This window comes from Bufo gargarizans, chromosome 5 (assembly GCF_014858855.1).
Source record: "Bufo gargarizans isolate SCDJY-AF-19 chromosome 5, ASM1485885v1, whole genome shotgun sequence".
Lineage (NCBI taxonomy): Eukaryota > Metazoa > Chordata > Amphibia > Anura > Bufonidae > Bufo > Bufo gargarizans.
The window spans coordinates 393,570,831-393,715,009 of NC_058084.1; the positions used below are offsets into that span (position 1 = coordinate 393,570,831).

The window sequence follows — 144,179 nt, forward strand, 5'->3', positions numbered from 1 at the left end:
CAAACGCTATTGGAATAACTAATTGCAACTGGTGTGATATACCAGTTGCCCCCCAAAAAAACTGATTAAGGCAGGGGTGTGATATACCTATAATATAATATCTATATAGTGCATTTGTATTGAGCAGCAGTTGTGTGCGGTTCTGCTGAGATACCGCCGGCATACAGAGGGACAAACGGTATTGGAACAACTAATTGAAACTGGTGTGATATACCAGTTGCCCCCCCAAAAAAAACTGATTGAGGCAGGGGTGTGATATACCTATAATAACATTTCTGTATAGTGCATTTGTATTGTGCAGCAGTTGTGTGCGGTTCTGCTGAGATACCGCAGCTATACAGAGGGATAAACGCTATTGGAACAACTAATTGCAACTTGTGTGATATACCAGTTGCCCCCCCAAAAAACTGATTGAGTCAGGGGTGTGATATACCTACAATATACTTTCTATATAGTGAATTTGTATTGTGCAGCAGTTGTGTACGGTTCTGCTGAGATACCGCAGCTAAACAGAGGGACAACTGCTATTGGAACATCTAATTGCAACTGGTGTGATATACCAGTTGCCCCCCAAAAAAATAACTGATTGAGGCAGTGGTTTGATATACCTATAATATAATTGGTACATAGTCCATTTGTATTGTGCAGCAGTTGTGTGCAGTTCTGCTGAGAAAACTGATTTAGGGGTTTGATATACCTGCTTCCAGCAAATAATCATTAAGGGGTTCAATATACCTGCTTCCACAAATACTGCTCTTCTCTAGGGACTTTGTCACAGGGTAATTTTGAAAATGACATGCAGAGGAAGAGGCAAGCCATTCCACAGGGTTGGTAGGGGTAGGGCAGGTGCACCAGGTCGGAGGAGTGGAAAGTTGGAGAAGGTGCGTGCGATTACTTCAAAACAAGCACCAGAGTTGGCTGAGTGCCTCACTCAGCCTTCCGCTTCTGCATCTTCCTCATTCACTGTATCAGCACCCTCCTCATTCTCTGCTGTGTGCGCCCCTAAAGACACCACCACCACCGGCATAGCCCCTCCACTCGAGTCAGAGGAATTATTTTCCCATCCATTCACAGACCTTACCGATGCACAGCCATTCTTGACATCGGATGAGGAAGAGGAGGTAGCAACTGCCGCCACCCAGCGGTCTGACGACAGTACCCAGATCAGCCCAAGGAGGGTTGTCCCCGCTGTTGCTGCCTACTCCGAGATCTCTACAGGGAGTGCAGAATTATTAGGCAAGTTGTATTTTTGAGGATTAATTTTATTATTGAACAACAACCATGTTCTCAATGAATCCAAAAAACTCATTAATATCAAAGCTGAATATTTTTGGAAGTAGTTTTTAGTTTGTTTTTAGTTTTAGCTATTTTAGGGGGATATCTGTGTGTGCAGGTGACTATTACTGTACATAATTATTAGGCAACTTAACAAAAAACAAATATATACCCATTTCAATTATTTATTTTTACCAGTGAAACCAATATAACATCTCAACATTCACAAATATACATTTCTGACATTCAAAAACAAAACAAAAACAAATCAGTGACCAATATAGCCACCTTTCTTTGCAAGGACACTCAAAAGCCTGCCATCCATGGATTCTGTCAGTGTTTTGATCTGTTCACCATCAACATTGCATGCAGCAGCAACCACAGCCTCCCAGACACTGTTCAGAGAGGTGTACTGTTTTCCCTCCTTGTAAATCTCACATTTGATGATGGACCACAGGTTCTCAATGGGGTTCAGATCAGGTGAACAAGGAGGCCATGTCATTAGATTTTCTTCTTTTATACCCTTTCTTGCCAGCCACGTTGTGGAGTACTTGGACGCGTGTGATGGAGCATTGTCCTGCATGAAAATCATGTTTTTCTTACCTTGCAGACTTCTTCCTGTACCACTGCTTGAAGAAGGTGTCTTCCAGAAACTGGCAGTAGGACTGGGAGTTGAGCTTGACTCCATCCTCAACCCAAAAAGGCCCCACAAGCTCATCTTTGATGATACCAGCCCAAACCAGTACTCCACCTCCACCTTGCTGGCGTCTGAGTCGGACTGGAGCTCTCTGCCCTTTACCAATCCAGCCATCTGGCCCATCAAGACTCACTCTCATTTCATCAGTCCATAAAACCGTAGAAAAATCAGTCTTGAGATATTTCTTGGCCCAGTCTTGACGTTTCAGCTTGTGTGTCTTGTTCAGTGGTGGTCGTCTTTCAGCCTTTCTTACCTTGGCCATGTCTCTGAGTATTGCACACCTTGTGCTTTTGGGCACTCCAGTGATGTTGCAGCTCTGAAATATGGCCAAACTGGTGGCAAGTGGCATCTTGGCAGCTGCACGCTTGACTTTTCTCAGTTCATGGGCAGTTATTTTGCGCCTTGGTTTTTCCACACGCTTCTTGCGACCCTGTTGACTATTTTGAATGAAACGCTTGAATGTTCGATGATCACGCTTCAAAAGCTTTGCAATTTTAAGAGTGCTGCATCCCTCTGCAAGATATCTCACTATTTTTGACTTTTCTGAGCCTGTCAAGTCCTTTTTTTGACCCATTTTGCCAAAGGAAAGGAAGTTGCCTAATAATTATGCACACCTGATATAGGGTGTTGATGTCATTAGACCACACCCCTTCTCATTACAGAGATGCACATCACCTAATATGCTTAAAGGGATTCTGTCACCTCCCCTCAGCCAAAAAACGATTTAAAAGCAGCCATGCAGCACAGCTTACCTGGATTAAGCTGTGCTGTTTAATCTTGAAATCCGTCCAGCAGTTACTTTAAAAAACGACTTTGATCAATAAGGAAATGCGTCCTGAAGGTGCCCAGAGGGGCGTTTTTTTCTTCCTAGTGAGCCCAGTACCGCCCCTCTTTCAGTGCCCAGCCCGCCTTCCTTGTATTTTCTAACTGCCGCCCCCAGCCTGCCACAGCCTCTCCTGCCTCTCCTCCCCCTCCCTCACGCCGAACGAAGTCTCGCACAGGCGCAGTACCCACTGAGGGCTGCGCCTGTGCGATCAGCAGGAGACTGAGGGCGGCAGCTTCATCTTCGTCACTGGGCATGCGCCGAGCCCAGTGACGTCCGATGCTCGCTCTTCCCTCAGTCAGCAGGGAAGAGAGAGCATCGGACGTCACTGGGCTCGGCGCATGCCCAGTGACGAAGATGAAGCTGCCGCCCTCAGTCTCCTGCTGATCGCACAGGCGCAGCCCTCAGTGGGTACTGCGCCTGTGCGAGACTTCGTTCGGCGTGAGGGAGGGGGAGGAGAGGCAGGAGAGGCTGTGGCAGGCTGGGGGCGGCAGTTAGAAAATACAAGGAAGGCGGGCTGGGCACTGAAAGAGGGGCGGTACTGGGCTCACTAGGAAGAAAAAAACGCCCCTCTGGGCACCTTCAGGACGCATTTCCTTATTGATCAAAGTCGTTTTTTAAAGTAACTGCTGGACGGATTTCAAGATTAAACAGCACAGCTTAATCCAGGTAAGCTGTGCTGCATGGCTGCTTTTAAATCGTTTTTTGGCTGAGGGGAGGTGACAGAATCCCTTTAATTGGTAGTAGGCTTTCGAGCCTATACAGCTTGGAGTAAGACAACATGCATAAAGAGGATGATGTGGTCAAAATACTAATTTGCCTAATAATTCTGTATGTAGTGTAATGTCAGTGATGGTGAAGGTGTCGATGATGACGTGTCGATTGATGTCATGTGGGTGCCCACAAGAGAGGAAGAGGAGGGGAGTTCAGAGGGAGAGACGGAGCAGCAGATAGGGAGGAGAAGCAGGCAGAACTCGCAGTGTACAGGAGGCAAAAAGCAGACTGCAAATGTATCTAGAGCGAACCATTTACCATGCACTGTCACATCTGGCGCTCCCAGGACGCCAGCACGTGGCTTTGCAGTGTGGGCCTTTTTTACTATGTCAGCTGCTGACAATAATTTTGCCAACTGCAGCCTGTGCTGTTAACGCATAAGTCGCAGTAAGCCCAACACTCACCTAGGGACGACCGCATTACGAAGGCACCTGGCCTCCCATCACCGAGCCCAGTGGGAGCCACACCGTCAGAACCCACGAAGCCACACTCCCCTGCGCTCCACGTCCTGCCTCTTCTCCTTCTCCTCCCATTTGTCCTCCACACCACCTTCCACCGTGCCGTTGTCGCGTTCATCTGGCAAAATGCAGGCTTCCGTGGCCCAAATGTTTGAACATAAAAAGTTGATGATGTCGGATAATCCTCTTGCCCAACGGCTGACCGCCGGGTTGTCAGAGCTGCTAGCCCACGAACTACTGCCATATAAACATTTGGACTCAGAGGCCTTTAGAAAATTTGTGGCCATTGGCACACCGCAATGGAAAGTCCCCGGAAGGAAATATTTCTCCCAGAAGGGCATCCCAGAGCTTTATGGCCATGTTCAGCGGCAAGTGAATGTATCTCTGGCACTCAGTGTCAGTGCCAAGAAACATCTGACCACAGACACGTGGACTAGCAAACACGGGCAGGGAAGGTACATAACTTTTACTGCCCACTGGGTGAACCTTCTGACAGCTGTCAAGCATGCAACCCATGGCACCCGTGTGGATTTGGTGTTACCACCACGGATTTCATGCAGGGCTGCCTCTTCTTTTCCTCCTCCTACTCCATTCTCTGTCTCCTCCTCGGCTGACTCCTCCATTTCCACTGCTACCACCTCTTCCGCTATACTCCCCCATTTGTCGTGTCAGGAGAGACGTTTCCATGCTGTGCTGCGGCTTTTGTGCCTGGAAGCCAAGAGCCACACCGGTCCTGCACTCCTTTCAGCTCTGCGGTCACAGGCCAATTAGTGGCTAACCCGCTCAATTTGACAGTTGGTAAAGTGGTGTGCAACAACGGTGCCAATCTGCTGAGCTCGCTGAAATAGGGCAAAATGACACATGGCACACGTATGGCACACGTCCTGAACTTAGTCGTGCAGCGATTTGTTGCCAAATACCCCGGGGTCCAGGACACCTTGCGGCAGGCCAGAAAAATCTCTGGCCATATTAGAAGATCTTACACGGCCATGGCTCATCTTGCTAACGTTAAGCGGGACACCACTTGCCCGTCAGACGTCTGATTTGTGACTGCCCGACATGCTGGAATTCCACTATGTATATTCTTCATAGGCTGCTTCAGCAGAAACGTGCCGTTAATGACAGCCTGTACGAACGCTGCGTCAGGACAGGTTCTGAGGAGCTTGGTTTTTTTCACCGCGCCAGTGGCTGCTCATGCGCGACGCATGCAGACTTTTGCGGCCATTTGATGAGATCACCAAACTGGTAAGTCACAGCCAGGGCACCATCAGTGACATCATATCTTACGACTTCTTTAAGGAGCGTGCAACGCATCGTGTCATTGATCAAGCAATTGAGGAGCAGGAGCTTGAAGATGAGGAAGTCGCAATGCTGAATGAATTCCTAGGGGGGTCTACTCCATCTGAGACAAGTCAGCAGGAGTCAGAGGAGGATGGTGCCTGGGGGGTGGAGGAGTAGGAGCAAGAAGAGCAGGCTTTAAATTTTTCTGGGATCCCTGGTGTTGTCCGTGGATGGGGGGAGGAGACCGAGGACGACATTCTCCTGGGCAATGAGCAGGAGCCAGGCTGCTCCACTGCTCCAGTGTTTGAAGAGGGACCACCGTATAAAAAGCATAAAGGGCAAGGACCAGTACTGGGTGGCAACGTACTTAGACCCCCAGCACAGACACAAAATGGCAGACATGTTACCAGCATCACAGAGGGCTGTCAGAATGCAGCATTTCCAGCCCTTGCTTCGAGAGATGCTGCATTTTGCATTTGTGGGCGCTGGCAGAGGAATTTCCACCCACAGAGAAACAGTTGTGGGTACCAATCCTACCGCGCATGCAATAAGAGGGCGGTTTGAAGATGTGTTGGTCACTCCGAATTTAAGATCATTCTTGCATCCAACCCACCGACCACTGCCCTCTGGATCCAGCCTCAGGGTACCGACAGGTGTTCTACTACATCGGGTTAACTGCCGATGTGGACGCTCTGAGAAGCGAGGAACCCGTGGACTACCAGGTGTGCAGGCTTGACCTGTGGCCAGAGCTGGCACAATTTGCCATCGTACTCTTGGCTTGCCCCTCGTCCAGTGTCCTGTCTGAAAGGACATTCAGTGCAGCAGGGGGGATCATAACCGATAAGTGCACTCGCCTAGCTCACGACTATGTGGACTACCTCACATTTCTAAAAATGAATGAGGCATGGATTTCGGAGGAATTCAACACCTGTGATGACCACGTTTAATTGAATTTCACCTATTACCGTTGTTTTTTTTTTTTTTCAAGAGGGGGGATTTTGTTAGCCATGTTATTATTCCAATTTTATATTTTTGGTTCTTTTAAACATATGTATTTGACATGTATTTGTACTGGCCTGCAGTAAAATTGATATCCTAAGACCGTTTAATATACCTCCAGCCACATAATCACTTGATGTTTTCTGTCCGGTGAATGGCTAATGTTTGGGGCCTGTACTCCACTGGCCTGTAATCTAACTTGCCAACAGTAGAATTTTTATACGGTGACCGCCTAATGCACCTCCAGCCACATTATCACTTGATGTTTTCTGTCCAGTTAATGAATACATTTTGGGGCCTGTAGTCCACTGGCTTGCAGTAAAATTGATTTCCAATGACCGTCTAATAAACCTCCAGCCACATAATCACTTGATGTTTTCTGTCCGGTTAATGAATAAATTTTGTGGCCTGTAGTGCACTGGCCTGCAGTAAAATTTATATCCATTGACCATCTAATATACCTCCAGCCACATAATCACTTGTTCTTTTCTGTACGGTAAATGAATACTTTTTGGGGCCTGTAGTCCACTGGCCTGCAGTAAAATTAATATCCAATGACCGTCTAATGTACCTCCAGCCACATAATCACTTGATCTTTTCTGTCCAGTGAATGCCTAATGTTTGGGGCCTGTACTTCCGTGGCCTAAAATAAAATCCTTCTAGGCTCCAGCAGGGCACATATTTGAGAGTTTCCCTTTAAGACACATAAAAATGGCCCCTGATTAAAATATATATTTTTGGGGGAATTTTTTGCCATTGATCCTTCTCTTACTTCTAGTAAGTATTTGGTGGCTGCAAATATGACCTGAAGGTTTTTCATGTTCGCCTGACATTAAAGTGGATGGGGCCCTCCACGAACTTGCAGTTCGCGAACATTTGTTCGCGTACGCGAATCGTCCCGGCCGATGTTCGTCCATCACTAATCATCATTTATTTGACCCTTCTTCTGATCTGTCAGGAGGAAGGAAAAATGAGACATACAACGGATCCTGTTCTCTGTAGCAGCTGTAAGGCCTGTATGGTCCCATCTGAATTGGCTTGTGATTTGGTAGCCAAAAGTAGGAGTGGGTACAAAACACAGAAGACATGCAAGTATTCCATTCACGTGTCATCTCTGTTTTGGATCCACTCCTGTTTTTGTTTGGCATTAGCAATACTGATGGATGACTGACCAAATGCTGATCGAGTGAAGACGGATGCTCCACAGACAGGAACCGTTTTTTGGGGGTTATTGTTCTGACGGATCAGGGAAGGGCAAAATAATCAGTGATGTCAACACAGACTTACTCCTGTAAACCCTCTCCACTCTTTCGGGGGGCTCTACTTGTATAAGCGTTTAATAAAACAGGTTATGTAGCCATCTATTTGGAATCAGCTGACAACTGTGTAAAAGGAGTGCACTTCTTCTTGGCGTTAACATCGACCTATAAGGCTGAGTTCATACTTGAGTTATTTGGTTGGTTTTGGCCCTGTGACTGCCCAAATAAGTGAAGTCTGCAGTGATTCTAAGAGCGACGCCTGTCATCTGCATTTCATACTGACTCACAGTATTTTTTTACTACCAGAGTAGACTTCTATGTGTGTTACTGCAAGGCACAGTGTTCTACACCATTATAAAGGCTCTCAGCAGGCAGGAAATAGCCGTTTTTTAACGCGATTTGCCACAAGTAAATTCGTATCAAAGCGAATTATATAAACCCTGAGTAGTATGTTTCTGTAGTCATAATACCTTCTGTCCGATACTTCTTGCTAACATCCATTCTGGGGTTAGCTAATTATAAACCCTGAGTAGTATGTTTCTGTAGTCATAATACCTTCTGTCCGATACTTCTTGCTAACATCCATTCTGGGGTTAGCTAATTATAAACCCTGAGTAGTATGTTTCTGTAGTCATAATACCTTCTGTCCGATACTTCTTGCTAACATCCATTCTGGGGTTAGCATGAATGCCCTTTATCACCGTTGTTCATAGATCATTAAGGCATGGCGGAGGAGTCCACACCTTTACCATGCCTGAGCGAGCCACTCACAAGCTTGACAAAGGGCATTCATGTTAAGCCAGAAACATGTTTCATATATGTGAAATCCTGATGGTGGCAGGCTTCCAATAAAACTACTTGTAATTGCATCAGTCCTACAAGTACTGTCCCATCATTGTTCATATCATTTGCATATACCAATTCCTGTGGCAGGAAGAATTACTTAGGGCTGGACATTCACTATGGAAGAGGACAGTGCCATGGCATCTGTTTGAATTTGAATACATTCAGTTTGGAGGATAACTGCAGGATCAGACAGCACAGTGTAGTATGTTTCAACCATAAACTGCATATATTATGATCTATAAAAGTGACAAAATGCTGTACAAATTGGGATCATGTCTATTGCTAGGCCAGCAAACTGAGCACCTTCTGTAACTATATATATCAGCTGAACCATAACTGCTACTAAGTGAGAAAAATTATGGATCATTTTGTGACACACCACACGTTATGCAATAAAAAGTGAAGCGGAAGAGTTGTATTGAGACAGTACAGACTGCATTCACATTATCTCAAGTTTTGCTTGCACATAGGGCTTGAATACACATAACTACAAAGAGAATAGCCAATGGTCAGTTCACCTGCCTTACATACCTATGGAGAGACGTTCTCCTGCTAGTTCAGGGATGGGCAAACTGCGGCTCTCCAGCTGTTGTAAAACTACAACTCCCAGTATGCCCAGTCTGCCTACAGCTATCAGCCTACAGCAGGGCATGATGGGATTTGTAGTTTTAAAACAGCTGGAGAGCCGCCCATCCCTGTGCTAGTTCATGCTTTGACATCCGTCAACCCCAGTCAGGAGACACTTGTTCATCCTCCTTATCTCTCTCCATTGTTTAGATAAAGTAGTAGTAGAAACCAGCACTGCCAAAAGGGGAAAAGGGGATGGTGATTGAACCAAATAGCTGAGCCGCTGCTGGTTCAGAGAGGGTTAATTGCCCTAATACCCTTGAAATTGTATAACCCTGTATAAGTGGGAAAAAAGCCAATTTTTTAAGATTTTATGGTAAAGATTATATAGAGATAACATATCTCCTCCTCCCTCTTGTATTTTGCATAGTCACTTAGGGAAATAGGATTGTAATTATGCTGCTAATGGAGTATACCAATAGTGATTAGGAGACCTTGTAACTATGGAGACGAATGCCCATATACACTCACCTAAAGAATTATTAGGAACACCTGTTCTATTTCTCATTAATGCGATTATCTAGTCAACCAATCACATGGCAGTTGCTTCAATGCATGTAGGGTTGTGGTCCTGGTCAAGACAATCTCCTGAACTCCAAACTGAATGTAAGAATGGGAAAGAAAGGTGGGCTACAACAGCAGAAGACCCCACCGGGTATCACTTATCTCCACTACAAATAGGAAAAAGAGGCTACAATTTGCACGAGCTCACCAAAATTGGACTGTTGAAGACTGGAAAAATGTTGCCTGGTCTGATGAGTCTCGATTTCTGTTGAGACATTCAAATGGTAGAGTCCGAATTTGGCGTAAACAGAATGAGAACATGTATCCACCATGCCTTGTTACCACTGTGCAGGCTGGTGGTGGTGCAATGGTGTGGGGGATGTTTTCTGGGCACACTTTAGGCCCCTTAGTGCCAATTGGCCATCGTTTAAATGCCACGGGCTACCTGAGCATTGTTTCTGACCATGTCCATCCCTTCATGACCACCATGTACCCATCCTCTGATGGCTACTTCCAGCAGGATAATGCACCGTGTCACAAAGCTCGAATCCTTTCAAATTGGTTTCTTGAACATGACAATGAGTTCACTGTACTAAAATGGCCCCCACAGTCACCAGATCTCAACCCATCTTTGGGATGTGGTGGAACGGGAGCTTCGTGCCCTGGATGTGCATCCCTCAAATCTCCATCAACTGCAAGATGCTATCCTATCAATATGGGCCAACATTTCTAAAGAATGTTATCAGCACCTTGTTGAATCAATGCCACGTAGAATTAAGGCAGTTCTGAAGGCAAAAGGGGGTCCAACACCGTATTAGTATGGTGTTCCTAATAATTATTTAGGTGAGTGTATATCCATACTGAAGCAGTCACTGACCATCCCTGAGGAAGGAATTAGTGAATTCCGAAACGCGTCGGAAGTATTGTGACCCAAGCAGGCATTTGTCCAAGGTGTGACGGAACTTTTGTTTTCTAAAGTTATCAGCGCAGTTTCCCTCGCGCGCACACGTCACCGGCCGGGACCGCGCACGCTGGTAGAGGAAACAGAAGACTGCTCCTACTCACCAAACTATCGGAATCCTCTGATCAGCTCTATTGACTGCTGCGTCCTAGAGATTCTCGGCGCAAAATACTAGAAGTAAGTTGTACAGCTGGACGATCGATGATGCACCAGAGTATCCGGGCATAAACTTTAATTCAGGTACTGGGATTCACACACCAAATCTGTAGGTCCTATATTCATGTTGGACCGCTGTCTATAATTAGGTATGGCCAGCTGGGCTGTTTGGTTTCCTACACTATAGGGACCATCCCAGTGTTCCTTCTTTGTGGCCAGCGTGGTTTCAGGCTTTTTTTCCCCTCTCTCCATTGTTTGATGATGATGCTTCAATAGAAAAGTGCAAGGACATGCTGTCAATGTTATATGTAAATATGCTGGTTAGTAGGTTAGCATTACCTTGCACTGCAGAGATTGTAGAAATTTTAGGACATGTTGGAAATGACAATGTAGATTGGTCAACTGGTTTGGTGGGCCCAATATGGTATGTCTGGCCCTGTATGCTACATGCATCTTAAATGGACGTGTTCACCCTTACCTTTCCACACATTTGATTAAGGACTCCAATTCCACATGATAAAAATGTAATACATTATTGCAACCTACTAGCAAAACCTTCGACAGGTTGCAATTCAGATCATAACTCCTAAATGGTCACACATGGACACATATAGCACAAACAACTTTTTTTTCAAAGCAGGCCATGTCTCACTGCTCATCCGGATATGTGGAGCCAAGAAGAAAGGTGGAGGACATATCTGCAGGAGAATCTATTGAGCTGAATGTCCTATAATAGTCTGCATGGGAACATTTTCATATTTCTTTGATACACTTTGCTTTGTTCACATTCATTATAACAATCATTTTCACTGTCTAATTTTTGGGCCTTTATCATGGCAAAATTTCATATATTTATTTCCCAGTTTCCCTGCATCTGATCGTTAAGATCAAAGACAGCCTTTACAGATTATCCTTTACAAATGTCGGATTTAACAGCAGCTCACCACACACTATTATAGCACATTTATTTCCAATATAAACATTTGTAACACATGTATTTTTAGATCCCTGCAAATTCACATAAAACAGATCAAAGAAACAATCTGGTTGTCAGAGACATGCTATCACAGGCCAGCCTCACCCCAAGGGATTAGCAAAAGTATAGCAACACCTGGGCGCGCCTCTGACACCCATCGTCGGCATTTATTCTGTACATTATCTAAACTCAGCTTCCTGGACTTGTCAGGTTATGAGGAATGAAAACAGTTTTATGGTCTCTAAACAAGAACCTACAAAGTTCCTAAAAATTTTATATAAATAGTAAAACTATAACAGCTAGAACTTGTTACTATGTACAGGTCCTTCTCGAAAAATTAGCATATTGTGATAAAGTTCATTATTTTCTGTAATGTACTGATAAACATTAGACTTTCATATATTTTAGATTCATTACACACAACTGAAGTAGTTCAAGCCTTTTATTGTTTTAATATTGATCATTTTGGCATACAGCTCATGAAAACCCAAATTTCCTATCTCAAAAAATTAGCATATTTCATCCGACCAATAAAAGAAAAGTGTTTTTAATACAAAAAAAGTCAACCTTCAAATAATTATGTTCAGTTATGCACTCAATACTTGGTCGGGAATCCTTTAGCAGAAATTACTGCTTCAATGTGGCGTGGCATGGAGGCAATCAGCCTGTGGCACTGCTGAGGTGTTATGGAGGCCCAGGATGCTTCGATAGCGGCCTTAAGCTCATCCAGAGTGTTGGGTCTTGCGTCTCTCAACTTTCTCTTCCCAATATCCCACAGATTCTCTATGGGGTTCAGGTCAGGAGAGTTGGCAGGCCAATTGAGCACAGTAATACCATGGTCAGTAAACCATTTACCAGTGGTTTTGGCACTGTGAGCAGGTGCCAGGTCGTGCTGAAAAATGAAATCTTCATCTCCATAAAGCTTTTCAGCAGATGGAAGCATGAAGTGCTCCAAAATCTCCTGACAGCTAGCTGCATTGACCCTGCCCTTGATAAAACACAGTGGACCAACACCAGCAGCTGACATGAAACCCCAGACCATCATTGACTGTGGGTACTTGACACTGGACTTCAGGCATTTTGGCATTTCCCTCTTCCCAGTCTTCCTCCAGACTCTGGCACCTTGATTTCCGAATGACATGCAAAATTAGCTTTCATCCGAAAAAAGTACTTTGGACCACTGAGCAACAGTCCAGTGCCGCTGTTTCTGGTTCAAAAGTGTCTTGACCTGGGGAATGTGGCACCTGTAGCCCATTTCCTGCACACGCCTGTACACGGTGGCTCTGGATGTTTCTTCTCCAGACTCAGTCCACTGCTTCCGCAGGTCCCCCAAGGTCTGGAATCGGTCCTTCTCCACAATCTTCCTCAGGGTCCGGTCACCTCTTCTCGTTGTGCAGCGTTTTCTGCCACACTTTTTCCTTCCCACAGACTTCCCACTGAGGTGCCTTGATACAGCACTCTGGGAACAGCCTATTCATTCAGAAATTTCTTTCTATGTCTTACCCTCTTGCTTGAGGGTGTCAATGATGGCCTTCTGGACAGCAGTCAGGTCGGCCGTCTTACCCATGATTGCGGTTTTGAGTAATGAACCAGGCTGGGAGTTTTTAAAAGCCTCAGGAATCTTTTGCAGGTGTTTAGAGTTAATTAGTTGATTCAGATGATTAGGTTAATAGCTCGTTTAGAGAACCTTTTCATGATATGCTAATTTTTTGAGATAGGAATTTTGGGTTTTCATGAGCTGTATGTAGGGATGAGCGAACTCGAACTGTATAGTTCGGGTTCGTACCGAATTTTGGGGTGTCCGTGACACGGACCCGAACCCGGACATTTTCGTAAAAGTCCGGGTTCGGGTTCGGTGTTCGTCGCTTTCTTGGCGCTTTTGTGACGCTTTCTTGGCGCTTTTTGAAAGGCTGCAAAGCAGCCAATCAACAAGCGTCATACTACTTGCCCCAAGAGGCCATCACAGCCATGCCTACTATTGGCATGGCTGTGATTGGCCAGAGCACCATGTGACCCAGCCTCTATTTAAGCTGGAGTCACATAGCGCCGCCCGTCACTCTGCTCTGATTAGCGTAGGGAGAGGTTGCGGCTGCGACAGTAGGGCGAGATTAGGCAGATTAACTCCTCCAAAGGACTTGATTAACTGATCGATCTGCAGCTGTGGATCATTGAGCTGCTGATCCTCAATTGCTCACTGTTTTTAGGCTGCCCAGACCGTTTGTCAGTCACATTTTTCTGGGGTGATCGGCGGCCATTTTGTGTCTTGTGGTGCGCCAGCACAAGCTGCGACCAAGTGCATTTAACCCTCAATGGTGTGGTTGTTTTTTGGCTAAAGCCTACATCAGGGTGAAGCTGTCACACCAAGTGCATTTAACCAGCAATAGTCTGTTCATTTTTTGGCCATATACAAAATCAGGGGCAAGCTGCGCCTGTCACCAAGTGCATTTAACCCTCAATGGTGTGGTTGTTTTTTGGCTAAAGCCTACATCAGGGTGAAGCTGTCACACCAAGTGCATTTAACCAGCAATAGTCTGTTCATTTTTTGGCCATATACAAAATCAGGGGCAAGCTGCGCCTGTCACCAAGTGCATTTAACCCTCAATGGTGTGGTTGTTTTTTGGCTAAAGCCTACATCAGGGTGAAGCTGTCACACCAAGTGCATTTAACCAGCAATAGTCTGTTCATTTTTTGGCCATATACAAAATCAGGGGCAAGCTGCGCCTGTCACCAAGTGCATTTAACCCTCAATGGTGTGGTTGTTTTTTGGCTAAAGCCTACATCAGGGTGAAGCTGTCACACCAAGTGCATTTAACCAGCAATAGTCTGTTCATTTTTTGGCCATATACAAAATCAGGGGCAAGCTGCGCCTGTCACCAAGTGCATTTAACCCTCAATGGTGTGGTTGTTTTCTGGCTAAAGCCTACATCAGGGTGAAGCTGTCACACCAAGTGCATTTAACCAGCAATAGTCTGTTTATTTTTTGGCCATATACTACATCAGGGGCAAGCTGCGCCCGTCACCAAGTGCATTTAACCCTCAGTAGTGTGGTTGGTCAAGCTGTGACACCAAGTGCATTTAACCAGCAATAGTCTGTTCATTTTTTGGCCATATACTACATCAGGGGCAAGCTGCGCCCGTCACCAAGTGCATTTAACCAGCAATAGTGTGGTTATTTTTTGGCCATATCCCAGTCTAATTCTGTCACTAAATCCATACCGGTCACCCAGCGCCTAAATACTAGGCCTCAAATTTATATCCCGCTAAATCTCTCGTTACCGCTGTCCTGTTGTAGCTGGGAAAGTTATTTAGTGTCCGTCAAAGCACATTTTTTGTTCTGGGTTGAAGTACAATTCCCAATTTAGCAATTTCATAATTTAGTGGTTTCTGCTATATCAGAGCTATTTGAAATCTATCCCTAAAAGGGTATATAATATTCAAGGTGCACATTGGGTCATTCAGAATAACTTCACACACACCCGCTACTGTGTATTTTCAAGTCTAATTCTGTCACTAAACCCATACCTGTCACCCAGCGCCTAAATACTAGGCCTCAAATTTATATCCTGCTAAATCTCTCGTTACCGCTGTCCTGTTGTAGCTGGGAAAGTTATTTAGTGTCCGTCAAAGCACATTTTTTGTTCTGGGTTGAAGTACAATTCCCAATTTAGCAATTTCATAATTTAGTGGTTTCTGCTATATCAGAGCTATTTGAAATCTATCCCTAAAAGGGTATATAATATTCAAGGTGCACATTGGGTCATTCAGAATAACTTCACACACACCCGCTACTGTGTATTTTCAAGTCTAATTCTGTCACTAAACCCATACCTGTCACCCAGCGCCTAAATACTAGGCCTCAAATTTATATCCTGCTAAATCTCTCGTTACCGCTGTCCTGTTGTAGCTGGGAAAGTTATTTAGTGTCCGTCAAAGCACATTTTTTGTTCTGGGTTGAAATACAATTCCCAATTTAGCAATTTCATAATTTAGTGGTTTCTGCTATATCAGAGCTATTTGAAATCTATCCCTAAAAGGGTAGATCATATTGAAGGTGCACATAGGGTCATTCAGAATAACTTCACACACACCCGCTACTGTGTATTTCCAAGTCTAATTCTGTCACTAAACCCATACCTGTCACCCAGCGCCTAAATACTAGGCCTCAAATTTATATCCCGCTAAATCTCTCGTTACCGCTGTCCTGTTGTAGCTGGGAAAGTTATTTAGTGTCCGTCAAAGCACATTTTTTGTTCTGGGTTGAAGTACAATTCCCAATTTAGCAATTTCATAATTTAGTGGTTTCTGCTATATCAGAGCTATTTGAAATCTATCCCTAAAAGGGTATATAATATTCAAGGTGCACATTGGGTCATTCAGAATAACTTCACACACACCCGCTACTGTGTATTTCCAAGTCTAATTCTGTCACTAAACCCATACCTGTCACCCAGCGCCTAAATACTAGGCCTCAAATTTATATCCTGCTAAATCTCTCGTTACCGCTGTACTGTTGTTGCTTGGAAAGATATTTAGTGTCCGTCAAAGCACATTTTTTGTTCTGGGTTGAAGTACAATTCCCAATTTAGCAATTTCATAATTTAGTGGTTTCTGCTATATCAGAGCTATTTGAAATCTATCCCTAAAAGGGTATATAATATTCAAGGTGCACATTGGGTCATTCAGAATAACTTCACACACACCCGCTACTGTGTATTTTCAAGTCTAATTCTGTCACTAAACCCATACCTGTCACCCAGCGCCTAAATACTAGGCCTCAAATTTATATCCTGCTAAATCTCTCGTTACCGCTGTCCTGTTGTAGCTGGGAAAGTTATTTAGTGTCCGTCAAAGCACATTTTTTCTTCTGGGTTGAAATACAATTCCCAATTTAGCAATTTCATAATTTAGTGGTTTCTGCTATATCAGAGCTATTTGAAATCTATCCCTAAAAGGGTAGATCATATTGAAGGTGCACATAGGGTCATTCAGAATAACTTCACACACACCCGCTACTGTGTATTTCCAAGTCTAATTCTGTCACTAAACCCATACCTGTCACCCAGCGCCTAAATACTAGGCCTCAAATTTATATCCTGCTAAATCTCTCGTTACCGCTGTACTGTTGTTGCTTGGAAAGATATTTAGTGTCCGTCAAAGCACATTTTTTGTTCTGGGTTGAAGTACAATTCCCAATTTAGCAATTTCATAATTTAGTGGTTTCTGCTATATCAGAGCTATTTGAAATCTATCCCTAAAAGGGTATATAATATTCAAGGTGCACATTGGGTCATTCAGAATAACTTCACACACACCCGCTACTGTGTATTTCCAAGTCTAATTCTGTCACTAAACCCATACCTGTCACCCAGCGCCTAAATACTAGGCCTCAAATTTATATCCTGCTAAATCTCTCGTTACCGCTGTACTGTTGTTGCTGGGCAAGATATTTAGTGTCCGTCAAAGCACATTTTTTGTTCTGGGTTGAAATACAATTCCCAATTTAGCAATTTCATAATTTAGTGGTTTCTGCTATATCAGAGCTATTTGAAATCTATCCCTAAAAGGGTATATAATATTCAAGGTGCACATTGGGTCATTCAGAATAACTTCACACACACCCGCTACTGTGTATTTCCAAGTCTAATTCTGTCACTAAACCCATACCTGTCACCCAGCGCCTAAATACTAGGCCTCAAATTTATATCCTGCTAAATCTCTCGTTACCGCTGTACTGTTGTTGCTGGGCAAGATATTTAGTGTCCGTCAAAGCACATTTTTTGTTCTGGGTTGAAATACAATTCCCAATTTAGCAATTTCATAATTTAGTGGTTTCTGCTATATCAGAGCTATTTGAAATCTATCCCTAAAAGGGTATATAATATTCAAGGTGCACATTGGGTCATTCAGAATAACTTCACACACACCCGCTACTGTGTATTTCCAAGTCTAATTCTGTCACTAAACCCATACCTGTCACCCAGCGCCTAAATACTAGGCCTCAAATTTATATCCTGCTAAATCTCTCGTTACCGCTGTACTGTTGTTGCTGGGCAAGATATTTAGTGTCCGTCAAAGCACATTTTTTGTTCTGGGTTGAAATACAATTCCCAATTTAGCAATTTCATAATTTAGTGGTTCCTGCTATATCAGAGCTATTTGAAATCTATCCCAAAAAGGGTATATAATATTCAAGGTGCACATAGGGTCATTCAGAATAACTTCACACACACGCTTCTGTGCATTTCCAAGTCTAATTCTGTCACTAAATCCATACCGGTCACCCAGCGCCTAAATACTAGGCCTCAAATTTATATCCCGCTGAATTTGAATACAATACATTGGGCCAAATAATATATTTGTTGTTGTGGTGAACCATAACAATGAGAAAAACATCTAGTAAGGGACGCGGACGTGGACATGGTCGTGGTGGTGTTAGTGGACCCTCTGGTGCTGGGAGAGGACGTGGCCGTTCTGCCACATCCACACGTCCTAGTGTACCAACTACCTCAGGTCCCAGTAGCCGCCAGAATTTACAGCGATATATGGTGGGGCCCAATGCCGTTCTAAGGATGGTAAGGCCTGAGCAGGTACAGGCATTAGTCAATTGGGTGGCCGACAGTGGATCCAGCACGTTCACATTATCTCCCACCCAGTCTTCTGCAGAAAGCGCACAGATGGCGCCTGAAAACCAACCCCATCAGTCTGTCACATCACCCCCATGCATACCAGGGAAACTGTCTCAGCCTCAAGTTATGCAGCAGTCTCTTATGCTGTTTGAAGACTCCGCTGGCAGGGTTTCCCAAGGGCATCCACCTAGCCCTTCCCCAGCGGTGAAAGACATAGAATGCACTGACGCACAACCACTTATGTTTCCTGATGATGAGGACATGGGAATACCACCTCAGCATGTCTCTGATGATGACGAAACACAGGTGCCAACTGCTGCGTCTTTCTGCAGTGTGCAGACTGAACAGGAGGTCAGGGATCAAGACTGGGTGGAAGACGATGCAGGGGACGATGAGGTCCTAGACCCCACATGGAATGAAGGTCGTGCCACTGACTTTCACAGTTCGGAGGAAGAGGCAGTGGTGAGACCGAGCCAACAGCGTAGCAAAAGAGGGAGCAGTGGGCAAAAGCAGAACACCCGCCGCCAAGAGACTCCGCCTGCTACTGACCGCCGCCATCTGGGACCGAGCACCCCAAAGGCAGCTTCAAGGAGTTCCCTGGCATGGCACTTCTTCAAACAATGTGCTGACGACAAGACCCGAGTGGTTTGCACGCTGTGCCATCAGAGCCTGAAGCGAGGCATTAACGTTCTGAACCTGAGCACAACCTGCATGACCAGGCACCTGCATGCAAAGCATGAACTGCAGTGGAGTAAACACCTTAAAACCAAGGAAGTCACTCAGGCTCCCCCTGCTACCTCTTCTGCTGCTGCCGCCTCGGCCTATTCTGCTGCTGCCGCCTCGGCCTCTTCCTCCGCCTCTGGAGGAACGTTGGCACCTGCCGCCCAGCAAACAGGGGATGTACCACCAACACCACCACCACCACCTCCGTCACCAAGCGTCTCAACCATGTCACACGCCAGCGTTCAGCTCTCCATCTCACAAACATTTGATAGAAAGCGTAAATTCCCACCTAGCCACCCTCGATCCCTGGCCCTGAATGCCAGCATTTCTAAACTACTGGCCTATGAAATGCTGTCATTTAGGCTGGTGGACACAGACAGCTTCAAACAGCTCATGTCGCTTGCTGTCCCACAGTATGTTGTTCCCAGCCGGCACTACTTCTCCAAGAGAGCCGTGCCTTCCCTGCACAACCAAGTATCCGATAAAATCAAGTGTGCACTGCGCAACGCCATCTGTAGCAAGGTCCACCTAACCACAGATACGTGGACCAGTAAGCACGGCCAGGGACGCTATATCTCCCTAACTGCACACTGGGTAAATGTAGTGGCAGCTGGGCCCCAGGCGGAGAGCTGTTTGGCGCACGTCCTTCCGCCGCCAAGGATCGCAGGGCAACATTCTTTGCCTCCTGTTGCCACCTCCTCCTTCTCGGCTTCCTCCTCCTCTTCTTCCACCTGCTCATCCAGTCAGCCACACACCTTCACCACCAACTTCAGCACAGCCCGGGGTAAACGTCAGCAGGCCATTCTGAAACTCATATGTTTGGGGGACAGGCCCCACACCGCACAGGAGTTGTGGCGGGGTATTGAACAACAGACCGACGAGTGGTTGCTGCCGGTGAGCCTCAAGCCCGGCCTGGTGGTGTGTGATAATGGGCGAAATCTCGTTGCAGCTCTGGGACTAGCCAATTTGACGCACATCCCTTGCTTGGCGCATGTGCTGAATTTGGTGGTGCAGAAGTTCATTCACAACTACCCCGACATGTCAGAGCTGCTGCATAAAGTGCGGGCCGTCTGTTCGCGCTTCCGGCGTTCACATCCTGCCGCTGCTCGCCTGTCTGCGCTACAGCGTAACTTCGGCCTTCCCGCTCACCGCCTCATATGCGACGTGCCCACCAGGTGGAACTCCACCTTGCACATGCTGGACAGACTGTGCGAGCAGCAGCAGGCCATAGTGGAGTTTCAGCTGCAGCACGCACGGGTCAGTCGCACTACAGAACAGCACCACTTCACCACCAATGACTGGGCCTCCATGCGAGACCTGTGTGCCCTGTTGCGCTGTTTCGAGTACTCCACCAACATGGCCAGTGGCGATGACACCGTTATCAGCGTTACAATACCACTTCTATGTCTCCTTGAGAAAACACTTAGGGCGATGATGGAAGAGGAGGTGGCCCAGGAGGAGGAGGAGGAGGAGGAGGAAGAGGGGTCATTTTTAGCACTTTCAGGCCAGTCTCTTCGAAGTGACTCAGAGGGAGGTTTTTGGCAACAGCAGAGGCCAGGTACAAATGTGGCCAGCCAGGGCCCACTACTGGAGGACGAGGAGGACGAGGATGAGGAGGAGGTGGAGGAGGATGAGGATGAAGCATGGTCACAGCGGGGTGGCACCCAACGCAGCTCGGGTCCATCACTGGTGCGTGGCTGGGGGGAAAGGCAGGACGATGACGATACGCCTCCCACAGAGGACAGCTTGTCCTTACCCCTGGGCAGCCTGGCACACATGAGCGACTACATGCTGCAGTGCCTGCGCAACGACAGCAGAGTTGCCCACATTTTAACCTGTGCGGACTACTGGGTTGCCACCCTGCTGGATCCACGCTACAAAGACAATGTGCCCACCTTACTTCCTGCACTGGAGCGTGATAGGAAGATGCGCGAGTACAAGCGCACGTTGGTAGACGCGCTACTGAGAGCATTCCCAAATGTCACAGGGGAACAAGTGGAAGCCCAAGGCCAAGGCAGAGGAGGAGCAAGAGGTCGCCAAGGCAGCTGTGTCACGGCCAGCTCCTCTGAGGGCAGGGTTAGCATGGCAGAGATGTGGAAAACTTTTGTCAACACGCCACAGCTAACTGCACCACCACCTGATACGCAACGTGTTAGCAGGAGGCAACATTTCACTAACATGGTGGAACAGTACGTGTGCACACCCCTCCACGTACTGACTGATGGTTCGGCCCCATTCAACTTCTGGGTCTCTAAATTGTCCACGTGGCCAGAGCTAGCCTTTTATGCCTTGGAGGTGCTGGCCTGCCCGGCAGCCAGCGTTTTGTCTGAACGTGTATTCAGCACGGCAGGGGGCGTCATTACAGACAAACGCAGCCGCCTGTCTACAGCCAATGTGGACAAGCTGACGTTCATAAAAATGAACCAGGCATGGATCCCACAGGACCTGTCCGTCCCTTGTCCAGATTAGACATTAACTACCTCCCCATAACCATATATTATTGGACTCCAGGGCACTTCCTCATTCAATCCTATTTTTATTTTCATTTTACCATTATATTGCAAGGCTACCCAAAGTTGAATGAACCTCTCCTCTGCCTGTGTGCTAGGCCTAAATATATGCCAATGGATTGTTGCAGTGGTGGCTGACGTGAAGCCTCATTCTCTGCTATGACATGCAGACTGATTCTCTGGTGACATGAAGCCAGATTGTCTGTTACGGGACCTCTCTCCTCTGCCTGGGTGCTGGGCCTGAATTTATGACAATGGACTGTTGCAGTGGTGGCTGACGTGAAGCCTGATTCTCTGCTATGACATGCAGACTGATTCTCTGCTGACATGAAGCCAGATCCTCTGTTGCGGGACCTCTCTCCTCTGCCTGGGTGCTGGGCCTAAATTTATGAAAATGGACTGTTGCAGTGGTGGGTGACGTGAAGCCTCATTCTCTGCTATGACATGCAGACTGATTCTCTGCTGACATGAAGCCAGATCGTCTGTTACGGGACCTCTCTCCTCTGCCTGGGTGCTGGGCCTAAATTTATGAAAATGGACTCTTACAGTGGTGGGTGACGTGAAGCCTGATTCTCTGCTATGACATGAAGACTGATTCTCTGCTGACATGAAGCCAGATCCTCTGTTACGGGACCTCTCTCCTCTGCCTGGGTGCTGGGCCTAAATATCTGACAATGGACTGTTGCATTGGTGGCTGACGTGAAGCCTGATTCTCTGCTATGATATGAAGACTGATTCTCTGCTGACATGAAGCCAGATTGTCTGTTACGGGACCTCTCTCCTCTGCCTGTGTGCTAGGCCTAAATATATGCCAATGGATTGTTGCAGTGGTGGCTGACGTGAAGCCTGATTCTCTGCTATGACATGCAGACTGATTCTCTGGTGACATGAAGCCAGATCCTCTGTTACGGGACCTCTCTCCTCTGCCTGGGTGCTGGGCCTAAATTTATGAAAATGGACTGTTGCAGTGGTGGGTGACGTGAAGCCTGATTCTCTGCTATGACATGCAGACTGATTCTCTGGTGACATGAAGCCAGATCCTCTGTTACGGGACCTCTCTCCTCTGCCTGGGTGCTGGGCCTAAATTTATGAAAATGGACTGTTGCAGTGGTGGGTGACGTGAAGCCTCATTCTCTGCTATGACATGCAGACTGATTCTCTGCTGACATGAAGCCAGATTGTCTGTTACGGGACCTCTCTCCTCTGCCTGGGTGCTGGGCCTGAATTTATGACAATGGACTGTTGCAGTGGTGACTGACGTGAAGCCTGATTCTCTGCTATGATATGAAGACTGATTCTCTGCTGACATGAAGCCAGATTGTCTGTTACGGGACCTCTCTCCTCTGCCTGGGTGCCGGGGCCTAAATATCTGAGAATGGACTGTTCCAGTGGTGGGTAACGGGAAGCCAGATTCTCTGCTATGATATGAAGACTGATTCTCTGCTGACATGAAGCCAGATTGTCTGTTACGGGACCTCTCTCCTCTGCCTGGGTGCTGGGCCTAAATTTATGAAAATGGACTCTTACAGTGGTGGGTGACGTGAAGCCTGATTCTCTGCTATGACATGAAGACTGATTCTCTGCTGACATGAAGCCAGATTGTCTGTTACGGGACCTCTCTCCTCTGCCTGGGTGCCGGGGCCTAAATATCTGAGAATGGACTGTTCCAGTGGTGGGTGACGGGAAGCCAGATTCTCTGCTATGGAACCTCTCTCCAATTGATTTTGGTTAATTTTTATTTATTTAATTTTTATTTTAATTAATTTCCCTATCCACATTTGTTTGCAGGGGATTTACCTACATGTTGCTGCCTTTTGCAGCCCTCTAGCCCTTTCCTGGGCTGTTTTACAGCCGTTTTAGTGCCGAAAAGTTCGGGTCCCCATTGACTTCAATGGGGTTCGGGTTCGGGACGAAGTTCGGATCGGGTTCGGATCCCGAACCCGAACATTTCCGGGATGTTCGGCCGAACTTCTCGAACCCGAACATCCAGGTGTTCGCTCAACTCTAGCTGTATGCCAAAATCATCAATATTAAAACAATAAAAGGCTTGAACTACTTCAGTTGGTGTGTAATGAATCTAAAATATATGAAAGTCTAATGTTTATCAGTACATTACAGAAAATAATGAACTTTATCACAATATGCTAATTTTTTGAAAAGGACCTGTATATGATATGTACTGTATGAAAGCACATAGTCGGAATGATATAACATGCTGTTCCTGAAGAAGGTAGAATGTCATTTGCATCTTTGTTAGCAGTACTATGACAATTAAAAGGGGAAATGGAGGATCTGATCTCTGTAAGACTACTTTCACACTTGTGGTAGCCTTTTCAGGCAGGTTGTTCCGGCGGGGGAACAGCCTTCCGGATCCGTGCTACCACTAGTCCACCGGTAGTCCTCTCCAGCCCCATTCATTAAAAACTGCAGCATGTTGTAGTTTTTCCCCGGCCCGCCCCCATTATAGTGAATGGGTCCGGAGCGGACTTCCGACAGCACGGTGGACTAGCGGTAGCACGGATCTGGCAGGCTGTTCCCCCCATCATAACAGCCTGCTAGGAAAGGCTACCGGAAGGGTGAAAGTAGCTTGATCTGTGACTTTTCACCGAGCATTGATCTGTTACAGGGATAACAGGTTGTTACATGCAGGAAATGCTATGTGTAGTAAATATCTCATCCTCTGACACATGAACACTGCAGATTTTATCGTAGATTGAAAATGTAATTTTATATTGACAAGATCCATCATTTAATAATCCAGAGAATTTGATAATCCAGCACTGTTTCCTGAACAGAATTGCGAGACATGATGTGGTATGGCACAAAACCTGAAACACAAGACTAAACAAGGATAACAATTAGGAAGGTCATCGGACCGAAAGACAATATTGTATTTTAAGACTTCTTTTATGTGTCAGAGCTTAAAGGGGGTTGTCTCTTTTTTTATTTTTTTAAAGAATTGGGGAGGTTGGTTTGGGAGGCTCAATCTGTTGATCGCCACAGGTCCAATTTCTGTAATCGCTGGAGATAAGCTGCTATCTCTGGAGAAACCACACATGCTATGCATTTCTGGAAATGTAGCATTACAATGATTGGCTAACCACGTAATAAATGTACAGAGCAGACCTTTTTTGGAGTGAATAAAAGAATGTGAATTTGTCCCAAGGCGAGTGCCTCGCTGTTTCTTCCTAACTTGGATGTATTGCAGTATCTTCTATTGTGCACTGAGCACCCATGGAGATTGTGGAACCCCTAGTCTCAAGATATCCATTGAGGTGAGTGGTAGTGCCAGCTTTGTATCTTTTTACTGGATTGGCTATTCTGAAGATAGGCCATGAATATAAAAAGATTGGACAATTCCTTTAAATCCTTATTTAATTCATAATAATACTGTAGTGCCCTCTTGTCCATGGTTACTTATCATTGGCCGCAGGAGCAGGAGAGGAGGGCAGTAGGAGTGTTGGCAATGAGGGTGATTGTAGTCTTCACGGTGGCTACTCCCTCTCCCTCTAGAGATCCATGGGCCACACATACAGTGATGGGAGGGCGTACCCTGGACTTTTGGGGGCATCTGCCTAGTGGTGACTAGGGTGCCCGTGATAGTGGGTGGTGGCAGGATGCGAGACAGGGGAGCAAGTGTACGGGGCCAGTGGATGGAGGTAGAGTCAAAGGTCAGGCCTGTTTGGTTATATTAAATAGAGTCTCTCTCTTTTCATAAGTAGATGATGAGAGCTGTAGTATAGATGCAAGCAATAGGCCAACTTCTGAGGTATATGACACAGAGTCTCTCCAAAAGTTTTCCAGGATTTTTTTTACTGATGATTGAAGAATAGTATTTGTATTAACTGTAATGCAGGAGTTTAGGGGGTCATTAATCAAACTGGTGTAAAGTAGAACTGGCTTATTTCCCCATAGCAACCAATCAAATTCTACTTTCCATTTTTCTCAGCTCCTTTGGGAAATTAAAGGTGGAATCTGGCCAGTTGCTATGGGCAACTAAGCCAGGTCTACTTTACACCAGTGTGATAAATGTCCCCCTTAATATTTAGGACCTATACTCAGGATAGAACATCAATATCTTATTGGTGGGGGTCCAACACCCGGGTCCCCTGCCGGTCAGCTGTTTGAGAAGGCACATGCAGCTTTGTCTAGGCAATGAGATGTTACTGGTTACATGGCCTAGGCACAGCTCAGCCCCATTTAAGTGAATGGGGCTGAGCTACAATACCAAGCCTCTGTGATATCCAGAGGATAGGTCATCAGTTAAAAAATGCTGGAAAATCCCTTTTACTATATTTGATGCAATACCCAGTCTGCAGGTTCCAGTCCTTAGATCTGGATGGCTAGTGCAATGGGTGCTGCAATTAACACTTTGCACATGCATTAAAGTCTATTGTCATAATTTTTACTCGAAAACTGGGAACGTAATGACAGAGTGCATGCGCGAGCGCATGATGCAATTTACCTCCTGCGATACTGTGGAAAGTATCTCCTGTCCTATTGTGCCAAAAATGGCCTGGTCCCTAAGGTAAAAACTAGCTTGGTTTTGAAGGGGTTAATACCTGGTGTCACACTAACAAAATCATCCGGTTACATCATATGTCTCTACCTTGCTGTGACTATGTATGTATATATATATATATATATATATAGTTATACACACAGCGCGGTACAGATGTATGATGTCACCGGATGATTTCATACATTTCACACACACATAAATATATATAGGTCTTTTTGTTTATATATACATAAACTGCAAACATCATTCAGTATTCCGGTTAAAGGCCCCGTCCATTACAAACATCCCCCTCATAATTTGTATGGGATTATATATATATATATATATATATATACACACACACACACACCCCTCATAAACCACTAATTAAATGCAATATGAAATTTAAGACTGTAATAGGGGGAAGGTAAGGGAGATCATGATGTTAGTGGTGTAAAATGATGATTTTACATGAAAGACTCCCTTTAACCACTGAATAGTACAGCTATAAACTCTGCCTAAATAGCCACCTCGGCAAGCGACTTCACCATTGCTTCTAAGAATAAAGTGACCGTGACAACTAAATCAACAGGGAGGGCAGGCTGGCAGCAGATCTTCAATATGCAGTTTGGCAGTCAGTATAACGTTGGCAGCCACAAAAAATGATATACCCAACATAACACCATCCAATAGCCCCTAATCTAATTTCCGAACTGTTCGGTTTCCCTAAACGGGCACCTTCCTAACAAATCCACTGTTGCCTCATCCTACCTTGTAACTTAGGCTAGTTTTACCCATCTGTAACCATGGTTTTGGCATGTTATATAACCCCAAATGGAGGCAAATACACCATGTGGGTAATCATAATCCCATGCAGATCCCTCCATATAGGAATTTCTGGATCTTTACCTTTGTTATGATTTATGAGTTGTTTGTCTAAATACTTAACATTCTGTGATTACAGGGATTCCCGTTCCATCGGTCAAGGTAAAAAGGCTTTTAATGTAGTGGAGGTCTCCACAGATGAGGAAGAGTCGAAGAAGCAAGCGGATGGAGAGCAGGCCGGACCCTCCGATAAGGGAGCGGCCCCTCCCCCACCTGATGTGGGCGAAATGTCGGACTCAGCTGCAATGCACATGTGTAAGAAATCCTAACAATAGAAGCCCTTAGTTAACATGTCTGCATGTTTAGCTGAGCAGCCTTTGCACCCCGGTTCCCAAGCGATTATGCCTGGGGGCCGGGTGTTTGTTGGTCCTTAATAGTACGTCCCTGTGCGTCAAGTCACATCCCTCTGTGGCGTACTATTATGGGCCGGTCGTGAATTGTTTAAAAGGGCAAACAATGAGGGGTCAACAGAAACGACATTACTAGAAAACAACAAAACTGTACCCTTAGGCCGCATGCACACAACCGTTGTGTGTTTTGCCGTCTGCAAATTGCGGATCCGCAAAACACGGATGGCGTCCGTGTGCATTCCGCAATTTTCAGAACGAAATGGACAGCCATTGCGGGGCCATGGAATAAAGAAACTTTTGCCGCCCCATTGAAGTGAATGGGTCCGCATCCAAGCTGCAAAAACAGCGGCTCGGATGCAGACCAAAACAATGGTCGTATGTATGAGGCCTAACTCTGCAAAATACCTAAAAACTATTAACTAACCAAATAAATAACATTATACTCTATCCAAACTATCACTAAGCAAACAACACTATAATCAACATAAAGATCTATAACTACTGAATTTAGATGTAAATCGGCATTGTTTAAACACAAACGCCACACAATGCAGTAATTGTCTTGTAACATGAATTGTGAAAATTGTTTGTTTGTTTTTTTGCTTTACAAACAGTAATAGAGAAATGCAGCAAACTGCTGGCCCAGATGCAGTGTGACCACCGTATAAGTAGACTGATGCATGAAATAGACAAGATGCTAATGAGGGTCAAACGAAAGGTTAACCACCTGAATAAACAGCACCTTCAAGGGATAAAGGCAATGGGGGAGCTACTTGCCTAACTTAAAAAGTTGCCCTAGAGGCTTTTTTTAAAAATTAGGTTAATAAATAGTTTTTGAAATGTTATAATGCGTGCTTTGGTTTTTTATACTGTTATGTTATGGTGTAATTGTAACTGATAACTTAGTTGTAAGGCCCCTTTAGTCCAGGGTCAAACTTATCTGGATCAGGACAGACAGCAGTAGGTACATGGTAATACTGTTGTATAAGGCCCACATATAACTCAGCAAAGTCAGGACATACAGCAGCAGTTATTTGTAACGGTGAAGTATAAAGCTCACACATAATTCATCAGGGTCAGGACAGACAGCAGCAGCATCAGCAGCAGGTAGATGGTAACATTTGAGTATAAGGCCTACACATAGCTCGGCATAACTCAGCAGGACAGGCAAGCATTTGCAGGTTCTAAGTGTGCACTGTGCAGCAGGAATGTGTACCCAGGAATGGGCCCCCGCTAGACCAGGGCAACAACAAGAATAAATTAAGACACCTCTGACATCAGCATGTTGTAAGTGTGCAGCAGGAATGCGTTAACATGCCAAAAAAAACACTATTATACATTGTAAAATGTTTTTCACATTATTTTTACTTATTGAAACCACTCAAAAAATTTGTACTAAATTAACTAGACAAGCCGCCTGCATCAGTCAGCTATCAGTTTCCATATCGGGCACATCGAGTCTGTGGCAGAACTCTACGGTAGGGCAGACAGTCTTACCATTTGCTGGTTCCTCCAAGCCAGAGGGCAGTAGGACTGGCAGTGTTCTTCAGCGGCTTTCTCATCCTCCTTTTGTCTGTGAGGAAGAATGGGTACCGCCGCTCTCCCCACCCATACATGATCAGCACCGGACACACGCTGTTCTCCGGCCAACGCTGTGCTGAGCAGTGATGAGCCAGCTTTGCTCAGCCAGGGTGTGGAAGTGTCCCCTGCTCAGCCGCCAAGATTAGTTCACCTTCCTATCGGTGAAGACTTGGCCGTGGTCCCCGGTTCCTCGGCAGTTGCCTCCAGTGCGCAGCCCCGGATCATCATCATGGTGCAGAATAAGCCTTTAGATGCGAAGATTGTCTACACCTGGGTGGGGGGGGGGGGGGGGTTAGTGTCACACAGCCCGGGGCAGACTTCACCAGGAAAGGGCTGACAGGAAAAGTGGAGAACCTTCATTGTCATTCAGCAGAGCGCAGTTTAGAGTCGGATCTGAAGGCACCATGTGTTTTGTAGTTACATAGAACTGCCGGTAAAATGTCCCGATATAACGAATGCAGCTGTGCTTTATTTTGGTTGACTTGAAATATTAATTTTTACAAAGTACACATCATTGTGATTTGCACTGTTTAATAAAAATTATAATAATATTCGTCATTACGAATATATGGTACTATATTCAATGAATGTAGTGCTATATATTCGCAATGATGAATATTATTATTATAATTTTTTTAATGTTTTTTTTAACAGTACACAACACAATGATGCTAATAGCCAGTGATTAGCTGAACCAGAATTTCCAGCCTTTTCCCCTGTTTCAAGCCAGGACCATGACTGCAGAGCATTATGAAGCAGAAGAATATCAGTATAGCAGCGGAGGGGGGAACTATGAGGTGAGTAACGCTTATATTTTTATTTTTAACTCATCCGATTCATGACTATAAAAAAATATGTATTTCCCCATAACACATGTTTCGCGCTATAGGAGTTTTAGCTTGTGGGAGAATATGTAGAAGATAGTATATTCTACATATTCGCCCACAAGCTAAAAGTAGGGATGGATCAGTGTCCGGCGCTATATTACTTTATATTTGTTTTTTAGAATATTCATAATATTCTAAAAAAAGAATATATAGCAATATAGCGACTATTCTAAAAAAACAAAAACAAATATAAAGCAATATAGCTAATATATAGTATGTGCAAAAAGAGAAAATTTTAGCAGCTTTCACCTCTAACCACCTGCGTGAAGCACGGAAGGAAAGTGACTTGAACCTAGCCACACTTGATAAGTCCAAAAAACAAAGGGGTTGATTCCAGCTTTTGACGTATAAAAGGTATTCTTTATTCGGCTTGTAGTATTAAGATCCAACAAATGTCACATGGAGAGACACAGATTGTGACGCGTTTCGGGCTATAGTATTGAGCCCTTCATCAAGACTTGATGAAGGGCTCAATACTATAGCCCAAAACGCGTCACAATCTGTGTCTCTCCATGTGACATTTGTTGGATCTTAATACTACAAGCCGAATAAAGAATACCTTTTATACGTCAAAAGCTGGAATCAACCCCTTTGTTTTTTGAGCTAATATATAGTGCTATATTAGTTTTTTGAATAGTCGTCATTTTTTTTCCATCTGAACATGAATGATTCCTCCATGCATCTTGCTTGTGGGCCAATGAGTCATTGGCACAAAAGCAATTTAAGCAGGGAGGAATTATGACTTCAGATGGAAAAAAATGATAAATATTCTAAAAATTGAATATATATAGCACTATATTCAATGTAGTGCTATATTTTAGTTTTTTAGAATATTCGTCATTTTTTTCCATCTGAAGTCATGATTCCTCCCTGCTTGTGGGAGGAATCATATGTTCAGATGGAAAAAATGACGAATATTCAAAAAACAAATATATAGCACTATATTCTAAATATTCGCAAATTCTCAAAGTTGGGATATTTAAGATAAAAATTTTGTCGAATTTTAGCGCTCAACACTACTCTTCTACCACAGGAGCTCAGACTAAAAGCAGAATGAATTCCAGCATAAGCTTAGTCCTTATTAACTTTCATATGTAATTTCTTAATCAGCTGGTAGAGACATTGCCTGAACACTGTATCAGCAAGAGAATTCAATTTGTACAGTTAATAAGACATCTCCTTTACACGGCTCTGATTCTACTCACATTTTAAGGTCAATTTACAATGTGCTTACAGGGTACATTGAAGGAATATGTCTCGAAGATTTATACCTCCAATGTATTACAATACTGTAGTTATATACTATACTATTACATACAGCAGCGAAAAGGTTACCTACAAATACCAGTCTGATGGAAGCTGAAAGGTCACAGGTTCATCTGTATCGGATAATTGGTGCCTATAGATACATTTGTCATATGCATGCGTAATTCATTGTGAATGTAGAATTAAAGGATATGGACACCTTTGAGGATATTTTTTCTTTATCATTGTATTCTACTCATTGTGGGCTAAAAATAATTTTTGTTAATAGTTTTTTTATTAAAAATGTTTGACAGTTTATTCTCTATATCTTTCACTTTCTGTGCATATCCAAGACTATAGTTTTCTACTTCACAATAAATCTGTCAGATAGCCAGGGGTGGATTGGCCATAGACCCTACACAGAAATTTCCCGGTGGGCCGATGCCCCAGGGGGCCACCCAAGTCCTGCTCTCTGGCACTGACCGGTACATAATGACCTCTCAACATTAATTAACTATGTAAGAATCAGATACCCATGTACCTGGCCAGTGACCGCACATGCCCTCCTGAATTCAACTGCTATGGCTCATACCTCACCTCCTAAGCTTCCTGCTCCATAGACAACTGAAGGAGGAGGACAGACGATGGTAGCTATTAATGGCCACCACAGAGGGCCAGCTTTTAGTGCAGTATATTTCGCTACACTGTGTTATTTGGTTCTGCTGGGATGGTATTTTGCATTATGGTATTGCAGGCCCTGCCTACTTCTGTTTCCCCACCTTCTGTTAATTTGGGCCTGCCTACAAAATGGGGCCACTTTTAGTTTTTCTTTTTCCAGGGCCACTTTAAGTTCCCAGTCCGCCCCTGCAGATAGCTGCTATGATGGCTCAACCTGCAGCCATTATCTGTCATTCCCTAACATAAACACTTATTATAGCTACATTCTTAAAAGTTTGATAAGATTTTGGCTTAAATGAGTGTGTGTGAGCTGTCAGGGGTTTAGAGATAAGCGCTACAAATTCAGTGTGAAGCGAAAAGTGAAAGTGAAAGCTGTTGAAAATATTTAATAGCCAATTGAAAAAGGATCTTGAGCCCAAAATGAGTAGGGTGCAATGGTATAAAGACCCTCAAATGGGCCCAATGGCTTTTAAGTAGTTTACCTAATTATGTCTATTTTGGGGCAACGGCAGCGATGTGGATCATGTAGTTAAAGTAATGAAATAAACTTTCACTCACTTCCCAGCCCCCTCCAATCCAGTGTCACTGCTCTTTCCTCTTACGTTGGCTGCAGTAGTGCTGTATTGTTGTGGCTTCAATGATGACATCCCATATACTACTACAGCCATTCACTAGTCTTAGCAGTATGGTGCAAAAACTAGTAAGGCAAAAGTTCGGCTGCAGTGGTATAAGGGACGTCATCACCGAAGCTACAAACATATGTCATTGCTGCAGCCCAAAGCAGGAAGCCAAGGAGCAGTATTGGATTAGAGGGGACTGGGAAGGTGATTTGAAGTTTATTTTCTTGTTTTAACCACTTCCCTTCTGTTGCTCCCGAAGAAATAAATATTGCTATCAGTTAATGAGAACACCATAGCATACATTCAGAGACAGCAAACCCATAAATACATATCTCTCAGCTGAGAAGTGGAAGCAATCCTAGGCAATGCTCTGTGAGCTAAATACATCAGCTACACAGATGCTCACATCTCTTTGGCACTTTGTGACAATGTATCGGTCTAGTCTCTAAGCTGTTTAGGTGACGGATGGGTGTACCTTCTTGAATAAAACAGCTTGGAGCTTCAACTGATTTCTGTGATGCTGTGATTTGTTTGTGAGTTCTGAGAAATAGATACACATTCAGATAAAGTGGCAATTTTTTTTTAACTTTTTGATACAGGACAATAAAGTCTTGTACAATTTTTAGTATTGTATTTTTATTCATAAAAATGCCACAAACACACCTCAAATATAGTATAGTCTAAAACCACATGAGCCTTGGCATACCTATTATAAAACTTGTTATTGCAGTAGGGCCTTTGGTAAGAGGACATATTACACATGCCTTCAGATCTAACTGTATACAGTAAATTAATGTTCAGTTAGCTCCCCCTAGTGGTTGCTGACTAAATTCAAAATGTTATAACTTGTAAAGTCAGAATAATAGAGCTCTCCTCTACAGATATTTTTAACCTTGCACCTTCATAGAACTTAGAAATGCTATGTCTAAATGACTCGTGCGTATAGCACTTTATGAATTTAAGAAAGTTTTTTTATATATATATTTGTATAAAATACAGAAAATAATGTGCCTTAATGGTTTAATATAGTTGGTATCATAACAATACGAATACAATAATTTACACATAAGTTCCAGAATAAATATTCAATATAAACAATATAATTTACAGAATATTATCACAGCATCGTTAGATCTGGATATTTTAGAGATGTATGCGTTCACAGACGTAACAATATATAGAAAATATAGAAAAGATAGTGTATCCCATTACTGTACAGATATGCTTGTATGGCAACTAAATTTAAAAATTAAAGAAAAAAAAGATGTCGCTAGCTTGTGTACAGTACATTGAGCACTTTATATACACTGGTAATACATCTTGGCTTTCCATTCATCCAGTAATTTTAGAACACTGTTTGGGTTGCTATGGCACCTATCTGCAGGAAAGTACCTAATGATATCGATATTATAAAAGCACCACAAATTTCTCAGGAATACAAAAGTAAGGTTTTTATAACGGCATTAGGATCTGATCTCCACAACGTAAGATGCATAGTTCAGAATGAGATCAAAAGGTTTGCTTGTTTTTACTGTAGGCACAGAATTTAATGATCGTTGAAATTAATCTTCAGGCCTGGAAAAAGAAGTGGCCTGAAAGACCTCCAGGCAATTGACAAAGATAAGAGTCCCCGTCAGCTCCCTCCATTGTCTGGTCACTGGATACTTCATTCTGTCCAATGCACAGTGTAAGTCTTGTAGCACATCCCTGTAACTGTCTCCATAATGAGCAGCCCATGTATACAGGAAGTCAAAAGCAGGTTTCCACATCATCTGTGAATAAGAGTTCAAGGGTTAATTAACATTTTATTATGGAAGCTAGAAGTCTCTGCATGGACAAACATTTTCCTCTCATCTTGGGTAGATCCATCTGCCCTCTGGAGTCTGCCTACACTGCCTCCCAAGCATCCAAGTTCTCAATCTAGGTTTAGCCCTCCAGAAGGTTGAGCCAATCTAGGGCATCTATCACATAATTAGATCCTATACAAGAGAGACTGCAGAACTACCAGAGAGAAAAAATTCCCCTGTGGATACTAGAAATAACAATTTAACCTACAGAAATAAATAAAAAATATATATCCCACCAACCACCAGACATAATCCACTAAATGCTTGCTAAATAGTATGTTTTTAGGAAGCAATGAGGGGGTTAATGGGTAGGGCTTAGCAGTGACCAATGCGAGACCATGGGATTGTATTCAATGTTCACTATGTTATCTGTGTATTGGGAGCTTGATAAAGACCATTAGGTTGAAACATTGCTGCACAAGGTGTAATAAAGAAATCAATTGGATCCCTCTGGAGTGCCGTGGCTTATTCTATATATTCTTTGTCCACTACGGGAATCCTAGGACCAGGATTCAACGCTGCAGGCACCACCACGTATTGGAATCACTACAATAATAGTGAGTAGTGCTGGCCTATTTGCTATTTATGCTAAATAGTAAGCCACCAGAGATATGGATATTAATGGTGTTCTCTGGGAATGATTTGAAATGGCTGCAAGAAACCCATCCAAGAAAGTGAGCACCTGCATATGCTACATACTGGTGAGCGTCTGTCAGGCTGCTCAGCCATTATGGCATATCACAGGTAGGATCAAATCATTACCATCTATTGTAGAGCAGTGTAATGTGTGGTAAGGCCTCGCCTCTCATCCACCTAGGCAGCTCTAGAAGTGGAAGAAACCAGTCCTGTTCATATTCTAGGACAGGTTGCTAGCTGCCATTTTAAATCATTCTCAGGGGATTGTGGAACTTCATGCAGCTTGAAGAGCAGGGTAGCTGCTACATGCATAAATAGTTTTGACATGGCATACATTGTACCTTCTAGAGCATAAATTGTTTAGCACTTTTTACATTGCTCCCTCACCTTCCAGAAAGAGCAAATAGTCCTAACCCCTCACCCAAAAAGGGAGAATAGCAGGAATTTAGATAAAAAAAATTTATGGTCATTTCTTTTTCAAATGTAGTTAATTTCTTAACCCCTTAACGACTGCCATACGGCTATATACATGCTATATGTGCATACCCCATGCAGCTATCACGTGTATAAATGTCATGGCAGCTCTTTAATCCAAGCACTGACAAAAACGCTTGGATTAAAGCTTCTGCCCCTGCACTACCACTGTCACTGACAGCATACAGTCCAGTAATCAGTAATGCCAGCAAGGGACCAATAAGAGTGGTCCCTTGCCGGCGATCTCTCTGATTGGTTAGTCTGTGCAGACTAAACAATCAGATCGCAACAGTGTAACAATGCCGGTTTCAGGCTCTGATCTGCGCTTTGCAGATCACAGCCTGAAGTCAGGCATTAGATGATCAGTGCCCCCAATATGTGCCATTCATATAGCCCTCTTCCCGATCTGTGCCCTTATAAGCGTGTCCTAATGCCTCCTACCTCTCCCATCTGCCCTATTCCGTGATCAGTGCCTGCAATCTGTTTTCCCCTTTAAACTCTCCAGCCTTCCTCAGCACATGCCTGTCCCTAAGCTACAACTATGCCTGCCGATGTCCCCTGCCCCTTACTGTATTCCAAGCATTCATTTTTGCCCCCTTATGCGGTCCTCTTGAATGTGATGGCGGGGGCTCATATCCTGAGTGTCAGCTAGTGTCAGCTGTATGCTGACACTCTGCTATATCCCCTTAGATGCCGCGGCAGTGGCATCCGTGGGGATAATAGTGAGAGGGGGCTCTCTTTCCCAACCATCTGGCTGCTGCCCTGTGATGGCAGTGGCCCGATGGTTGCCACGGCAACCAGACACTGTGCAAAGTCGTCCTGTGTTGCCATCTAGCAGGAAACCTGATAGTACTATACTTTGTAATGCAAGAGCATTGCAAATTTTTATACAGCAATCAGCCCCACTGGATCTTCAAGATCCAAGAGGGACTTAATAAAAAAAAAAAGTGTGAAAATAAAAAAAAGTTAAAAAAATAAATGTAAAAAAAGAGATTAAAAAATGAAAAAAATATATAAACTACACATATTAGGTATCACCGTGTCCAAAATGACTGGGCTCTATAAATATATCACATGATCCACCCCGTCTGATAAACACCATAAAAAATAAAATAAAAACTGTGTAAAAAAAGTGCAACACAAAAAGTGCAACACCAAGCGATAAAAAAGGCGTATATCCCACAAAATGGTGCCAATGAAACAGTCACCTCATCCCGCAAAAAAATATTAGGTATCACCGCATCCATAACAACCAGCTCTATAAAAATCTCACATGACCTAACCCCTCAGCTGAACAATGAAAACTGAAAAAATGTACTTTACATTACAAAAATTGCAACACAAAGCGATCAAAAAGGCGTATGCCCCCCCAAAATAGTACCAATCAAACTGTCACCTCATCCCGCAAAAAATTAGACCCTACCTAAGACAATCAGTCAAAAAAAATTAAAAAGCTATAGCTCTCAGACTATAGAGACAATAAAACATCTTTTTTTTTGTTTCAAAAATGCCATTATTGTGTAAAACTTAAATAAATAAGAAAAAGTATTCATATTAGGTACTGCCACATCTGTAGTGATCTGCTCTATAAAAATGTCACATGACCTAACCCCATTTATAAAAATAAATAAATTAAATATTTTCCAAAACACCTTGCCCCATAAAGTGTAATAATGAATGAGCAAAAAATCATATGTACCCAAAAATAGTAACAATAAAAAGTAAACTCTTCCTGGAAAAAAACGAGCCCCTGCACAAGACGATCGGCAGAAAAGGCGTTAAGAAAATGGAGACACAAAAACATAATTTTTTTTCAAAGATACTTTTTGGGAGTTTCTACTGTAAGGGTGCATCAGGGGGGCTTCAAATGTGACATGGCATCTAAAAACCAGTCCAGCAAAATCTGACTTCCAAAAACCATATGGCGCTTCTTTTCTACTGTGCCCTGCCGTGTGTCCTTATATCAGTTTACGACCACATGTTGGATGTTTCTGTAAACCGCAGAATAAGGGTAATAAATATTGAGTTTTGTTTGGCTGTTAACCCTTGATGTGTTAGAGAAAAATTGATTAAATTGGAAAATCTGCCAAAAAAGTAAAATTTTCATTTTCCTTTAATTCTTGTGGAATTAGGGTTAACAAAGTTAGAAAATTAGTTTTGAGTAACTCGAGGGGTGTAGATTCTACAATGGGGTCATTTATGGGGGGATTCCACTATGTAAGCCCCACAAAGTGACTTCACACCTGAACTGGTCCTTAAAAAGTGGTTTTGGAAATTTTCTTCAAATTTTAAGAATTGCTTCTAAAATGCTAAGCCTTCTAACATCTTAAAAAAATAAATGACATTTGCAAAATTATGCCAACATAAAGTTGACATATGGGGAATGTTAAAGGGAACCTGTCACTGGGATTTTGTGTATAGACCTGAGGACATGGGTTGCTAGATGGCAGCTAGCACATCCGCAATATCCAGTCCCCATAGCTCTGTGTGCTTTTATTGTGTAAAAATGCAGATTTGATACATATGCAAATTAACCTGAGATGAGTCCTGTATGTGAGATGAGTCAGGGACAGGACTCATCTCAGGTTAATTTGCATATGTATCAAATCAGTTTTTTTACACATTAAATGCACACCGAGTTATGGGGACTGGTTATTGCGGATGTGCTAGTAGCCATCTAGCAAACAATGTCCTCAGCTCTATACACAAAATCCCGGTGACAGGTTCCCTTTAAATAATAAATATTTTATGAGTATCACTTTCTGTTTTAAAAGCAGAGAAATTTAAATTTTGAAAATTGCTAATTTTTCAAAATTCTTGGTAAATTTGGGAGTTTTTCATAAATAAAGGTGAAATATATTGACTCAAATTTATGACTATCATGAAGTACAATGTGTCACAAGAAAACAATCTCAGAATGGCTTGGATAAGTAAAAGCGTTCCAAAGTTATTACCACATAAAGTGACACATGTCAGATTTTCAAAATTTTAAGTGGTCACGGGGGCATCAATGACCCTTGGTCATGAAAGGGTTAAAGAGGACCTTTCACCAGTTTTTATTTTTTTAAATCAATACCTCACACTGTAGCCCATATTCAGTAGATATCATATGTTGATTTTCAGACTATACTTCATTGTGCAGCTATGACTATCAGGTGCCTAGCCATTTAAAGTGTATTGTTTTTTTGGATATTTATTATTATTGGTTATTTTCTGTGGCATCCAGGGACGAGTAGTTTCTTTCTTGGTTACACTTGTGCAGTATTCTTTATCTTTGCAGTGGTGGTTGTCCACGCCAATGTTACTATCATATATTTCATATATATTTATAAGAGGATTTTCCTCTCTTTGTGGCACAGTATAGTACATATGAATGGGCTTTTGTCTACTTTTGGTCCGGTGTACCCACTTGGTATGCTTTTTTATCTACAGCAAGTAATATGGGCCTTTTGTCCATCTTGCACCTCCCTCCTTTTCAGCTGTGCGTTATTTGTTTCAGTATCTCAATAAATTATTATATTTTTTACATATGTGTATGTGTTATTTTATAATGGGTTATTAGCAATTTTTGTAGGTCTGTAAAGTACACAGATATAGCAGCCAGGAACATTTTTGATTCACCACGCCTGCCTAATATCTCTGGTGCTCAGCTTTGTAGTACTATAGAGATAATTAACAAGTGATAGTGCCATGTTCTTATACAGTCCTGATCAAAAGTTTAAGACCACTTGAAAAAAGGCCAAAAAAATCATATTTTAAATTGTTGGATCTTAACAAGGGTCCAAGTAAAGCTTCAACATGCAACAAGAAGAAATGAGAGTGAGACAAAACATTTTTTGAGCATTCTATTATTTTAAAATAACGATTAAACTGAAACAGGCTGTTTTTCAGCTGATCCAAATTTTAGGACCACATGCCTTTAAAAGGCCAAATCTGTGCAAAGATGTGGATTCATTGTCATTTTCTGTCAGGTAGTCACACGTTGTGATGGCAAAGACAAAAAAACTCTCCCTTTTTTAACGTGGTCGGATTGTTGAACTGCATAAGCGGGGTCTCTCACAGCGCGCCATCGCTGCTGAGGTGGGACGCAGTAAGACAGTCATTTGGAATTTCTTAAATGATCCTGAGGGTTATGGAACTAAAAATTCAAGTGGAAGACCCAAATAAATTTCATCAGCACTGAGCTGGAGGATCCAATTGGCTGTCCGTCAAGATACTGGACGATCCTCGACCCAAATTAAGGCCCTTACTGGTGCTGACTGCAGCCCCATAACCATCAGACGGCATCTGAGACTGAAGGGCTTTAAAAACAAAAAAAATGTCTTCAAAGACCTTGTCTCCTTGAACGCCACAGAACTGCTCGTTTGGACTTTCCAAGAGAGCACCAAACATGGGACATTCAAAGGTGGAAAAAAGTTTTATTCTCTGATGAGAACATTTTTTACCTTGATGGTCCTGATGGTTTCCAACGTTACTGGCATGACAAGCAGATCCCACCTGAGATGTCTTCTACGCGCCACAGTGGGGGGGGCGCCATAACGGTCTGGAAGTTTTTCCTTCAGCGGAACAATGGAGCTTCAAACGGCCGCTGGCTATGTCCAGATGTTGCAGAGAGCATTCCTCATGACTAAGGGCCCTCGTCTGTGTGGTAACTACTGGGTTTTTCAACAGGACAACGCTACAATATTCTCTTCCCGGGAGAATAACATGACTCTTTTGGCCCATCCTGCGTGTTCCCCTGATCTAAATTCAATTGAGAACCTTTGGGGATGGATGGCAAGGGAAGTTTACAAAAATGGACAACAGTTCCAGACTTGGAGAAATGTTCCCACTCACCTCATGGAAACGCTTGCATCAAGCATGCCGAAATGAATTTTTGAAGTGGTAAACAATAACGGCGGAGCTACTCATTGCTGAGTTCATGTTTGGAAGTTGGATTTCTGTTTTGGCGGGGTAAATTTTTTTTTGGGAGGTGTAAACTTTTGATCAGCTGAAAAACAGCCTGTTTCAGTTTATTTGTTGTTTTCATTAAATTGAATGCTCAAAAAATGTTTTGTCGCACTCCCAATTTCTTCTTGTTGAGTGGAGGATATCTGGCCCTTCTACATTCTTTAAAAAAAACATACAAAGCCCTTTAGTGATGAGTTACTATATGTTAGCCTAAAAAATATGGATTCAGAAAATACCTGCAGGTTGACTTCTCCACTCTTTCCATGATGAGGAATCTCATAGGCCTCAATCTGTTGCTTTGTAAGTCTGGCTAGCTTCTCAGCAAGCTCTCTCCAGCGTATGCCAAGCTGTACGGCAGTAGTCAAGATAACTGTATCTTGTGTAAGACGAGCTACTAAGCCTTGACAGTCAATCTTCAATAGACCCTATGTACAGTTCACAAAAAGAAAATAAGTATGTATTATGTGTTTTAGACACCAACCTTGAACTAAGTGGAGGCTTAAAATACATTTGTACTACACATGCCCATTATTTGGTGGAAAATTCTATCTACTGTATATGCATTAACCATGAGGTAAACTCAAAGTGAATTGAACTAAATATATTATTTCAGCAGCACTGGAATTTGGACAATTTTTGCTGACTTGTAAATTCATTAATCATATGGCGATATTGAGAAATCTCCCACATAAATGTTAACAGAATTTCTTTGTTACCATTTGCTATTTATGGTAGCCTGTAGAAACATCTCCTTTCACATATAAGCCCTGTTCACAGGCTTACATGGAAATCAAGACAAATTTGATAGTCTCCCAGCTAAACCTGTATGTTTTAAATAATTTTCGCTCCATATGGGGGATTATGTCCTTATATTGTGTTTTAGAGATCTTCATGTAGCCCCCTACTTTTTCAGGTAAAGCTGGTCATGGACACCAGATAATTATGTCAATGGATGCCAGATCTGTTTTTTTCGCTGCATGCTGGATCCAGTTTGTTCCGTTTCGCAAACCAGATACAAAACCGCAGCTTGCAACGATTTTGTGTCCGGCCCCAAAACACAACAAAACATAACGGATGCAAACTTATGCATTCTGATTAGTTTTGTTCCCATTGACAATAAATTGGGGGAAAACTGAACCGTTTAAGTTCAGTTTTGAGAGCCTCTGCTGGATCTCAGAACCAGAATTGAAAACGCAGATGTGAAAGTAACCTTACAGCATAACTTTTTAGATAGCCATAAACCCATGGAGCACCCATGGTATAATATTGACCTTATAACAGAAGACTGGAATACCTACCATAATAAGCTCATAATGAAATTTCTTCTTTTTGGAGTCCCCATGACAGTCTTCTTTCAGCCTTTTTACAACACATGACACTCTGTCTGGCTCTTTCTCGGGAAGTGTTTGACTAAGATCGTCTAGTGACAAGTGTGAATAACCAAGGGCATCTGCTAAAGATCTCCAGTCTTGGACTTTGTCCGAGACATTGGATAGTACAGATGAGTAGATGTAAGTCAGTTTCTTGAAGGGCAGTGCAATCTGCTCCAAAAGCATCTTGGTGGAAAAATGCACATCTGAAAAATCAATGACTTGATCTTTGGAAATAAGCTTTACGTTTTTGCAGTGTACAAGGCCAACCTTCCCTCTCAAAACACCCACATACCATTCTTTAACCTTGGTCTGTCCAATGGCCTTAATTTTATCCTCACCAAGAAGTGCAATTGTGTCTCCTTTAAAATATTCCAAGAAGTAATCAATCTTTTGTTGCCTCAGGACAGTTTTTAAAGTCACTGCAAAGTTGTGCATCTTCAGAGTTTTATCCTGGAACTTGGGATATTTCACAGTACTGATAATTGGCATGACAGGCGTGGACAAGATTTGTTTGCGCTTCTCTAAACGAGTTTGATTTTTTGGAGTCCAGTGTATTTTTTGTGCAGGGTCAGGGGTGCTGACAGGAAATTCCGATATCAATGTTGAACCTTGGCTGTCTTTAATCTGAACCGTGAAAAGAAATGTGCTGATTTCTTTGCCACCTTGCAATGAGAAAGGGAACTGTGCCCGAATTGTTTTACCTGCTTTTAGCTGCTGTAGTTTGATTTCATTACTATTATCTGCTGCTTTTACTGAATAACATGAGTTATTTGCAGCAAAATGAATCAATAAGTCTTGCCATTGGTAAAACACAAACTGATGCTTCCCCCAAAGTTGAAATACCAGCGGTGGCAAATTTTTTCCACGTCTTTTTATGTCATCCACTGTGAGTTTCTCTGGAGTATAATTATGTCCGATAATAGCGAGAACCGTAGTGAATGCTGGATGTATATGCTTCGGTCCATACACTGCCACAGTTAAGGATTTGTGAATATAGTCATAAACACTGCTAGACTGGTTTTGGACAGACTTGGTTTGTGCTGCACAGACAATGTATGTAATACGACTAAGGATTGGTAACTTGATTTGTAGCATGTTATTGTAAATGTAGCCATTTGGGATTTTTTCAAATGGTCCTTCTTTGTTGTAGCTGTAAAAAGTTGCAATATCAGTCATGACTTGACTGTATGGATCGTTCTTTACCTCAGCTGCAATTTTAATTTCCAGTAAAATATCTTCTCCTGTATTGATGTTGCTTAATGTTATTTCTAGAAGAGGACTAACAGTAGTTGACAGGTTGTTGTTAAGCAAGGCTGGTGGATCAAGAAAAGCTTTTAAAGAGATGTCCTGAAATTCCCCTGGTTTAACATGACCTTCAGGAACATGGACAGTGATATCGGAGTTTGGAAGCTGTACAGAGCCTCCATTATGATCTATTCTGCAAAATATATGAGTGTCTGATGCTTGTGTCTGCCCCCATCCAGGACTCTGACTCACAACATCCAAGTCCAGACATGAACGAGTCAATTGTCTATGGCTCAACCAAGCCATTTTGTAGGCCTCTCTGTCATTTTGAAGCCACTCTAAGTCTGGAGCCAGAATCTGCCCATCAATCTCTGGAACATTAGATTGTGTGCTTCCGAGATCATCCAGATAGGAAACACTCTTAGACCTTCCAGACCTTTTTGTCGGTGTTTGTTCCAAGACATGACCTATATCAAGTTCATCTCCGGAACTTGATACAGAATTTCTGGTTTCTATATCCCTGAAGAACAAGAAAGGGTCCTCTTTTAAAATAGACACTCTTCCATTAGTTGATGTGTTGGCTTGAGCCACATCATCCAGGAAAGGGTTGGATTCAGAAAGTCCATTCCAAAATGGATTTGTCCGCTTGGAAAAATTCTGGGAATGGTCTTGGAACACATCAGACCAATTAATTACAAGATCCAATTTGTCTCCCAAATTTTCTGTGGAAAAAGAAAATGTGATATATAGAATTAGATTTTCCAGCTTTTTTAACATATTAACGTAATTATCTAGCATTATTCACTTTAAACACTGCTCACAATTCAGGATACTCTTGCATGAGACTACGAGTTTATTTACCTTTTAATCATTGTGTGAAATGTTCATGGAGATCTGGTTCCTAATGGTGTATTCACACACAGCAGATTTGATGCAGAAGTTTAATTTCATTGAAATCAGTTCCATTCATCTAAATGCTGCATGAAAATGAATTCCACGCAGCAAGTATATGGTTTTCTGCAAGCCTTATTCAGTCGAATGCGACAGTTTCTGAAATTCATGCAACAAATCTACACGGAGAAGTCTACAGCAGATGTTCCATATTTAACGATGTCTAGCAAACAATATAAAGCCTCATCCACACTAGCCCCACTGGCTAAGAGAGTATCTGACCTGAATTTCCAGAGGCATTGCTACTATTCTCAAAGCTCTGTAATTAGGATAAGCAGGATTCTTATGATAAAAGATCATTGTTCTGTCTGTAGAAGGTTTCCTTTGTTCTCCAGAGGTACTATCTAAGCATTAGAAAAGAGTTTTCCTATGACAAACATACACTGAAGGGAGATATGCAAATGAGTGAGTGTGATCTGCTACTTCCAAATGTTCGTATTTAAAGGGGTTGTCCCATCTCGCAGTTTCCGGCCCCAGGTAGCAAGGCTTACGGAAACTGCGTGGTTTCCATAACTCCCAATCTAGTGAATGGGAGCTATGCAAACATTGTAGCAGAACAAGTTATAATGATTTCATAACTTTTCTATATCTCTTTGTAAAATACAATACAAATTCAATGTTAAAAAACTAGTATTCAACAACAAGTATTCAACAATAAGAACAGCAACAAATGCTCTAAAGTAACATAAATAACAATCCTCACCTCCTCAATTTCCCACTGATCCAGCTCAGATGCTTCAGTGTCCCCCAGTCTTTGTTAAAAAATCAGCCAAAACCTGACTGCTGCAACCAATCTATGGCCTCAGAAGTCGCATACTACTTGCATCACTGCAATGGAAGCCATGGGTCCAGAACTATGGCAAGAGACTGCTGGGCCTATTGATTGAGCACTCATATGCTGAATGCTTGTGATAAAGGACTGGGGGGATTGGCGGGAAATTGAAGAGGTAAGTATTGTGTTTTTTGTCATTTGCTATTTTAGAGCATTTGCTGCTGTTTTTAGTTTACATTCAGAACCTAGATACCATCTAAGGGTTTTTCTAGGAATGAATTTTCAACAGGGTCATAAAGAGGCCATAAAGAGTATCTGCTGCTGTTACAGTGCTTCTCTGTACCTGCTGGACATGGTGGAAATGCCGGGAAAGGTTCAGTGACTCAATCACTGGTTTTAGCAGCGACCGAAAATCGCGGATCCGCAAAACACGGATGGCGTCCGTGTGCGTTCCTAAATTTGCGGAACGGCACGGACAGCCTTTAATATAACTGCCTATTCTTGTCCGCAAAGCGAGAACAAGAATAGCACAGGTTATTTTTTTTTTTACGGGGCCACAGAACTGAGCAACAGATGTGGACAGCACACGGAGTGCTGTCCACATCTTTTGCGGCCCCATTGAAGTGAATGGGTCCGCATCCGAGCCGCCAAAACTGCGGCTCTGATGCGGACTAAAACAACGGCCGTGTGCATGAGGCCTTAATGTAGAACCAGCCCTGTACCTCATATGGATCCAGAGATCTCACCATTCATTTCTCCAATAGACTGCTAGATTTATTTCAAGCTGGGAGCCTAGGGGATGTGCACTTTCTCAGGGGGTGTGCCCTTTCTGCTGCAGCTGGTGGCAGTTGAAGGATCGAACTGAGCAGGTGCTTCTATCTCAGTGAGCAGGACAGAGAAATTAGAAAAATGGGCAAACAACAGATGGCACTATACAGATTTCAGTGAATAACTCAATGGCTATACTTTATTTTTAATTACATGCAATTACAAAAGTATTCAGATCCAGGTGCTGGTTTAAAAAATGTAGAATATTTTTAGTGGGACGACCCCCTTTAAACTTTGGCAGTTGGTACTTAGTACTTAAAGCAATAAGACTTTATCATGAAGCTTAACTCAAACATTTTGCTGTCTGAGGTTCAGAACTATGCGCTTAAAGGGGTTGTGTCATAAAAATATTCTACATTTTTCAAACCGGCACCTGGATCTGAATACTTTTGAAATTGCATGTAATTATATATTTAGTATACCCACTGAGTTATTCTATAAAATGTATCTGTATAGCGCCACCTGCTGTTTGTTCTTTTCCTTATTTTTTGCCCATCTGAGCTGGTCGAATGTGCTTAGTGTAAGGCCCCATTCACTGTAAGGCCATCCTGCCCGCGATCTGCAAGATACTGCAAAAAATAGGACATGACCTATCTTTTGTAGTGCAGAGGCACGGATCGGAACCCACGGAAACACTCGGAAACCCTTCCGTGGGTTTTCAATTTAATTCATCCACACCGCGAAAGGTAGGACGTGTCCTATCTTTTGCCGTATCTTGTGGATCGCGGACTCATTCAAGTCAGTGGATCCACACCCACTGTATTGCAGATCGCTATTTGTGGTCTGCATCATGGGCCCAGCAGCCATACGGTCTTCTGAATCGGGCCTTAATGTTGAACTGCCACAAGCCATATGTTCTGTTAAAAGTTGTGGCAGTTACAGGGGGAGAGCTGCAGCAGAAAGGACACACCCCCTGAGCTGCCAGGCTGAAAATAATCTAGCAGAGCAATTGGAGCAGTGAATGTGGAGATCTCTGGACCGATGTGAGGTACAGGGCTGGTTTTAGCTTTGTTAGAAAGGTACTGGCATGTACTATATGATGTTGGATTTTCAGTTTTTTACATCAATCTTGACTTAACCCCTTTGGAGTGGAAAACAAAACAACTCTTTCTTATGCTAACCCCCGCCCACCACTGCCCTGCTGGGTGGCATCCTATGCACATGTCTTTGGGTACCCAATTGTAAATACAGGCCTGTATGAAGTTAGTTGTAGTTAAAAGTGTTTTCAGAGATTTTTTTGTTTTTACTGTCCAACACCCGGGACCCCCACCCATCAGCTGTTTTGAGAAGGCACTGGCGCTCCTTACCAAGCGCAGCGTCGTACACTTTATAGCGGCTGTGCTTGGTATTGCAGCTCACCCCTATTCCACTCCTAGGCCACGTAATCGATAAACGTGTCGTCACTCAGCCTAGGAAAAGCTGTAGAACACTGTCTTCTCAATCAGCTTATTGGCGGGGGTCCCGGGTGTCGGACCACCACCGATCAGATATTGATGACCTGTAAAAAGGATAGGTCATCAGTAAAAAAAAATATCTCGGAAAACCCCTTTTAAACAATACAATGTTTCCTCTACAATAATTGTTTCTGGGACAAATATTGTAACTAAAAAATATTGCAATAAAAGTGGTTTTCCGGAAGTTGGATAGTGATGACCTATCTTTAGGATAGATCATCAATATCAGATCAGCGAGAGTCCGATACCATGTACTCCCACCAATCAGCAGCTTACCAAGCACATCATCGTCCGTTGGATAGCTTTTGTGCTTGGTATTGCAGCTCAGCCCCATTCACTTAATTGGGTCTGAACTATGTGACTGATAACGTAACATCTCAGCCCTAGGGAGAGGCTGCAGGCGGGTGTGTCGGGAGTTAGACCCCCACTGATCTGATATTGAGGATACCTGAGGATAGGCCATCAACATTAAAATCTTGGACAACCCCTTTAACCATAAACCATAACGGTGCGAATATCACGTGATTGATGCCAAAGGCCTCAGAATGGCAACCAAGAATAAGTAAAAAAAGGAAGATAAAATAATAAATCAGAAAACAAATACAGATAAAGCAATACCTAAGATATAAAAGACAGAAAAAGTGTCTGGAATTTGGTAAATCATTTTCTGTTTGGGGGACAGGAGCCTCAGGGTCCTGTAAAGTGTGTGGGGAACAAGTCCGCCAGCACTGCTAGTAAGCATTATCAAAGCATGTAGTAATGTAAAGGGGCACGACGAGATCAGAGTATGCATGTTACAAAGGGCTTACGCACATTTTATTATTGTTTATTATATTTTATTATTTTTTTATTATTTTTGCAAAATACAAATACTGGCTGTGTGCATCCTGCACTTTCTGTGGGCCCTATTGTAGAAATGTCTATCCTTGTCCACAAATTGACAGGAATAGGATATGTTCTATAATTTTTGGAATGGATGCGGGCAGCACATGGATGACATAGAAATGAATGGGTCCAAATAAAAATCACATGAGCCCTAATACTGATTGGCTGTATATGCTGTCAAAGGGATGCAATGACTGTGCCTGCCCTATAGCATCCTGCCTGCAGACTGCACTGCATTTCGTGGTGACAGGTTCCCTTTAAATGTGTTTCATGTTATGATAACCCAGGAAAATCTAGATATTGTGATTTGAGGGACCACTGTATAATCAATCATAGTAGCACGATGTCACTTGTCCCATTGCCTCGGCACATTTGTATACTTATTATCCATTTTTAGCCTGTATTATTAGATCTTGAGTGCAGAGTTTCGATGTAGTCAGCCTAGCTTTAATACACAAAGTGGAGCCAAGACAACATAATGTATTAGCTAATAATAAAGTGATGTATAGATGCAGGCAGCTTTCCTTTAATTGTATCTATATACCAATATTAGATTCAGTCTTTATTGAGGCTGGCTAGGAAACAGCAAAGAAAAAACATATTACCCAAAGTAAATCATTAATGGTAGATTGCTCTTATGTTAGATGGTAAACAATATAAAACGTTTCCAAAGTTAATTATTTCTCAAAAAGAATATTTCAAAATCAGCTATAATGCAATGTTTGCATGTCACCTACGTGCTCTAACCTTAAGAGGTTTTCAGAGATTTTGATACTGATGACCTATCCTCAGGGGTCTGACACCCGGGACTCCCGACGATCAGCTGTATGAGAAGGCACCAGCACATCTATGAGCGCCATTGAAGTGAATTGGGCTGAGCGCGATACCAAGCACAGCCACTATACTGTGTACGGTGATGTGCTTGGTAAGCACGGAGAAGGTTGCAGCGCTCACAAGAGCACCGGTGCCTTCCCAAACAGGTGTCGTACCCCACAGATAAGATACTGATGACCTATCATGAGGGCAGGTCATCAGTATCAAAATCTCGGAAAACACCTTTTAAAAGGGTATTCCAGGAATTTAATTAAGGAGTTCTCCTGAATTTACACATTGATGACCTGTCCTCAGGATAGGTCATCAATATTAGATTGGAGGGGGTCTGACTCCCAGGACCCCAGCTGATCAGCTGTATGAAGAGCCCGCAGCACTCCATTAGCACGTTGTCCTCTTCCTAGGTCATATGACATCATGTTCTCCAGTCATATGGTTTAGGTGCAGCTCAGCCCCATTCAACTGAATTGGTTGAGCTGCGATACCAAGCACAGCCACAATTAAATGTAGGAGGCTATGGCGCTCACCAGAGCTCCAGTGAGCTTCCTCGAACAGCTGATCGACGGGTGCTGGCAGTTGGACCACTGCTGATCTCCTATTATCCTGAGGACAGTGAAAAAATGATGTAGAGCATCCACGGGCCTTATGACCTTACCGGAATGCACCAGCCAAACCACGACTGCAGATTCTCAGCAGTCCACAGATCAGCAATCAATAACCGGTAACGGCAGCATCTCCAGGTATTCCTTTATTAGACGTACTCCAACGAATGTGTACACAGAAAGCTAAAATGCTAAATTTCGGCTACATGGTAGCCTTTGTCCCTAACCTCTAATGGGCCAATCAATCGGGCGCAACAACACCCACTAATAAAAAACCACCAATACAAAATGAGTTTAAATAATATAGGCGTTATGTACAGTATACTATATTATAGATGGGAGTATCACTTGTTATTATGCTTGACAAAGGCTACCATGTAGCCGAAACTTTGCATTTTGGCTTTCTGTGTACACATTCGTTGAAGTACGTCTAATAAAGGAATACCTGGAGATGCTGACGTTACCATTTATTGATTGCTATCCTGAGGACAGGTCATCAGTATGTAAATTCATGAGAAGCCCTCAGGATAGACCATCAATACCAGACTGACAGAGTCCAATGACCCAAAGCACCAGAACTACACAGCTCCTTCCATTCTCTAGTAGACTTAACTTCAATGGGAGCAGCATTGGAGTTACCACCTCCATCCACTACACAATGGATGGAGCCATGCAGTTCGGGCACCAACTTATGGCCCTGAAGCTACTCGGCAGTGAAGATAGCCCAAAAAAATTAAAATCCTGGAATATCTCTTTAAAGGACTTTTCTGGTTTGTATTGACATGCTTTATAATAATCATTTAAGAAGGTAGCCGTAATTTTGTAATGTGTTTCTTTTACACGTATTGCTTCTATCTTCTGTTCTAAGCTGTGGTCACATAATCTGGTCCATGCAGCTCTTTCTTATTTTCTGTGATGTTATGTCCATGGGCGTGTCATGGCAGTAACAGGGGCAGTGACAGAGGAGTGTTTATGTAATTAGCTGGGTGGCAGAATCCATAAACTAGCTGGACGTTGCTAGGGGCAAACAAGAACTGTGGCAGAGGAAGGAGAAGTGCATCATGGGGTTGGTTGGACACAACACAAGGAAAACAAAGTTCTACATACAGGATGGAAACGATTTGTTTACATGGTGAAAATGGGTCAGGAAAAAAAGCATTGGGGAAATGTACAGGAGATAAGCAAATACATGAGCATATCTGTTGAAAATCATTGTAATTCCAGAAATACCCTTCAAAACTCATCAAACTAGAATAGTGGATCCTGCATGAGCTACATAGTTTATCATACTGCAAAGCAAGGTAAAATTCAGATGTTACCTGGGTTGTTTGTAGGTACACTTTGCCCATCCAAATCAATCAGATTTCCTTCTGATTTGCTTCTCGAAATGCCAGCAGAGCGAAAAGATTGTTGTCGCCTTGACATTGTCCTGCCAAAGATGCAAAGCAATTTCATTAATGTTTGTCGTAAAGCATGTCTTTAGCCAAATATAAAGGTTGGCTGCAGTGGTTGTGTGATATGTTCTGTCTAGAAGCTCAGCTGTTTGTTCTTCAGACATCTTCTTTGTTTAGGTCCTGGGACATGAAGGCTCAGTTAGTGTTTACTTTTTCACCTAGATCATGGCCATTCTTGTATCAGTTATCCGTCAAAGTAAGATAACGCTCCCTACTGCATAACTCTCTGATTGAATTTCTTCCTATAGCATGAGGTCTGGCATCAGTGTGCCTATCAAAGATGTGCCATAGAGTACAAAACCTTATTCCTTAAACCCTAAATGTTGAAAAACAAAGAATTTGTGGGCGCACAGGTAGCTAATTTTAATAGAAATCTATATAGCTTGCAGTCTGGCCATAATGTAAAGGGCTTGTCTCATTCCAACAACCCCTTTTAGATTGGAGACCCCCCAAGGCGGTCCCCTCTCTATGATGTCTTTATGACCCAATAAAGCATATAAGACAACCCCTTTCACTGAATATGCTCATAAATTAATATTTAGGTTTATGCCAGAATTCAGTCCATGGGATTAGATTTTAAGGACAGAAGTGGCAGGACAGTATTATGCTTTCTTTTTTGCTTTTTTCTTTACATATACAAGAACCCATTGCAACCTAAAAAGATACACCGTATTTACACCACAATTGTGGCATAAAAAAGGTGCACGCCATCAAACGGGACGTGGTGAGGATGGAAGGGGGCATGGCCAGCAGGTGCTGCACATTTATCTGTATGTTGGGAATACAATATCTTCTTATGGAGAGTACCTCAACGGTGTGAGGAATCTTATAGGCCATGCAACGCTCCTCTGGAATTCTGGAAAGAGAGATTCCCCAAATCCTGACCTAGGCCTCTCACCCAGTTAAGTCAGTACTCTCTGCTCTGCACTGATGAGGGGCCATAACCCCGAAACAACTGTCTGCAGATGAGATGCTGGCTTATTTATTATCCAAGTCACATGTCAACTATCAAGGCCTGTTTTAAAAGGTCAAACATTGACTTATAGGATAGCTACCTTAGATCTGGTGCATCAGAGGCAGAGCTTGTTAAGTGCTCATTTGCATTCCCTCTTCCCACATTTATATGCATTCATTATAGTTTTATGGCGTGAATTAAGACAGAAATATACGGCAGATAGGCGGTTGCGGTAGATTTTATTCAGTTGTATGGCCAGCGGGAGGTCTGCACCTCTACATAAATTTAGCGCATACTTTGTCTCCACAGGGAGAATCAACTCTATTGATGAAAAAAGGATAATTAAGGAATATTGATAAATGTCCCTCTGTGAAGATAGAGATCAATCTGCAAATTACTTTATGTATATACTTCAAGGAGTGTATCATGACAACAACCCCTGTTGATATGCCTTATTAGATTGAGACCTCCCACTATAAAAAAAATCACAGAAAAAACTAAAATAAAAACATCCTGTACAGTATGATATATAAATGTGTGGATGTCCCTGGCCATATTATTGAAGAAAATCACAGAAATAAGGTAATAATGCACTTAGTAAAGTAGAAACAAGAATTATATATGGACAAGGTCCTCACTCTGATATGATAAAATCTGAGACACTTAGCCAATGACAGAAATATATGGCAGATAGGCGGCTGCTGTAGATTTTTTTTCAGTTGTATGGCCAGCGGGAGGCCTGGCTGCACCTCTACATAAATTTTAGCGTATCCTTTGTCTCCACAGGGAGAATCAAGTCCGTCGATGAAAAAATGATAATGAATGAATATTGATATACTGTATGTCTCTCTGTGAAGATATAGATCAATCTGCAAATGACTTTATGTATATACTTAAAGGGGTGTATCATGACAACAACCCCTGTCCATATGCCTTATTAGCTTTGGACCTCCCACTATAAGCCAGAACAGAGAGCAGCAGTGTTACATGGATAGTCAGTTATCTGAATGGCCACCATGTAATACTATATGCTTGGTTGGTCACAGCTTCCACTGGCAAAATCAGCTGTTAAGCTGTGTTTGGAAGAGGATTGTCTATGAGGAGACATAAAAAAACAAAAAACACAGTCCTGCAGCCAAGACCACTCAATCTAAGGTCAGGAACCATGGAAAGTGCTGGGGTCACCATTGCTCTCAAGCCCGGCTCCTCTCTTTTGCCAGCCCCTCCCTCAGCCCTCTGATTGACAGAGCCTGGTGAGATTAATGGGGTCATCTATCAAACTTATCTAAAGTAGAACTGGCTTAGTTGCCCATAGAAACCAATCAGATTCCACCTTTAAGCCAGTTCTACTTTACACCAGTTTGATAAATCATCTCATAAGTCCCTACTGCCTGGCTCTGCCAATAATCGGTCCAAGGGTGGGACTGGCAAGAGTGAGCAGTAGAGTTTGAGTGCAATTAGAGCAATGCTGGTGGCCCTGTTACACTAAAGCCTCATTTGCATATAATTAAAAACTGAATTTCTTTGCAAGGGAACAGCTATTCACTAGATTCACTAGTTTTATTTTATAGTTGGTAACAGTCCCAAATTTGCATGGACTGGCAAATTCGAACTGTGTAAAAAAAAAAAATGTTCCTGTGGGGTCTTGGGTGTTCCTGAAATTTGCCAACTAATATGTTTGGTAAGTATGTTTTCTGTCAGTTTCCATAAATATGACGGTTTGGGGGAGATTAATGAAAACTGTCAAACAGAAACACAGCAACCAATCATGATGCAGCTTAAATTTTTACAGTGCACTATAGGAAATGAAAGCTGCATTCTGATTGGTTGCTAAGAGGTTTTTTGTTAGACAGTTCTCCATTATTGTGATCGTATTATTACAGTTCATTTCTCAATGAAGGCAAAATAGATCACACATCTGTAGGTTAGGAGTTCGCGCACGCAACTTTAATACATCTAACTTGCAGAGAGCCATAATACAGCACCTATAGAAGTCTATGGATCTCTGCTGTGCATTCATAAATCCTGCATCATGTTCTATCAGATGCCACTTTATGGAGACATTTTAAACAAACATTGCTTGTAGAGGCGAATATCTCCGTAATACAGTGTCATACCGAGTCAGTACACGAGTTCGGAGCCTCAGGGACTGTGTGCCCACATACAGGCCCAGTACACATGGCTCTTCCATGTGCATGAGGCATAAGCTGTGGGATGTCTATGGTTAGCTTAAGACTAGATGAACCCATCAATTCACCTTTGAGCAAGATGAAAACAGTACAAATCCACCATCAATTTCCAGGTTGCTAATAATTAGTTTGTAGTACACAGACACCAAACACAAGATTTGAGCTGTCACCCGGAGACGTGCAGGCTCAGTACACACCCTGCATCATGCTGCAAGACAGGATGCAGAAAATCATGAATTTCCAGTTTTAGCGGAGCAATGCTTTTGTCTTGCACTCATGTCACCTGCCCTCTGTGTCTTCTCTATATGAATGCTATTGCTTTGATTATCTATGCAGATGCCAAGAGTGAACAGTGCAATTTCTACATCAATGAAACCTCAGTTTTTAAACCACAGGGAAAATGTTATGACTCCCATTCATGTCAGTGCGCTCACTTCTCTCTACAACATGGCCATATGGTATGCTTCATATTAGGGGCAAATAGAGTGCATTGGGTGTGAAGTGGTTACCATCATCCATTATTGGATTAGATTATAGTAGTAGTACTCCATCACATTCATTCATTAGCCATTAGTAAAGCCATCAGATGTTGGTTTGGTTAAAGGGGTTGTGCAGGAATTCCTTCCCTAGACAGGAGTGAAGAGATCTATATTTACCTGCCCCCCAAGGCTCCGTTCTGGCTAAATGGCATCCTGGCTGTTTTCACTGCAGTTCTGGTCCAAATCTTTAAACTTCTGCATAGATAGGGTCACGTCCTCAGCAGTGTTGTGTCCTCAGCAGTGATGTGTCCTCAAGCGGTACGTGACCCAACAGGCCACTTGGGACATGTTACTGCTGAGACCAGCCATTGGCTTCAGCAGTAGTGTTGCGCTAACTTGTGTTTTAAGTTCAGTGTCTAAAGTTCGGGTTATCAAAGAATCGTGTTATGGATTTCGCTACAACGGACCATAGGCTTGGGCAGATAAGTGGCAGATGGGGTTTAACACTGATAAATGTAAAGTTATGCACATGGGAAGGAAAAATGCAAGTCAACCGTACATACTAAATGGTAAAACACTCGGTAACACTGACATGGAAAAGGATCTAGGAATTTTAATAAACAGCAAACTAAGCTGCAAAAACCAGTGTCAGGCAGCTGCTGCCAAGGCCAACAAGATAATGGGTTGCATCAGAAGGGGCATAGATTCCCGTGATAAGAACATAGTCCTACCACTTTACAAATCGCTAGTCAGACCACACATGGAATACTGTGTACAGTTCTGGGCTCCTGTAAACAAGGCAGACATAGCAGAGCTGGAGAAGGTCCAGAGGAGGGCAACTAAAGTAATAACTGGAATGGGGCAACTACAGTACCCTGAAAGATTATCAAAATTAGGGTTATTCACTTTAGAAAAAAGACGACTGAGGGGAGATCTAATTAATATGTATAAATATATCAAGGGTCAGTACAGAGATCTATCCCATCAGCTATTTATCCCCAGGACTGTGACTGTGACGAGGGGACATCCTCTGCGCCTGGAGGAAAGAAGGTTTGCACACAAACATAGAAGAGGATTCTTTACGGTAAGAGCAGTGAGAATATGGAACTCTCTGCCTGAGGAGGTGGTGATGGTGAGTACAATAAAGGAATTCAAGAGGGCCATGGACGTATTTCTGGAGCTTAATAATATTACAGGCTATAGCTACTAGAGAGGGGTCTTCCTCTGGATCAACTTGCGGGATAACAGGTCGAACTGGATGGACAAATGTCTTTTTTCGGCCTTATGTACTATGTTACTATGTTACTATGTTACTATGTATAACGGAATTTAGAATCCATAACGCGATTCTTCGATAACCCGAACCCAAACTTTAGACCCCCATCTTAAAACACAAGTTCAATCAACATTATTCAGCAGCACTCATAAGCACACACAGAAGTTGACAGGTGGGGACCATAAGTGCAGCAAAGACAGCCCTAGAGTGGGAGGTAGCAAGTAAGTATAGATTTCCTCACAGATACCATCAGCGGAAATGTAAAAAAATTCTGGGCAACCTCTTTAATAGTGATGGACGAACATAGGCCGGGACGGTTCGCGAACCGCAAGTTCACGGCGGGCCCCATTCACTTTAATGGCAGGCGAACCTGAAAAGCCTTCAGCTCATATTTGAAGCCACAAAATACTTAGTAGAGGTAGACAAATAGTCCCACAACATGGACAGTGATATACTAGTTGGGAATCAATGACAAAAATTCCAACAAAAAATATGTATCTTAATCAGGGGACATTTTTATGCATCTAAAAGGGAAATTCTCTGAAATGTGCCCTGTTGAAGCCTAGAAAGATTTTATACCACAGGAGTTCGGGCCTTAAAAATTAGGCATTCACCTGACATAAAAGAAATACAAATACATTATAATATACTTTCTATGTTAGAAAGTATATTATAAGTATATTACACCCCTCAGTAAGTCACACCGATCGATAGCGTTTGGTGTCCCCAACAGCCTGTTCCTGCTCTACACAGGAACCTCTCCCTACACTGGCAAAAGACTGAATGTAAAATGGCGGCCAGGTTGGGTTTATTTATAAGGTAGGGGGTATGTCCATGTGCTGAAACGTCTCAATTGGCTGTCCTGTACCACCTGATGGATGTGTCATGGGTCGAAGTTCTTCACAATGTAAAAGAATATGGAGCTAGCGGACATCTCCATATATTCGCCCGTTCGGCGAACCGCGAACGAGCAAAGTTTGCAGCGAAACGACCGCCGGGCGAACCGCAAGGCCATCTCTACTCTTTAAGGCTACCTCCAACATTCACCATCGGTACATAGAGTAGGAACAGCATTTCACGTGTCAGTGGATTAAATGCAGTATCTCACAAAGGTATCTAAATATGTTTTCTAAAGATTATGTCAATCCTGTAGGAAAAGTGCTGTAAGCAGGGTTGCCAACCCGAATTCTTAGTTTTTCTGGACAACTTTTCTCAAAATCAAGGACAGCCAACACCTTTTACGGACAAATTGGAAAACCATAATTAATAATACAGATTATAAGTAATTAATGTCTATAGCTCAACATACTAATAAGAACTCATTACAAGCATTTACTGTGAACTATAAAATAGTGATTACTCCCAAAATAATCTAGTCAAATACCACCAGCCATCAAAAATCATGGACACATCTATTTTTTCACGGACACAGGAAAAAGTTCCTTATTTTTACGACCTGTCAAAAATTTCTGGATGTTTGGAAACATGCTTGGAAAGGTTCTAAAAATATATGGTCCCTAATAGGATGGGGCTCCTATATGGTGCTGATGGTATGGAAGTAGGTGTTTTATTATAAATCCCCTAAAAATGAGAAGGTTGTGCATCAACAATAGAATAGAATACATTGTAAAATTCAGAGAATGTATTGTGTTTGTAGCTATAGTATTGCAATATTTAGAAAAGTATAAAATAAAGCTGCTACTGAAACACTTAGGGGGTCATTTCCCTAAATTAGGCGTATCTCGGGTGCAGATTGCAGCACAACTAATCTGCGACTTCTTCCCGTTCACACCAGATCTAAAAAGTGGGCATGGTGTGGGTGGGGAAGGGGCGGCTGTAGGTCTAAATGTAAGACAGCTCAGAAGCCTGAGCTTCTTTATAACTTCGTAGATCCACCGCCAGCGCAAGGCCTTTATTAAGACTGGCGTCTAAAACAACGGTCTTAATAAATGTGTCTCTTAAGTTATATGTTATGGAGACCTCGGTACTTACATGGACCTTAGGGTTCATTCACGCGTCCGTGTGTGCTTTGCGGATCCGTTGATCTGCAAAACACGGACACCGGCAATGTGCGTTCCACATTTTGAAGACCGCACATCGCCGGCACTTAATAGAAAATGCCTAATCTTGTCCGCAATTGCGGACAAGAATAGGACATGTTCTATTATATTTGGGAACGGAATTGCGGACCCGGAAGTGTATGATGTGTAACTATGTGACGTTTATTCCTGGGGGCCTTTATCTTATCCTTCTATTTTCCATTTACTATCTGTATATACCCTTTTGCTAGCATAATTGGACAAGACAAGAAGAGCAGAACACATGTCGTTCCTTATTGCTCCACCAGCAACATTCTGCCAGAACTAGTAGTATGGTTGTAACAGTTGCTTCGTATTCAATGCTATTGAGCTGGGGGAGAGAATCGAGGGATAAGCAGAGTACACAGCTGGATACCACTGGGGGACAAAATGTATGGATAAAAATATATTCTTCTGTGAAGGGGTTGTCCCATTAAAACAAATCTGATCGGCATGAGTCTGATGGCTCGGCCCTTCATCAATCACTAGTATGGGGGCCAGTATTCCCCCATTTTACAAGCGCTTGGCTGTCTCCAGCAGCCCCATAGATCTGAATGGAGTGGCAGCGTGTATGTGTGTCTGCTGCTCCATTCAAATAGGGGAACACGGGTCTACTTTCTCTTGATCGGTGAGGGCCCCATCAGTTAGACCCTTACTGATCAGATGCTTATCCCCTATGGATAGGGAATAAATTGTTATAATGGAATGGGACAACCCTGTTAAAATATTTGTACATTCATTTGGAACGGCTGATAATACTGCAAGGGGCCAAAGTCCTATGGTCAACTCCTGTAAATGTCACTTGCCCTGTAGATAGAAGTTGGTGTAGTCAAACATTGAGAAATACATACATGCAAAAGGGAGGGGTGATATGGGCAGTATGCATTAGAGGGGAAGGATGGTAGACATGTAGGGGGTGGGGGGCAAGTAAATGAATGATTGTCCGTTCAACAGCTATGATGTTAAACTATAAGGGTTAAGGCAGAAACCAAAAAACAAAAAAATATAGTGGCAATTCTGGGGGAGCTGCTAAACCCCTGACACTGTGGTGTGTCTTTTATTGGGGGAGCAGCCCGACCGCATGTGGACCGCAGTAATCGACTAACCCCAGCAAAATATGCATACAATGGAGGATATCGGCGCAGTCCACATGCACCACAAGAGCAAACTACACAGAATGTAGCGAATAATCATATGAAACACAGAGAGAGAATGCACCAAACAGATATAACACTGACTATGCTGGCAAGACATAAATACAGGTATTAAAAGCTGAGACTTTTGCCAATATATTCCAGTCATGGAGATATCGGAGCCCATCATGCACCACGTCACGGTTCTCAGCATGGCAAGGCGTCCTAACCGCTGCTCTAACTATGGTGTGAACACGGTCTGAAGGTGATATAATTCAGCTCCCAGCCAAGCTTCCCACAATTTGAGTGTTAGATTTGAGTGCGTTTGCCTTTACCTGGCATTCTAACACTCTTTTGCACCTGGTAACCTCCATCACATGGTCTGGTGTGGGTGTGGCTCGCGGCCTGGCTTCATTCACATTGTACTACCGCAGTATTCATGCTGGGCGTTTGTGGGAAGCTTGGCTGTGAGCTGAATTATATCACCCCCAGACCGTGTTCACACCATAGTTAGAGCAGCGGTTAGGACCCCTTGCCATGCTGAGAACCGTGACGTGGTGCATGATGGGCTCCGATATCTCCATGACTGGAATATATTGGCAAAAGTCTCAGCTTTTAATACCTGCATTTATGTCTTGCCAGCATAGTCAGTGTTATATCTGTTTTGTGCATTCTCTCTCTGTGTTTCATATAAGGGCTAAGGGTGTGGTGTGCATTCTAGAATCCCTAGCCTGGGCAACACAAGGGCATGTCCTACCCCTGCTATGGAGGCTTCATTTTTGTTAATGTTGTAGGTTTGTGTGGGCAGATGTGAATATTGGGGTACAGATCCTCCGTTCTAGGATGATGATGCTACATTAAATGGTAAAATAAGGACAAACATTAATTCAATACTCAAGGTGAAAGGAAGTCAGGAAACCAAGGACTTCACTTTACAGAGCCAGTAACTGTTATGCATTATGCAGCATGGATTTCTTAAAGACAAACATTTTGTTTGAGTGTCGGTTAGGCCTGAGGCAAGTGACGTTCATCAAAGCATTTAGTAAAGTAGAATGACTCTTTCCATCTCAACTGCATAATTCATGAACATAACTTAGAAGTTTGAGTCCTCAGAGATTGGTTTGGGACTTCTTGTAAATGTGCTGTGCATGAAATTTACATTATCAGTGACAAATCAAATGTCTAACAACTCTGTTCTAATATGAGGGGCCTCTATATAAATGTGAACATGGGGTCCTTTTTCTGCACATGGAGCACATCATAGCCTATGTCTAAAAATCCAACATTTGTCTTTACTTCTCATTTCTTGCCCTCCCCACCTTCTGCTTCTTTAAACACAATTCAACTCATTTATTATTTATATTGTAAAGCCATTTCATACAGAATAAAACTATGATGTAATCAATGGAGCCCATGATGCTTCGTCATGAGGTGAGTAAGGCTGGGTTTCCACATCAGGTATTTATGTAGTTTTGAAGCCAAAGCCAGGAACAGATCATGAACAGTGGACACATGTGATGGGAAGACTAAGGAGCAGATTTCCTAGATGGATTATACCAGTCTAAAATCTGTTGGAATAAAAGGGATCTGAATTACCTAAGAGGTTCTAGTTTCTTGCAGTCAGTGCACCAGAAATCTTTGGCGCTATGAGCTGGTGTAGATTTTAGTTAATCCATAAAAAAAAATAGGGTGTGAAAAGCCATTTTTGGTCACCTTACATTACAAAAAGTGTAATAGCAAGCGATCAAAAAGTCATATGCACCCCAAAATAGCTCCAATCAAACCGTCATCTTATCCCGCAGAAAATGAGACCCTACCTAAGACAGTCGCCCAAAAAATAAAAAAAAACTATGGCTTTCAAAATATGGAGACACTACCTGCGGTTTGCAGCGCTGTCGGCAGAAGGCAGAAGTCTGATCAGACGAAGTGTAAAGTGAAAATACAGTACAGTACTGTACTATACTGTATTATACAGACATCAGACCCACAGGATCTTTAATAATCAAGTAGGTCCGGGTCACAAAATGTAAAAAAAAGTGAAAAAAAAGTAAAAATAAAAAAACACATTTATCACTGCTAAAAAAAAAAATGCACTACACATATTAGGTATCGCCTCATCCATAATAGCCTGGTCTATAAAAATGTCACATGACATAAAAACGGTGTAAAAAAACCTTTTTTCGTCACCTTACATCACAAAAAGTGTAATAGCAAGCGATCAAAAAGTCATAAGCACCCCAAAATGGTGCCAATCAAACCGTCATCTCATCCCGCAATAATCATACCCTACCCAAGATAATTGCCCAGAAACTGAAAAAACTATGGCTCTCGGACTATGGAGACACTAACACATGATTTTTTTGTTTCAAAAATAAAATAATTGTGTAAAACTTACATAAATAAAAAAAGTTGACATATTAGGTATCGCCACGTCCGTAATAACCTTCCCTATAAAAATATCACATGACCTAACCCCTCAGGTAAATACCGTATTTTTTTTTATAAAAACTGTGTAAAAAAGCCATTTTTTGTCACCTTACATCACAAAAAGTGTAATAGCAAGCAATCAAAATGTTATGCGCACCCCAAAATAGTGCTCTATAAAAATACCACATGTCAGATAAATGTTGTAAATAACAAAAAATAAAAACGGTGCCAAAACAGCTATTTATTGTTACCTTGCCTCACAAAAAGTGTAAAAAAAGAGCAACCAAAAATCATATGTACCCTAAAATAGTACCAACAAAACTGCCACCCTATCCTGTAGTTTCCAAAATATTGTCACTTTTTTGGAGTTTCTACTCTAGGGGTGCATCAGGGGGGCTTCAAATAGGACATGGTGTCAAAAAAACGTCCAGCAAAATTTTCCTTCCAAAAACCGTATGGCATTCCTTTCCTTCTGTGCCCTGCCGTGTGCCCGTACAGCAGTTTACGACCACATATGGGGTGTTTCTGCAAACTACATATTGAGCTTTGTTTGGCTGTTAATCCTTGCTTTGTAACTGGGAAAAAAAACTAAAATGGAAAATCTGCCAAAAAGTGAAATTTTGAAATGTTATCTCTATTTTCCATTAATTCTTGTAGAACACCTAAAGGGTTAACACAGTTTGTTAAATCAGTTATGCATACCTTGAGGGGTGTAGTTTCTAAAATGGGGTCACTTTTTTGGGTTTCTACTCTAGGGGTGCATCGGGGGGCTTCAAATGGGACATGGTGTCAAAAAAACAGTCCAGCAAAATCTGCCTTCCAAAAACCGTATGGCATTCCTTTCCTTCTGCGCCCTGCCGTGTGCCCGTACAGTAGTTTACGACCACATATGAGGTGTTTCTGTAAACTATAGAATCAGGGCCATAAATGTAGAATTTTGTTTGGCTGGTAAACCTTGCTTTGTAACTGGAAAAAATGTATTCAAATAGAAAATCTGCCAAAAAAGTAAAATTTTGAAATGTTATCTCTATTTTCCAATAATTCTTGTGGAGCACCTAAAGGGTTAACAAAGTTTGTAAAATCAGTTTTGAATACCTTGAGGGGTGTAGTTTGTAAAATGGGGTCATTTTTGGTGGTTTCTAGTATGTAAGCCTCACAAAGTGACTTCAGACCTGAACTGGTCCTTAAAAAGTGGGTTTTAGAAATTTTCAGAAAAATTTCAAGATTTGCTTCTAATCTTCTAAGCCTTGTAACATCCCCAAAAAATAAAATTACATTCCCAAAATGATGCAAACATAAAGTAGACATATGGGGAATGTAAATTAATAACTATTTTTGGAGGTATTACTATTTATTATAGAAGTAGAGAAAATTTTTTGGTAAATTTGGTATTTTTTTATAAATAAAATTGAATTTTTTGGACTCCATTTTACCAGTGTCATGAAGTACAATATGTGATTAAAAAAAAAACATTCTCAGAATGGCCTGGATAAGTAAAAGCGTTTTAAAGTTTTTCACACATAAAGTGACACTGGTCAGATTTGCAAAAAATGGCCTGGTCCTTAAAGGGACACTGACAGGCCCTATAAACATATTTAGATATTCATATGCTGTTATAGGTCTTATAATGTGTATGCCAATCATATAAGTGTACCCCCTGTCCACATTTAAAACAGTGTAAAATCTACTTTATATTCATATGTGAATCACTTGCATTTGTGCCCAGCCGCGCCCCAACTGCCGTTTCCTAGCGCCGCCCAGCTCATTATTATTCACTGTGCAGGATACGCTGAAGTCGCCGCATTGACGGTTATGGGACGCAGGCGCACTACTATTCCGGTGAGTGAGCGTGCCAGGTAAGGTATCTGACGCACGCTCAGAAGCTCCAAGTGAGGCTGATGCCTATACATTTCTATTCGGCATGCGCAGGATCTCTCAGCATTGGGGACTGGAAAAGCTGCCCAGCGCAGTGAATAATAATGAGCTGGGCGGCGCTAGGAAATGGCAGTTGGGGCGCGGCTGGGCACAAATGCAGGAGAAAGAGCGCCCCTTGGGCACAAAGGCAAGTGATTCACATATGAATATAAAGTTGATTTTACAGTGTTTGAAATGTGGACAGGGGGTACTCTTATATGATTGGCATACACATTATAAGACCTATGACAGCATATGATTATCTAAATATGTTTATAGGGCCTGTCAGTGTCCATTTAAGGTGAAAATGAGCCCAGTCCATAAGGGGTTAAAGCTGATCTGCAGCAGTGAAGAAAAATGGCTGGGTTGTTATGGAAATCTGGAGTAAAAATGTGTGTATGAGAAGACTAAGGGCCTGCAAGCTTCTATTGGCTGATAAGGGACATGTGACCGTGTATATGGCAGTTGGGATATGAAGAGAAAGACTTGCAGGCTTGTATTGGCTAATGCAGCAGTGCTGTATAGAGATGTCCACTAGTAACATCAGTGTTTCAATTGGTCTCACAATGTAATTTCCCCATTTCACAAACATACTGAATAAGGGCTCGTTCACACAAACGTATTTTGCGTTCCGTATAAGGGACGTTTTTCTGCGTTCCGCATACGATATGTATACAGAATCATTCATTTCAATGGGTCCACAAAAGATGCGGATAGCACTCTGTGTGCTGTCCGCATCCGCTGCTCCGTTCCGTGGCTCCTGTCCTATTCTTGTCCATTTTGCGGACAAGAATAGGCATTTCTATAATAGGCCTCCTGTTCCGTTCCGCAAATTGCGGAAGGCACACGGGTGCCATCCGTGTTTTGCGTATCCGCAATTTGCGGGCCCCAAAAAATGGCACGGTCGTGTGAACGAGTCCTAAGGGCTCGTTCTCATGAACGTCTGCTGCCCGTTGCAGTATTGTGGACCTCATTTGCGTATCCGCAATACACGGGCACCATTCCGTGTGCATTCCTCATCACGGATGCGGACCCATTCACTTCAATGGGTCCGCAAATCCGGAGATGCAGAACGGTGCTGAACGGGAACACGGAACAGAACACTGCGGAAGCGCTACAGAGTGCTTTCTGGCGTTCCGTTCCGTACCTCCACACTGCAAAAAGATAGAACATGCTCTATAATTTTGCGGAACGGAGGGATCGCAGACCCATTCAAGTAAATGGGTCCACGAACCCCATGCGGCTGGGCCACGGTTGTTGCCTTGCATTGCGGACCGCAATTTGCGGTCCACAGCATGGGCTTCACGTGATCTTGTGAACGAGCTGTAAGACTGTGCTCATCTCATGAACTTGGAAAACCCCTGGTAAAAACAACCAAATGTATCTATAGTACCCCATTCACCCAGCATATATTAAAAAGGTATTTGTCAGTATATTGTACCTTTTCTTTGTTCTATAAAGCAGCATAATCAGCTATAATATTCTATACAGAGCGATATTGTAAAAAAAAATGTATTCTGGGTGAGACCAATTGCAGCACTGATGTGACTAATGGACATCTCTAACGTATACCATGAGGCCAGTTTACCTATATGTATGTTTTTGGATTGTGGAAGGAAACTGGATTATATGTAATTAACCTGCGGAAACACAGAAAGAGCATACAAAGTCCATACAGGTGTTGTCCTTAACAGTGCTGCAAGGCAAGTATGCCCTTCACAAAGGCGTAGCTATAGGGGGTGCAGAGGTAGCAGTCGCTACCGGGCCCAGTAGCCTGAAGGGGCCCAAAGACCCTTGTGCCACATAAAAAGACACTGGCATTATTGGCTGGCAAGTGCATGCTGGTCAAGTTACCCCTCTGGCTGTAGGAAAGGGGTTAGGCCAAGAATTTGGCATGGCGGGGGTGCGGTTTTTGCCTAAGGCAGCACGAAGGCTATGTGCTTCCCTGCCCCTGATCACAAAGCACTGAGGGAAAGGGGGCCCATGAGCCCATAGCTACGCCCCTGGCCCTTCACATTACCGGATTCTCTCCATGACACATCACACAGTAATCTACAGTTCATCCAGCTCAGTTCTTCAACTTCTTGAACATATTAGACTGCTCATCGTTTTTACATAGAATATTATTTTTCCTCATTACAAGGGGAGTTAGGAGATGTGATTCTCACATAGCAGTGTATAGCTATCAAGTGTATAATATAGAAGGAACCCTTCGGTAATCACTAAAGCAATAAATGCAACACCATACCTCCAAAGTGTCCCTCTTTTGGAGGGACAATGCCTCTTTTTGACCTGGGAAATGTGCATGAATAAATAAAGTACACTGCTCCAGAAGCAAATCTGTCTGGTTCTTACCTGTATATTAGACCTCACTCGATATATACATATATATATATATATATATATATATATATATATATAAATATAATGCATGGTCCGTGATGCAGGCCAAACATGGCCATTGAAGTCTAAGTGTCTAAAAACCGCTGACACAACATATATAGCATCTATGTTCTCTAATGATTTCCATGGACTAAAGGTAGGTGATGCACTGGGAACTCATTTTCAGCCTACCAGTGTACGTGGAAGACGCACAGAAGGCAAAAAAAATAGGCACATTGCCCAAACTTGGATCTTTTGCAGACATCTTCACTGATGAACCACTGACGTTGTGAAGAGACCTAAGTGTAAGTGATTGCTGTGTAATGTGAGAGCGTGAGAGTGGCGCTTGTGCAATATGTTTTGCGGTGTGTGGTCCACATGTGAGTGGCACATGTCCTATATGTTAGTGGTACTTGTATGTATGTGTCATTTGTGTTAGTGGACAGTATGCCTTTTTACTCTTCAGAGGCTTCAAAAAACACCAGAGGTGGAAAGGGGCTGCCAGGAGACTCCTAAGTTATAGACAACTGCAAGGTTCTTGCTTTATATTTTAACATCCTGTATAGTACAAAGTTCTTTGAACAGCAGAATTCTTTCCATATGTGCAAAAAACGGTAAAAGCTCCTCTTAAAACTGATATTTTCACTTGTGTAGTAAACAAAGCATAGTCCTCCCATGTCTGCAGAACAGCCCACTTGGAATCCATATGAATAGACATAGTAAGATAAAGACATGTTTCTATGGAGTAGTAGTTGACTTTAGTTTTGTGTAACTTGCTTAGACATATGTTCCTGTAAAATGGCAGGTGCAGGATATACAATGTAGTGTGAGTCTTTATTGTAACCAGGAATAACACAAAGCTCTGTAGGAAAACACCTGCAGCTGCACAATGGACACTTATATAGTCGACGTCAAAAGGTTTCATTTTTCACAAAGGTGGCATTTGTCTATGACAAGCTTTCTCGTAATTTATAACAAAGCAAGACTAGATAATGTTAGATGTGTAAGGAATGATTATCCTGCAACTGTACAGGAAGAGGAGATTCTTCCACCACTGTAGGACATATCAACTGCCATAATTACCGTATCTAAGTTCTTGAATCTTGGGTAATTCTTTTTTCTACAAACTGGTCTGCATTTCATTAGGTTTTCAATGATAACAAGCATACCCAGACAACCCAGATATACACAGCCATGTTTTTTTTTTCAGTTTGTACTTTGGTTCTTGCTCAGTTTGCAGGATGTTTGGGTTGCTAATCCCTACTGATCTGAACCTTTCAGATAGCACTTCCTAATCTTCGACTCTAGAGTAATGACTCGACGAATGCTAACAAGTCTGAAACTGCTGTATCACAGGCAATGGCCAAACAAAATCAATATCCAGATGGACTAAAGCAAAGGTTACTTGATGAACCTTCACTTAGATGGCCATCACTACAAGCCAGCTCTCACCTCCGTGCCCTGAGAGAATACAAGACCCATAAACAGTGACGGTATACTGTTGATGGAGCCAGAGAGCATCACCAGGAATTGGATATCCTTCTACTTTCCTCTACTAATAGTCTATTGTACAGAGAATAAAATTAATATTACAGGAGTTTTCCAGGCTACAAATATTGACGACCTATCCTCAGGATAGGTTATCAGAATTAGATCAGTGGAGTGTCCGACACCTGGCATGCCAACCGATCAGCTGGTTTGTGCTGAATGGGAGTTGAGCTGCAAAGCCCTGGCACAGCAATTACACAGTGTACGGAGCTATATGCCCCCAGCTCCGTATACTGTATAGTATTAGGTGCCCTGATCTGATATCGATGACCTATCCCAAAGATAGGCCATCGCTAGAGAATTCGATCTGGATATTACGAAAAATTTAATTCGCGCAGAATCTGAATTTCCTCATGCTTCATGGAAACAAATAAAATGGCTGCTGCACGTGTTAGGACACGGAGCAAGGAACTCTGGGAACGAGGGATCACCCATAATGCCATGCATGCAGCCAATCAGCAGCCAGCCAGCCCTGTGATGTCACAGCCCTATAAATAGCCTCAGCTATCTTGGATTCAGCCATTTTCCAGTGTACTTAGTGCAGGGAGTGACGTCAGCTGATGCTAGGGACAGTGGTAGAAAATACTTTAAAACTTTGCGGTATAGAAGTTCAGGGAAATGATAGGGAGGAATCATTACACAGTATTGAAGCAGAACAGGGTTCAGTAGGGAGTTTACAGCCTGGGTAATAGGAACAATCCTATTACACCTTGCTGCACTGACTGCGGATCCAAATTGCCATTATACAGCTCTGTAATTCCAGCAAACCGTTCTTATTGGGGTGCAAGTGCTGTTTGATACAGCCATTAACAGTGGTTATTACAAGGAAATATTTCTACGTCTTATTTGCCCTTGTGCGGTGCAGTTATATGTTCTATTAGTTATGCCAGCGCTGCCTATTAGTTATGCCAGCGTGCTAGCGCTGCCTCCTCTTCACTGTTTACCTTCTTGCCGTCGCCTCTGCAGCAGTGAGCAGGTGTAATTACACCTAACCGTCCCATTCATTTCAATGGGACGGATCATTCCCATACACTTGTATAGAAGCGATCCGTCCCATTGAAATGAATGGGATGACTTGGGTGTAATTACACCTGCTCACCGCTGCTCTTCAAGCAGCTGATCGGCGGGGGTGTTGGACTCCCGCCGTTCTGATATTGATGAGCTATCCTGAGGATAGGTGGCTCCGATGTGGTGGTCCAGCCTGCGGCAGCAACCACTGCATCACCCAGTGGCATGCACCCAATTTCATGCAGTCAAGGCTCCACCACCTCAGCTGAAGGGAGCGGTCTGTCCTTCCCATTATCTGCTCGTTCTGATGATCCTGCTCCTCCTCCTCCTACTGCTTGTCAGTCATTTCGTCAGCAATCGATCACCGAAGCGATTGCCAAGAGACAACAGTATGCATGCACTCATCCAACGGGGCAGAAGTTGAACGTGTTCCTGGCCAAATTACCGGTGCTGCAGTCCCTCCCTGCAGAACTTGTACTGGGCTGGTACTGCTAAAAAAAACAGCCATGCACATGTATGTAGAACAGAAGGTGGGCCAGTCCTTGAGCCTGTCGGTGTCTGCCAAAGTCCACGGCGCGGCAGCTCCAACGCATGGAGCTGTAACTACGGTCAGGGACAATACATGTCCTTTACGACGCACTGGGTAAATATGGTTCCTGCACCACCACACCGACAACTTGGCCAGGTGACGCCGCTACTGCCTCTATGTTCTCACGCCATTGATCCTGCGACAATGTCCGCCTCTGCCTCCTCATCCTCCACCGTTTCCTCAGCCTCCACTGCAGGGACAATTCACAGTGCCTCTCCAGCATACCACATGTGCAGGGCACGGCATTGTCATGCTGTTCTGCACCTCGTTTGCCTTGGCGAATGGAGTCACACTGGAGAGGAACTGCTTCATGTCCTTCATTAAGAAATTGAATCCTGGCTTTCTCCGCGACAACTCAAAATTGGAACCATGGTGACCGACAAAGGGAAGAACATGGTATCGGCGTTGCATCAAGGAGCATGCTCCCTGCATGGCACACATGTTTAATCTAGTTGTCAAGCGGTTCCTGAAGTCTTCCACCCATCTGCAAGACATACAAAAAATGGCCAGGAAACTTTGCATGCACTTCAGACACTCGTACACCGCAAAGCACACTCTCCTTGAGCTGAAGAATGTCATTCCACTGCTTCATGTCCTGGAACAGATGCTGGTAAATCTGGCTGATCAGGGGATTGGAGACAAGGTGCCTAGATCTCATGGCCACATGAGCCCTGTGGGGGCTGAACTGGAGGAGGAGGACATTGGAGCACAAGCAATGTGTAGCAAAATGGGTGATTTTTATACACCAGTGACTGGAGAGAAGGAGCAGGAGCAGCCAGAGGAGCTACAGGGTGATGAGGAAGACAAGGCAGATGACCCAGACACACCGTTGCAGTATGCAGTGGAGCTGGAGGCAGGGAGTCCCTCCGAGTCACTTGCACAAATGGCCCGATGCATGCTCACTTGCTTGCGTAGTAACAGCTGAATTGTCAGCATTCAACAGAGGGATGACTTCTGGCGCTCCACCTTGTTGCACCCTCGCTACTGGTCCAAAATGGCGGCCATTTTTAAACTCGCTGAGAGGGAGGACAAACTGAACTACTATAGAGACATCCTATGTAATCAGTTGCCCGCTGCTTATCTGCACCATCGTCGGTTTGACCGGGGGTCCCTCTGCGCTCACGTTCCTCTGCCATGGCTTCTGTGGCAGGGTAGAGGGGTAGGAGCAGTTTATCAGCAGTAACTTGAGTCTAGAGTCGCTGATAAGCAGCTTTCTTCACCCGCCTAGTGAAGAAACTACTCATCAGCAGCAGCTAAACCTGGAGCACAACCTGAACCAGCAGGTGGTGGCATACTTGCACAGCACCCTGCCAACCCACATTGAAGATCCGCTGGACTACTGGGCAGCCAAACTGATTTGTGGCCGCAACTGGCAGAGTTTGCCCTGGAAAAGCTGTCCTGCCCGCCAGTAGTGCTGCATCAGAGCAGGTGTTTAGTGCGGTGGGGGCCATAGTTACCCCAAGAACTCGCCTGTCCACCCAAAATGTGGAGAGATTGACCTTTGTCAAGATGAATCAGGCATGGATCAGCCAGGATTTCCACCCACCAATACCTTATGCATCAGACTAGATCATCCATGGTGCCACACCAACACTTTGACATTAGAGACCGGTTTATTCTGGCTACCTGCCTCAGCTACTATTCTGATGGTGCCACCCGCCTGATGCCACACATCTGATGCCTATTGCTCCTTTTTTCCCCCACCATCTTCAGCTTGTACTGGTATTGTCACCCACCTCCCCACTCTGTCAACGGGTCACTCTGTGGTCTCCTTATGCTGCTGCCACCTCACCACTCAGGTCTCCTGATAGTGCTGCCACCTCCACACTGTCATTGTGCCACCCTGTGGCCTCCTCCTGATGCTGCTGCTGCCGCCACCTCCACGCTCTGTCATTGTGCCACTCTGTGGCCTCTTGATGCTGCTGCCACCACCACACTGTCATTGTGCCATCCTGTGGCCTCCTGATGCTGCTGCTGCCACCCCCAAACTGTCACTGTGCCACCCTGTAGCCTCCTCCTGATGTTGCTGCTGCCGCCACCGCCACACTCTGTCATTGTGACACTCTTTGGCCTCCTGATGATGCTGATGCCACCTCCACACTGTCATTGTGCCACTCTGTGGCCTCCTCCTGATGCTACTGCCACCTCCAGACTCTGTGATTGGGCCACTCTGTGGTCTCCTCATGCTGCTTCCACCTAACCATTATGTCATAGGGTCACTCTATGGACTTCTAATGCTGTTCCCACCCTCCCCACTTCATGACTGGGCCACTATTTTGCCTTTCGGCCTGGCTGACATCATCATTTATTTGACCCTTCTTCTGATCTGTCAGAAGGAAGGAAAAATAAGACACACAGCGGATCCTGTCTATGTAACAGCTGTAAGGCCTGCATGACATGGTCCCTATTTTGCATCAGGCTTATGATTTGGTAGCCAAAATCAGGATTGGGTACAAAATACAGAAGCTATGCAAATATTCCATTCATGTGTCATCTCTGTTTTGGATCCACTCCTGTTTTTTGGGGCTTTACTGATGGATTTCTGACCAAATGCTGACCGAGTGAACACGGATGCTCCACAAACAGGATCCGTTTTTTGGGGGCTATTGTTCTGACGGATCAGAGGAAGGGCAAAATAATCAGTGACGTCAACACAAACTTACTGCTGACACCTTCTCGACTCTGTCAGGGGGGCTCTACTTTGTATAAGCGTTTAATAGAACTGGTTCTGTAGACATTTATGTGGAATCAGCTGATGACGGTGTAAAAGGAGTGCGCTCTTTCACGCTACAGTAGGATCTTGGGCCTCTGCACGGTTCTTTATACCTGGCGCTAACATCGACCTGTAAGGCTGAGTTCACACAAGTTATTTGGTCAGTTTTGGCCCCGTAACCGCCCAAAAAAGTGAAGTGTGCAGTGATTCTAAGAGCGACGCCTGTCATGTGCGTGTCATACTAACTCACAGTATTGTTTCACTACCACAGTAGACTCCCTATGCATGTTACTGCAATGCACAGTGTTCTACACCACTATAAATGCTCTCTGCAGCCAGGCAATAGTATTTTTTTTTAACGCCACCATGTTTGGCATCTGGTTTTACCCCTAATAATTTTAAAAGCGAAATACAATTAGGTTCATAGTAGAGAGGGATCCCGGACCTTAAGGAGGGAACCACATGGGATTGTGGTCATCCCTGTTGTGAATTCCTCAATTTTATTTCCCCACTGAGGGGAGCCAGAGCACACCCGGATGACCACAGCATCTGAAGGGTTAAAAGTACCAGACCGGCATTCACAGCGGTCACGGACATTATTGCCAGTTGTCTGCTCTTTAAAACAGCAGACACCCGGCGGCCATGTCGCTGCAAGCGCCAGCGGGCGCCATTTTTAAATGCCAACAGTTTTAAAACTCCATGCCGTCAAACTGAGATTAGGTCACCAAGTGGGAATAATATGATTAGGAAGAGTGGCCTGGGTATACCTGATTTTTGTGACTAATTAATTCAGAAGAAATCAAATTTCTTGTAGAATCGGCCTAATTTTTTTTTTCTAAACTTCGCTCATCTTTAAAATGCACCACAAATGAGCCGACACTATAGCAGGTTTGTGCCTCTGCTATGGGTGCTAAAAACACAGCAGTAGCCTTCTTAGCAGCCACTCACATCTAAAATATATTTATTTTTTTAGTGCGTGTGAAAAAAAACATAAAAAATGGAGCAGTAAGTTGGAATACATTAGGCAGATATATATATATATATATATATATATATATATATATGAAATATGCGGAGGCTCAGCAGTTTCCGGCTGTGGGACATATTTTTGTGAGTCACACTTGTACATACAGGTGTGTTCTCCACACCAAATAATGGTAAAACAAACACAATGACATCACATAAGGAGTGACACGGAAGAATGTCAGTGTGCTCTCACCTTCAACCTCAAATTACTAAATAAGGCATGCACATTAACCCTTGTCCTATGGAGCACATGTAACACTATTGTTAGGGTGCATTCACATGGGGCTGTCATAGTGCACCAGAAAGCCGCACCTTAGAATGTAAATACATGAAGTTTTTCCCACCATTATTCCGATCATGGTTTTACATTTAGTGTTGCTACAGTGTAGAAGTGCAGGAGCAGCTCTTTGCTGCACCATTCCCAACCTTCTGTAGAACCTCTCTGTATTACGGTGTCCTGCGGTAAATAAGAGTGTAAATAGCACCTTATAGAGAACCTTAGAGGGGTTGCCGGTTTCAAACTATTGATGCCCTATGCTTTGGAAAGGTCATCCCCACATATGGTTGCCACCTGGCCGGTATCTCACCGGCCAAGCCGGTATTTTACTGCTGGTGGCGGTAATTATTTTATACCGGCAATGCCGGTATTTTCCTATATGGACTATTACTCAAGAGTGCTTCCATTGTGGAGCACTCATTAGTACAGCCTTTACCTGCCCCCACTTGTGTTAAGAAAAAAAAACAAAAAAAACTCAACCCCTCCACTTGATCACGCCGTGGTGAACACTCGCTGCTGACTGGATGTGCAGGACAGGACCTGCGAGACATCATCACGTAGGATCCTGTCCTGAGCTTCCAGTGAGCAGCAAGTGTTTACAGCAGTGTGATCAAATGCAGGAGGCGAGTTCTTCTTTTGTTCTTAACTCAAAAGAGGGGGGCACTAATGGGGTATTACTCTCACTAGGGGCACTAATGGGGGCATTATTAATTCTGGGGTACACTAATGGGGGCCTTACTATTACTAGGGGCATTATTAATTCTGGGGCACACTAATGGGGGCATTACTATTACTGGGGTGCACAAATAGGGGCCATTATTAATTCTGGAACGCACAAATGGGGGCATTGATATTATTGGGGGGCACTAATGAAGGCATTAATATTACTGGAAGCCACTTGACAGCTGCAGCGGGTGCCTCCCCCCAGGGCCCTTTATGAGGTAAAAAGAGTACTTGTTTTTGTGACGCCAGTTGCAGTGAAGCAGCACGGGGTGCCTTTTAGTGATACTGTGGATTGTACCCAGGTGTAGGAATGCCAAAGTGGTGTAGGGTGGCCTAAATGTCCCTTAATGTTGGTGCATGTGTCACAGTGCTCCTACCTGAATACACTGGACCCTAGGATTTGGCTCCGCAGCAAATGAAAAGTGGGATTGATGAAAGGGATGAGGAAATAAATTGAGTCCAGACCTTGTGAGGAGGTTGATAACAGCTTGACTTTGCATAAACGTTTCTCCAAACAGTTTCAGGCTTTGTCTAAGGCTAGGTTCACACCTGAGCGTTTTACAGCGCGTTCCTACGCGCTGTAAAACGCTCAACAGGCAATAACCAATGTTTCCCTATGGGCATGGTTCTCACCTGAGCGTTTTACAGAGTGTACGAACACGCTGTAAAACGCTGTATGCCCCAAGAAGTACAGGAGCTTTTTTGGGGCGTATTGTCGCGCGTAACACCTCTGTTTTTTATTGTACGCCTCTGCGTATGACGCGCGTTTCCAAAATACAAAAACACCCCTAAATACGCCCTTAAAAACGCCTGATAAAAACGCCTGTAAACAGCACTTATCGAATACGCTCAGGTGTGAACCCAGCCTTAGTTCCAGCAAGCTAGCATTAACTGTGGCAGGCAAACTCCTCTTTTCTACATCTGTTGCTCTCTGACTCTGCTGTACTGACAGGGTAGCTGTATAATTTAGTTTTAGCTGAAGGCTGCAGCTTTCTTCTGTAGTCTGTCTCTAAACTGGTCCAGGCAACTTTACTTCTGGCTTCAGAGGCTTCCAGCTTCTGCCTTTATATCCAGCTGAGCTGAAGGTGCTCCAGCTGGCCTGGGCAAGGCCACGTCCAACAGGCATGCGCACCTGCTGCACACCCTCCCTTGGAAGGGGGTAAACTAAAACTGATTCTAAACTCCTACCTCCTTGCAGCAAGTGGGGAAACGCCCACCACACCACAGAGGGGGGTGTTGGAATGGAAGGGAAGGTTCCACTCTATGTACCTGTAGCTCTGCCATTTATGCTGTCACCTACTGGTAAACCAGGCATATTACACTTAAACACAACAGTTGCATAGAAATAAATATGCACATAATATAGGACCTGGAAAGAAATGCATAGATGATGTTAGGTTAACCATAGGAGATAGTGGCGGGGTGTAAAGGTGGTAATGCCACTCTGGGGAATTAGACAGCGACTTAACATCATGTGCTAAGCCATGCCCCCACAACCACACCCCCTTTGGGGTGTGGCTTAACTTAGACAGTATTTTTTGTTGGAAAAGGTGGCAACCCTATGTACCGCGCCCTACTGACCAGCAGTGTCCTCTTCATGTTTACCTGTACACTGTCTACTGTGTGGTGATGGTGCAGTGTAATTACAGCTGTTCAGCCCATTTACTTGAATGGGAGAAGATGCTGTAATTACACTGCACCACCGCTACACGGTAGACATCGTGCAGGTGAACACTGATGAAGACGAAGCCCGTTTAAACAGTTGATGAGCGGGATAGAAGGAGTCAGACCCCCATCAATCTAATTTTAATAGCCTATCCTAAGGAAAAGTATCATGAAATAGACAAATCTTTTAACTCTTTCAGCCGCAGAGGGGTTTTTTTTTTGTTTTTGTTTTTCCGTTTTTTTTTTTAATTCCGGGGCCCAAACTTTTTTTTTACGTTCACATAGCCGAGGGCTTTTTTTTATTTGCGAGACGAGTTGCACTTTCTAATTCCACCATTTAATATTGCATACAGTGTAGTGGTAAATTGGAAAAAAAACTTAATTCCGCAACAAATTTATGGGTTTTATTGTGTTTTAATACTGAAAAAAATATATTATTTTCTTCTTTTCATTGCCATATTCTGACCCCTATAACGTTTTGTAGTTATGTGTGTCAAGTTCTATGTGAACTTTTTTTTGGGGGGGGGGTCATAAGTTTCTGAGAGGTGGAGTCTGAGTTTGAGATGGCACTGGCACTCTCGCGGTCTTCTTGCTCTTACTAAGCACAGTAAGTGGCTGTGCTTGGGGCTGAGCTGTGCCTATGCCACGAGACCAATGGTTATGATGCTTACAGGAGCACCGGGCCTTCTCAAACTGCTGATTGTTGGGGTCCTGTGTGTCAAACCCCCACCGATCAGATGCTGCTGACCAATTCTGAGGATATGTTATCAGTTAGAAATAGTTGGATAACCCCTTTATTTTTTTTCAGGATTGGAATTGCGGACCCAGAAGTGTGGGTCCGCAATCCGATTTGGGCCACACGTCGTGCAGCCCCATAGAAATGTATGGGCCTGCAATTCCGTTCCGCAAAATGGGGAATGGAATTGTGGATGTGTGAATGGACCCTAAGGATGGGTCATCAATATCAAATCAGTGGGGGGTCTCACTAATAAGCTCCTTTCAACAGCCACAAGTGCCGTAATATAAGCAGAAAGCTCCGCCTTCTGTGGCTGTGACGTCATACTGTAGGTCAGCGCCAAACATAGAATCTTCTGGTACTCTAGTGATCCTGACTGACCAAGAGTGTATCCCAATCAGCTAGTCTGCCTCACTTGACTCATGGATTGGAACTATTCTGGGGCAAAGAGGGGGGTAAAGATACTTGACCACAGACATGACTCACCCTAGTTCACCACATCTTGTTATACATCTCAGGCATTGCAGTGTCCCCAAATATCAAAGCACAGAGGACAATCAGATTAATCAAATTAAAGCAATACCTATTAATTCTTACGATACTCTCAGCTAAATCCTCGAGTGCTCTGAACTAACTCTGAGTCACAGTATTACGGCTCATGCACACAAACATATACTCTTTCCCTGTCCATTCCAGTTTTTTTCTGGACCATAAACGGAACCATTAATTTCAATGGGTCCGCAAAAAAAACTGAAGTTACTTTGTGTGCATTCTGTTTCCATATGTCCGGAATTCCGTTCCGCATAAAAAAGGATAGTACTGTTCTATCAGGAGCCAGCTGTTCCGTGCCACAAAATACGGAATGCACACGGACGCCATCCATACTTTTTTAGGATCTGTTTTTTGCAGACCACAAAATACATACGGTGGTGTGCATGAGGACTTAGATTGTTCCTCTACATACAGTACTGATCAAAAGTTTAAGACCACTTGAAAAATGGCAAAAAATCATATTTAGCATGGCTGGATCTTAACAAGGTTCCAAGTAGAGCTTCAACATGCAACAAGAAGAAATGGGAGTGAGACAAAACATTTTTTGAGCATTCAATTTAATGAAAACAACGAATAAACTGAAACAGGCACTTTTTCAGCTGATCAAAAGTTTAGGACCACACCTCCAAAGAAAAACTAAACCCCCCCAAAACAGAAATCCAACTTCCAAACATGAACTCAGTAATGAGTAGCTGCGCCGTTATTGTTAATCACTTCAAAAATTCGTTTTGGCATCCTTGATGCAAGCGTTTCCATGAGGTGAGTGGGAACATTTCTCCAAGTGGTGAAGACGGCCCACGAAGGCCATCTACTGTCTGGAACTGTTGTCCATTTTTGTAAACTTCCCTTGCCATCCATCCCCAAAGGTTCTCAATTGGATTTAGATCAGGGGAACACACAGGATGGGCCAAAAGAGTGATGTTAGACCCCTTTCACACGGGCGAGTATTCCGCGCGTATGCGATGCGTGAGTTGAACCGACCCATTCATTTCTATGGGGCTGTTCACATGAGCGGTGATTTTCACGCATGACTTGTGCGTTGCGTGAAAATCGCAGCATGCTCTATATTCAGCGTTTTTCACGTAACGCAGGCCCCATAGAAATGAATGGAGTTGCGTGAAAATTGCAAGCATCCGCAAGCAAGTGCGGATGCGGTGCGATTTTCACGCACGGTTGCTAGGAGATGATCGGGATGGAGACCCGATCAGTATTATTTTCCCTTATAACATGGTTATAAGGGAAAATAATTGCATTCTGAATACAGAATGCATAGTAAAATAGCGCTGGAGGGGTAAAAAATAAAATAAAAATAATTTAACTCACCTTAGTCCACTTGTTCGCGTAGCCGGCATCTCCTTCTGTCTTCATCTTAGCTTTGTGTAGCAACAAGGACCTTTGGTGACGTCACAGTCATCACATGATCCATCACATGATCTTTTACCATGGTGATGGATCATGTGATGACAGTGACATCACCAAAGGTGAAGACAGAAGGAGATGCCGGCTACGCGAACAAGTGGACTAAGGTGAGTTAATTTTTATTTTTATTTTTTTTAACCCCTCCAGCGCTATTTTACTATGCATTCTGTATTCAGAATGCTATTATTTTCCCTTATAACCATGTTATAAGGGAAAATAATACAATCTACAGAATAACGATCCCAAGCCTGAACTTCTGTGAAGAAGTTCAGGTTTGGGTACCAAACATGCACGATTTTTCTCACGTGAGTGCAAAACGCATGACAATGTTTTGCACTCGTGCAGAAAAATCGCGGGTGTTCCCGTAACGCACCCGCACATGTTTCCGCAACGCCCGTGTGAAAGGGGCCTTATTCTCCTGGAAGAAGTCCCTTGTCCTGCGAGCATTGTGTACTGTAGCGTTGTCCTGTTGAAAAACCCAGTCGTTACCACACAGACGAGGGCCCTCAGTCATGAGGAACGCTCTCTGCAACATCTGACACCCCTGCACTTCCTGAAGCTCCATTGTTCCACTGAAGGAAAAAAGCACCCCAGACCATTATGGCGCCCCCTCCATTGTGGCGCGTAGAAAACATCTCAGGTGGGATCTGCTTGTCATGCCAGTAACGTTGGAAACCATCAGGGCCATCAAGGTAAAAAAAATCTCATCAGAGAATAAAACTTTCTTCCACCTTTGAATGTCCCATGTTTGGTGCTCTCTTGCAAAGTCCAAACGAGCAGTTCTGTAGCGTTCAAGGAGACAAGGTCTTTGAAGACATTTTTTTGTTTTTGAAGCCCTTCAGTCTCAGATGCCGTCTGATGGTTATGGAGCTGCAGTCAGCCCTAGTAAGGGCCTTAATTTGTGTTGAGGATCATCCAGTGTCTTGACGGACAGCAAATTGGATCCTCCGGCTCAGTGCTGGTGAAATTTTTGGGGGTTTTCCACTTGACTTTTTTTGTTCCATAACCCTCAGGATCATTTAAAGGGATTCTGTCATCAGATTTTACCCCTATAACCTAAAGATATCCTCATGTCCGGACTAAGAAGAAGAATCCTAAACTGGCCTTATTAAACCTCACTGAGGCTCTATTTGTCCAAAAAACAGGTTTTTATAACCTGCCAATCACTTACGTAAGGTGCCCAAGGGGAGGTCCGTTAATACAGGGTGCCCATCCGCATCCCTGGCCGTCCGGTGCCCAGCGCCGCCTTCCGTCTTCATCGCCGCCTTCCCTGTCTTCAGCGCCGCCTTCTACAGCTCAGCACCGCCTCCGCAATCCTCCCCGTCCCTCTGCCAGATCCCGCACCTGCGCACTAAGCTCAGACAATCTGCAGGTCATATTAGGGTTGAGCGAAGTGCGCATCACGCCGGCGCATGCGCACTTCGCTTAATGAAGCCGCTGCCAGGAGTCCGCACGGGCGCATCAGGCCGAGCCTAGTGCGCAGGCGCGGGATCTGGCAAAGGGACGGGAGGATTGCAGAGGCGGCGCTGAGCTGTAGAAGGCGGCGATGAAGACGGAAGGCGGCGCTGGGCACCGGACGGCGAGGGGTGCGGACGGGCACCCTGTATTAACGGACCTCCCCTTGGCCCTTGGGCACCTTAAGTAAGTGATTGGCAGGTTATAAAAACCATTTTTTTGGACAAATAGAGCCTCAGTGAGGTTTAATAAGGCCAGTTTAGGATTCTTCTTCTTAGTCCGGACATGAGGATATCTTTAGGTTAGGGGTAAAATCTGATGACAGAATCCCTTTAAGAAATTCCAAATGGCTGTCTTACTGCATCCCACCTCAGCAGCGATGGCGCGCTGTGAAAGACCCTGCTTATGCAGTTCAACAATCCGACCACGTTCAAAAAGGGAGAGTTTTTTCGCCTTTGCCATCACAATGTGTGACTACCTGACAGAAAATGACAATGAATCCACATCTTTGCACAGATTTGGCCTTATAAAAGGCATGTGGTCCTAAACTTTTGATCAGCTGAAAAACAGCCTGTTTCAGTTTAATCGTTATTTTCAATTAATTGAATACTCTAAAAATGTTTTGTCTCATTCTCATTTCTTCTTGTTGCATGTTGAAGCTCTACTTGGAACCTTGTTAAGATCCAACAATGTAAAATATGATTTTTTGCCATTTTTCAAGTGGTCTTAAACTTTTGATCAGGACTGTATTTCTCAATCCATTCTGGTCATTACTTTCGAGAACAGGCTGATATCATGTCACCCCTTGGCCTCTCCCACAGACAATTTGTTATATATCAGCGACGACAATGTGAATCATCAAAGCTGTGACCATGGTGTGGTTTGCTTCCTGCCATTATCAGTCCTGTTAACAGATATGTGTGGCAGAGCCTTCTGCTACCAGGCACCTGACTTCTCCTTGGATTAGGGATAAAAATAGCATTGCTCATTGGTGCATCTGCAGACCTTTGATGGCACCAGTAATGGGTCATTATGCAGACAACATGCAGAACACGCAATATATGGCATACATAATAAAATCAACCCTGAGCCACATGAGTAAAATCTCAATAAGATTCTATACATTTTCTAATAAGGATGCAGTACACAAATCAAATACCGTAATTCAAAATAGCAATGAAAGAAATGTTATTTGCCTAACATATTTATTTATTAGTAAGGCCTCATGCACACAACCGCAGATCCGCAAAAAACGGAAGCCGCCTGTGTGCCTACCGCAATTTGCGGAACGGAACGGGCAGCCCTTTGTAGAAATGCCTATTCTTGTCTGCAAAACGGACAATAATAGGACATGTTCTATTTTTTTTTGTGGGGCCACGGAACGGAGCAACGGATGCGGACCCAAACAATGGCCGTGTGCATGAGGCCTAACACACAGAATTCTACTTAAGGTCGCAGTATCGCAGTGTGGCATTGCTAGCGTAGAATGTGGCAGTTAGATTCACACGGATGCCGCCATGGGCGGACTGGCCATAGACCCTACAGGGAAATTTTTCCTGTGGGCCAATGACCTCCTCTTGGCTGCAAGCCAGATACATCAAGATCTGATGCTCTCAGCGATAATTAATGTAGACAGTATTGTGTGCTGCACTGTGGTTTCTGGTTCTGCTAGGGCTGTCTATTTCTGTTGCCCCACCTTCTGTCCATTTGGACCCGCCTACCACATAGTTCCACTTTAGGTTCTGATTCTGCCCCTGGATGCTGCTACCAGGACCCCAGAATCACCAAAAATCCAGCACTGCTAGATTTTTCGTGATTCCAAAGTGTGATTCCAAGTGTTATTTGTGATTCCAAGTGTGATTCCAAAGTTTTGGTCGTGGCAAACATGTGAGTTGTGCTGCCACAGGGCATTTTGTGTTACACAAAGAACCTTGGGTGCGACACCTGTCACGAATAGTGTTGAGCAAAGTGTACAAAAATTTGATTTAGCTGCTTCGCCAAATTTCACAAATAAATTTGCTTTATGACTGATTACTTTGTCATGAAGCACATTTCATCATAAGTACCGGGCGCCACCTCTCGTCATTGAACCCCTCAGATGCTGCGTTCATTGCTGATCATGGCATCTGAGATTAATAATGAGAGCTTTCAGAGGTTAATCAGTAAAAAAAAAAACTCTTCTGTTTGGGCATGAAGAGGCTGCCGTGGCCATCTTGATTGAAGATCCCACCCGAAATCTTTTGTGGGCCTAGTGACATCATACATCATTGCGCACAAGATCTTGCTCTTTGCGTTCAAATAGATGAGGTGATTATCTTTTTGGGGGGTTTTTAATCGCCATTTCTGGGAAAATTAATTCCTTACCACGAAGCACGAGGAAATTTGGCTTCACAACAAATCCGATTTTCCCTGAAATTCGGATGGAAGTCCACTTCGGATACTTCGATTCACTCAACCATAGTCACGACATAGCTGTGCCTTTTTTTTGGGCTCTAGATGTCACAACATAAGAGACATGAGATGACCAGCTTTGAAAATAAAAATTGCTTTACCCTTGAAGACATTGGGCCAGATTTATCATTAGCTCAGGTCAGAATAATAGAGTGAAAAAGTCCCCAAAAAAGTCCCAAACGCTAAAACTGCGCACAAATTTGCGACTTTTTTCTGCTCTGCACTATGCTCGCCAGTTTTTTTAAAGTGGGCGTGTTTTCTTATGTAAATGAATCTCTAGACAGATTTACTATTGGGACTATTTAAAAAGTCGCAAAAAAGTTGCAAAAAAGTCGCAATTTCACTCCAGTGAGGACCATGCTTATCTTATAAGACTTTTTAATAGAACATGCGACTTTTTAAAAAAAAGTGCGACTTTTTCGTAAAGATGTGCGACTTTTGTAAAGCTGCTTACTGACGGATAAACTGCTACCGTCAAACCACATTTATTACAGTCTTAAAGGGCCAATCATAAATCTGACTTGGCTAAAACTGACTTTAGCCATATGTGAAAGTGGAGTGAGCTGTCAGAGTCATGATAAATCTGGCCCATTGTTCCTGCTACATGTGTTTTGGAGTTGGAGTCTTTCATGAAATTCATAAAAAGCTGAGGATAGACATATCTATTGGGGCATATTTGCATACTGCTGATGAGTACTCCTATTTCAGATTTTAGTGTAGTCTAACAGGAAGCACAACTTTGCAGAAAAGTAGTGAAAATCTTTAGTAAATATGTTGAAACGTTTTTGATTTCCAGCCAAAGTGTCTTTCTTTTTAATATAATTATGACAAAACCTGGCACCATTGCCCTACGAAGCCATAAAATCACAGAATTTATAGTACAACTGAATAAGAACAGTCATATAAACATTAATAAAAATACGTTTTGATATTTTGTTTGAAACAAAAAGCGCAATTCCTAACATAACACATAAGAAAGTGTAATTGTCCTGATTCCAGAGCTCTTGCTGGAGTTATAAAGGTGAGGAACAGATCGAGTTTCTGTCAAGGTACGGTATGCCTGCAGATTGCTGGTCTCCTCATTCATAGTCCTGCTGACTCTACCATCTATCTACTCCACTTAGATCAAGCTAATATATGTACGATGAATATATACATTGAGCTCTACAAAATTTGGTGAAGAATTATTTATATGTTCTGTATGTTTCTATAAATCTAGTGGCATGAAGAAACAATCTTACCTGTTGTCGAAGTTCTGTTCAGATGAGGAGATTCATGGTATTCCTCTCATGCTCAATTACTCCTGTTTGTTTACCTAGTCAAGCAGTTAACTTCAGAGTAATGATTACCTTGTTGAGCAAGACTAGGTAAACTCCGACACACCTTACAGGATCCCTCATACCGGAGTGCAAGGTCTGCTGGGACTTGAAGTCTTTCTTTGTGTAGATCCAGGCTCTGTGACAGAGATGAAAACTCACAACCCAGAATTCTCTTCTGTCTACCTGTGTGCATACCTGAAACCAGGGAAGGAGTTTCGGTTGAAGGAGGTACCAGGAACAAAAAGTGAAAACTTCTACTTGTAAGGTGTCACGTTTACATGGCAGGAGGTGTAGCTATCACATTTCGTAAGAGTCTACATCACAGTATATTGCAGGATGGACAAGAAGATATTTCATATTTTTACCATATACTAACTAGCCTAATATCAGTATGAAGGTCAATTTCTAAGGATACGTTCACATGACGGTGAAAAAAAAAGTCAGTTAAAGGCTACATTCACACGACCGTATGTGTTTTGCGGTCTGCAAATTATGGATCCGCAAAAAAAAATAGGATGAAGTCCGTATGGCATCCGTTTTTTTTGCAGATCCATTGTAACAATGCCTATCCTTGTCCACAAAATAGACAAGAATAGGACATGTTCTATGTTTTTTTGCGGACATACAGATGTGAATAGCACACGGCGGTGTGCTGTCCGCATCTTTTGCGGACCCACTGAAATGAATGGGTCTGCATCCTATCCTCAAAAAAACGTAACGGACACAGAAACAAAATACGTGTGAATGTAGTCAAAAACAGATAAACTGTCAGTTTTTTATGACCATTTTACATCAATTTGTGTATCCATTTTCTGGCCGTCTATCGGTTATTAATGTCCATTTTGCATCCTTTTTTAACATCCATTACAAATGGATGAATTTCACAGGCTTTTTTTCAAACCCAACCCCTGCAGCGCTATGCGCTATATATATATATATATATATATATATATATTTATATTTATATATATATATATATATACACTCACCTAAAGAATTATTTGGAACACCATACTAATATGGTGTTGGACCCCCTTTTGCCTTCAGAACTGCCTTAATTCTACGTGGCTTTGATTTAACAAGGTGCTGATAGCATTCTTTAGAAATGTTGGCCCATATTGATAGGATAGCATCTTGCAGTTGATGGAGATTTGAGGGCTGCACATCCAGGGCACGAAGCTCCCGTTCCACCACATCCCAAAGATGCTCTATTGGGTTGAGATCTGGTGACTGTGGGGGCCATTTTAGTACAGTGAACTCATTGTCATGTAAAGAAACCAATTTGAAATGATTTGAGCTTTGTGACATGGTGCATTATCCTGCTGGAAGTAGCCATCAGAGGATGGGTACATGGTGGTCATGAAGGGATGGACATGGTCAGAAACAATGCTCAGGTAGCCTGTGGCATTTAAACGATGGCCAATTGGCACTAAGGGGCCTAAAGTGTGCCCAGAAAACATCCCACACCATTACACCACTACCACCAGCCTGCACAGTGGTAACAAGGCATGATGGATACATGTTCTCATTCTTTTTACGCTAAATTCGAACTCTACCATTTGAATGTCTCAACAGAAATCGAGACTCATCAGACCAGGCAACATTTTTCCAGTCTTCAACAGTCCAATTTTGGTGAGCTCGTGCAAATTGTAGCCTCTTTTTTCTATTTGTAGTGGAGATGAGTGGTACCTGGTGGGGTCTTCTGCTGTTGTAGCCCACCTTTCTTTCCCATTCTGACATTCAGTTTGGAGTTCAGGAGATTGTCTTGACCAGGACCACAACCCTACATGCATTGAAGCAACTGCCATGTGATTGGTTGACTAGATAATCGCATTAATGAGAAATAGAACAGGTGTTCCTAATAATTCTTTAGGTGAGTGTATATATATATATATATATATATATATATATATATTAATGCCCCCGGACATATATCCCTCCCTAAACCACTCAGATGCCTTGGTCGCTGTTGACCACTGCATCTACGGGTTTAAAAGGTTATACAGCCCAGATCGGTGCTTCTGCCAACTGAGGTCCTTAGAGCAGGAGTCCAGCTGTCATAAGAGAGACACACTCCTGTTCTGCTATCTTAAAAAGGTGGCTGCTATCTTAAAAAGGCCTCTTAGTGAAAAGCCTTACAGGCGGTCACTCAGGGGGTAAAAGGGTCACATTCATACATATTTTGAAATCTGTCCAGTTTTGACAATCCTTGTCTGAAGAAGTAGTAGTGGTTTATGATCTCAGGATACCTCCTTAGACTTCCTTCACACAACAGTGGGTTATTTAGTAAGGTTGGCAATTCACTTAAATAATTTATTAAGAGGTGCCAGAACTGTCCATACGCCAGAACTGAAATTTACTCCAGCCAGGAGCAGGAGTACTTTTTAGAAACAAGGCATGGGTGATGGAATATATCATGTGACAGCTGCATACATTCATTGTCCTCCGAGGTAGACTGCTGAGGACAGTGATTGGCTGCAGCAGTCACATGCCATATCCCTGCACGACACCGCTGCTGTTGTATAAAAACAGCGTCAGGAGAACCAGACTAGCACTGCAGCGAATAGTTCTGGAGAAATGGGTAAGTATGGGATGATGGGTAGGCTATTCTAGGGCTTGCCTGAGATTTTTAATTATCTCGGACAACCCCTTTAACACACAGACAGGTAGAAAGGCAGCAGGACCACCATTACATAAACAAAAATATGAGTACTATGGCAACTGTTTGTACTTAAATTAGGCTGAGTTGCAGACACAATAGGAGAGATTTATCAAAACTGGTGTAAAGTAGAACTGGCATAGTTGTCCATAGCAACCAATCCGATTCCAACTTTAATTCTCCAAAAGAGCTCTGAAAAATTTAAGGTAAAATCTGATTAGTTGCTATGGGGAACTAAGCCAGTTTTTCCTTACACCTGTTTTGATAAACGGCCCCCAATGAGATAAAGAATGGTGTTTCTGGGGAAAACAAAAAACAAAAACAGATCTATTTACTGATATCAAACCATACCCAGAGTATGCTGTTGAGCGAGACTAGGTAAATGCATATATAAAAGTCAAAGACATAATACAGGGCAAACTTGTGGAACACATGGTATATTTACCTACAGCTTTTAAAATGCTGAAAAATAGTGTCAAAGGGGCACATGTATGACAAATTTTTAGAGTACACCAGGAGTAGAGGATGTTTTCCTTGTGGTGACAGTTCAGCACACGGATCTATTGACTTTAACGTATTTATTCACTCATTAGTGGTTTTCCACTGACCGTGGGAAAAAAACAGAGACATGCACTGCTTTGACCTGTGATGTGGACCAAACACGCCCATTGAAGTCTGTGGTTTCATGAAAATCACCGACAGAACACAGATATCATTAGGGTGCTTTTGTAGTACCCCAGAGTGGAGCACTGCCATTTTGTCTCCTGACAATGGGTTCCTACGCCTAGCAATGCATCCTATCAGTATACTTATTGCAAGGTCTTCTCATTTAGTGCTTTAGTATTGTTATGGAACTGTTTTTACATGTGATGTGCCTGGTTTTCCAGACATATGTTTTGGCAGATTCCTTTAGAAAGAATGGAACTAACCATTTAATTCTGCCTCCCTTTGGCCAAAAGTAGGTTTTCCCGTTTCCCACCAAAGAAGGTTTTTTTCAGGAAGCTGGAGTTAGTTGAAGTCCTAAGGGACAGGACATGGCGCAGTGAGGGGATGCGTTTCCCCCCTCTCCTGCTGCAGGAGCCCAGGAAGCAGCTCCTAGAGCACCGCGCTCCTTGCTTTTGACTGACCTATAGACTTTATTTACATGAGAGTTAAAACAGGCACAGACACCTTACTCATTGAACAAATAACAGACTTAAGCCAAGAGAAGCATTTGGACCAACTGACGCCACCTTGTACCCTGCTGGTACCAAGTGGAGTGAATTCCAACCAAGTCAAGAAACATTTTTGTATTACCAAGTTCATTCAGTAAACTACACTCAAGTTTCCCAGTTTGGACTTCTTTGTTTACTTCAACTCAATTATTGCAGCGAACCACCCCCAGGGAGTGATGGCCTGAGGTAGGACCACCGTGACATAAGGACACTAAACTAGGCCATATTATACCACTTGCAGACCTCAACACAAACATACTGTACGTTGCAATTGGAGTCACAAACAGGATATTTACGTTTGTGCCTTAGTATTACCAAAAAGCACTCAACATTTGTAACCCCCTTAAAGAGTGAGTTTATTAATGTTGCAACCAGCAAAACTGCGCTATCAGGTGCACCAGCAAAAGAGGATTTGATCTCGAAAATTCCCCCCTAATGCGAAAAGAAAGATCTGCACAGCCCAAGTGTGAGAAGAGGAGAGACTGCCCACCAGGATCCACGCTGCCCTGAAGAGAAGGAGCACCAGGTGGTCTGCCACTGCCCAGCCCTTCCATGGCCAAGATTAGGTTTTTTTAATGCCACTCGTGCCACTATGACCTTTCATGCACATTTGACTCTGGAGTAGTGGTTTGTTTGCGTTTCACGCTGGAGTGCACATAGATGTCGGCTGTTTGCTGGCGGTGCTGTCCAGCGTGGAATGCATGACCACTTCCGGTTAGGTCAGATCCGGCTCTATGTTGTTCGTGAGCCAGCTCCTGGCTCCCCGCTGGCGCATTTACATTGCGTCTATTTCCTTTTACGCCAGCAGTGAGGTACGATTATTATTAACAGCCGTGTCTACATGTGTAGGTTTTTAATTAATTTATATGACCAGGGGAGGGCTGGCAGCCTTAGTCCTAGGGGGCAAATCCAGTCAAGTGGCCCATTTTTAGCCCCGCTCATTATTAAAAGCCCCTCCTACACATGATAGGCAACTCCCAAAAAACACTGTACAGCTGAAATTCTATTGTTGAGGCCTGTCTCTACACATCATACGGAGAGGGGAGGCCTGTCCTGGCTGCACTGCCTGCTTCACATTATACAATAAACAGCAGGCTACAGCCAGGAAGCTCCTCCGCTCTCCTCCCTCCCCCGATCCTGCTCAAGGCCTGTAGTTCCCCCCAACCATCTGCCACCCGCCCGTGGCCTGCTGCCCCCTTTGGTCATCCTCACTCAACTATGAATCCTCCTTCTGCAAATGGCAGGGGGAGGAGTCGGAGCATCTCCTCTTCTACATAACGCCACATACCTCTTACATCCAGTGATGTCACCTTTGTTGTAGACGTTCTCTTTCTTTATCTTCTCCGATCAGACCAGACCGCCATGATAATTTTTCAGCCATCTCCCGTCTCTGCAGAGATTGACAAACAGACATTAATTTCCCACATTTCCATTATCTTCACATCTTATGAACACCCTTTCCTGCCACCCCCAATACTATACTGTAGAAACAGTCCCCCTGGAAATACTACTACCACACAGATAGTGCCCCTTCAACAATTATTGGCACACAGTGCTCTAAAACATAACTGCGAACAGACACTAATAGTATAAAGATAATGTCTCCCAAAAATAATTGTGCTAAGCTGATACTGTGCAAGGATGCCCCCCAAAGTAACAGTGCTCCCCAAAATCCCTCCAATAGAAATAATTATCTGCCAGAGCACACTTAGTAGTAATAATGCCCCTATAGTGCCCATACTAGTAATCGTGTTCCTCATAGCCCCCCAGTAGTAGTAAAGCTCCCCATAATACCTCCTAGTAGTAATAATTCTCCCTATAATATGACAGTACATGACATACTTTTTTACCTTTGATGGCTGCATGACTCTACAGCTTCCTTCTTAGTCTTACTTGGTGTTCCATTTGCTGCTTTCCTACAGTATATATTTGGTTTTATGCTGGATAACTAATAAAGATTAAACTTTTGGATTATATACATGGAGGTTGTTATATTATTTTGGTGGGGCTTACATGGTCAAAATGAACGCTGAGGTGTCTCCTCACGTGGTGGCCCATGCAAAGTATACGTGGGAAACAAGACCTTCATAGAGGAATGAGTGGTCTCATCCCACGTGCAATGCCTGCAGGAGGCAGAAGATGGTGTCCTGCGGTTCAGGTCCAGACCACTGCCTGAAGTGCTCATCCCTGGCCTGCCTGAGCCCTGGCAAGACCCCTTATGACCACGAGGGGTCACCGAAACCCAGCAGGTGATGAGAGAGTCGTCGTTCAAGGTCAGGAGTAACCCCTTACAGAATGGAGCAGGAGCGGCAGTGATGAAGAGTTTCACTTCATAAAAGACACTGGAGTCACGCACAGTTGAGACCCATTCCCTCCTTATTTTATTTTGTTATATTGTTGGCCTTATTAGTCCACCCTTCACATGCCTGATCATGATTGACGGCCTTCAACTATCAGAATTGTACCTGTTGTGCCTGTTAGCATCATTTTCTCAGGAGACCTGTTTAGCAACATTCCAATTCTTGTGTGACTCAAATATCACCTTTGTTCCTTGAGATGTTATATTTTTTTTTTTGCAATATTTAAGCACTTTTATCCATTGCCATGGACTTTAATGGTATGGAGCCACAATGCGAATTGGCTCTATGTCTTCTTGAGCCAAGAAGACCGGCTTGATGGGGTCATCTCGGAGTGCGCAAGATTTCGCGCCAGATCTTCGAGCAAGATGGCAGCGGCCAGCCTGTCACGAGCAAATGGAGGTAGTAAGTTTGATTTAATATTTTTTATGCTAATTTTACACTGTTTTACACTCAGATACCGCGATCATGTATGAATGTGGCATCTAAGGGGTGCAATGATGGTGAAGGGCACTATCGCAACTCCCTGTCATTGCACCTGCTACTTATAAAACAATGCGCTTTGTGACAAAATATATCATCATGAATGGATTTTCTAAAACTTCGCTCATCTCTAAAAGTTACTCCCCCCTCCCTTACCTCATGGACTGTTACGGGCTGCCACTTGGGACTTTAAAGTAATGGAACTCCTGCAGCGTGGTAGATAGAAAGTTCTAGGCTATATAAATGTATGATTTGCATATGCCCTTAACATTTTCTCTCCACAGCTTTTGGGAGGGAAAGGAGCCAGTGTCTACTGTGACTTTAGGAACATGTACCACCACAGGAGGGACCCAACAGCCAAGGCCATGTCCGTTCCTTAACATCAGACAGGTTACCTCACTGCTAAGTATAATGCTGTGGAGTAGATAAGTACTAGTAAGATAGGCGCAGCCCTCATTGGGACTGAGGGTGGTAGGCTGGTTCTACCCCCTGTGTGTCTGAAAGATAGGCAAGTCACATATATGACCATTCACATCATTCTGCAGACCACCAACATTACTAGCTAAAACCTAGCTTAACAAAAAAAAGCATACAGCATTACAGCATCCTTCAGTAAAGCCCAAAAAAAAAAAACTCTACGCGCCCCAATAGGTGTCCCATTGATTGTTTTGTGAAACAAAATAAGGACATGGAGACAGCGTCAGTAAAGAAGTGTAGAAAAAAAGGCTCTTTTAATCCATGTTATGGCAGTGCAAACATATGTGTTTGAATCCCTTCTGTTAGGTGTAGAATGACTATGCGTCACTATTAGGCTTAGTTCACACTTCACTTACTGTATTTTGTCAGTAATAAATGTCAGCCCAAAGCATGTTAGGGTCAAACCCACAGAACATGTGCAGATCTATTCATGATCAGTGATGGCCAGTTCACAGTGTTCGCCAGCAAACACATGCGGGCTGCCATCTTGACTCACAAGTCCGGCGATGCACAGGTAAGTCCTTGCCGGTATGAAATCAAATGCGGTCACCGGGAGCAGACAGTTCCGAGAACAGCTGCCGGGGACCTTCATCGGGCTGTTCTTGGAACCGCCTGCTCCCGGTGACTGTATTTGATTTCAGACCGGCTCGCGCCAACAGGCTTACCTGTGCATTGCCGGACTTGTGAGTCAAGATGGCAGCCCGCATGTGTTCGCTGGCGAACACTGCGAACTGGCCATCACTGTTCATGATACCTAATCCATGAGTAGGCTTAGCTACTGAATTTGCCTCACAATAAGTTATAAAAATAACTGACCAAATAACAGACGTGTAAACTCCGTCTCACAGGTCAATGTTAGCATCAGACCTAATTTATTGGACATAAATCATGCCCAAATACATGCCCAAAATTCAAGGAATGGCACAATGAGAGTGTGGAGGGTGTCAGCTGTAAGGCTGTGTTCAAACCACTGTTTACTTTTCCGTTCTTCTGAGTCATCAGAAGAATGGCCCCAAAAAAGCAGATCCTGTAGTTTGAGCATTTGCCTTCACAGTGTCAGTATTTGGTCAGCATTTCATCAGTGTTGGTAAGGCAAAAACAGGAATGGGTCCAAAACAGAGATAACATGTGATGGAAATATTTACATGTCTTTTGTGTTTTGGACCCACTCCTGCTTTTGGTTTCCAAATCATGATCAAATCCTGATGCAAAATACTGACCATGTCATAGAGGCTTCATGCTCAATTTGCGTGAGTTTTGGCTATATGGAAAAGAAAACCTGCATGCAGGACTTTAACCTCTTAAGGACATAGGGCGTACAGGTACGCCCTTGTGCCCTGGTACTTAAGGACACAGGGCGTACATGTACGCCCTGTGTATTTCTGATCACTGCCGTGCGGCTGGCAGTGGTCGGAACCCGGTGCCTGCTCAAATCATTGAGCAGGCACCTAGGCTAAATGCGCGGGGGGGTCCCGTGACCCCCCCCATGTCGGCGATCGCGGCAAACCGCAGGTCAATTCAGACCTGCGGTTTGCTGCGATTTCTGCAGTTTCTGATCCCCGCGGTCCCTGACCGCGGGGATCAGAGACTTTAGTTTTCCTAAAATGCATCTGTATCCCTCCCCCCTGCACCCCTTAGTGATTTTTGCCTGGTGGGAGGTGCAGGGGGAGGGTTGCAGGCGGTGCGGGTGGTGCGGGAGGCGGGATCGCGATCCCCCGCCCGCCTCCCATTGCGTAATCGTTGGCGTCTAGTGGGTATACCAGGGTGCCAGCACATTGCTGGCACCCTGGTATAAACGGCTGACATCGGTGATGCGATGTCAGCCGTTTAACCCTTTCCATACAGCGGTCCGTACGGACCGCTGTATGGAAAAGGTTAACAGCGCAGGGAGCTCCCTCCCTCTCCCATCGGGGGGCTGCTGTGCCTTTGCAGCCCCTCCGAATGGAGAGGGAGAGAGCTCCCAGGCAATAGTGTAAAAATCAAAAAACACATTTATCACTGATTAAAAATTTAAAAAATGAAATTCCCTACACATGTTTGGTATCGCCGCGTCCGTAACGACCTGATCTATAAAACGGTCATGTTACTTTACCCAAACGGTGAACGCCATAAAAATAAAAAATTTAAAACTATGATGAAATTGAAATTTTGCCCACCTTACTTCCCAAAAAAGTTAATAAAAGTGATCAAAAAAGTTGTATGTACTCCAAAATTGTAACAATCAAACCGTCATCTCATCCCGCAAAAATCATACCCTACCCAAGATAATCGCCCCAAAACTGAAAAAACTATGGCTCTTAGACTATGGAAACACTAAAACATGATTTTTTTTGTTTCAAAAATGAAATCATTGTGTAAAACTTACATAAATAAAAAAAAGTATACATATTAGGTATCGCCGCGTCTGTATCGACCGGCTCTATAAAAATATCACATGACCTAACCCCTCAGGTGACCACCGTAAAAAAAAAAAAAAAAGAAACGGTGTAAAAAAAGCTATTTTTTGTCATCTTACTTCACAAAAAGTGTAACAGCAAGCGATCAAAAAGTCATATGCACCCCAAAATAGTGCCAATAAAACTGTAATCTCATCCCGCAAAAAATGAGACCCTACTTGAGATAATCGCCCAAAAACTGAAAAAACTATGGCTCTTAGACTATGGAGACACTAAAACTTTTTTTTTGTTTTAAAAATTAATTCATTGTGTAAAACTTACATAAATAAAAAAAATTGTATACATATTAGGTATCGCCGCGTCCGTGACAACCTGCTCTATAAAATTACCACATGATCTAACCTGTCAGATGAATGTGGTAAATAACAAAAAAAAAAACGGTGCCAAAAAAGCTATTTCTTGTTACCTTGCCGCACAAAAAGTGTAATATAGAGCAACCAAAAATCATATGTACCCTAAACTAGTACCAACAAAACTGCCACCTTATCCCGTAGTTTCTAAAATGGGGTCACTTTTTTGGAGTTTCTACTCTAGGGGTGCATCAGGGGGGCTTCAAATAGGACATGGCATCAATAAAACCAGTCCAGCAAAATCTGCCTTCCAAAAACCGTATAGCATTCCTTTCCTTCTGCGCCCTGCCGTGTGCCCGTACAGCAGTTTACGACCACATATGGGGTGTTTCTGTAAACTACAGAATAAGGGCCATAAATAATGAGTTTTGTTTGGCTGTTAACCCTTGCTTTGTAACTGGAAAAAAAATATTAAAATGGAAAATCTGCCAAAAAAGTGAAATTTTGAAATTGTATGTCTATTTTCCATTAAATCTTGTGCAACACCTAAAGGGTTAACAAACTTTGTAAAATCAGTTTTGAATACCTTGAGGGGTGTAGTTTCTTAGATGGGGTCACTTTTATGGAGTTTCTACTCTAGGGGTGCATCAGGGGGGCTTCAAATGGGACATGGTGTCAAAAAAACTGTCCAGCAAAACCTGCCTTCCAAAAACCATATGGCGCACCTTTCACTCTACGCCCCGCTGTGTGGCCGTACAGTAGTTTACGGCCACATATGGGGTGTTTCTGTAAACGGCAGAGTCAGGGCAATAAAGATACAGTCTTGTTTGGCTGTTAACTCTTGCTTTGTTAGTGGAAAAAATGGGTTAAAATTGAAAATTAGGCAAAAAAATGAAATTCTCAGATTTCATCCCCATTTTCCAATAACTCTTGTGCAACACCTAAAGGGTTAATGAAGTTAGTAAAATCAGTTTTGAATACCTTGAGGGGTGTAGTTTCTTAGATGGGGTCACTTTTATGGAGTTTCTACTCTAGGGGTGCATCAGGGGGCTTCAAATGGGACATGGTGTCAAAAAAACAGTCCAGCAAAACCTGCCTTCCAAAAACCATATGGCGCACCTTTTACTCTACGCCCCGCTGTGTGGCCGTACAGTAGTTTACGGCCACATATTGGGTGTTTCTGTAAACGGCAGAGTCAGGGCAATAAAGATACAGTCTTGTTTGGCTGTTAACCCTTGCTTTGTTAGTGGAAAAAATGGGTTAAAATGGAAAATTAGCCAAAAAAATGAAATTCTCAAATTTCATCCCCATTTGCCAATAACTCTTGTGCAACACCTAAAGGGTTAACAAAGTTTGTAAAATCAGTTTTGAATACCTTGAGGGGTGTAGTTTATAGAATGGGGTCATTTTTGGGTGGTTTCTATTATGTAAGCCTCACAAAGTGACTTCAGAGCTGTAGTGGTCCCTAAAAATTGGGTTTTTGTAAATTTCTGAAAAATTTCAAGATTTGCTTCTAAACTTCTAAGCCTTGTAAAATCCCCAAAAAATAAAATATCATTCCCAAAATAATTCAAACATGAAGTAGACATATGGGGAATGTAAAGGCATCACAATTTTTAGGGGTATTACTATGTATTACAGAAGTAGAGAAACTGAAACTTTGAAATTTGCAAATTTTTCAAAATTTTTGTTAAATTTTTTTTAACTTAATTTTACCAGTGTCATGAAGTACAATATGTGACGAAAAAACAATCTCAGAACGGCCTGGATAAGTCAAAGCGTTTTAAAGTTATCAGCACTTAAAGTGACTCTGGTCAGATTTGCAAAAAATGGCCTGGTCCTAAGGTGTAAAAAGACTGTGTCCTTAAGGGGTTAATGGCCTCTGTCAGACAGTCAGTATTTGGTCAAATCTTTCCATTAAATCTCTATATTCCTATGTGGCCTTAGGGAAAACGCCAGTTCAAGGTGTTGCATAAAAACACAGGACCAACAGGCTTTTTTTTGTAGCTGCAATTTTTCACCCTTAGGCCACATGCATATAGGTGCGGGTGAACGTACTTAAAGGGAACCTGTGGATTTTGTGTATAGAGCTGAGGACATGGGTTGCTAGATGGCCGCTAGCACATCCGCAATACCCAGTCCCCATAGCTCTGTGTGCTTTTATTGTGTAAAAAAACGATTCGATACATATGCAAATTAAACTGAGATGAGTCCTGTATGTGAGATGAGTCAGGGACAGGACTCATCTCAGGTTAATTCGCATATGTATCAAATCATTTTTTTTACACAATAAAAGTACACAGAGCTATGGGGACTGGGTATTGCGGATGTGCTAGCGGCCATCTAGCAGCCCATGTCCTCAGCTCTATACACAAAATCCCGGTGACAGGTTTCCTTTAAAATCCACACAAATTTCCGTGTGGATTTATGTGCTATTCTGCAGCAAGTCTGTATCAAAACCTGCAATTTCTCATTGCCTGGCACATGTAATTGCATAACAATGATGGGTAACGTATAGCTCAGGAAACAGTCTGGAAGAGGTCTGCACCACAACGATGACAGCTGAATGGAGGTAAAGTATTTGAGTTTATTGTTTTTTATTTGGCACCCTGCTATTGAGCTACCATGGAGGGAGCACTATGGGGGCATCTACCGAGGGCACTAAATAGGGGCTTTTTATACTGGTACACATGAGGGGCATATTCTTATACTGGCACACATTATGGGGAGCTCTGTGGAAACATTGGCTCTACTGTCGGCACTTAGGGAGCATTTTTTGTACTAGCAAACAAAAGGAGGAATTTTTTGTACTGGGACATATTTTAAGGGTGCTTTTATTGCACTGGTATACATTATAAGGGGGTATTTTTTGCACAGACATGTATTATAAGTGGACATTTTTTGCACTGGCAAACATTATGAGGGGGTATTTTTTGTACTGGTACACATAATTTTTTGCACTGGCATTATAAGGGAGGATTTTTTTGTACTGGCACAAATTAGGGGGAAATTTTCTACAGGCACACATTATAAGTAATATGGAGAGAGGAGATTAGGTTAAGAATTTGGCATGGAGGGGGGGGGGGGCATTTCAATATTTACCTCAGGCAGCAAAAAGGCTAGGTTCACCCCTGCCCCTTGTCACAAAGCACTGAGCCAAGGGGGGCCCAAGTTTGACTCCATGATGACCTTAGGCCTCTTTCGCATGAGTGATACGGAATGAGTCAGAGTCTGTTAAGAGAAAAACATGGCTTTGTATGCAGTTTTTTCTGCAATTACTTTCAGTGTTTTATTTTTTCTGGATTACATCCATTCTTATGAAATTAGCCTTAAACCTTAAAGAGGTATGAAAAGAGGTATCATGTAGACAAAATTAATACAAGGCAGTTACTAATTTATTGTTATTGTCCATATTGCCTACTTTGATGGCTTTATTCATTTTTCCATCACATTATACACTGCTCATATCCAGGGGTTATGACCACCCTGCTATCCAGCAACGGTGGCCCTGCTTGTACACTATAGGAAAAAGTGCTGGCCTAGAGTGCTGACCAGAGAGGCCTGCGCTTTTCCTTATGGTGAGCAAGCACATCCATTGCTGCTTGCTTGCTAGCTGACATGCGCCGGCCCCATTCACTGTAATGGGGAGCGGTGGAGGTCCAGCCGCAACCCGGAAAACATGCCAATAAACAGCCATACAAAAACTGCTGTGTGTAGCGGTATTTGCCAGGTTGCAGCCAGATCGCTGCCGGTGGCCTTTAGAGTGAATGGAGCAGGACACCAGAGCAACAATTTGGAAAGTCATTTATTTTAAATGAAAATCTCTGGATGAACCAATATGGGATAAAAGGGCAGATGTGATTCGGGGGAAGAGGAACAGTACTATGGTTCTGCACTTTTAGTGACATATTAGTAGACTGGTGTTATATCCAGTGGCATAATGAGAGAGGGAGAGAGCATAAAAGAGTGTTTCCCAACAATATATATGCATTGTATAAGTGGTACTCTTTCTCATTAGGGAGAGCACAAGGTATGCTGTGTCCGCAGCATTGTAGGTCAGACGATGTCCCTACTATGCTGAGTACGTGTGTGCAGTATTGTAGGCCAAGCCATGCTCAAAGGTTTCTGGGAAATATATTTAAATTAGCTTTCCTAAAACTATCTGGTGTTGTTAGATGTTAGACATGATGATTTGCATATATTTTACCTAGAAATCCAGAGGAGCATTGCCTAGCCTATAATAGTGGTCATGTATATAAACTGGTCTCCATAATAGAAATAGAAACTACCCAGAGGTTCCCCCCAAGGCCTTGCAATTAGAAATATTGTTATATATTTTTTTTCTGATTTTGCCTTGAAAGAGCTAATTGCAGGTGTGAGACTGGCTTAACTATTTTTCTAGCTTTTCTACATAAGCTTGTTAAAACACAGGAAATTATCTCTGCTAATCTGTTGTTCTTCTTACTGTTCTGCAGCAGTAAGTATAATTATAGTAAATGTTGTCTCACTTAAATGGGACAGCTCCTTCTTATTCACTTAAGAATACATAATCAGTATAGCAAGGACAGGCATCACCTTCAGCATCTTTATTTCACTCTTTTGGACCAACTTCTAACAAAGACACCTCCAAGATAACCGTCAACTGAAAGTACAACTGGAGAATTATATCTTAAAAATCTTGCACCTCTCTCTTTCTAGAAGGACAAGAGAACCAGATGTCTCAAGAGAGACTTGCTTGACTTGCCTTGTGAGGTTCTTTTTGGGGTGCTCTTTATCATGAAGTAGATGAAAAAATAAACACGAGTATTGTATGCCAGGTGACACTACTCTTGGTTTCTAGGAAAATATATGCAAATCACATATCTTAATTCAGGTGGCATGAGAAAAGATTAGCATTCATTTCTGTTTTGAAGGAAAGTTAATTTGAATGTTTTCCAGAAAGCCAAAGGTATGCAAATTTGCTTGCCTGACAAAAAAGAGGGGATAGCCTATCTAATGCCAGAGGAATTGACATATGCGATTTGGTGACGTATGGTCCGGTGAACAGGACAGCACAGCAAGTAGGTAAACAGTAAGAAGAACACAGAAGATCCTTCCCTATATAACTTAGCTACCCTATTGACCAGAGTTGTTGACTGGTTCAGGAATTCTACATACAAGTCCTGGCCAAACATGGAAGCTGCCCTAGCTAAAATTTCACTCAGAACTCTACTGATCCACTCTCAGCATGACCGGGCTAAACTTAGGAATGCTGGTCCAATTGTATCTGCCACCCTGGAAGCATGGGATAAATTCCAAAAATCTGGTAATGGAATTCCACTTCCCTCCCCTCTCATTTAAATCAGAGACTTAATAGACATGGCACCGTTAGAGCTGAAACAAAGTATACCCTCATCTATCCGCAATTCAGAAATTCCAGTTCTCTCTCTTTATAAGGAGGATGGTAGCATGATTAATAAGGATCAATTTGCCTCCCTCTTCCCCAAAACTTTGATGTTCCCTTCGCTCTTTCTTTTATGCAGACCAGCTTAACAAGGTTTGTCCCCTACCAAGCACTTTTAAGACAAATCACTTGGTTTGAAAGCCTCATTGACTCTAGGGACCCCCCTAAGAAACTAATTTCTCATCTATATAGAAAATTGAGCCTTCCTATATGCCCCCCGAAGTTGGCATTCATAGGTGCATGGGAAAAGGATCTGAACACCCTATTTTCTAATGAAGACCAGCTGAGACTATTTAGAGAGCCTCATAGCTCCTCCAGATGTGTTCGGATACAAGAAAACGCCTATAAAGTTCTAACCAGGTGGTACAAAACACCTGATATCACATGTAGGTATAATAGCACTGGTTCTGACGCATGCTGGAGGTGTGGTGAGGAGGGCGGCAGGTTCCTCCACATATGGTGGTCTTGCTCACCTTTGAGTGATTGGTGGTCTGAGATCTTTAGACAATGTAACTCAATATGCAAGACCAAGATTACACCATCTCCTCAACTCGCTCTCTTAGGCCTCCCCTTTTCCCACACATCTACCGGAGTCACTCCACTTTTTAAGAAATTGCTATCAGCAGCACGTCTCTTAATCCCCAGATTCTGGCTCTCATCAGACCTCCCACCTCTCGATTACTGGGTGAATAAGGTGGATTCCATTTATAGATTTGAAGAGCTATCCGCCTGGGAAAATCGTTCTCATGGCAAGTTCTCCATTTTATGGAAGCCCTGGATTTCTTTTAGACACTTTAACGAGGTCCACTGAAGGTATTAGGTTATTTCACCTCTCACCTGCAGTCTATATTGCTCATACGAAGCCTATACTATATATCTGGTAATGGTATCCACTATGTTGTATTTGTTTTAGTTTGTTGAAAACGAAGTAGTACAATGGTTGTATAACATGCCTATATTGTACACCTCTATCCACGCAGTGGATTACTTGTACTGCCATATTAAGACTTCAATAAAGCTTTGAAAAAAAAAAAAAAGAAGAACACAGCAGTAATATAAGTGCTGCATTATATTCACACAGCCAATTGACAGAGATGCCTTCCTGACTTTTAAACATGCTTATGTAGCAAAGCAAGAAAAATAGCTAAATCAGTCTTACATATGCAAGTAGTTCTTTCTGGACAAAAGCTCTTTATCAGAAAAAAGCAGATGACAACCACATTTTTATTTGCAAAGTCTAATTTACACCTCCCCTGTGTTTTGTACCCCCTCTTGGTTTTGGCTTACAGACAACAATGGAAATTACTTACTAAAATATTGCCATGTAAAAACATACTTACCACCTTTCCCAGGGGGCGTCAGACATGAGGGGGTGATGCACAGGGAGATGATAAATGTCTCCATATTTTGTTATAGATTTAAGACTGACAGTCTTAGAGTTAGTTGTTAGGAGAATGGCTGGACCCACCTTCTGTTGAGGAGTTCACAGTTTGCAGCTTGGAGAGACAACATGTCTGTGAGAGCTCCACAGAACTAGCCCTGATCCCTGAGACTATACTGCAGTGAAGTTAGTGAACACAGAAAGAATACCCCTAAGGGCTCATTAAGACGGCCGTATGCTGTTTGCAAAAATGCGGATTTTTTGCGGACAGTTCAGCATGTCTGCAAAAAAACGAATTGCATTCCATTTTTTTGCTGATCCATAGACTTCAATAGGGCCATATCCTGATTTTCACTGACAAGTATAGGACATGTTTCATTTTTTTTGCTGAGCCGTGCAGTGGAAGGACCCCATAGATGTGAACAGCATCTAATCCGCCAAAAAACGAATCCGCATTCTTGCAGACAGCATATGACCGTCTGAATGAGCCCCTAAGAGAAAGAGAACAGATTCTATTGATGATTAAAAATCTCAAGGTCGTGCTTTGGACAGTCAGTAAGGTACTGGTCATTTATGGCATTTGGATACTTAAGAGACGGTATGGCACCTGCACCCCTCTGACTGGGCATTCCAGAGGGAGCTAAGGATAATTGTGTTACGTGCCGGTGATTATTTGCGAGGATTGAGAAGCGTATATAAACAGATAGAAAGAGTGAGTCATGGAGGATTACCACCATCATTGTTGATGCCTTTACACAGCCATTGGGAAGAGCACTACTGTGTAACTTACTACTGAACAGTTCTTTTTGCTGCTCTCTGTACAATATCAGTAAAAAGAGACTTTATTTATTGCAACCAAATGGACCTGGTTATTGACTCCATTAACCTTTCACTGGCCCTGCACCTGCCCCCCTGCCTTGCATCCTGCCAACTGGACCAACAAGGGTACCCCCAACTATCACTAGGCGGTAGTCGACAAAAGGCCCATGGTGTGCCCCGAGGGAAGACAATTTGTGCCCTCTCCATTCACTAGTGCACGGCCTCAGGGGTAGCCAGAGTGAGGACAGCCAACGATAATCACTACAACTCCTATCTGTACCACCACTACCACTCTTATCCTCCTCACGGCTCTCTCCATGTTGGTTGCTGCTTATATATACACCTAGCTGAAGTGGAGCATTTTGAAAATGACAAAAAACCTTTAGGGCTTGAATTACACAAAGTTTTACTTTTATTGATAATCTAAAATCTCAAACATGACCAATTACTGTGACATTCCAGCCAATAATGAGTGTTTCTTACTGCCAATATCAGTAACACACTGCTGTGATGTATGCAGCAGTGTCTCTGTTAAGGTCTGCACGATTTAGGGCCAATTATTAGGAATACAAATGCTCGTTCCTGATAATCAGCTCGTATAAGTTGAGCAGTTGATCAGCCGATGAACAAACAAACACTCATTCGTTGGCTCTTGGAGTTCATCAGTATGAAAGATGTCCCAGTGCTGCCAATAATGCGCAGAACAAAATGAGGGAGGAACAGCTGCAGAAGCAATCGTTCCTCCCACAACCTGGATGCATCAGCCTGTGTAATCAGGCCGGTACAAACAAGCCCCAATTAATCTTATCTTCTATCGCAGTGTAAGGCCCCTTGCAGATTAGCATTTGTCACGTTGCAAGTCCACAGCGCAGCTCCCGGCCTGACCTCCCAGCGCTGCCAGGGGTCACATAGCATTATATTGATTTATGATGCTATGTAAACAGGGCCGTCTTTAACACGGGGCAAAAGGAGCAGCTGCCCCGGGCCCAGTTGCTCCTGGGGGGCCCAAGGCAGCTACCTCTTGCACTGCCCCATGATACGCACTCCCCCCCCCCCCCCCAAAGTGGAGGAAAAATGCCCCTGTGTCTTATGGGGCGAATACTAGTGAGCGATTCCATTATGGAAGCGCTCATTAGTACCGGAGGACCAGGAAGCGGTGAAGGCTCTGTACTCACTGCTTCCTGGTCCTCGGCTGTCTGATGTGAAGTCTGCACATAGCGTGCACCAGTTCACAGCACAGCCATCAGCAGGAGGAAGAAGATCGTGGACGGTGAGGAGCAGTGGCATCCAGGAGCAGGAGAGGTAAGTGCTTTATTTTTTTGTGATCTGAGGCTGGCGGCTGCTGAATTATGTCCGGGAGCTGAATTATGGCTGGGGGCTGCATTATTGCTGGGGGCTGATTAGATATGACTGGGGGCTGATTAGATATGACTGGGGGCTGAATTATGGCTGGGGGCTGATTATATATGACTGGGGGCTGAATTATATATGACTGGAGGCTGAATTATATATGACTGGGGGCTGAATTATTTATGACTGGGGGCTGAATTATTTATGACTGGGGGCTGAATTATATATGACTAGGGGCTGATTAACATATGGCTGGGGGCTGATTAACATGGCTGGGGGCTAATCACATATGGCTGGGGGCTGATATGAGGAAGGGAGGACTGATATGATGGGGGTCTCATCTGAGGTCTGATTAGGGGTCTTCTTTTTATTGGGCTCTGATCTGAGGTCTTATTAGCATTGGTGATCTGATTAAGGCTGTGAGCTGAAGTCTAAATTAATATTGGGGGTCTGACCTGAGGTGTAATGAAAAATATTTTTTATTATTTTCCTCCTCTAAAACCTAGGTGCGTCTTATGGGCGAAAAATACGGTACTTGCTTGCTCCTCCTCCCGACCTCACCTGTCCTTTGCATACACGGCGCGCCGTGAAATCACACGGAGGCACTGCAATGCTAGGGTGAGCTGAGCCCCGGTCTGCTTTCTGAACTGCAGAGCGGTGCACACTTCCAGTCCTGAGCCCAGCTGCCCAGAGCACTGATCCTGAACCTGCTGGAGTCTTCAGAACTGTAAGTATTTACAGTAATTCACTGTAAGCTATAATATATATATATATATATATATATATATATATATCCATAACAAAAAGGTCAGGCAGCACTCCTTAATATGCAGCTGAAGCTGTAGCGGTGCCCGCAGTGATCCCTCGATCCAGGACCAGTAATATAACACAGAAAAATCTGCGGCACTCCTTAAAGTAGAAAAATTTGCAATTTATTCACACATGTCAGCAAAGACAACGTTTCGGTTCTCTCACAGAACCTTTTTCAAGTCAAGTGACTTGACTTGAGAAAGGTTCTGTGAGAGAACCGAAACGTTGTCTTTGCTGACATGTGTGAATAAATTGCACATTTTTCTACTTTAAGGAGTGCCGCAGATTTTTCTGTGTTATATATATATATATATATATATAAAACTTCTTATATGTTAGTAAGGGTGCTGGGTGGTTGAAGAGGGGGAGAGGATGGAGAAGGGGGAGGAAGCTACAGGTGGTAAATAGGTCAAGCTAAGGACTTTGTGAACCAGTTCTTTATGTTTAAATTATTAAAGTTTACTACTCTACAAGGTGTGTGGATTTTTTTGTGTGTAAATTCTTACCCAGGGTCCAATCAATATTAAAGACGGCCCTGTATGTAACCCTTACAGTTCTGGAATGTATTGGATAACACTGACAGAAATATGTCAGTGTTATCCAATACATTCCAGAACTGTAAGGGTTACATAGCATCACAAATCAATATAATGCTATGTGACTCCTCCCCCCCCCTTCCCCAGCATCACTGGGAGGTCAGGCCGGGAGCTGTGCTGTGGACCCGCAGCGTGACAAACGCTCATCTGCAAGGGGCCTAATAGTACCCTTACTCCCTCAATACCCAAAACCTAGATGACCATGGGGTTTATGGTGATCTAAGTTCTGATCAGTGAGAGTGCTGGACTAGATAGCGGTTTGTAGTTAGCACTTACAGTGTCGGACTGCGTTACCTAGGGCCCACCACTAAAATTTATTTTGGGGGCCCACCGTACGGATACATTCGAATGTAATAAATAATTTAACAAGTTTATTTTTTATATGAACATAGGCTGGTTGAGGTGCTGTACATTGAATATATGTATATAGTGCAGTAAGTCTACTGTGTTATGTGCCACTTGTGCAGGGAGTGGTAGACCAGGGGCCCACCTTGCTCAGGGGCCCACCGCGGGATTCCCCTGTACCCCTGTGGGCCAGTCCGAGCCTGAGCACATATTTTTTCTACTTTGTTGCAGTAGATTCAGCAGCATTATAATGATGCTGAAATACACTTTGATTGCTATACTCTGTTCATCATGGACACAGCTAATACAGGATGTTAATCGAAATCATAGATGAATAGTTTCAAAATTTCAGTGTTCAGAATTTTAACTGCTGTCAAAATGTATAACAAAAAAAGAAAACAACTGAAAAGTGAGAAGCATTGGGAAGACTCCAGCAGTGACAAGCAATGATAACCAGTGTCGACTGTCAGTCTTCTCCATATAATTATGTGCAGAACCATCCCGTTCTTGCAGTGTTAGCAATTCTAAATCACCAGCAGCGGATCTACAGTACATGCCACACTAACAGTCAGGTCTCCAATAAAAATAAATATTCAAAAACTCCAGCCGTCGCATTCTTCTCTGGGGATTCTCTTTAATACAATACATAATTGGTTATGTCAATGGCACTGTGCTTAATTGTTTGCACAGAGTTTAGGTTTGCAGACAATTACCCATGTGTTTCCATGAGTGCTTACATTGTAAAAACTCCTCAAAGGCAAATTCTAAATATCTGATTCAGGAAATAATTGTATGATTTAAAATAGAAGTAAATTATTTAAAGACTGTGCAGAATGTGAGATGTGCCAGAGCATTTAGGAAAAAAAAGATTATACATCAGAACCCTGAATTCTATAATATGTGTGCACCAGCGCTACCATCAATAGGATCCAATTGTATTGAATATAGTAGCCAGATCACCTCGCTGAGAAAAGTCCCGGAGGTGCACGGACAAATCCAGAGAACGGCTGTATATCCAAAGAAATTAAATCCAGCACGCTTAAGACTTCAATAAAACTCCTTCTTTATTGTTAAAATTAAAAACACTGAACACTGTATCAAACAGTAACCATCACTTATGCGTTTCGGATATAACAATCCTTAGTCATAGCAAGTTAGTGAACAACCATATTCTCCTAAAATATTTGTTGGGGCTGCAAAAATCACCCCCTATTAAATAGTAAATTGTTTTCATGTGGCAGTTTAACCCTGTCTCATAATACAAAATATTGTATTCAATAGTGATAAATCAAATCCTGATGGAGATTCAAACTTATGGGTTGCTGAGTGTTCAACATAAAGATCCAAAACGTTTCGCTGTTTAGTAATTTTCTCCTGTGGTTTTACCCTCCACCTCACCCCCCCCCCCCCCCCAACTCGTTTGTAGGATCCAACTACCAGAAAATGTGCACCTACAGACTAAAACAAGGCCACTGCTGCAATCTAGGGGGGGTTTGGAAAATATGGGAGTATAAGTGGACAGGATACAGGTGGTAGTCACAGTGTTCATGGTGGCCACTCTTCTCTCCACCAAACCTCTCACAATTATAGGACTGGGGCAGTGATGAGGTGTCCGCAAATGAGATAGTGGGAATAGTAGTATCCCCAGGGTACACCCAGTGTAGAATCTTCTGGCTGGTAGAAGGTGGGGTGCCCTTTGAGTTAGCTTGCAAGTGTCACGGATGAGTTTGCAGATAGCTCTAACTTATAAATAAACAACCGACTGGCTTGATCCCAAACTAAGGAGCATATAGGTGAGCCCTTTAAAACCCTAAGAGCTCTCCCTGACTGCTATGCACATGCAAGGGTCTCAATGGTAGACAATTGCATGTCCACGTACCGAAGACTGTGTGACACCTGAAAACCCTATATTAATGAGGGGACATGACCACCGGCTCCCTGCACTTAATACAGATGGAGTCAGGGTCACCTAGAATCAAGCCAGCAAGGAAACACAATAAAGGAAAATACTTATCTTAGCAAATAGCAGCAGCAGCCTCCAGCAGTGAACACTTCATCCAGGAAGTAGTGTAAACCGCAAAGTGAGGCAGTATGGGAGGGAATATAAAGGAAGATGATTAGTCTAAATTGGTGACACCTGGCAGAAGGAAAGGAGATGACAAAGTGAAACCAAAACAAAGAACGTCATACAAGAGGTAGAGAAGAACGTCTGTTAGACCTTCTCACAGAACTGGCAGTGACAGCAGGACACTGAGATGCAGTGGAACATATAGATCACAGTTGTTTTTTTTACTTGCAGAACACGTCCACACAAGATGCAGGTACAAGGCAGATTGCAGCAATACTCTGACGGAGCTGGAGTAAGGTCTATTAGATCTAACAGTCCATTTGGATGCATCAATATGTTTCTCTTGACACAATTCCTCAAATAGCACTTCCTCTACTATGCAGTTCCCAGCTGAGAGGGTCAACAAATATCTAAAATGTCTCCAGTTCTTAATGGCAAGGTAAAGATTTCAAAATCACAAAGCAGCAGTTATACCTGCAAAATATGCTAAACCAGCCTGGAAGACTAAGGTTTAGTCCATGCCATGAAGCCCATAACCTAAGTATTCCCTGTCCTCCTCAAACTGAACACTGGTCAGGTCAGTTGTATAAATTGCTAGGTCAGGCTGGAGAAATAAGACCTAGTCCAGGCTTGTGAGGCCTGTGGCCTATGCTTTCGCTTCACAGATGCATCACTAGTCTCATTACCTTGGTCAGGAAGCAGGAGCTCAAAGAAGCTTAACTATGCCATCCTTCCGGAAGGTTCTGCATAAAAAGACAGTTTCTCCAACCACATCATTACACTCCTAAGATATCCTTAAAGACACATTACAGCTTTTCATAAACATTTCCAATGAAATCAGTGCAAAGATAGTACAAACACAGAGCATATGTTAAGACGTATCAAGCAGTATAAAACATTAAACATTCATCCACTAGTTGTGTCCTAATAAGATACTACACCATCTGTCATGATACCTAAAAGAATTGCCAGCTTAAAAGTGTGTTTTTGTCTTCCACTATAGTGTATATTGCTGCCTTTTGGAGTCATGTCCCTGCTTACAGGTAACAATGATAGTAAACCCGATGTTAGTGTTGTAAGTGTAGGCTTGAGTGAATCGTAGATCCGAAGTCGATTCGTTCACATACTTTGTTTTTAATACTGTTTCCATATGGCATTAAAATGTATTGGTTCTGTGTTGGCAAACTTCGTATCGCCCAAAGTTATCCAAGACTATGGTGAATTACTATGGTATTCCTATCTGTGTATTTAAAAACATTTTAAAATAGAAATCCGAAGTGGGCTTTGGTACCGAATTCACCAAAGTCTCGCACAACTTCGGGCGATGCAGAGTTTACCTACACTGAGCAAATACATTTTAATGCTGTACTGAAACAGCATTAAAAACTAAGTTTTTGAATGAATCGACTTCGGATCTATGATCTGAAGTTCGATTCACTAAAGTCTCATTGTGAGGTGGGAATTTGAATTTATTGCCAGTGAGAGGTCCATGATTGCTCAGTGTATATTGATTGCCAGAATAAGTGTGAATAATTCATTGGTTTGCATTTTGGAAGAATACTGAATCATCAAGCACAATAAAATATAAAATATAATAAAAAGTGTGATTCATCAAATATTTGATTATATCTGTATTTCAATCCCCAGATAGTTTTTTTTTTTAGAAGAGGAATTGATAGAATAAGTAGCTGTCACTACTTTTTCATGTCACTAGTAATTTGAAAAATCTTCTGACACTATTCAGTTTTGGCATTCACAAAAGTTACTTTCTGTTACTTCTCAGCTACTGTCTTGTACAGTAAACTGGGGTAGGGAAAGCCGTCGTATCATTATCATCAGAGGGCTGGATAACAATGAATGACAACATCTGTTTTATAAAGCTGAAGAAAGATATCACAAAGATCACCATGGGGGCAGCTCAGCTCCATCTATTTCTTCCCCCTCCCTGTACAATGTCTATATAGAACACGCTCATGTGTAAGGCCCCTTTCACATGGGCGTTCTGGATTTGCTCCGGATGTGTCGCGTGTGCATTGCGGGAAAACCGGGCGAGTAGGCATGCAATTGCAGTCAGTTTTGACTGTGATTGTGTTCCGATGTTCAGTTTTTTCCGCGCGAGTGCAATGTGTTTTGAACGCGCATGAAAAAAAAACTGAATGTGGTGCCCAGACAAAAAAAACTGACTTCTTCACTGAAGTTCGGGTTTGGGTTAGGTGTTCTATTCTTTTTATTATTTTCCCTTATAACATGGTTATAAAGGAAAATAATATCATTCTTAATACAGAATGCTTACTAAAATGTGGATTGAGGGGTTAAAAAATAAAATAAAAAATCACCTCATCCAATTAATCGCATAGCTGGCATCATCTTCTTGCTTCTTCTTTCAGGACCCGCAAAAGGAACTTTGACGTAATCGCACTCACCACTTGGTGAGCATGTTGACGTCAGCGCAGGTCCTGCTGAATGAAGATAGAAATCTTTTATCTTCATTCAGCAGGACCTGTGCTGACGTCACAACGTTCACCACGTGGTGAGCGCGATTATGTCATCAAAGGTCCTTTTGCAGGTCCTGAAAGAAGAAGAAAGAAGAGGATGGCGGCTGCGCAAACAAGAAGGTGAGGGGAGTTAATTTTATTTATTTATTTCAACCACTCAAGCCACATTTTAGTAACCATTCTGTATTAGGAATGCTATTATTTACCTTTATAACCATGTTATAAGGGAAAATAATACAGCAAATTGACTTTTATCAATTTGCTAACATCATCTCCTAGCAACCATGCGTGAAAATCGCATTTCATCCGCACTTGCTTGCAGATGCTATGCCATTTTCACGCATCCCAATTCATTTCTATGGGGTTTGCGTTGCGTGAAAAACGTAGAATATAGAACATGCTGCGATTTTTACGAAATGCACAAGTGATGCGTTAAAATCACAGCTCATCTGAACAGCCCCATTAAAGTGAATGGGTCGGATTTAGTGCAGGTGCAATGCGTTCACCTCACGCATTGCACCAGCGTGGAATTCTCACCCGTGTGAAAGGCGCCTAAAGATAGCCCTACATATTAAATTAATTGAATCTGCCAATTTTGCTACTAAGATGCCCCTTTTCAGACCTCACCTGACCAGTTTTGGTGTTTGCCTTTGCACACTGGTGTCATTACAATTTTTTGCCAATATGCTAATTATCTCCAGACTTGAAGAATTTGGCATATTAAAATGACGTTCAGCACACCATTTTTATGTTTAGCTATTATTATTTAGAATGTGATCCATCAGGAAGAATTTGAGATCCACGTTAGTCTCCTTTAGAAAATCTTGTCAGCTTTTTTTAAAAATAGGATTAATAATATTCTAAATCCACCAAATATAGCTATAAACCAGTCATTCCTGATTATAAACCTAAAGGTCTTTTTTTCCAAAAAATGTTAAATGTAAATGTTAACAAAGCTGGTTTCATCTGGTCACATATGGGCCATTACAACACCTGCTTTAACAATAGACTCCTTGTAATATATGAAATGTTCCAGAAAGGGTTTTTTACATAAAATAATATAGGCTGTGTTTTCTCCAAGTGGCATTATTATAGAATATTAGCTGTGCTTTATGGCCCACACGCCTGAAAATAATGAGTTATTCTATCTAGTAAAAGTTTGCTTGCAAGAAAAAAGTGTGTGTCTGGCATTTTATTGGTTTTCAGAAACATTAATTCCTTGAATGATCATCTTCTGCATGTCTTATTTTTATCTTACTTGCTTCAAGGCCAATATAACCAACAGGAAAATGTATATTAATAGCAACCAGCATCAGCAGAAATAATGATGAATCAGTTGTACAAGCACCTTGAGAAATTATCAGGTTCCAGTAATCAGGAAATAGTAAACCTTAAGGCTGAAGATCCTTAGCAGCCTCTTTCATCTCACATGTCTGGAGCTTCTCAAGTTAATGTATTTTTATGTGACTGATAAAGTAGAGTTGGGCAGGAATATAAAATAGTAAATTTTCAGTTTAAAAATGCAATACTCAACTTAGGCTGGATTCACATCACCATTTAGTTTTTCGTTCTTTGTCCTCCACAAAGACTTTTTCTTCCATCTAAAATAATGGATCTCTGGTGGAACTGACAAAAACACATGCAAAATAACCACAACGGATGCTCAAAATAAAGGATCCTTCTTTTTTTCTGTTCTTCTGACAGTTCAGAAGAGTGGAAAGCTAAACGGTGAAGTGAACTTGGCATAAGGATAAGCTGACATCAACATTTAACTTTTTCATTCTTCTGGTCCATCAGAAAAAGAGAAACATATTTAAAAAACATATTGCGGCGATGTCAACTGTAAAATGCATGGGAAAGTCCCGGAATTGGGGTATATCCCTCCCAGGTTCCTCAACTGGCTAAGATGGGTGAAATCCAGAATGACGCTGGCTTCACTAAATATAGTTGGTGGAGCTATTTTCTTTATTTATTCAGGGCTGGATTTTACTTGGATTGGAATGGTAGGTTTTGGCAGTGGGACCTCCCAATCCACCCCCCTAGTCCGGGGCAGGTTTTTCCCTAGCAGTAAGGTGATCGCAGGTGAGGCTTGCTGTAATCAGGCCGGCATAAAGCACCTCCCAGGGTGTCAGTATGAGAGGGGAGAAGTGTCTGTGAACCTGGAGCAGAGGCTCTGTGTATGGTCTCAGTCAGGAGGACTGAGGGGCACAAGGCGATGCGAAGCCTGATCTCTTCCCTGTGTGGACTGACGCTTGATGAGCGGAACCTGCTAAGGCTTGGAGCCTGAAACCCTGACACTAAGCGGTACTTCGAGGTGAGTCAGGGAAACTTATGTGTTTAGGTAGAGCCCATACGGGCAGGAGTTTATTTTGTATAACTGTTTATGTTTACGCGGACGTGCTGCAATAAAACACAGTTTTGGCCCTTAAATTCTGGTGTTTGTGAAGATGTCTGTGAGTGTGACCCCCTGAAAGAGAGCTACCCCTTACAATATGTTATTATTAGTTATGCTCAGTTTGCATTGTTAGTTCTGTCAGACATCTGTTATTTTTGACTGAAGAAAAAGTACAGCATGCAGGAATTTCATACACAGTATGCCCTTATACAAACGGCAGAGCAATGCGCAGCACCACACAGTCAATGTATTCAAAGATATTGTATTGTCCTCTACAATTGAAAACACCTCAACTGTATGGCATCCAATGTAGCATGCAGCAATATTATTCCTGTCAGATTCATACGTATGAAACAATATACACTACGTGCAGAATTATTAGGCAAATGAGTATTTTGACCACATCATCCTCTTTATGCATGTTGTCTTACTCCAAGCTGTATAGGCTCGAAAGCCTACTACCAATTAAGCATATTAGGTGATGTGCATCTCTGTAATGAGAAGGGGTGTGGTCTAATGACATCAACACCCTATATCAGGTGTGCATAATTATTAGGCAACTTCCTTTCCTTTGGCAAAATGGGTCAAAAGAAGGACTTGACAGGCTCAGAAAAGTCAAAAATAGTGAGATATCTTGCAGAGGGATGCAGCACTCTTAAAATTGCAAAGCTTCTGAAGCGTGATCATCGAACAATCAAGCGTTTCATTCAAAATAGTCAACAGGGTCGCAAGAAGCGTGTGGAAAAACCAAGGCGCAAAATAACTGCCCATGAACTGAGAAAAGTCAAGCGTGCAGCTGCCAAGATGCCACTTGCCACCAGTTTGGCCATATTTCAGAGCTGCAACATCACTGGAGTTCCCAAAAGCACAAGGTGTGCAATAGAGACATGGCCAAGGTAAGAAAGGCTGAAAGACGACCACCACTGAACAAGACACACAAGCTGAAACGTCAAGACTGGGCCAAGAAATATCTCAAGACTGATTTTTCTAAGGTTTTATGGACTGATGAAATGAGAGTGAGTCTTGATGGGCCAGATGGCTGGATTGGTAAAGGGCAGAGAGCTCCAGTCCGACTCAGACGCCAGCCATTGTGGGAGTTGTAGTTTTACAATACCTGAAGGGGCCACAGTTTGAGGATGCCTGGTCTATAATTTAGTATGTTCAGGCACCGGAGGCAACTCCTGACCATGGATGCCATAAAGTCAATAAGTCCCATTAGACACGCTATCGCTACTTGACTTTCATTACACCTCTCTGTTACATCTGACTTGTTTTGGTAGTTGTTATTTTGCTCTTTCGGGTCTCTCCCTGGCTGGTACCTTGATCAAGGGGTGGCTAAGGATACTTTCACACTAGCGTTTTTCTTTTCCAGTATTGAGTTCAGTCACAGGAGCTCAATACCAGAAAAAAAAACGTATTATTTTTAATGCATTCTGAAAGGAGAGCATTCAGTTCAATATGCATCAGGATGTCTTCAGTTCAGTCACTCTTATGTTTTTTGGTTTGAGAAAATACTGCAGAATGCTGTAGTTTTCTCTCCGGCCAAAAATCCCGAACACTTGCCGGAATGCTGGATCCTGCATTAATTTCCATTGAAAAGCATTAATGCCGGATCCGGTCACAAGTGTTCCGGCAAAACGGATGTGTTCTTTCCGTCCGCACATGCGGAGATCATGAAATCTGTGAAAAAAAATATATACTGGATCTGTTTTTCCGGATGACAACCAGAAAGACTGATCCAGTATTGCAATGCATTTGTGAGATGGATCCGCATCCGTTTGCGTCCAGCGACGGAACTGCCTGATGGAATCCTCTTCCGCAAGTGTGAAAGTACACTTAGTGTCAGCTCTCTGCATTATCTCCTTTCACTTCACAATCTTGAAACAGAACAGACTCCTCTTTATGGAGAGAGATACACAGCTCCACCTAGTAGTTGGTAGATATGGTCTGTTATCTCAAATCAGAAATAAACAAAAAATTGCATAGATGACAAGATAAATGTATTTTTGCACTTTGGAGTATAAATTACTCTTTTTCATTAGCTAAGATGGACGTGATGATGTAGGGAGGAGCTACGCCGCTCTCCCCTCTCTCCTCCTGCCTCGCTATGTGAACCTCGGCGTCCGCATGTAGCAGAGCCACTTGGATATTGAAGGCCCTGCTGTGCTGCTCGTCTTAAGCGGAGGCGTCCCCCATGTGATCTGGTGCTCCCTGGACTTGGGAGCTTGCGGGCGCCTGCTCGTCTTTTCTGTCTCCTCTACTCCATCACCGACGGAATCGGAAGGTTTGGCTTCCTCCGTCCCTACCTGTTGTCTTTGTCTGCCTCGGTGTTGTATCCTGCCTCCTGGTTTTATGAATGGGTCATCTCCTGCCTCCTCTTCACTCCCGATGAGATTGGAAGGTTTGACTTTCTGTGTCTCCTGTTCTTAGTTGCCTTCACCTGCTTAAATGCCACCTCCTGCCTCTTGGTCTTATGAATAAGTTACCTCCTGCCTGTATGAATAACTAATTTCTTCCAGGAATTTTTTATGTGCCTCCCTCACCTCTGCGCTACTTATATGGGTATTTATATTTGCATAAGTGTCCACATTATTATTTTTTCCTTAAATATGCACTGGGACTGATTTGATCGACCTGCTGCTAAACTTTCTCAATTTACCTGGAAAAATCTATTGGGAAAGGCTTATATAGAGACTCTCCCAACCGATAAATCTCCAACCCAGTGTACAATACCCTATTGACCTTAATTAAAAACTCGGACACCAGGCTTGAATGAATCGGCCCCAGCAGCCGTTTTATTAACATACAATATATAACCATAAACCTCTTTAACAATGAAAATTCCTTCCAGGGGGAGGAGCTTGAAGCCCCAAATAACTGAATTGCCCCACTGGGGTGAGCTATCTTGCCTCCAGCCATTGCCCACCAGCTCGGAAGCACCACTGAATGTCCCCTTTTAATTCACCACAACTGGGAGTACAGCCCAAACTGTAGAGCCCTCCCATCATCCTCACCTATGAATATAACTACTATGAATATAACCAACTTCAAGGACCTCCCTCCGCCACCAACGCACAGACTTGACCCCTTAAATGGGAATCTGTCACCTAGTTTGAGCATATTAAACTGTTAACATAGCAATGTTCAATAAAGTACCTTCATTCCAGAAAGGGTCTTCTTTGTTTTATTCAAGTTTTCATTTTGATCAAAAAGCAATTTTTCAAATATGCTAATTAAGCTTCAAGGTGTCCAGAGGGGCGTTATTACACTCCTCAACTGCCCAGTAACGCCACTATGCAGTGCCCAGCCCGCCTTTCTTCCAAGCTCAGCATGCCTCCTAAGAAATAAATTGACTCCCACATCAGAGCCGAACGGCGTGGGGTGAATAAATTACACGACGTAGTGGAGGGGGGCAGCGCCGTTTGGCTCTGATGTGGGAGTAAATGTATTTCTTAGGAGGCATGCTGGGCTTGGAAGAAAGGTGGGCTGGGCACTGCAGGGTGGCGTTACTGGGCAGTTGAGGAGAGAAATAACGCCCCTCTGGGCACCTTGAAGCTTAATTAGCATATTTGAGAAATTGCTTTTTGATCAAAATGAAAACTTGAATAAAACAAAGAAGACCCTTGCTGGAATAAAGGTACTTTATTGAACATTGCTATGTTAACAGTTTAATATGCTCAAACTAGGTGACAGTTTCCCTTTAAGACTGCGCGTCCCTCCATACTCTCAAAGCAGTCTCTATATGTTCCTGCAATGCCAGACTCTACATATCCAAACCAACAGTATTTAAATGCACACTATCAGACCTCCAAAAAAAACAACAACACCCTTCTCAAGCTCCATATGCCTCACTGCCACCGCCCCATTCCTAGCCATAAAGTGGCCCATCGTCCTATTCACCTTAACTCTCGCCCTATTCACCCACTCCACTGATCTGGCCCCCCTCCAAACCATCCTCGGGACTATATCTGACCATACCATCACTAACTTCGGAAACAAAGTGTCACGGATGGTGTTGCAGAAAGCTGGAACTTATAAATAGACATCCGACTTTCTTGATCCCAAACTAAGGAGCATATGGGTGAGCCCTATAAAACCCCTAGTGCTCTCCCTGACTGCTATGCCCATGCAAAGGTCTTTATGGTAGACGATTGCATGTCCACGTACCTAATACTATGTGACCCCTGAATACCCTATAATAGTGAGGGGACACGACCACCGGCTCCCTGCACTTAATACGTACGGAGTCAGGGTCACCTAGAATCAAGCCAGCAAGGAAACACAAATAAAGGAAACAGACATACTGAGGAATCAGCAGAAGCAGCCTCCAGCAGTGAGCACAATCCAGGAAGAAGTATAAACCACAAAGTGAGGCAGTATGAGAGGGAATATAAATGGAGACACTTAGTGTAAATAGATGACAGCTGTGAGAAGGAAAAGAGATGACAAAGTGAAACCAAAACAAAGAACGTCATGCAGGTAGAGAAGAACATCTAACAGACCTTCTTACAGAACTGGTGGTGACAGTACCCGTCCCTCTACGGGTGGACTCCGAACACTCAGAGCCCACCTTCTCAGGATGAGACCTATGAAAAGCCCTGATAAGACGAGTGGCCTTAATGTCCGCCACTGGGACCCACATCCTCTCCTCAGGACCATAACCCTCCCAATGAACGAGGTACTGGAGAGAACCGTGAATAATGCAAGAATCCACAATCCTAGAGACCTGAAATTCAAGATTACCATCAACAACAGTCGGAGGAGGAGGCAAAGAGGAGGGTACAGTGGGTTGGACATAAGGTTTTAATAGGGACCTGTGAAAAACATTATGGATCTTCCAAGTCTGAGGAAGATCAAGACGGAAGGCAACGGGATTGATGACGGACAAGATCTTGTAAGGCCCAATAAACTTAGGACCCAAATTCCAGGAGGGAACCTTCAGTTTGATATTCTTAGTAGACAACCACACCAGATCACCCACATTTAGGTCCGGACCGGGCACACGTCTCTTATCCGCCACACGCTTATATCTCTCACTCATCCTCTTCAGATTACCCTGAATCTTTTGCCAAATAAATGACAAAGACGAGGAGAATCTCTCCTCATCAGGTAAACCAGAAGACCCCTCTCCAGAGAATGTCCCAAACTGCGGATGAAACCCATATGCACCAAAAAAATTGTGACTTATCACAGGACTCCTGGCGACGGTTATTTAAAGCAAACTCAGCAAGGGACAAAAAAAGAACACCAATCCTCCTGATTCTCCGCCACAAAACAGCGCAGATATGTCTCCAGATTCTGATTACCTCGTTCGGTCTGACCATTCGACTGCGGGTGAAAAGCAGAAGAGAACGACAACCGAACCCCCAAGCGAGAACAGAAGGCCTTCCAGAATCTGGAAACAAATTGCGTGCCCCTATCAGAAACGTTGTCTGAAGGAATGCCATGCAATTAAACAATGTGATCAACAAACGCTTGCGCCAGCGTCTTAGCATTGGGTAACCAAGGAAAGGGAATGAAATACGTCATTTTGCTAAAACGGTCCACTACTACCAGAATCACAGTCTTCCCCGAGGAAGGTCCGTAATGAAGTCCATGGACAGATGCGTCCAAGGACGGGAAGGAATGGGTAACGTGAGGAGAGAACCCGATGGTCTTGAATGAGGGACCTTGGCACGAGCGCAGGTCTTGCAGGCTGCCACAAAAACCCTCAACCGTCTTACGAAGAGCCGGCCACCAGAATCTCCGAGCAATGAGATCCACTGTGGCTCTGCTCCCCGGGTGCCCAGCAAGGACAGTATCGTAGTGCTCCTTAAAAACCTTGTGTCATAAAGCGAGAGGCACAAACAACCTCCCAGGGGGACAAAGATCTGGAGCCTCTGCCTGGGCTGCCTGAACCTCTGCCTCCAAATCAGGATAAAGAGCAGAGACGACCACCACTTCAGCCAAAATGGGACCCGGGTCTTCAAAGTTCCCCCCTCCCGGAAAACAACGTGACAGCGCATCCGCCTTCACATTTTTAACCCCAGGGCGGAACGTAACAACAAAATTAAACCTAGAAAAGAACAAAGACCATCTGGCCTGTCTCGGGTTCAGACTCTTGGCCGATTCCAAGTAGGCCAGATTCTTATAGTCTGTAAACACGGAAATAGGGTGTCTGGCTCCCTCTAACCAATGGCGCCATTCCTCAAAAGCTAATTTAATGGCCAACAACTCCCTATCTCCCACATCGTAATTTCTCTCTGCAGAGGAGAGTTTCCTTGAGAAAAAGGCACACGGTCGCCATTTGGCAGGAGAGGGACCCTGAGATAAGACCGCACCCACACCAACCTCAGAAGCATCCACCTCAACAATAAAAGGTAGAGAGACATCAGGTTGTACCAAAGTGGGAGCGGAAGGAAAACTCTCTTTGATACTAGAAAAGGCTTTAAGCGCATCTACTGACCACAAAGAAAAATCTACCCCCTTTTTAGTCATATCAGTGAGTGGCTTAACAACAGAGGAATAAGTCAAAATGAACTTTCTGTAATAATTGGCAAAACCCCAAAACCGCATCAGCACCTTCTGATTCTCAGGAAGCTCCCAATCAAGCACAGCGCTGACCTTCTCAGGGTCCATGCGAAAACCAGAAGCGGAGAGAAGAAAACCAAGAAATTGAATCTCCGGAACCGCAAACACAAATTTTTCCAGTTTAACGTACAATTTATTATCCCGCAGAATCAGCAAGACCTGAAGTAGGTGGTCTCGATGAGTCTTGAAATCAGGAGAAAAAATCTAAATGTCATCCAGATACACAGTACAAATTTCCCCATTAAATGATGAAAAATGCTGTTCACAAAATGTTGGAAGACGGCCGGAGCATTCATCAAACCAAAAGGCATAACCAAATTCTCGAAATGACCCTCAGGGGTATTGAAGGCCGTCTTCCATTCATCCCCTTCCCTGACCCTGACCAGGTTGTATGCCCCTCTTTAATCCAACTTAGAAAAAACCTTAGCCTCAACAATCTGGTTAAACAGGTCCGGGATCAGAGGAAGCGGATATGGGTCACGAATTGTGATACGGTTCAGCTCCCTGAAATCCAGACAAGGTCTTAAAGAACCATCTTTTTTCTTAACAAAAAAAACCCAGCGGCAACAGGTGACTTCGAGGGTCGGATGTGTCCCTTTCTCAGGCTCTCAGAGATATAAGTACGCATAGCGACCCTTTCAGGTTGGGAGAGATTGTATAAACGTGATTTGGGCAGTTTGGCGCCTGGGAAGAGATTAATAGGGCAGTCATACTCCCGCTGCGGGGTCAACTCCTGGACACCACATCCGAAAATTCAGAGAGAAAAGATGGCACAGTCTTTGTAGAAACCTCTGAAAGAGACGCCGTGAGGCAAATCTCTCTGCAAAAGTCACTCCAATCATTTATTTGCCTTGCTTGCCAATCAATGGTGGGGTTATGTTTAGTGAGCCAGGGTAGCCCAACACTAGAGGAGTAGGTAATCCGCTTAAGACGAAACATGACATATCCTCAACATGAGCGTCACCCACAGTCAAACGGATATTGTGAACTATGCCCTTTAACGATCTTTGAGAAAGTGGAGCAGAATCGATAGCAAAAACAGGCATATCCTTTTCCAAAGTGCATACCTGGAAACCATGCGTTATTGCAAATTGATTATCAATGAGATTGACAGCTGCTCCACTATCTACAAAAATCTCACTATCTACAAAAAAACAATGTTCTTGCTGTCTAGCGCCACCCTGGCAGGTAGGAGAAAACGGGAACTACAAGTAAATGGCAAACCTTCAATTTCCGCGTTAACCTTGCCAATAGTAGAAATGGAAAGTTTTTAGAGGGTTTTTTCTTTTTGTTTTTCTTTTATTACCTTCAGAAAACTCCATGAATCTCCTAGAGGGGCAAACATTAGCCAAATGATTTATACCCCCACAACAGAAACAAACCCTCCTCTGAGAGCTGAATCCTCTACTATCAGGGGGAAAGCAAACCCAGCTGCATAGCATCCTCCTCAGAGGGGATTGAGAGAGACTGAGACCCCTGCGCACTGAATGAGACAGCCCCACTGTCCTTGGACTGAATATGACAGGAAGGAGTAGTCTCCTCTCTCTCTAAGACGCCTGTCAATACGAACAGCTAGAGATTAGAGATGTCCCGAACTATTTGCAGGCGTACATAGCTTGTTCGCCGCGGCGGGTGAACATATGCGATGTTCGGTCCGCCCCCTATTAATCATCATTGAATAAACTTTGACCCTGTACCTCACAGTCAGCAGACACATTCCAGCCAATCAGCAGCAGACCCTCCCTCCCAGACCCGCCCACCTCCTGGACAGCATCCATTTTAGATTCATTCGGAAGCTGCATTCTTAGTGAGAGGAGGGACAGTGTAGCTGCTGCTGATTTAATAGGGAAATCGATAGCTAGGCTAGTGTATTCAGTGTCCACTACAGTCCTGAAAGACTTATCTGATCTCTGCTGTAAGGACAGCACCCCAAAAAGCCCTTTTTAGGGCTAGAACATTCTGTCTGCTTTTTTTTTCCTGTGTAATCAAATTGCAGTTGCCTGCCTGCCTGCCAGCGTGTGTGTCAGGCTCACAGCCCTGCAAGTGCATAGTGTCACCAGCGCCACTCATATCTGGTGTCACATTCGATTACATTTAAAGAAAAACAACCATTTTGACTGTGAATAACTAGTAGTCAGTTGCACACACGTGTTTAAGGCCCAGCTGCAAGTCCATAGTGTCACTTCAGCGCCACTCATATCTGGTGTCACAATAGCTTGCACGCATAGTACAACTTAACTAATCACATGTCAAAATGACAGGCAGAGGCAGGCCACCCCGCAGGGGCCTTCGTGGTCGTGGTGCTGTGATTCCCTTTGGCCCTAGAATAATGCCCAGTGTTCAGATGCCACGTACCCTGAACTCGAAAAGTTCTGAGGACATAGTTGACTGGCTAACACAGGACACCCAATCTTCTACAGCTTCCGCTCGGAACCTTGACGCGCCATCCTCCTCCAGCTCAGCTTCGGGCACCTCTCAAGTTACCACTCGCCCGCCTGCCACCACCACCAACACTAGCACCACAGCCGCTTCACTTGATCTGTCAGAGGAGTTATTTACACATCAGTTGGAAGAAATGAGTGATGCGCAACCATTATTGCAAGAGGATGTAGATAACAGGGATATGTCTCAGTCAGGCAGCATTACACAGATGGACGTTCGGTGTGATGATGATGATGTTGTACCCGCTGCTGTTTCCTTTGCTGAGTTGTCAGATACAAGTGAAGCGGTTGATGATGACGATGTGTCTGTGTATGTCACATGGGTGCCCGCTCGAAGAGAAGAAGAACAGGGGGAAAGTTCAGATGGGGAGACAGAGAGGAGGAGGAGACGAGTTGGAAGCAGGGGGAGATCGTCGCAAGGAGCTAGTGGCACAGTCAGACAGAATGTATCGGTACCCGGGGTCAGTCAGACAGCACGCCAATCAACGCATTCTGTTGGCACCACCAGAATGCCGTCATTGCAAAGCTCAACAGTGTGGTATTTTTTTTCTGTGTCTGCCTCTGATAACAGCGATGCCATTTGCAACCTGTGCCAAAAGAAACCGAGTCGTGGGAAGTCCAACACCCACCTAGGTACAACTGCTTTGCGAAGGCACATGATCTCACATCACAAACGCCTATGGGATCAACACATGAGTACAAGCAGCACACAACTCAAAGCCACCATCCTCCTCCTGGTCCAGCATCTTCAGCCACGTCAACCACTGCTGTCCTCCTTGCCCCCTCTCAACCACCCGCCACTCCGCCTCTCGCCTTGAGCAGTTCCTGCTCATCTGCCCACAGTCAGGTGTCTGTCAAGGACATGTTTGAGCGTAAGAAGCCAATGTCACAGAGTCACCCCCTTGCCCGGCATCTGACAGCTGGCTTGTCGGAACTCTTAGCCCGCCAGCTTTTACCATACAAGCTGGTGGAGTCTGAGGCCTTAAAAAAATTTGTAGCTATTGGGACACCGCAGTGGAAGGTACCCGGACGAAATTTCTTTGCACAAAAGGCAATCCCCAACCTGTACTCGATTGTGCAAAAGGAAGTCATGGCATCTCTGGCACACAGTGTTGGAGCAAGGGTCCATCTGACCACTGATACCTGGTCTGCAAAGCACAGTCAGGGCAGGTATATCACCTACACTGCGCATTGGGTAAACCTGCTCACAGCTGCCAAGCATGGAATGCGTGGCTCTGCAGAGGCGTTGGTGACACCGCCACGACTTGCAGGCAGGCCTGCTGCCACCTACTCTACTCCTCCTACTCCATCCTCTTCCATAACCTCCTCGGCTGAGTCCTCTTCTGCTGCTGCGTCTTGCTCCACATCAACGGCACCCCCCCAGGGCTATTCCACATCCCGGAAACTACAGTGTCACGCCGTCTTGGGGTTGACTTGCCTGAAAGCAGAGAGTCGCACCAGACCAGCACTCCTGTCCGCCCTGAACGCACAAGTGGATCAGTGGCTGACTCCGCACCAACTGGAGATCGGCAAAGTGGTGTGTGACAATGGAAGCAATTTGTTGGCGGCATTGAATTTGGGCAAGTTGACACATGTGCCGTACAATGCTTTGTGCATAAGTACCCAGGCTTACAGGACGTCCTCAAGCAGGCCAGGAAGGTGTGTGGCCATTTCAGGCGTTCCTAAACGGCCATGGCGCACTTTTCAGACATTCAGTGCCAAAACAACATGCCAGTGAGGCGATTGATTTGCGACAGCCCGACACTTTGGAATTCAACACTCCTAATGTTCGACCGCCTGCTCCAACAAGAAAAAGCCATCAACGAGTATTTGTATGACCGGGGGTAGATGAGCGTGAAGAGGAAGAGCTGTGGTCACCATCATCACCACCAGAAACAGCCTTATCAGCATTGCTTGCTGGACCTGCGGCAACGCTGGAAGAGGAGTCAGAGGAGGAATGTGGCTTTGAGGAGGAGGAAGACCAACCACAGCAGGCATCCCAGGGTGCCCGTTGTCACCTATCTGGTACCCATGGTGTTGTACGTGGCTGGGGGGGAAGAACAGACCTTCAGTGAGATCAGTGAGGACGAGGAACGGGACATGAGGATCTCGGCATCCAACCTTGTGCAAATGGGGTCTTTCATGCTGTCGTGCCTGTTGAGGGACCCTCATATAAAAAGGCTGAAGGAAAATGACCTCTACTGGGTGGCCACGCTACTAGACCCCCGATATAAGCAGAAAGTGCCTGAAATGTTACCGAATTTCCGGAAGTCGGAAAGGATGCAGCAGTTCCAAAATAAATTAAAAAGTATGCTTTACACAGCATATAACGGTAATGTCACAGCACAACGGGAATCTAACAGGGGAAGAGGTGAAATTAATCCTCCTCCTACCACGACCACGCCGGCAAGGACAGGATACTTTACAGACGTGTTGTTGATGGAGGACATGCAGAGCTTTTTAAGTCCTACGCATCGCCACAGCCCTTCGGGGTCCACCCTCAGAGAACGACTCGACCGACAGGTAGCAGACTACCTCGCCTTAAAGGGGTTGTCCAGGTTCAGAGCTGAACCTGGACATCCCTCCATTTTCACCCCAGCAGCCCCCCTGACATGAGCATCGGAGCAGTTCATGCTCTGATGCTCTCCTTTGCCCTGCGCTAAATCGCGCAGGGCAAAGGCATTTTTCTGAGTTCCGGTGACGTACCGGGGCTCTCTATGGGGCTGACAGGAACCCCGGTGACGTCACCGGCACTGATGGGCGGGATTTGGCTCTGCCCTAGCCAGTAAAACGGCTAGGGCAGAGCTAAAGCCCGCCCCTCAGAGCCGGTGACGTCACCGAACACACTGCTGGGCGGAAGTTACCGCCCGGCAGTGTGTTATTGAAAACACAAGAGCCCGTGCCCTGCGCGATCTAGCGCAGGGCACGGGAGCGCATCGGAGCATGAGATGCTCCGATGCCAGGCTCAGGAGGGCTGCCGGGGTGAAAATAAGGGTATGTCCGGGTTAAGCTCTGAACCCGGACAACCCCTTTAACTGCAGATATCGACACTCTGAGGAGCGATGAACCCCTGTAACTACTGGGTGTGCAGGCTTGACCTGTGGCCTGAGCTATCCCAATTTGCGAGGCCTCTGGTGCTGCACTGTGGCTGCAAAAACAAAACAAAACAAAAGGCACATATATGTGTCAATTCCCCTTCGTGATCATTACTTTGTTGTGGTGAAGGGGCTTGCGTATCACAATGAAGCGACCACCTCTATGAGTGTGTTGGCAATGGCAATGTTGGCACACCCCAGATGATAAGGTCGTTGCTTCATTGTGAACAGACCAAAAGCGATCGGCTGGATAATTTTGCATAGAAAAAAACATTAATTTTCTTTGTGATCATTTAAGGTGATCATTAAAGCCTACTAGGCCAACAATGGGCCCACACTGCAGAATCATTGTTTTCTGGGTCACTTAACTGTCACTGAACTACCTCAGCACGACCATAGGCTTTGAAAACCCCCCATCGCCTGCAATCTCCCAAACGTGCGCACGAGCACAGTCATCACTACACCAAGATTGACGCATAGAGGAATAAAATTTATGTCATGACTGTGTCAACTATTGACAACTCTTTGCGGTTGTCTAAAATCTATTTCATACACGTCCTCTGATAGGGGACGTAACAGGGATTAAACTGATAGGAATAGTACTACTTAACACACCACTCATATCTGGTGGCACATTAGATTGCACGCGCAGTGCCCCAAATTGGAAGTAGGAGGACCGACCAAGCATGTTTTTCCATTTCCCGGTTCCTAAAATTGAATCCATATTCACGTCCCATGATAGTGGACGTAACAGGGATTAAACTGATAGGAATAGTACTACTTAACACACCTTATAATAACGCAGAGAGAAGAGTCTGAAGAAGAGGAGTCAGAGAAGGAAGGTGGCTTTGAGGAGGTGGAAGACCAAACACAGCAGGCGTCCCAGGGGGCTTGTTGTCACCTTTCGTGGACCCTTGGTGTTGTACGTGTCTGGGTGGAGGAGGAGACCTTCAATGACATCAGTGAGGACAAGGAACGGGACATGGCTAGCTTGGTATCCAACCTTGTGCAAATGGGGAGTTTGCGGTTGTGCAAATGGACTGTTTGCGGTGCGTTAAACAGGGAGTTTGGTCTGTCACTGTGAAGCGGGCGTAACCGTTACACTACCTGATCGATAGAACAGCATACCTGATGTTTTAAAGCACGTTATTCCAAACTATTTAGGAATGTTAGGTGATTTATGCCCTTTATGGATTAAAACCCGACTCTGCGTCAACTACGTAATTTTCCATGGGAGTTTTGCCATGGATCCCCCTCCGGCATGCCACAGTCCAGGTGTTAGTCCCCTTGAAACAACCTTTCCATCACTATTGTGGCCAGAAAGAGTGCCTGTGGGTTTTAAAATTCGCCAGCCTATTGAAGTCAATGGCGGTTCGCCCGTTCGCGATCATTTGCGGAAATTCGCGTTCGCCATCCACGAACGGAAAATTTTATGTTCGCAACATCTCTACTAGAGACATGGCAGATTCTAACGAGGCTGGTCTCTCATGAAAAGCAAATGCAATCTTTCCGAAAGACCATGGCAGAATTGACTTCGGAGTGCAGCATCATTCCAACCAGTATCAGCTGCCCATCTCTGAAATTCTAAACAATATATCTCTGCGGACTGTTTACCCTGGCATAAAATACGCAGTTTAGATTCAGCCAGAGCAATATGATCCGGGTCATCATATATCTGCCCCAGGGCTACAAAAAATTAATCCACCGATCGGAGGGGCCGTGCCCCGACCGGCAGTGAAAAGGCCAAAGACTGAGCGTTATCCCTGAGCAGCGAGATGATGATCCCCACCCTCAGCGAGATAATGATCCTCACCAAAGGAACGGGGAAGTAGGCGAAAATGGAGTTTGCAAGCCTCTCTAAAGCAAACAAAATTCTCACTACCCCCGGAGAACGTATCCGGAAGCGAGATCTTAGGCTCGGAACAAACTCCATGAACGCCAGCAGAACCTGTCACCTGAAGCTGAGACACCGTTTTACGGAGATCCGCTACCTCTAGCGAAAGACCCTGCATGCGGTCATTCAAGGCTGAAACCGGATCTATGCTTAAGACGGTTTTGGCGGTTTATAATGTCACGGATGGTGTTGCAGAAAGCTGGAACTTATAAATAAACATCCGACTGGCTTGATCCCAAACTAAGGAGCATATGGGTGAGCCCTATAAAACCCCTAGAGCTCTCCCTGACTGCTATGCCCATGCAAAGGTCTTTATGGTAGACGATTGCATGTCCACGTACCTAATACTATGTGACCCCTGAAAACCCTATAATAGTGAGGGGACACGACCACCGGCTCCCTGCACTTAATACGGACGGAGTCAGGGTCACCTAGAATCAAGCCAGCAAGGAAACACAAATAAAGGAAACAGACTTATCTGAGGAATCAGCAGAACTAGCCTCCAGCAGTGAACACAATCCAGGAAGAAGTATAAACCGCAAAGTGAGGCAGTATGGGAGGGAATATAAAGGGAGACAATTAGTGTAAATAGGTGACAGCTGGGAGAAGGAAAGGAGATGACAAAGTGAAACCAAAACAAAGAACGTCATGCAGGTAGAGAAGAACATCTAACAGACCTTCTTACAGAACTGGCGGTGACACAAAGCCCACAACTTTAACAAATCAAACTTTATGTCCCACTGTAGTTCCCGAAATGGCCTTACTGCCAAATCATTGCCGCCCACTTACAGCATTAACACATCAGGTGCCCTATCCTACTGACATAACAGTCACTTTTCTAATTTCTTCTGGCTGCTTTGGTTCCTAGGGCTGGTAGCTTCTCCTCACAGACAACAGCTACACACACAAACTTCAGGCTACACACTCCCTAGCAGTTCCTAGAGGGGTGGGACCAGCCCATGCCCAGAAACTGTTCTAGAGCTGACTAACTATATCTCTCCTATATACCGCCTTTGGGATGCAAAGTGCATAGAGTACAATTTAGCCTATTTTGCAGTGAACCATCGGGTGACTGCATGTTTTATAAAAAATAATGTGGAAACAGCATAACCCGTGATTTCAGATGTTTTTATAGATTTTATAGATATTTTTATAGTTTAATTAAGTATTTGTATTATTTTTTAATTTTATTTAAACAGTTGCATTTATTATAGTCCAATAAAAGAACTGAGTCTGAAGTGATGTGCTACGCTTGTACTTTACAAAGCAAATTACTTATCCACTCAATTTACTGAGCACACTGCTGCGCCAGCCATTTTAGAGATATTGTAAGTATTTTGAAATACAATAATAGTTGCAGACAAGAGGTCACCTTTCTTTTACCCTTGAGAAGGTTTTATTCGGCAATGAGTGGAGACATATGGAAGTAACGGTTAACTCTTTACTTCCCTTACCCTTTACTCATACCGGCATTTCACACACTGATCTTTGTCTATTCTCCACTGGCATCAGATGCTTCATAATTATTAAGTGGTATACGCCTCTTATCTGTGCAGATCCATCTGTCAACTTGTAAGGGAGCTCGTATACATTTTAGCTATAACCAGACCCACATGACTCGCCCCCTCCCCCTTTCTGCTTTGCTAACTTTTTGGAACAATGGCAAGTGGGTGCAATAGTCCCAAAACATTGCTTGTTACTTTGAGACACAAGTTTACTGGTATGTGGTTGATAAATGTCCCTCATACTTTGTATTTGCATTTATATGTCTATTCTTGGGATGGTCGCGGCTTTAATGCATGGCCATGTGAATGACAGTGCAGCCTCCCTTTGAAAACAATAAGAATTAGATTCAGAACAGACGCTGGTGGCTTTTCGGAGTGAAATCTATGCCAAATTTCCAATGTCAAAAGACAGTGTCATTGGGTCTTAAAATGGTTTTCTGAGACTTATATACATCCAGAGGATAGGTCATTGGTATCTGATCAGTGTACCTCGGGACCCCTGGCGGTCAGCTGTTTGAGAAGGCACTGGTGCCCCTGTGAGCACTGTGGACTTCTCTGTGCTCACCAATCACTTCTCCGTACATTTGATAGTGATTGTGCTTGGTATCGCAGCTCAGCCCCATTCACTTCAATGGGGCTGAGATGTGCCTAGGCCATGTGACCAATGAATGTGACAGCACGGTGCTATTGCAACTGCTAGTGCCTTCTCAAACAGCCAAACGGCGGAGGTCCCGAGTGTTGGACCCCCACCAATCAGATACTAATGATGATGTATCCAGAGGATAGGTCATCAGTATATAAGGTTTAAAAACCCCTTTAACTATGGGTTGTGTGAAATTATAATAAATACAGTATTTGCCAGACACTACTCAATGAATAGGAGCTGAGCTGCAGTAACCCGACATCGCCACTGCACTCCGAACTGATTGTGTGCAGCTCCATTCAAAACTCTAGTTCGTTCAGGCACTGGCGCCTGCAGGGAACAGGTCAATGATCTTAAGGATAGGTCATCAAAGTTAGGAGCCTAGAAAACCACTTTAAGCTGGGCCGTCTATATACAGTAACTCAGAGCCATCTGATTAACATCAGGGATCTCAAGTCTCCTGGACGTTTAGGCAGTCTACCGCTATTAGATAGCGGCTCCCTGACGCCCGCATGTGAAACAATATATCCCGGAAAGGTTTACTCTAAGTAAACCTTTCCGGCAACCTGTAGCAGTGTCCCCTTCTCGGAGCGTGCGCACAGTGCAAGAAGAAGCCGATGCCAACAGTCCGCAATGGCGCATCAGGCTGAGCCTGTGCGCACGCACGGGATCTCAGAGCGGGAGGAGGGGGAGGGAGGGAGAGGGAGAGGCGGCACTGAGGAGTAGAAGGCGGCGCTGGGCACGAATGGCGATGTCCGCGGCCGGGCACCATGCATCCACAGACCTCCCCTGCTTGGGCACTTTAATTCAATGATTGACAGGTTAGTAAAACTTGTTTTTCCGCAGAATAAAGCCACAAATGGCTTTTATAAGGCCACCTTAGAAATCAGAATGCTACCCTGGACATGAGCATATGTTTAGCTCACAGGGCTTATAGGTGGTGACAGAATCCCTTTAATCATATACATAAATATGATAATTTGGGGCAGAGTAATGAGCCCAGTCCTCCACACCATATTGCAAAGTGTGCAGATACTGCATATGTTTGAAAAATGTAATAAAAAGTTTGTGAAAGAAAAAAAAAAGAAAACCTCCCGGAAATGAGAAGTGCGCCTCCCTGAAATGAGTTTTTGCAGGTAGGGATGTCTGTAACATGACATGACAAACTGGTACTGCTGTTACAGATTGCAAGTAAGGCTACTTTCACACTTGCGTTCAGAGCGGATCCGTCTCAGACGGATCCGCTCATATAATGCAGACGGTGGCTCCGTTCAGTACGGATCCGTCTGCATTATATTGTTAAAATATAAGTGTGAAAATAGCCTCAGACGGATCCGTCCAGACCTTCAATGTAAAGTCAATGGGGGACGGATCCGTTTGAAGATTGAGCCATATTGTGTCATCTTCAAACGGATCCGTCCCCATTGACTTACATTGTAAGTCTGGACGGATCCGCACGCCTCCGGGCGGCCAGGCGGACACCCGAACGCTGCAAGCAGCGTTCAAGTGTCCGCCTGCTGAGCGGAGCGGAGGCTGAACGCTGCCAGACTGATGCATTCTGAGCGGATCCGCGTCCACTCAGAATGCATTAGTGCTGGACGGAAGCGTTCGGGTCCGCTTGTAAAACCCCTTCAAACGGAGCTCACAAGCGGACACCCGAACGTTAGTGTGAAAGTAGCCTAAGCTGTGAAACAAGAGGCAACATTTCTAAAAAAAAATATAATTAAGATGCCATTTTTTCATTGTCCACTTACAGCACATTGTAGTTAAGATAATGAGCCAGCTACACTAAGGTTGTTTGCTGAAAGGTACTTTATTAGCAGTGATCCGCCCCTTTATGCAATCCAGTAGTGGACTATTGCTATTTGCCAAGAGCTCTCATCCTCTTCTGTGTTCCACTTTCAATCCACTGCCCTTTTGCACCAGGGCCTGGAACTCCATTCTCATCTACAGCTGGTATCTATGACCATTGACTTCACTGTTTATCAGCAACTTGAAGGGATTCTGTCAGGAGAATTTGAACATCAAGAAACTGATTGAGCTTCGTAGGTCACTACTAAATGCGAGCATATACCTTTTTTGCAATTCACAGCATCTTAATTGTACAATTTTTTTATTTTTTTATCAGGTATGCAAATTATGATGCTTGTACAGTGAGGGTAGTCCCAAACAAGACAAGTGCTCTGCTCGCTGGTAAACCCCACCCATTGCATCCTCCTTTGTCTTGATTGAGGACATATAACTTTTGTCACGTCACTGTTAGCTGCATTGAAATCTTGCAAGAACAAAACAAAAGTGTCACAACCAGACAGCTGAGAAGCTCTGACAGAAGCCTTTCAGAACCTCCTCCTTGAGTTTTCTTTGTTTTGAATTTCAGTTCCTCATCTCGTTAGCCTCTCTCAGCTGTCATGTAGTTGGACTGATTGCATCCCTTTAAAGTGTGTGTGCATGCTGATTCTATTTTCCAGCCTTCTACAAGATAAGTGCTTTACATTTATTTGTGATTTTCTGTTTGCTGGATCCCAGGTGACCCTGACTCCCTCCGTGTCTAGTGTAGGGAGCCGGTGGTTGTGTCCCCTCACTATTGTAGGGTGTTCAGGTGGTATATAGTCGAGGTACGTGGATATGCGATCATCCACCATTGGGATTTTCGCATAGGCTGAGCAGACAGGGAGAGTGCCAGGTCTTATGCAGGGGTCTCCCTTTTGTTCCTTAGTTTTGGATCCAGTGAGTCGTATATTCATTTTGCATTGTCTTGTTTCCTGTACACCTTCCGTGACATTATAAGCCGCCAAAACCGTCTCAAGCATGGATCCGGTTTCACTTTTGACTGAACGCTTCCAGGGTCTTTCATTGGAGGTAGCTGATCTCCGTAAGACTCTTTCTCAGTTTCTAGTGACCGGTTCAGCTTGCGTTCAGGGAGTTTGTTCTGAGCCTAAGATCTCACTCCCGGATACGTTCTCCGGGGGTAGTGAGAATTTTGTGCGTTTCAGAGAGGCTTGCAAACTCCATTTTTGCCTTCTTCCCCATTCCTCTGGTGATGAGGAACGGAGGGTGGGGATCATTATATCGCTGCTCAGGGGTAACGCTCAGTCGTGGGCCTTTTCGCTGCCAGTGGCGGCACGGCCCCTCCGTTCAGTGGATGATTTCTTTTTAGCCCTGGGTCAGATATATGATGATCCGGATCGTGTTGCTTTGGCTGAGTCTAGACTACATCTGTTATGCCAGGGTAAACAATCCGCAGAGATATACTGCTCAGAATTTCGGAGATGGGCAGCTGATACTGGTTGGAATGATGCTGCACTCCAAAGTCAATTTTGCCATGGTCTTTCAGAGGGATTGAAAGATGCATTTGCCTTTCATGAGAGGCCTATCTCCTTGGACTGTGCTATGTCTCAGGCCGTTCGTATTGACAGGCGTCTTAGAGAGAGAGGAGAGATCTCTCCTTCCTGTCATACTCAGTCCCAGGACAGTGCAGCGGTCTCATTCTATGCACAGGGGTCTCAGTCGCTGTCAGCCCCTTCTGAGCAGGAGCCCATGCAGCTGGGGTTGATTGCCTCTGACAATAGAAGATTCAGCCCGCATGGGAAGGTTTGTTTTTGTTGTGGAGGTATAAATCATTTGGCAAATGTTTGTCCCTCTAGGAGATTCAGGCAGTTTTCTGGGAGTAATAAAGAAACAAAAAGGAAAAAATCTTTTAAAAATGTTCCATCTGTTACTATTGGCAGGGTTGAGGCGGAAATTGAAGGTTTTCTGTTTGCTTGTAGTTCCCGTTTTGTCCTGCCTGCCAGGGTGGCGCTAGAGAGCAAGAATATTTTTTGTGAAATTTTTGTAGATAGTGGAGCAGCTGTCAATCTCATTGATAATCATTTTGCGATAACTCATGGTTTCCAGGTGTGCACTTTGGGAAAGGATATTCTTGTTTTTGCTATTGATTCCGCTCCACTTTCTCAGAAATCATTAAAGGGCATAGTTCACAATATTCGTTTAATTGTGAGTGATGCTCATGTTGAGGATGTGTCATGTTTCGTCCTTAGCGGATTACCTACTCCTCTTGTGTCGGGGCTACCCTGGCTCACTAAACATAACCCCACCATTGATTGGCAAGCGAGGCAAATTAATGGTTGGAGTGACTTTTGCAGAGAGAATTGCCTCACGACATCTGTTTCTGAGGTTTCTACTAAGACTGTACCACCTTTTCTCTCTGAATTTTCGGATGTCTTCTCTGAGAGTGGAGTTCAGGATTTGCCCCCGCACAGGGAGTACGATTGCCATATTAATCTCATCCCAGGCGCCAAGCTCCCTAAATCTCGTTTATACAATCTTTCCCAACCTGAAAGGGTCGCTATGCGTGCTTATATCTCGCAGAGTCTGAGAAAAGGACACATACGACCCTCGAAGTCACCTGTTGCCGCTGGTTTTTTCTTTGTTAAGAAAAAAGATGGATCTTTAAGACCTTGTCTGGATTTCAGGGAGCTGAACAGTATCACTATTCGTGACCCTTATCCGCTTCCTCTGATCCCGGACCTGTTTAACCAGATTGTTGGGGCTAAAGTATTTTCCAAATTAGATCTAAGAGGGGCATTCAACCTGGTCAGGGTCAGAGAAGGAGACGAATGGAAGACGGCCTTCAATACCCCTGAGGGCCATTTTGAGAATTTGGTTATGCCTTTTGGTTTGATGAATGCCCCAGCCGTTTTTCAGCATTTCGTGAACAGCATTTTTTATCATTTAATGGGAAAATTTGTATTAGTGTATTTGGATGACATTTTGATTTTTTCTCCTGATTTCAAAACTCATAATGAACACTTACGTCAGGTCTTGCTCATCCTGCGGGAGAATAAATTATACGCGAAACTGGAAAAATGTGTGTTTGCGGTTCCAGAAATTCAATTTCTGGGGTTTCTTCTCTCCGCTTCTGGTTTTCGCATGGACCCCGAGAAGGTCCGCGCTGTGCTTCAGTGGGAGCTTCTTGAGAATCAGAAGGCGCTTATGCGTTTTTTGGGCTTTGCCAATTATTACAGGAAGTTTATTTTGAATTATTCCTCTATTGTTAAACCACTCACTGATATGACTAGAAAGGGGGTAGATTTTTCCTCCTGGTCAGCAGAGGCGCGTAAGGCCTTTTCTAATATCAAGGAGAGTTTTGCTTCCGCTCCCATCTTGGTACAATCTGATATTTCTCTACCCTTCATAGTTGAGGTTGATGCTGCTGAGGTGGGTGTGGGTGCGGTCTTGTCTCAGGGTTCCTCTTCTGCCAAATGGCGACCGTGTGCCTTTTTCTCGAAGAAACTCTCCTCCGCAGAGAGAAATTATGATGTGGGAGATAGGGAATTGTTGGCCATCAAGTTGGCTTTTGAGGAATGGCGCCATTGGCTAGAGGGAGCCAGACACCCTATTACCGTGTTTACTGACCATAAAAATCTGGCCTACTTGGAGTCAGCCAAGCGTCTGAACCCGAGACAGGCCAGATGGTCTTTGTTCTTTTCAAGGTTTAATTTTGTTGTCACGTTCCGCCCTGGGGTTAGGAATGTGAAGGCAGATGCCCTGTCACGTTGTTTTCCGGGAGGTGGGAATTTTGAAGACCCGGGTCCCATTTTGGCTGAAGGTGTGGTGGTCTCTGCTCTTTTTCCTGAATTGGAGGCAAAGGGTGCAGGCAGCCCAGTCAGAGGCTCCTGATCTTTGTCCTCCTGGGAGGTTGTTTGTGCCTCTTGCTTTAAGACACAAGATTTTTAAGGAACACCACGATACGGTCCTTGCTGGGCACCCGGGGGCAAGAGCCACACTGGATCTCATCGCTCGGAGATTCTGGTGGCCTGCGCTTCGTAAGTCGGTTGAGGGTTTTGTGGCAGCCTGCGAGACTTGCGCTCGTGCCAAAGTCCCTCATTCACGGCCATTAGGTCCTCTCCTTCCCTTACCCATTCCTTCCCATCCTTGGACACATCTGTCCATGGACTTCATAACGGACCTGCCTCGTTCCTTGGGGAAGACTGTGATTCTGGTGGTGGTGGACCGTTTTAGCAAAATGGTGCATTTCATCCCTTTTCCTGGTTTTCCCAATGCTAAGACGCTGGCGCATGCATTTATTAATCACATTGTCAAATTGCATGGTATTCCTTCAGACATAGTCTCTGATAGGGGCACGCAGTTTGTTTCCAGATTCTGGAAGGCTTTCTGTTCTCGCTTGGGGGTTCGGTTGTCATTCTCTTCTGCTTTCCACCCGCAGTCGAATGGCCAGACAGAGTGCATCAATCAGAATCTGGAGACATATCTGCGCTGTTTTGTGGCGGAGAATCAGGAGGATTGATGTTATTTTTTGTCCCTTGCTGAGTTTGCTTTAAATAACCGTCGTCAGGAGTCCTCTGATAAGTCACCATTTTTTTGGTGCATATGGGTTTCATCCGCAGTTTGGGACTTTCTCGGGAGAGGGGTCTTCTGGTTTACCTCATGAGGACAGATTCTCCTAGTCTTTGTCTTCTATTTGGCAAAAGATTCAGGATAATCTAAAGAGCATGAGTGAGAGATATAAGCGTGTGGCAGATAAGAGACGTGTGCTTGGTCCGGACCTGAATGTTGGTGATCTGGTGTGGTTGTCTACCAAGAATATCAAATTGAAGGTTCCCTCCTGGAAGTTGGGTCCTAGGTTTATTGGGCCTTACAAAATCCTGTCTGTCATCAATCCTGTTGCCTACCGTCTTGATCTTCCTCAGACTTGGAAGATCCATAATGTTTTTCATAAGTCCTTATTGAAACCTTATGTTCAACCCATTGTACCCTCGCCTTTGCCTCCTCCTCCGATTATGGTTGATGGGAATCTTGAATTTCAGGTCTCTAGGATTGTGGATTCTCGTCTTGTCCGCGGTTCTCTCCAGTACCTCGTTCGCTGGGAGGGTTATGGTCCCGAGGAGAGGATGTGGGTCCCAGTGACGGACATTAAGGCCACTCAGTCTCATCAGGGCTTTCCATAGGTCCCATCCTGAGAAGGTGGGCTTTGAGTGTCCGGAGTCCACTCGTAGAGGGACAGAAGCCTTTCAGAACCTCCTCCTTGAGTTTTCTTTGTTTCGAATTTCAGTTCCTCATCTCGTTAGCCTCTCTCAGCTGTCATGTAGTTGGACTGATTGCATCCCTTTAAATTCCTCCCCATAATGCATTAGTGTGCGGCTTATACAACTTCCTGGAGTGTGTGTGCATGCTGATTCTATTTTCCAGCCTTCTACAAGTTAAGTGCTGTACATTTATTTGTGATTTTCTGTTTGCTGGATCCCAGGTGACCCTGACTCCCTCCGTGTCTAGTGTAGGGAGCCGGTGGTCGTGTCCCCTCACTATTGTAGGGTGTTCAGGTGGTATATAGTCGAGGTACGTGGATATGTGATCATCCACCATTGGGATTTTCGCATAGGCTGAGCAGACAGGGAGAGTTCCAGGTCTTATGCAGGGGTCTCCCTTTTGTTCCTTAGTTTTGGATCCAGTGAGTCATATATTCATTTTGCATTGTCTTGTTTCCTGTACACCTTCCGTGACAAAAAGTAAATCCTGAATGTGCAGATGCGTGTCCCCATGGCTGAAAATATAAAATCAAACAACACTCTGCAAACGGAGACTATATGAACTAATGCAATACTCACTATATAAATAAATGTGAGGTACTCAGCACATATATTTTGATCAAAATCATTTGTGCCCATCCACCACGGCAAGGTGACCTCTTTTGGATGGAAATCTATTTGATACCGCTTCTTGTGCCAACTGACCTCCAATAAATTCTGAGAAAGCAGGCTCCACATATATACTGAACCTATCCCATTTGATACCTCTTTTGGTGCCATCAAGCCTCAAACAAATACAGGGAGAGCAGACTTCAGCTTTATATACTGTACTAATTGAAATAAGCTTGTGGAAAAGAAGGGTTAGTCAAGAGTGCACAACCAAATGGAGATATGCCACCAATGTCTGAGATGAGACAACCCCTTTAAAATGGGTCATTTTAAATCAAAATGTTGCAACAAAATTCTGTTTCAAAAACACAAACCAATGTTTTCAATGGGAAGCCATCCTGCATGCCATGTGGCTGTAGCTTATAGTCACAATCTTGCCAAGAAAGGACATGTCCAGATGGACGCCACTGGAAATTGTGACAGAAATCCGCTTGCTGTTTTGTTCCATTCCATGGGGCTAAACCGAGAGTGCATTTGCGGAATACAAACTGAAAAAAACAAGTTAGAAGCTGCCAAGGAATAATTTTGCCTTTGCAAAATTCACCATGTCAACTAGCACTAAGTGTTAAACAGTATTAGTAAATCAGCCCCACTGTGTAAACTCTGAGCTATTTGAATTAAATCAATAGAATTGTTTCATATAGTTCAACCCTGGAATCATTGATTTTTGCCTAACAATAAAGGCTTATTTTTGCCTAACAATAAAGGCTTATTTTGCGAGTGTAAAAACTCAAACTATTTTGCATATGAGTTTTGCAGCTGCAAACATCAGGCAATTCAAGGCAATTCTTTAGAGTTCATTTACTAAAATTGTTACACCAGTTTTTGGAGTAAAAAAAGTTGCAAACCCCCTTTTTAAAACTTTTTAAACACTCAAGCAACAATATTTTGTTGCACGGGCATTTTTACGATGTCCTCACCTCAACAAATTTATCAACATATACAGGTAGTGTTGAGCGAATCGAAGCATCCAAAGTGGAATTTAATCCGAAGTTTAGGAAAAATTTTGTTTGCAACAAATCTGAATTTCCTCACACTTCGCGGTAATGAATCAGTTTTCTCCTAAAATGGCAGCTACACGTGTTACAAAGTGAAATTAAGAAGCCTGGGAACGCGAGATAATCCATAATGCTGTGCAGACAGCCAATCAGCAGCTAGGCAGCCCATGTAATGTCACAAACCTTTAAAAGCTTTATCCCACGTGGTCTCCTCCATTTCACTGTGAGCTGAGTATATGGAGATACATAACAAGCGCTATGGACAGTGTTGCTAAAAGCTTTTAATTGTGTAATTAAACATTGTCCTCCTTGTTTAATAGATAAGCAATTTATTACGCCTTGATTCTCAAATTGGGGTAAATAAGCATTCTAATTTTATTGTTATTTAGGTATCGACCTTATTTAATACATAAGCAATTCTATTACACCTTGATTCTCAAATTGGTAAGAATAAGCTTTCTAAGTCAACTGTTATTGGGGTGTCCACCTTGTTTAATAGATTAGCAATTGTATTAGCCCTTGATTCTCAAACTGGGGTGAATAAGCTATCTAATTCTACTGTTATTGGGGTGTCCACCTGCCTGTTACAGTAGTTGTTTCACTATCAGAATGGACTAGCTATGTATATTGTTGCAATGCACAGTGATGTACGCTGAGATACACTCTCCCTTCAGGCCGGAATATAGATGATTTAACGTGCTTCATGACAAATTATTTCAGAATTAGGCAAACTGTATAGAAAAATTCAGCAAAGCGTCCAAATTTAATTTTTTTAAACTTCGCTCATCTCCATTTACAGGCATAAAAGAGGAGTGAAAACTACTCTAGTCAGGGGCTGGCATAGTTTTTACTCCAGGCACGTGGACTGTTGGAGGTGAGCCTCATTTATGATGAGGCCTGCTTTAGGGCTCTTTCACACTTGCGTTCTTTTCTTCCGGCATAGAGTTCCGTCGTCGGGGCTCTATGCCGGAAGAATCCTGATCAGTTTTATCCTAATGCATTCTGAATGGAGAGAAATCTTCAGGATGTCTTCAGTTCAGGACCGGAATGTTTTTTGGCCGGAGAAAATACCGCAGCATGCTGTGCTTTTTGCTCCAGCCAAAAATCCTGAACACTTGCCGCAAGGCCGGATCCGAAATTAATGCCCATTGAAAGGCATTAATCCGGATACGGCCTTAAGCTAAACGTCGTTTTGGCGCATTGCCGGATCCGACGTTTAGCTTTTTCTGAATGATTACCATGGCTGCCGGGACGCTAAAGTCCTGGCAGCCATGGTACAGTGTAGTGGGGAGCGGGGGAGCAGCATACTTATTGTTCGTGCGGCTCCCGGGGCGCTCCAGAGTGACGTCAGGGCGCCCCAGGCGCATGGATGACATGATCACATGGCACGTCATCCATGCACATGGGGCGCTCTGACGTCATTCTGGAGCGCCCCGGGAGCCGCACGGACGGTAAGTATGCTGCTCTACCGCTCCCCACTACTACTATGGCAACCAGGACTTTAATAGCGTCCTGGCTGCCATAGTAACACTGAACGCATTTTGAAGACGGATCCGTCTTCAAATGCTTTCAGTTCACTTGAGTTTTTCCGGATCCGGTGTGTAATTCCGGCAAATGGAGTACACGACTGATCCGGACAAAGCAAGTGTGAAAGAGCCCTTACTGTGGTTGATAGGTTGATACTTTTTTTCTGTCTGCCAAAAAGGCTATCTTTTTTAATTCTTAAAGTTTGTATCTACTTTCTGTGCACTAAAAAACGGACCACATGCAGATGGCATCTGTGTGCAGTCCATGGAAAATTGACCAAGGTAGTGCATTCTACTGTGTATTTTCTGCAGACCAATGGTCCATGGGAAAAACTCAGACTCCTGAATATACATCTAGAATTCATAGAGAACACGGACAGCACATCAAGGTGAATCACTGATGTGTGGATAAGGCCTAAGAAAGAAACGGCGACATAAGCAGCTGTGCAGTCTCTACGCCCTCCAGAACTGCTGGTTATGTGATGTGCTTTATGAGGAATACTGTTTTATTCCACTCCTGAATTGATGGGATTCCCTGCTGGGTTTATTTGCTTTGTGTTCACACAGGTAGGGGGTAAGATGCCTCTTGACTGTCGCAAAAAGAAATAAGTTTATTCTAACTAAAAGATTAACAATCCTCCAATAATATATTTTTAATCAAATATATAACAGCACTTATAATATGGCAATAACTTTATGCACAAAATCATATTTCTCATTTAAATTTTTGTAGAAGATGTAGAAGACAGATTGAATATTGCCTAAAATAGAATGGGAAGTATGCTCTGGTGCTTTTACAACAGATCAGGGTATTGGAATAAAGATATTATTTCTTTACATGGACAAAATACTAAAAACTCTGTGCAATGTACAGTGCCTTGCAAAAGTATTCAACCCCTTGACGTTTTTTGTGTTTTGGTACCTCACAACCTGGAATTAATATGGATTGTTTGAGGATTTGCATCATTTAATTTACAGAAAATGCCCACAACTTTGATGTTTTTTTTGTTTTTTATTGTGAAGCAAACAACAAATAGGACTAAATAAGATAAAAAGTCAATGTGGATAACTATTCACCCCCCTAAAGTCAATACTTTGTAGAGCCACCTTTGGCAGCAATCACAGCTCCAAGTCGCTTTGGATTAGTCTCTATGAGCTTGCCACATCTCATCACTGGGATTTTTACCCATTCCTCCTTGCAAAACTGCTCCAGCTCCTTCAAGTTGGATGGTTTGTGCTTGTCAACAGCAATCTTTAAGTCTGTCTAACCACAGATTTGTCTAGGCCATTTCAACACATTTACATGTTTTTCCTTAAACCACTCAAGTGTTGCTTTAGCAGTGTGTTTGGGGTCATTGTCCTGCTGGAAGGTGAACTTCCGTCCTAGCCTCAAATCACGCACAGAGTGGTACAGGTTTTGCTCAAGAATATCCCTGTATTTAGCACCATTCAGCTTTCCCTCAACTCTGACCAGTTTCCCAGTCCCGGCTGCTGAAAAACATCCCCACAGCATCATGCTGCCACCACCATGTTTCACTGTGTGGATGCTGTTCTTTGGGTGATGTGTTGGGTTTGCGGCAGACGTAGCGTTTTCTTTGATGGCCGAAATGTTCAATTTTAGTCTCATCAGACCAGAGCACATTCCTCCATACACTTTGGGAGTGTCCCACATGCCTTTTTTCAAACTCGTGTCCATTTTGTTTTTAGCTGAAAGGAATGGCTTTCTTCTGGCCACTCTGCCATAAAGCCCAACTCTATGGAGCGTACGGCTTATTGTCGTCCTATGTACAGATACTCTCTGCTGTGGAACTCTGCAGCCCCTCCAGGGTTACCTTAGGTCTCTGTGCTGCCTCTCCGATTAATGCCCTCCTTGCCCAGTCCATGATTTATGGTGGGTGGCCGTCTCCTGGCAGGTTTGCTGTTGTGCCATGTTCTTTCCATTTGGTTATGATAGATTTGATGGTGCTCCTGGGGATCATCAAAGATTTGGATATTTTTTATAACCTAACCCTGACTTGTACTTCTCAACAACATTGTCCCTTACTTGTTTGGAGAGTTCCTTGGTCTTCATGGCAGTGTTTGGTTAGTTGCTTAGGTGTTGCAGCCCCTGGGGACTTTCAAAACAGGTGTGTATATGTAATGACAGATCATGTGACACTTAGATTGCACACAGGTGGACATCATTTCACTAATTATGTGACTTCTGAAGGTAACTGGTTGCACCAGAGCTTTTTATGGGCTACCTAACAAAGGGGGTGAATACATATGCACATGCCTGTTTTCTATTTCTAAACAATAGTTTTATTTATATATTTTTCTTATTTCGCTTCATCAACTTAGACAATTGTGTTCTGATCCATCACATAAAATTCAGATTAACGAAACATTGAACTTAAGGCTATAATGTAACAAAACACAAAAAAAGTCAAGAGGGTGAATACTTTTGCAAGGCACTGTACGTTTGCATTGCAATTAACCCCATAACATTGTACAGTTTTAATTTTTTTCATTTTCATTTTTTCTCCCTGCTTTCCAAGATTGATAACTTTTGTTTTTTGCAGGACAAGTTGTACTTTCTAATCAAACCATTTAATATTTCATATGTTTAATGGGAAGCTGGAATAAAAATATTAATGGAACGGAATTGGAAAAAATGCAATTGTGCCATTGTTTTACAGTTTTCTTTTTATTACATTCAATATGTAGTAAAAATGAAATGGATAAAAAAGTTTGTAGCCAGCTCAGGCTTCCTTGTGCTCTCAGGATCTGTACTGCATGGACTCCACTTGTCAATGTGGAAGACTAATGTAGAAAATAGTCCAGTATATCAGAATCCATAAATCAGGGCTTGATTCATGAAAATACATACCTAAAAAGTGGTTGCAAAAAGATCCAAACAAGGTCTATGCATTTCGAACAGCTTCTAGTATGAACATGGTTCCCACTGCTAGCAACAAAAGTGCCAGGTGTGAACATGGTTTTTGTTACTAGCCTGAGTATTCAAACACCAAGTGTGAACATGGTTCTTAATAACAGTGAAAACTTGGTCAATGTTTCAAATACAAAGTGTGTACATAGTTAGCGTTGCTAACATTAGGGACTAAAGCCCCTAGTCTAAAGTTGATCAAAATGGATGATCTCAACCAAAATAAATGGTCGTCAGTTGAAATTTAACAATGAATGATAATTTTAGCCGACTGATTACATACCATATAGTTTGAAAAGAAGTTGGAAGTGTTTAATATTTTTCGATTTTTCGGACAAAAGATCTTTCGTTCAAAGAAAGATTATTCATAAATGAACGATCTTTCTTTGAAAGAATAGTCTCAGAAAGATCTTTGGTCCATTGCTCAATTTCATTTTACATGTATGGGCAGTTTGAAGAACTGTAATGGGCAATATAGACTAAAATGTTTATGGCTTTGTCTGTGAATTAATGTTTACCAGATATTTGTTTGTTCAACTGCTGCTCAACCATCATCCAATATGTCTATGTAATGTGTCTATCTAATGTGTATGGCCACCTTAAAGGGAACCTGTAGCATTTAATGCGTTTGAGCTGCAGGCAGCATGTTATAAAGCAGGAGGAGCTGAGCAGATTGATTTATAGTTTTGTGGGAAAAGATTCAGCAAAACTTGTATTTCACACATAAAAATTTCTGCTCATTCTGGACTATAAAGTCGAATTTTCGTAAAAGTCCGGGTTCGGGTTCGGTGTTCGTCGCTTTCTTGGCGCTTTTTGAAAGGCTGCAAAGCAGCCAATCAACAAGCGTCATACTACTTGCCCCAAGAGGCCATCACAGCCATGCCTACTATTGGCATGGCTGTGATTGGCCAGTGCAGCATGTGACACAGCCTCTATTTAAGCTGGAGTCACGTAGCGCCGCCCGTCACTCTGCTCTGATCAGTATAGGGAGAGGTTGCAGCTACGACGTTAGGGCGAGATTAGGCAGATTAACTCCTCCAAAAGACTTCATTCAGTGATCGATCTGCAGCTGTGGATAATTGAACTGCTGATATTTAATTGCTCACTGTTTTTAGGCTGCCCAGAGCGTTTTTCATTCACTTTTTTTCTGGGGTGATCGGCGGCCATTTTGTGTCTTGTGGTGCGCCAGCACAAGCTACCACCAAGTACATTTAACCATCAATAGTGTGGTTATTTTTTGGCTATATCCTACATCAGGGTGAAGCTGTCACACCAAGTGCATTTAACCATCAATAGTGTGGTTATTTTTTGGCCATATACTACATCAGGGGCAAGCTGTCACCAAGTGCATTTAACCCTCAATAGTGTGGTTGTTTTTTGGCTATATCCTTCATCAGGGTGAAGCTGTCACACCAAGTGCATTTAACCATCAATAGTGTGGTTATTTTTTGGCCATATACTACATCAGGGGCAAGCTGTCACCAAGTGCATTTAACCCTCAATAGTGTGGTTGTTTTTTGGCTATATCCTACATCAGGGTGAAGCTGTCACACCAAGTGCATTTAACCATCAATAGTGTGGTTATTTTTTGGCCATATCCCAGTCTAATTCTGACTGTAAACGTATACCTGTCACCCAGCGCCTAAATAATAGGCCTCAAATTTATAGTCAGCTAAATCTGTGGTTATTGCTGTGGCTGGGCAAGTTATTTAGTGTCCGTCAAAGCACAGTTTTTGTTCTGGGTTGAAATACAATTCCCAATTTAGCAATTCTCTAAATTAGTAGTTTCTGCTGTATCAGGTCTACTTTAAATCCATCCCTAAAAGGGTATATCAGAATCAAGGTGCTGATAGGGTCATTCTCAATAACTTCACACACACGCTACTGTGCATATCCCAGTCTAATTCTGTCCGTAAACGTACACCTGTCACCCAGCGCCTGAATAATAGGCCTCAAATTTATAGTCAGCTAAATCTGTGGTTATTGCTGTAGCTGGTCAAGTTATTTAGTGTCCGTCAAAGCACAGTTTTTGTTCTGGGTTGAAATACAATTCCCAATTTAGCAATTCTCTAAATTTGTGGTTTCTGCTGTATCAGACCTACTTTAAATCTATCCCTAAAAGGGTATATAAGATTCAAGGTGCACATAGGGTGATTCTCAATAACTTCACACACACGCTACTGTGCATATCCCAGTCTAATTCTGTCTGTAAACGTATACCTGTCACCCAGCGCCTAAATAATAGGCCTCAAATTTATAGTCAGCTAAATCTGTGGTTACTGCTGTGCCTGTATTAGTGTAATACGGTACCTAAATAGATAGCCACATAGTGTTAGGTGTCTGTAAAAAAAGGCCTGAATTTGAATTCAATACATTGGGCCAAATTATATTTTTGTTGTTGTGGTGAACGATAACAATGAGGAAAACATCTAGTAAAGGACGCGGACATGGTCGTGGTGGTGTTAGTGGACCCTCTGGTGCTGGGAGAGGACGTGGCCGTTCTGCCACAGCCACACGTCCTAGTGTACCAACTACCTCAGCTCCCAGTAGCCGCCATAATTTACAGCGATATTTGGTGGGGGCCCAAAGCCCCCACCAAGGTACAGGCACTAGTACAGGCACTGAGCAGGTACAGGCACTAGTCAATTGGGTTGCCGACAGTGGATCCAGCACGTTCACATTATCTCCCACCCAGTCTTCTGCAGAAAGCGCACAGATGGCGCCTGAAAACCAAGCCCATCAGTCTGTCACATCACCCCCGTGCATACCAGGGAAACTGTCTGAGCCTCAAGTTATGCAGCAGTCTCTTATGCTGTTTGAAGACTCCGCTGGCAGGGTTTCCCAAGGGCATCCACCTAGCCCTTCCCCAGCGGTGGAAGACATAGAATGCACTGACGCACAACCACTTATGTTTCCTGATGATAAGGACATGGGAATACCACCTCAGCATGTCTCTGATGATGACGAAACACAGGTGCCAACTGCTGCATCTTTCTGCAGTGTGCAGACTGAACAGGAGGTCAGGGATCAAGACTGGGTGGAAGACGATGCAGGGGACGATGAGGTCCTAGACCCCACATAAAATGAAGGTCGTGCCACTGACTTTCACAGTTCCGAGGAAGAGGCAGTGGTGAGACCGAGCCAACAGCGTAGCAAAAAAGGGAGTAGTGGGCAAAAGCAGAACACCCGCCGCCAAGAGACTCCGCCTGCTACTGACCGCCGCCATCTGGGACCGAGCACCCCAAAGGCAGCTTCAAGGAGTTCCCTGGCATGGCACTTCTTCAAACAATGTGCTGACGACAAGACCCGAGTGGTTTGCACGCTGTGCCATCAGAGCCAGAAGCGAGGCATTAACGTTCTGAACCTTAGCACAACCTGCATGACCAGGCACCTGCATGCAAAGCATGAACTGCAGTGGAGTAAACACCTTAAAAACAAGGAAGTCACTCAGGCTCCCCCTGCTACCTCTTCTGCTGCTGCCGCCTCGGCCTCTTCTGCTGCTGCCGCCTCGGCCTCTTCTGCTGCTGCCGCCTCAGCCTCTTCTGCTGCTGCTGCCTCGTCCTCTTCTGCTGCTGCCGCCTCGGCCTCTTCCTCCGCCTCTGGAGGAACGTTGGCACCTGCCGCCCAGCAAACAGGGGATGTACCACCAACACCACCACCTCCGTCACCAAGCATCTCAACCATGTCACACGGCAGCGTTCAGCTCTCCATCTCACAAACATTTGAGAGAAAGCGTAAATTCCCACCTAGCCACCCTCAATCCCTGGCCCTGATCGCCAGCATTTCTAAACTACTGGCCTATGAAATGCTGTCATTTAGGCTGGTGGACACAGACAGCTTCAAACAGCTCATGTCGCTTGCTGTCCCACAGTATGTTGTTCCCAGCCGGCACTACTTCTCCAAGAGAGCCATGCCTTCCCTGCACAACCAAGTATCCGATAAAATCAAGTGTGCACTGCGCAACGCCATCTGTGGCAAGGTCCACCTAACCACAGATACGTGGACCAGTAAGCACGGCCAGGGACGCTATATCTCCTTAACTGCACACTGGGTAAATGTAGTGGCAGCTGGGCCCCAGGCGGAGAGCTGTTTGGCGCACGTCCTTCCGCCACCAAGGATCGCAGGGCAACATTCTTTGCCTCCTGTTGCCACCTCCTCCTACTTAGCTTCCTCCTCCTCTTCTACCAAGTGCTCATCCAGTCAGCCACACACCTTCACCACCAACTTCAGCACAGCCCGGGGTAAACGTCAGCAAGCCATTCTGAAACTCATATGTTTGGGGGACAGGCCCCACACCGCACAGGAGTTGTGGCGGGGTATAGAACAACAGACCGACGAGTGGTTGCTGCCGGTGAGCCTCAAGCCCGGCC

General features: G+C 43.6%; 1 protein-coding gene across 2 annotated transcripts; it reads right to left on the minus strand.

The window, feature by feature from the left end:
- Positions 1-32,858: 32,858 nt before the first annotated feature.
- On the minus strand, positions 32,859-82,906 carry MACC1 (MET transcriptional regulator MACC1). 2 transcript variants are annotated; one of them, XM_044294136.1, is made up of 5 exons: positions 82,781-82,906; positions 50,410-50,519; positions 41,448-43,489; positions 40,386-40,574; positions 32,859-34,014 (listed from the first exon to the last, which is right to left on the minus strand). In XM_044294136.1, the coding sequence occupies exons 2-5, from the start codon at positions 50,513-50,515 to the stop codon at positions 33,805-33,807; spliced, it is 2,547 nt and encodes an 848-aa protein (XP_044150071.1). In that variant the 5' UTR covers positions 50,516-50,519; positions 82,781-82,906; the 3' UTR covers positions 32,859-33,804. The 2 variants fall into 2 exon arrangements, with proteins under 2 accessions (XP_044150071.1, XP_044150072.1); XM_044294137.1 differs by lacking the exon at positions 82,781-82,906 and adding an exon at positions 81,453-81,506.
- Between the last annotated feature and the right edge of the window lie 61,273 nt (positions 82,907-144,179).

Coding starts and splice junctions, on each gene's coding strand:
- MACC1 (XM_044294136.1), bottom strand. CDS start 50,515: ATGTCAAGGCGACAACAATCTTTTCGCTCTGCTGGCATTTCGAGAAGC. Junction 40,575..41,447: donor TTCATTATGAGCTTATTATG/GTAGGTATTCCA, acceptor AACTGTACATAG/GGTCTATTGAAGATTGACTG. Junction 34,015..40,385: donor GTGGAGAAGTCAACCTGCAG/GTATTTTCTGAA, acceptor TCTTATTCACAG/ATGATGTGGAAACCTGCTTT.